Consider the following 141116-nt stretch of genomic DNA (forward strand, 5'->3'; position numbering starts at 1 on the left):
GTTTCCAAAAAAGCCTTTCTAGAATCTGGATGTCACAAAGCCTGCCCCCCAACCCTGAGCAGCTAACCACTGAGTGGCAGCAAACTCTTCTGGCAGCATCCCTGGAGCCCAGGAGCCCCTGCGGTGGTGGCGGGAGAGGGCTGGTGGTTGGCAGCAGGACTGCCCCCGCTTCATCCCTCTGCCTAGTCCGGATATCTTATTTTTATTTTTATTTTCACTCTTGTTCTTTTCTTTTCTGAGAGCCAACAGAAGACGCACACGCGTCCTATATAAAGCGGCACTCGCCAAAACCAATGCACATCAAATGCATTTGTTTGCACAGACACTCATAAAAACTTTACTAGACACCAAATAATTACAGGAAGGGGCAAACCTCCAACTCCACCTATCCCCAGTGTTTTGAAGTGGATTGAAGATAAGGATCTAGTAGCATGGGCGCTGGCCTCAGCATCGCATCCAGCCCCTTCCCCAGCCACGCACCCTCAGGGTGAAGACGCATGAACTTTCTTGCTTTTGCGAATTTGTGTCCAGTTCATATAAAATGTTTTCCTGCAAGTTATTCTTAGTGTCTTAATGGGGCTTTTATGGCTCCAAATACAGTCCCTGGCTTTTTCTTTGTTCTGGCTCAGGTCTTTGGTAGGGGAAGCCCCTGGTTCTAGATGGGTTGCTGAAACAACCCAGCCCATCCATTTGGCAAGAAATGCAAAGATTCTTGAAGAAAGTGCCTTTTAAAAAATAAATATAAATGGCACCTCGAGAGTCCCACACTGTCAGTTTTGATGCACTAGGCTGAGGCCCCTGATTCTGTTGTCTTCCAAAGCTACTTCCAGACCCAGGCTCCACAGCCAGGACAAGTGGAGACGTTCTCTGGGCAGGACATGTGGGCACTGTCCGGGAACTCTCCTGCACCCAGCCCACAGCTGCCTGGATCTGAGTTTTGCTTGCCCTAAAGGAAGATAAATGCCGGAGCTTAGCATGTCTCTGTTTCTCCGGTCAGGTCCTGGTTGGGAGGGGAGGAGGGAGCTATGTCCCAGGGATGGCTTGTATCCAATTATTCACTGAGTATTTACAGAGGCCTACTCTGCGCCAGACACGGTAGTAGGCACTTACATTTCATTCTCTCAGCCATCCTGTGGAATAGATGTTATTACTATACCCCCCTTCCAGGAGGAAGCTGAGGTGCAGAGGACAGCACTTTCCAGAGTCCCACAGCCACATCCTGAACCAGACCTGGCCAGGGCCCCGTCCCTCTCCTGTCTTGAGGACTGATAGAAGGCTTCAAATCTGAGCCTGAGCTCCTAACCCACCAGGGAGGAATTCCATGACGCTGGAGCCAAACTTTGCACGGAAAAGCCATGGGCCTGTGGCCAGAGTCCGCCCCCACCCCCCGCCCAGCTGGACGAAGTAGGGCTGGGCTGCATGAGGACAGAAGGACCTCGCTGGGACCACCCTCCGCATCGCAGACAGACATGCACCAGCACACTGCCTCAGAGCCACACACTGTCTCACCAACAAACTCTGCCGAAAACCCTGTCCTCTGCCACCTCCCTCCCACTAACCTAGAAAACCCCAGAAGGGAAAGAAAGTAAGAACCCACTCTCAGCCCAGAGACTGAGGCACCCCAGCTGGGGCCTTTCTCCCGTCCTTCCTCTTTTTGGACGTCCACCTGACTCTGGGGTTCTGCGAGCTCTCCGCGGGCACAGGAAGACCACAGAAACTTTTCTCTGGGCTGTGGGACGGCCGGTGACTGGGTTACTTATCACACGCATTCTTCTCCCTGCCAGCTGAGAAGGGGCCCAAGCCTTCTTGGCCCAGGACACTTGGGGGTCAAGCACGCTGGGGTTCTCAGAAGAGAGCGTGGTCACCACTGCCTCGGAAAGCCAGGACACTCCACCTCTGGCGTTGCTGTCCTACCCCAGTACCAGAGCTCCTGAATTTCTGGATCCCAGCTGCCACCAGGGAATGGTGGCCCCCAACCCAGGCCTTGTCTTGGGGTGGCTCTGGTCCAGTCTGCTTCCCGCAGATCTGAGCACCACGAGGGCCAATGGCGCGAGGGCAGCATGGGACGGGTCTGAGCACAGCCGGGACTCTCCCGGGCAGGGTGGAATCCGGCATCCACGCAGCCCCTCCTCCCCGCCTTCATGCTCCGCGGCACTCTGCTGCGCATTACCCAGTACTCCATCCCTGCCCGGGATCCTTGCTTCTCGCTGGGGTTGTAAACTGCGAGGGGACCTGGGTTCGGCTCCGCTCAGAAGCGCAGCCCCGGGGAGGATGGACAGGACTCCACTGTGGGGAGGGGTGGTCCCAGGGCTACGTTTGGGAAGAACAGTAGCACAGGCAGGCACAGGGAGTGCAGGGTCCCTAAAGAGTGGAGCAAGAGGGTTACAGGGAAGGGCTCCTCGGAGAGGAGGCATCCGCAGGATTGGGAGAGCCGGGACTGCCGCTGAGCTTCCCTCTCAGTTCTTGCTTCCTTCCAAGCGATTCCAAACAGCCGGCTGGGTCTTTCCTTAGGTGGAGAAAATCTGAAGCTGTTTCTGTGGCTGAAATCCAAGCCACAGAGAATCCCAGATAGGCGGGAGCGCCCGGGTTCGAGCCTCTGGGGGCGTCGTGGGTCCAGGACCACCGAGGGCCGCTGGGGGTGCCGGCGGGTGCCAGATCAGGCGGGCTCCATTGCGCACAGCCAATTGCCGCTAGGCGCCTACGGATGGTACCTGACTCCGGGGGGGCTAGGCCCCCCATTCTACTGTCCAGCTGGCTGTTTCTTCAGCAGGGGAAGTGGTGGGGAGGGCTGGAGCCACGACTGTGCTAGAGACCTGGGTGTTCTGTGCTTCTGTGTGCGAAGGACCCGGGACCGCGGACTCAGCCGCGGAAAGAAGGCCCGGGAGCCGGGACAAAGGGCAAGGAAAAGGACTTATATGGTGATCCGGAGTGTGGGGGTGTGGCGAGGGGGACGAACGGACATGGGGCGGAGAAGATGTGGGGGGGACCGCAGGTTTGTGGACTGAGCTGCCCCGCTCCCAGACCAGAAAGAGCAGCCGGTGCCTGGGTCGGGCGGGCATGTACCCGGCAGCCTCCGGTGACTCTGAGCGTCATCCGTGGCCCTCCGAATGTCGGCCCTGGTGGTGCGGGCTGTGACTTGGTCAGGGGTGGGGGGTGAGGGACCAAGATTCTGCGTGCCCCAGCACAGACCAAACCGGAATACCAGAGCCGGGTTGCGGGCATATCCTCTTGCCCTGGGACCTTACCTTTGGGTAGCCCCGGGAACACGACCCTGGGCGGTCTGCTGCCCCGACTCAGCTCTTAGACGCCAGCCTGAGGGTCACAGAAGGCCGAGAGGCCAGGCCACCAGGGCCCCCCCATTTTGGTTGAAGGGGAGAAATGCCAAGAGGAAGAAGCCGGTCACAGGGAAGGTGGGGAGACGGGAGGAGGAGGCTGGAAGGCTGCACCCGGAGTGTGGGGTCTGAGGTGAGTGTGCGGGGCCTGAGACGGGATAGGGTTCCCAAGCGCGCTCTGAAGAAGGCGAGGGTCTGGGCCTGGAATCAGGACCCTGGAGCCCACAGGCAACGTGCAGGGACGCAACGCTGCCAGCAGAGGGCAGAATACGCCCGGTCGGTTTGCCCGTACGGTGCCCGGCTGTGCGCGCCCGAATTTTGCCTGCCGGGCTTCTCCCGCAGCCGCGGCGCCCCCGCCCCAGATGCGGGGGGATGGAGGCCCAGGCCCAGGCCCAGGCGCAGCCTTAGGAGCTCAAGGCCTTCCAGGCTGTGCAAGGACAAGCGACCAAGGGCGTATGAGAGAAGCTACATATCCTCTCATCCACTGTCCTGGATACAGACACACAAAGACGTAGAGAAATACACGGAGTCACAAAACCACGCGCGCACTCGCGCACACACACAGAACCCCAAAAAACTCTGAGAGACAAGCAAGCACACAGAATCATTCAGAAACCCAAAGATACACTCAGACACAAAGATGACACAAAGACACATAAACAGAAAAGTATCCCAAACACAATAAAGAGGTTGAGAGACACACAAAGACGTTGGCACCCACATACAACGACAGGGACACAAGGACACACACAAAGACCTACAAATGCACAGAATATACAGAGGCATGTTAAGACCTGCACATGCACACGCACATGGGCACGGGAAACACACCCAGGTACACAGATTCACATACTCGGAGCCCAGAAAGTCTCAGGCACATAGAAATAATGTATGTGCACAGACACGGGTGCACAGGCATGCAACAGACTCCGAAGCGGGAGCATCGAGGCGCACACGCACACACAGATACCCACCGACACACAAGCAGGTACTGGGATGGGGCGGGAGCCTTCTAATCCTCCACAAAGCCAGGCCCCTCCGCAGGGCCCCGCGGCACAGGGGGCCACTTCTGACCAAGCCTCCGGCAGGCTCCAAATCCGATCCGCCCTCTCGCCTCCAGCGGGGTCAGGGGACCCGCCTCCCGTGCCCTCCGCCCCCGCCCCGCTCCGCGCCGCTGCTCAGGTCCGGGAGGGGCCGGGCCGCCCCGCAGCGGCTCGAGGGGTCAGCCAGCTCCTGCCCCGGGCCCGCACCACCACCACCACCACCACCCACCCCCTGCTCCTGGGCGATCCGCGCCTCTGTGGAGACCCGGGACCCGAAGACACAGGCGGCCTAGGCGCGGTGTACCGCAGCCGGACACAGCGGCCTGCGCACGGAGCACGAGTGCGGGTGCCAGGGCGGGTGGGTGCCTGGCCCAGCGGGCGCGAGAGTCTGGGACTCTGTCTTGCCGACCTTTCACTCCCCAGCGTCAAAGCCCACCTTGCCCAGTCTGACCAGGGCGCTGTCCCTGCCAGGTGCGGCCTACAGACCCCTAGCCGGGCCCCTCCGCTACCAAAAGGAGCCTATCCCAGCCACCAATCCCGCTTCCATCGAGCAACTGAACACACATCGTCCTGGGCCTTCAGTTACCGACCCCAGAGCCACCACCCTCAGAGCCACCACCCCCTTCCCGTGCATTTACAAATCCTGCGAGGCCAGGTTCTCATCCATTGCCCCCACCTCTGGCCGGGCCCCGTTCTCAGACTGAATCGCCCTCTAAACTCTCCGTGCCTATGCTGGGCCTGACCCTCCTCCTCTGCCCAATGTCCCCCATCCTTGATCCCAGGGCCCTTCCAGGATCTTCGTTCACCCCTCGACCCAATCTCTGCCACGCCTGCTTTTCCGGACCCCTCACCCCAAATCCGGAGCCCAATCCCCTCTCCCAGGGCCAGGACCCCGTTTGGCCAGTCCTGGGCCAACAGCCCTTCCCGCCTGACGGGCCCCGTCCCTCAATCCAGCAGCCAGCCTCTCCGCGGACCAGAAGGGCCCCGGGAAGGCGCCGCCGCCCAGGGGACCGTCAACTCAGCCCGGAGCGACCTACCTTGACCAACAGATGGGGTCCCCGGTCGGCCACTCTCGGCCGGCGCCTTCCCCTGGTGGATCCGCTGCGCTCCCCGCCATCCTCTCAGTCTGGCCTCGCATGGGGCCACTCCTCCTAGCGCCGAAGCTTTACAAAATATTAATAATAAAGAAAGCAAGCAAGAAAAAAGAAAGCCTTCAATCCCCAACTCCCAAATCAATTTTTCAAAGGGGTGGGGCAGAAGGATTTGTTTCGAAGGTGCCCCAAACTTCTACAAGGGGCCAGCCGGCGCTCTGTCTGGCCGGGACGCCGGGGCCTGAGCTCCGGGCCAGGCGCGGAGCGGGGCGCAAGCCGGGGGCTCGGGGAACCCTCCCGCGGGGGGTGGGGGGGAGGCGACGGCACTATTTGACGTGGAGCCGCCGGCTCATCCCGGCGCACGGATACGAGGCGCACCAATGAGTTCAAATGTCAGGAAGTTTGAGGAGGGGTGAGGCGGCTCCCGGCCGGAGTATCCCTCCGCCGCCAGCCCCAGCTCTAAACCCAGCGGCTCCTCGGGCGCACCATGGCACTGGAGTAGTGCGGGGAGCGCGCCTGGAGCCCTGCGGCCCGCTGCGCCCCGCCCGGGACCCCGCTGCGCCGCCCGCGCCCCCCCAGCCCGCGGGGCCGCCCCTGCACCCCCGCCCCCTCCCCCGCCCGCCACCGCCTCCGCCGCCGCTGCCGCCGCCGCCGCCTCCTCCCCGCGGCTCCGTCTGCTGCCGCCGCCGCAGCCCGGCTCCGGGGCTGACAAGCAGGTGACAGAGGAGCCGGCGCGCGTGGCTGCGAGTGCCCGGGAGAACGCGGCGCGGACTGCAGCGCCCCGGCCCGCCCGCACGACGCCGGGGCCCGGGGCCAGCGCGTCGGCGCTCCACGCTCGCCGGGGGCGGCCCGCGGCCCCTGCCGCAGCCCCAACCCCGCGGGGGCCGCGCCTCCCCGGCTCCGGGGCCGCGGCGGCGGCGAGCGGGCAGGCGGGCGGGCGGGCGAGCACCCTGGCCGGCGGGGCCCAAGGCGCGCCCCGCGTCCCATGGATATAGCAACAGGTCCCGAGTCGCTGGAGAGGTGCTTCCCCCGCGGGCAAACGGACTGCGCCAAGATGCTGGACGGCATCAAGATGGAGGAGCACGCCCTGCGCCCCGGGCCCGCCACTCTGGGGGTGCTGCTGGGTGAGTGCGGCGTCAGACGCCCAAGTGGTCATGGGCAGGGGACAGGGGCATCCTTCCGAGATGGACTCAGGCGGCCAGACCAACGGAATAGGACATGGTTTGCAGGACGTAGGGGTGCGGGAGGACACAGACTAGTCTCTTGCAGTGATCACTGGAGGGTCAACAGGCACCCCTAAACAGGCATCGTGAGGAGACAGAGCTTTGCAGGGACACCACCTAGGAGGAGGGAGGCCAGGACCGCTCCAGCTGCCACCCACCATCCTCACTGGGCCTTGGTGCTAGAGCTGCCACTCCCGAGGGGATAGGAGGTGGGAGGCCGGAGTGATGGAGACCCAAGTAGTCACCTTAGCAAGCTTGGGAGCAGTGCCAGGTCACTTGGTGGGGGGAGCTTTTAAGAGAAAAATGTCCCCTGGGCCACCCAAACTACAGGTTTTGGGGAGACTGGGGACAGAAGACCACGAACGCCGCCGTGGGGCGTGTCAGCCAGCGAGCGCCCAGCCTCACCTCGCCCGTCTTGGTTCCAGCCGGCTACCCCGCGCCGTGCCGGTTCTCATACGTAGTAACACCAAGCGCCGGATCTCCGGAGAAGGGGAGAGTGCAGCGCCGAGCCAGGGCTCTCGAGACCCGCGGCCTCTCCGCGCGGGAGTCCGTGGACTGGGACCAACCAGCTGAGGCTGCCCGGGCCCTGGTGCGGCGGCCAGGGGAGCGCAGGCGGCGGGCGGCGCTCCCGGCTTGCCCTCGCCCTTGGGGCCCGGGCTGCGGGCAGCGCGCGGCCGGGACGCTGGGGCCACGCTGGTCGGGGCTGACCGCCCGGCTCTCGCCCTGTGCGCTGCAGGCTCCGACTGCCCGCATCCCGCCGTCTGCGAGGGCTGCCAGCGGCCCATCTCCGACCGCTTCCTGATGCGAGTCAATGAGTCGTCCTGGCACGAGGAGTGTTTGCAGTGCGCGGCGTGTCAGCAAGCCCTCACCACCAGCTGCTACTTCCGGGATCGGAAACTGTACTGCAAACAAGACTACCAACAGTAAGCGCCTCTCTCGTTCTCCTCCTTCCCTGCCGCCGCCCGGGCACTCGAGCCCCGCCACCCCCCACTGCCAGGCCCGCGTCTGCCCAAGGGCTGGCTCCGCGCACCGCTGGGCCCATCAGTTCTGAGAGCTGTGTGGGCTGTGCGACTCATGACAGGGGCTAACCATCCCAGCCAGGCTGCCACTGGTGAGGTGGCCGGGAGCCTCTGGCGGTCCCTAGTTGCCATCTTTTGTCCGGAAACCTGCACTGGTTGGGGTACAGGACAAGGCCCTTGGCCAGTTAGGAGATACCATCCCTCTGTCCAGGGACAGGGCCTGACCTCACTGAGACCTCAACTGGGGACCAGTGATTGATTTCCAAATGAAAACAGTGCTTTAGGGAGCCAGGCCCTGGTGGTGTGCTTCCCCAAAAGTAGAGTTTTATGGAGGTCTGGGATTCCTGGAGCAAGGAAGTGGAGTTTGGGGGGCTGCTGAGTTGCCCGGGCAGCTCAGGATGCCTCCTTCCTGCCATGCTCTCTGTTGTCCTATCAGTCCCTGATAGAAAAGAGTGTCCGTTCTCTCCAGACCGTTCCATGCGGGAATTTTGCACTTAACAGTTTTTGCTGGCTGGAGGAACTGTCTAGGAAGAGGACCTCAAGAGGTGGCAAACCACAGTCTGGGGCTCCTGGGGGTGGGAATGAAGAGCTGCCCAAGTCAGCCTTCCCCAGCAGGCCCTCTTTCTTGCACAGTGTTTGTGTTGGAGTCGGGGTGGCTTGCTTTGCCCTGGTGTAGCCTAAATCTCAAGGTTGAGTCTGAAGACTATGGGTTGAGCCCTACCTGCAAACTTTTGTTTTTAAATGAGACTATAGATTTGTTTGGCAAGGTTCTGGGACAGTTAAGAGCAGATTCGGGCTTTTTCTTTTCATCCTCTGCATTTTGTGCCTGGCAGTGTGATTGGGGGGGGGGGGAGGCAGAGAGGAGCAATAGCCAAAAGAAAGGTGTCGGCACCCCCAGGGAGGACAGAACTTTCTAGTGAGGTCCAAAAGACCCTTTTAGATGGGGCTGCAGGATGAGGAGGCTCTCAGGTGTATGGGGGCTCAGGGGGAACTGTGTGTGCCCAAGCCTCCAGGAAAAGTGTGGGCCGCCAATGCCTGGTGATGACTGCAGCCTACCTGTCTGCCCAGGGACTGTTCCTAGATCCAGGCCCTGGTGGAAGTGGAGCATCTGGGGTACACCATCTCCATCTCTCTAGCTGCTTGACTGAGGCCTGGAAATGGTGGGACTGTAGGCTAAAGCCCTGGAGAGGGTGTTAGATTCTGCTCTGAAGGGTTCTGACTGAGCCCCACAACAGCACCTTATCTGACTGTGCTCCCCTGGTCTGGAAGGTCCGATAGGACCTGCTCTCTGCACCTGGCTCTTCCTGCCCACTGGGGGCTCTGCGGGCAGGAATTGGGGTCCATTTCAGAGAGTCAGCTCTTTTGCTGATCCCAGAGTCTTGCTGAGACCTCTCCCTCTGTCTGGAGCACCCCAAATTAGGCACTTTGCCGTTGATAGTATTGGGGCTATGCCCTGGACTGACAGGATTCTAGTTCCAGGAGAAAGTGTGGCCGCCAGTCAGTTCGGCCACAAGCAGGCATAGAGCAGGACAAATAAAATGGGGAAAGTAGTCGGGATAGATGTGGTTGGGGGCTTTGGTCTGGCCAAAGGGCAGGGTTCACCAACTTCCAGTCCACCAATGTCCTGCCGGCCTTGCACCTCTGCCTGCCTGACCCTTAGCTCAGCTCTGGCACTGCCACTTCCAACTTAGCTCAGCCACCGGCCTGGGTGACTCAACATGTGGGGGCGGGAGGCCCAGGAAACTGGAAATGGGCCTCCAAGTTACTGGAGCAGATTTTGGGGGGAAAAAATTTTTTTTACATGTTGGAAGGACCCTTTCCAACCTCTTGCGTGCATCTGCCAGGTCTCTCCCCTACCCTTCAGTCCTCTATGGAGCTTCTGTTTAAAACTAGGAGAGGATGCTCCCTGGTTCTTCGGAGCACAGAAGTATAAAGTCACAAAATTTGAGCAGATGTTACCACGCGGAGCGGCTAGCTCCCTAATTTTACAAAACAATTAAACATTAAATGTTTGTGTTGCCTTTGTTGAAAGCCTATTTGTTTTCTAAAAAGAGGAAAAAGGCGCCTCTCCGAGAGCTTGATGCTTCAGTGTAGTTGGGATGTGTCTGCGGGTGAATTCGGGCTCCAGAAGAATCTCGGGTCCCTAGTTCCGAGTCTGCGTCCCGCAAGGCGGCAGGCTTCAGGCGGGCATTATTCACGCCCCTCCCGGTGCCCTCCTCCTCCCTCGCCCCCTCTTTCTTCTAATAAGGCCAATTAGGTATCTGCACTAGGCCGGCCGGTTGGGGGCTGAGGAGAGGTTGTTCTTAAGACAGTCCTATGGACAAATACCCCGGCGGGTCTCGCCTCAGCGTTTCGCAGGGAGAGCAGGCGCAGCGAGGCGGGCAGGGGCTCACGGAAGAAGCGATGTTCTTTTTCACAATAAAAGTTTATTTCACGATTTATTTTTTTCTTTGAGGATCGCAGATGCATATTTATTGCATCTGCGCATAAATGCTGTTCAGACGAGAATCCAGGCTAGTGGGCGCAGAGACGTGCCTTCTCAATTTGGTCGAACCTTTGTGTCCGCGGTACAGGGAAATTAACAACCACCACCCCCCTCCCCGCAATAACTTGTGAAAAATGTGGCCTCGCCCCATCGAGGAGCTTGCGGGGCTCGGTCCTTAGAAAGAGGTTGCTATTTTTATTAAGCGTCTCTTCTTCCTTTCGATTTGTTTTAAAGATCTGGGACACCCAGAAGCGCAGCGTTATTTTACGCACCATGGGGGATATTAATTGACGATCGGGCACATTTAATAGCATTTGATAAAATCCATCCGCACGTCCTGGACGGACGAAGCGGAGCGCGGGGCCGCAGCATTTGGGTATTTTCACGCACAACTCGAGAAGTTTACTTTTTCTCCTTACATGCTTTTGGGGGGGTCCTTCCAAAAAAAAAAAAAAAAGCGGTCGGATTGTTCTGCGCCTAAGGCTCTGGCCCCTCCGCCGCCAGAGCTCCTCCTCGGACTCACAACCCGGTTAGAAACCGGGAGGAAACGGGGTTTCCTGCAAACGCAAAATCGCGAACACCTTTCTCTCCTTCCTCCACCGGAGAACACATAGAAAAAAGAAAATGACAACATAATTCCCCCCACCCCCGCCCCATTTTTTTTTTTTCTTGGTGGCTTGGCCAAATAGAATTATGTAAGTCTTTTTTCTTGCCGTCTGTCGCTCGTCTGGAAAGCGTTTCTATCCTGAGGAGGTGGCGAATTCCTGGAGGAGGCTCCGGAAGGGGGGAGGGTCGGTGGGAGAGTCCAAAAATCTGTCACAAAATGGAGTCTAATCGCTTGTAAGACAGCTCCCAGGCCTGGCGACCCGAGATCCGTTGGTGCACAAGCGGGAGCCTGCGTGCGCCGAAGGACCCGGCGCTCCAGCTCGGGCCGGGCTCCCACCTCGGCATCCCGGGCCGCCGGAGCCCTGCCGCCCGCAGGGCCTGCCCGGGCGGCCTCGCCCCTTCTCGAGCAGAGTTACAGGGCTCCGCTGAGCCTGCGAGGGTCCCCTTGGGCTCGCCTGCCCAGGTAGGATGCGCCCACCCGCGGAAGGTGGGGAGCAGGGAGACTTTGATTGAGTTTCAGGAAAAAAAAACACTGAGTCCTGGGGTGATTTTTTTTCTTTTCTTTTCTTTTTTCCTTTTTTCTTTTCTTTTCCTTCCTTTCTTTTTTTTTTTTTTTTTTTTTTGGTGGGGGGCGTAAATCTACCCCAGCTGGCTCCAGCTCCAGTGGCCCAACCTGGCTCTTCCCAGCACATTCCTTTCCTTCTTTCCTTGGAAGTGTTTACACCGGGAAAGGCCTACCAAGGAGGCTCACCTCTCTCCTCGGAGCACCAGCTCTGGCAGAGTAGGGGTGTGGTGCTCGGAGAGCAAAGCCGGGCTCCAGGCTCTTCTGCCTGCCGTTTCTCCCAGCTTGGAAGGCCTCATCCCATAAGGCCTCCCTGTGGGGTGCCAGTTACCAGCATGCCTCCCCTACCAGTAGGGTATCCCAGCTAGCACTGCCCGCATCTGTCTCATTCAGAACTGCAGACATTCCTGCCCACAGCCTGAGGTAGAGGGTCTGTTCTGGAACTGGATCCGCTTGGAAGGAAAAGCCCGAGCTTGGCTTTATAGAAAGGCCTCGGTAGTGCTCTCCCTGGGGGGTTGAGGGCTGAAGGGCTCTGCTTTGCCAGCCCAAGTCTGGGGACCCTCTGGCTCTTGCAACGGCACCCTCCTTTTAACCCCAGCACCTCGACTGCAGGTAGAAGGTAAGCAAAGGCCTTCCTAAAGCTGCAGTCATCAGCAGCTGAAGGGAGGCATTATTCACAGCTGACTCCTGGCTCACCCTGTATTCCCCAGGCTCTGGGCTAGTGCAGCCTAATTTGTTTGCCGGATTTTTCTAGAGTTGGAGAAGAAGGCTGTGAGGATTTCCTCTGGAGTAGGTGATTGTGCGCCCTCAGCAACCTCCTACCCTGCGCCCTGGAACCAGGCTTAGGCCCTGGCATCTACCTGAGCCTCCTCTGTAAAATAGGGACATAGCCCCCTGGGGGAAAGGATTCTAATAAGGATTCAAGATAACATGTCCCCAAGGACCTGGCATCTCACCTGGCATGTTGTTAATACTTTGGAAATTATTGTTGTTACCATTATCATCAGCAGTGTGGCAAGGAATGTCCTGTCCCCAAGGAGACACCAAACTTCCCATGGGTTCCTTGCCAGAGAAAGGGACAGCTGGCATGGTAGGCTTGCCATGAGCCTCTCTGTGCAGGGAAAATGAGGGGCACCCCTGGGAAAGTCATTCCCTGTGCCTGAGTGGGGCACTGTATGGGCCGTTCCTCCTTCAGTGAGGAGAAGAGCTGTGGACTCTGAGAGCTGGGTTTGCCTCCCAGCCCCATTCAGCAGCCGTCGGATCTTAGCCAACTGACGACCTGTTTCAGAGCCCCAGGTTCTCCAACAGCAAATTAGAGGTGATGATACAATTTACCAGGGTGGTTGTAAGGTTGACACAAGGTATCTGGTGGGGTTTCAGTCCATGTTCCATACTCCGTGGGATCCAGTATCCTCTTAACTACCTTCAGAGAAGCAGAAAAACTTCTGATTATATAGATAAGAACAGTTGCCAACTGTGCATTACCAGGAAGGGCCGGTAGCAGGATGGGCCTGGTGTGCTGGCCTTTTTCTCCTTGGGGGCCGTGAGAGGGAGTTGAATGGGTCCAGAGCAAAGATCTTAATACTGGGGAGCAATTAGACTCTTCAGGGTCTGAGAATAGCTTGGAAAATCCTACTCGATAATATAATTTCATATTTGGAAAAAACTTGGTGCTTGCTGTTTTTGTGATTCAGATGACAAGGGGGAAAAAATCTCAACCCAGCATCTCTAAGGTTCAAGGATAAGGGAGAGATTGGGATGGGGGGTGATAAGGTAGAGAGATCCAGGGATCTGTTTGTTTCTCCAAAAGCTGGGGTTTAAAAGGTGGAGAAACACAGGCTCAGGTGGTCAGATGAAAGCCCACAGAGGTTTGTCCTGTCCAGGATGGGCTGCCTGTGTGTCCCCCAGGGAATCTCCTCTGTCCTGTGGCTATGAGATTTTTAAAACAGAAAAAGAAAAAAAAAAAATTCCCAGCCCTACTGCCCTACTTTGGCATTAGTTAGCTGAGGAATGGAGGATACATTCAACGACATGAGTTATAACTTCCAATTTGTTGGACACCACCATCAGGCCTCAGCTTCAAGGGAGGGAGGAAGAAAGGGATGGTCCACTTATCCCAGGAGCCTGTATGAGCTGTCAGTCAACCCTGGGGTGCAGGAGGACCCAAAGCCCTTGGCTTTCTGGCTGACCCAGCCCTCTCCAACTCTCAGAGTCTGTGCTGATGGCAGCAGAGAGCAAAACCAAAATTATATATATTTATTGCTACTGCAGTCAGAAGTGGGGAGGCGGTGGTAGTGAAGGGAGGGTAAGGCTGAAAACCATATTTGAAAAAGTTGATTCACGAAAGCAGAGGAAGCAAAGTGGCAGACGGTTGCCATTTCATCGACCGGCTGGTGTTCTCCATTCATGTCATAAATGTCTCCTGTCATTTGAAGCCAAAAGCAACATGATTTGGTTCCCCGGTGGCCTATAGGGTTTTTCTCTTTTTTTTGCAGTAAATGTTTATTTGTTAATAATATACTTTAAACAGCCTAGCTTTGACCTCAAGTCTCCCGAAGCATCCATCTTCTCTCAGAAAAATCTTTCAAAGTTTGTGTAATTTTGGGGGGAAGGTGTAACTGACGGGGCAGTGAAGGGTCTGTGTTTGCTTTAACTACCGCTGTGTTGTGGAGTGGTGGGGTATAAGGGGCCACTGTGCTCCGAATGGCAACTTTCTTGGGTTTCAGGCCTGGCTGACAGCACTTCCTCGCTGTCCCTTACCTTTGCTTCGCCTGATCAGAACAAATAAATTTCTGCGTGGGCCCTTCCTTTGTTATTCCCAGGGCAATATTGTATCCATTTCTGTTCAGCTTCTTGACTGACGGCCCCTGGACCTGCCTTGTCGACCCTGGGGCCCCTGAAGGGGGGTTGGGGAGTGTAGGGGTCCCAGGGATATGTGAGTACGTTGAGGGGGGTGGTGCTTTGTCTCCGTCGGGAGCCTGGCTCAGACTGGCCCGGTCCGAGTGTGCTGGCTGATGGCAGAGCACCAGGCTTGCCCCGGCACTTGGGGAACTGGGGGAAGTATTGCTGAAGGAAAAACCTAGTTCCTGGAGTTTGGTTCCAGAAGAAACAAAGATGTTTGCTTCCTGGCAGGCCCCTGCTTAAGAGGTTTCCCTGGGAACTGGGAGGTGGTTGCCAGGTGGGGAGGGTTCTGAGGGCTGCCCTGAACAACAGAGGTGCCCACCAGGGCTGGCAGGAGTGAGGAGCCCACCGAGCTGCTGGCTGGACGCAGAAAGCTAAGTGAGCATGCTGGAACACAGGACAGCCAGCCGACCCCCAGGCGGCTCTGTTGGGTGCTGCAGCAGCAGTGACAGGAGAGGAGGAGGATAGCAGCCCTGGGTCAGGATGAGCTGGGTGTGACTGCTGTCCCCCCTTCTCCCACCTCCTGCTTTCCTCTGGGACTCAGGGACTGTTGTCATGTGATTCCTGAATTGCCATAGTTACAGGGCTGTCAGGGTATGGGCGCCTGCCCAGGCCTGGAGCTGCCCAGAGCCTGCGGAGATGGAGAGGACCAAGGTGCTCTGGAAACCACCTCCTGCAGAAGGATGGCCTCCTGGGCGGGGCACGTTCTCTCAAAGGACAAAGAACAAAACTCCACATACAGACCAGGGATCAAGAATGTCTCTGGCTCTTGTGGCACAAGCCACGGGCCTTTAGGGAAGGGCTCGTTGTTCTTCTTGGGTCTCGGTTTCCTCCTCTGTGAAACAGGGATGCTGGTTACAATCTCACAGGATAAAATGACTCGATCTCTAAGGATAAAGTGAAACAAACCCAGAGGTGCCAGCCTGCATTGGGCATTTCGTCAATGGATGTTTCCTTCCTGCCTGCCTGCCTGGGAAGTGAGCTGGAGACACGCTGCCTGGCAGGAATGCATTGTCGGCCTTTTACACAGGCACGGAACCTGGAACCTCCCAAACGGGCCTCCCCGAGTGCCCTAGCCCACCCCCCTGCTCTGTGCCCTGAGCTGGGGCCTGTGTTCTGAATTTTCCCCTTGGAAGGGGAATGGGGCAGGTCTGGCTGTCAGAAACCGGTCCTCGGAGGCAGGCAGGCAGCAGCCTATAGATGCCCGCCCCCCCCCCATGACTTCTGAGGGACATAGGTCCTGCTGTTATCCAGCCTACTCTTGAGCGTGGCCAGTGCAGACAGGAACTCATAGGAACAGAGTCTTACTGACCCAGAGGGGCGGGCGCAATAGTAGTCCGTCTAGAAAGCAAAGGAATTGACATTTCTGGAGTGTATTGGTCTTTATTGCTTTAGGTCCCTGTATAGGTGAGAAAACGGAGGTGGAGGGAGTTAAGTCACTCCTCTCAGACCCAGAATGACTCCCGCAGATTTCCCCGTAGGTGGGTCTAACTCCTAAAGCTGATGGGATCCCTCAGTCCTCAATTCCTGCTCTTCCCAAAGCCCCAGAGGCTGCTCCCGGGCAGCTGTGATTCACCTGAGTGCCCAGCCTGAAAGGGGTGTGTGTGGTGGGGGTTACTGCCCAGGGTTGGAAGGGGTGGGGGCGGGGGTCACTGCCCTCTTCGCATCAGAATGTTCCTGTAGGGCCAGCCTTTGCCAGAAAAGGAAAAAAAGGTTAGAATAACTGCCTTTCCCCCCAGCGGTGAGCTTCCTTCAGGGCTCGAGGCGCGCGGGCGGGGCGGCTCTCGGAGGTCTCCACCCGTGCCCCCTCCAGGCCCACCTCTCCCGTGGTTCCTGCTCCTCGTTCCTTTCCCCTCAGTGGGGCAGCGTGGTGCACAGGCTCCTCGGCTCTGGGGCTCCTCGGCCGCGCCACGGGCGCCGGCAGCGGTTGATGAATTTCGGTGTCACCAGGGGTTTAGCCCGGATTTGGGAACCGCGCGCTCTAATACGCACACACGGTCCTGCCCCTTCTAAAGCGCAGCCCTTTCACCCAGCCGCTGATTTATGAAGGAATCCGATCCCAGGACAGGCTGGGCTGGAGCCGGGAACCGGGGCCCCGCCGCAACCTTCGGACTCCTCTGCGTTGCGGGGGCCCTTGGCGGCTCCCGGTGCAATCCTGGGCCGGACTCGGGGCGCCCTGCTGGGTCGCATCTACTGCGACCCAGGAGGAGTGAGTCCTCTCGAAGCCACTTAAACCTACTGGAAAGGGAGCGAAGCGGAGAGAGGGAATTTTCTTTTGGAATTGAGCAAAGCCTTCGCCCCTCCCCAAGCCCTCCTGCCGACCCCCTCGGGCAGGCCCAAAAGAGGCGCGTTTGGGAGGTTTGTTTATCGAGAGCACAGAAAATTGAAAAAAGAGTCTAAGAGCTTTCTCCCGCCTGAGAAATGTGCACAGTCCCTCGGCTCCTGGAGGCAAAGAGGCGACCCCAATGCAGGGTTCCCGGTGCAGACGCTGGGGCTGACCCCAGCCCCCTCCCTCCTGCGCAGGGCCGAGCGCGGCGGGAGGGCAGATTTTTTTTCAGATTTGGTTTGTAGGGGGGAAATGTGGTTGTATCAATCCACAAATATTTACTCTTAACAGACTTGTATCTGTGGAGATTTCGAACAAAGACAGTTTAGGGGGATTACAAAAACCCTAAACCCCGTTTTTCTCTCGGACTTGGTGCTTTAAATGCCAATTACAGGCGAGCCATATCCAACAGCAACGGGAGGAGGCGGGCAGGGTCGGGAGGGGCTGGGGGGCGAGTCCAGCCATTAAATGTAACTTTTCATTATGGAAAGGATTTCGCTGGTTTTATCTTCTAATAAGATTATGTCACGAACACAAGTACCTAGGACGGTGCTGAGTGACAGGGCTCTGTCGTTTAATCAGAGACTGTGCCGCTCTGACCGCGGGGCCCTTTGTCCGTCCGAGTGAGCGACGGAAACTTGCCGTCCTAATCCCCTTATTCATGTCAAGCAGAGAAAAGAAGCCAAGCACCTTACAACCGTGTCCCCTCCACCCCTTCCGAGGGCGGCGGGAGGAGGGGAGCTCCGGCCCTGTCGCCCCCCGGGCGACTTTCGTTTCGGAGGGCACTTGGGTCTCCTGAGCCCGCCATGCGTTGCAGCAGGGGTGGGGGAAGGGGTTGCTTTTGGGGAGCCTCAATTGTCAGCTTCTGGAAAATGGGGGCAACGGCCCCACGCCCAGAGGATGCCGATTGGGAGGGGTGGGGGACTTTTCGCCTCCACTGACGGAAAGCACGGCCACTCTGTCCCCTCTTCCCAGGAAAGGTGGCGCTGGGGGGTGCACACCCACCATCCCCATGAAAGCGGGATTGACAAGAAGGGAGAGGCCGAACGGAGATGCCAGGCTGGGGTCCTGCGCGGGGCGGATTTCGTTGGATCCCTGGGACTGATGTCGCGACGCTCGTACTCCTGCGAGTCTCCGGGGTTGACCATTCCCGGCTGCTCGTTCGGCCCCTTTCTTCTGAGGCCGAATTCCTTTGTTCGACCCCCGCGGAAACCAGCTTCTCCGCCGGGCCCGTGGCGCCTTTATTCTCGCCACTGCTGCTGCCGCCACCCCTGTCCCACAGTGTGCAGATCTGTCGTGCGGCCGGCCCCCGCCCCCCCTGACTCCCCCCCACTCCCCGTCCCGGCCGCGCAGACCCAGCTGGGTCGGCCGACCCGCCCCTCGACGTCGCCGCCGTCGCCGCCTTGCCCCTGCCCCGGCCGCCGGCTCCGACCACTAGACCTCCAGCCCGCACAGCGGGCGCCGCGGGCGCGGACTTTAGCCGCCGGCGTTCACCTCCGGGCACAGTCGGAAGCCGCGGGCGTCGGAGAAACGGCCAGGCGCGGTTCCGGGTCGCTGCACCGGCTGAAAAAACCAAAAGCAAAACCAACACCTAGCAAATGAAACCTGCATGCCCCCAGGGCTCCACTCTGCACCGCTGCAGAGGACCAGGCCGGCTACCTCTCGGCCAGTTTCTAGGCTCTCAGGCCGGAGGCCCCAGAGTCAATAGAGCAGGAGAGGAGACTTTGGAGGAATCTGTCTCTAATGTACCTGGCTCCTTAGCCTCCTTTTAAAGCTCTTAGTCTGTGCTCTAGGGCAGTCTCCCAGGCACCCCAGTGCGTCCTGGGAACTCTCTGGAGACGCCTGACTGCTCAGTCTCCTCCCTCCAGAGTCCAGGCTCCGGTGCGGTGCGGGGAGGATCGGCCGAGAGCAGGGTGTCACCTCGTAAAAGCGACAGGCAGGGGCTGTTTTATGGGGAGGGAGAAGGGGCAGGAAGTGATGCTTCCATCTCTGGCCCCACAGGGATGGAGAGCCAGGATGGAAAGAGCACTGTCTGGGCAGGGGACCAGGGACAGGGGGACAGGGCTGGGTCTGCGACATTAACCACGGGACGCGGACCTACGGAGCTGGGAGCTGGGAGCTCACCTCCCACGGGTTCCCTCCCAGAGCCCCCTCTGCAGTCCCCCACTCAGCCAACAGCTCCGGCCCTTCCTCCCAAGTTGGGGCGGGGGAGAGACTTTCTCCCTCGAAACACTTGATACCAACTTCGGTTTTTTGGCAAGAAAAATAAGCCTTGTTTGGAAAGGGGGGGGTGGTCGAGTGAGCAAGGGAAGGAGTGAGCTGGCGGCAGAGCAAACTTTGCGGATTAGGTTTCAGCGCCTCCGCCCCACCCCCAGCCCCGCGGCGGTGATTTGTGTGCGGGGGTCTGTGACCCTACGAGGCATCAAACGGCCCGCGGGAACCGGCCGAGTTCAGAGGGACAGTGGGCAGAGGGGCGGCCTAAGACAACGCAGATGGTTCATATCAGCCCGGCCGGGCCAAGCCCTAGGCCCGCCGGCCTGGGCTGCTCAGCAGGGAAGAGGTCTGGGGGTATTCCGGGGAGACGGGGGCCTGAGCACTAAGAGGAGCCCAGAAATGCAGCTGTAGATGCCCAGTGGGTCCCAGGTGAAAGGGGGCGAGGGGGGCTATGACAGAGTTCCTCCTCCAGGTGGTCCTGACCCCATCCAGTTCAGGGGGGACCTGACCCTCCTCGTCTCCCCAGAGTAGCCTCTGGTCTAGAAGGCAGACCCTCCCGCCTCTGCCAAGTGGCCAGAGCTTACCCCACCCGTGCCCTGCAGGCAGCTGGGGCTCATCTAGGTTCTAGTACCCCTTCCCCAGGGACCCCTAGTGGACTTTTTCTTCTGGGAAGGTGCCCTGCCCTCAGCTTGCCTGCTGCAGTGGGCTTGGGAGGCCCTCACCTCCCTCGGACATACATTCATGCTTCCGTTCGTTTGTTCTGCAATCCTTCCTTCTGCCGCTGTGGTAGAATACCCTTCCCCTTTCTGCCGGCTTCAGCCCTTCTGCCTGGCCTCAGCTAACTCTGAGGGACTCCTCCTTTCTCCCTTCTAACCCCAGGGGAAAGCCGAGAGGTAGGCTCATTCATACCTTCACCCAGAGCTTTGCTTCTGCGGGGTGGGGGGAGGTGGGGAGAGTCCTGCTTGGTCAGGCTGGGAGGGGCTCTTGTCTCCCAGGGGCTGCCCCCTCTCCCTAGAGCTGGAGCTTGGCTGGTTGTCAACACCAACAGGCCCAGGCTTCCCTGCCCTATTTCCAGGGCCTGGTTTTCCCTGCGGCCTCCAAGAACCCTCTTCAGTGATCACAGAGAGGGTGCACTGGGAGGACACCCACCACCCAGACCTTGGGCTGCTTTAGCAGGGTCTCAGCTGAAGAGATCCTTGTAGAAACAGGAAAACCGAGGCTCAGGTGTGGCTAGTATTTGCCCTAAAGCTCACTCAGTTGTGGCAGAACGGAGACAGAACCCCCAGTTTACCCATGGCCAAGTTAGGGGCCTATGTGGCAACTCCACAATTGTTTCTAAAACCTGCTCCCAGACTCTGACTTTAGCCCTGGCCTACCCTTTTCTCCTGAGGCTCAGGTCACTGGAGGGGAAGGCCCTTCAGTCCTGGTTCCTGAGGGGTGTAACAGGCTTGTCTCCATGATGGAATGAGTTTGAGAACTTTGTGGATAGCACAGAGCCATGTACATTTGGCAATTTTGTCTTCTAAACTGGGACATTGAAAGACAAGAGCCAGGTGACCACATCCCTCTGTCCTTCTTGGGTCTGACTCCCAAACACCCTTGGCTTGGCCCTTCTTCTCTACAGTGGGTCACGGGGAGGCCAGTGGCCTGGCCAGGGCCACAGAGGGCCAGGGGACTGCCAGGACGTCTCGGGGTTTCGTCTCCCAGGATCCCTGCCTCAGGGGAGCAGCCGGCTGGGTCATCTGTACACAGAAGACACATCTGTACTCCACATGTTAGAGGCTGAGCAGAGGACATGTGGTTTGGGATGTGTTATCTTAATCATATTTATTAGTCAATCCTAAAATTTAAAAAAAAAAAAAGAGTTTGATATTGTTAGCATTGGGAAAAGATCCCCAAATCTACCCAGTGACAGATCAGCGGAGGCCACCGGCAGTAGCCAGCTTTCTTTCAGCTGGGATCAGGATGCAACTTTGGAAGTTCTTAGGGTTGTTCTAGTGTGATGGAGTCTCTATGCCATGAAACAACACTGACTGCTTTCATTTTCCCAAGCAGAGATCTGAAGCAAAATTAATTACCCCGCCTTGACTGATAGTTGTTCTGTTGGAGTATGGTTCTAATCCTTATTAACATTCTCTAAAGTCAGGCATGAAATATGACTTTTACACCACACTCTTTGGCATATGTTTTTCTTTTCCAGGATATTTTTCAGACTATCTCCAAGCCTCACTGCTGTTCATTATTTTTGCCGTAGGTCTAAAGTTGCCAGCCCCAAAACCAGCCCCGCGCAGAGCACAGCCAAGGGGGTGGGGAATGGGAGCGACATCCCCGCTCACGATGCAAATTGCTTCTGATTATTGAGCTTTGAATGTTTTCCTCCATCATGTTTTTATTAAAAACTCCGGCATATTTACGCTTGATGGTGTCTTCAATTAAGTTAAAAAAAAAAAAAAAAAAGCAAGGGGTTCCCCTTTCCATAGCAGTATGTAAAGAAAATAGTTGTTATGACCGCAGAATTATCGTCCAAAGCTGGTTCTAGTAAAGCTAGCCCAGCTTTGACAAGCCCAGCAGGCTGGGAGCTTTTTTCTAAGTGTTCCAGCTGCTGGGGAAACAGATCCGAGAGGAAGCCCACAGAAGCCTCCGTTCTGCAGGGTACTCAGGCCGCCTCGCAGGAGCTAACACATCCTGAGTTTCTAGGCTGCAGAAGGGGGGCAGGCTGGCTGCAGGGGGCTTGGTGATGGGCAGGTCTGGCCCCCAAGAGAGAATATCACCCCCAGCCCCACCAAGAATCACACAGCTGATGCTTGCTGAGTGAGTGCACATGGTTTGTGAAGCACTTCACAGTGTTTGAAGGTGCTGTGGCTGTGATGTGGGTGTTGTGATCATTTACGGAGCAGACGAGCGGGGCAGATAGGTTGAGTAACTTGCCCAAGGTCACACAGCTAGTTAAGTGGAACTGGGTTTGGACCCCAGGCGTTTGGTCAGGAGAAAACTTCCAGGGATCCTTTGCGAGGGCAGAATCTGACCCTCTGCTGGGTTCAGTGTCAGTGGCCAGGCACCAGAGCTCAGTGTTACTTGTTGAATGAATGCCTCATAATTAATGACCAGTGTTTATTGCACACTGCCTGTGGGTTTGATGGGAATTAGCTCATTGAATCTTCTCACTGCCTGGGGGCAGGCATTCTTATTACTGTTTCCCATTCTGCAACAGTGAAGCTTGACCTGAGAGGTGCCGTGATTTCCCTAAGGTCACACAGCATAAGGTAGCAATGATAAGCTACCATATACTGGGCACACATTACGTCTAAGCTCAGGGCTAAGCCCTCGGCACCCCAGACCTCAGTGAAAGTTCCTAAAAGGACCATTGTTTGTTTACCCAGGCTTCCAGGTGACAGAACTGGGGCTCAGAGAGGTAAAGCCACACACCCAGGATCACACAGCCCGTGGGGAGCTCCACCAGAATGCTTCCTTGCTCTGCAGGTGTGAAGACTTGTCCTCTTGACCACTTCTCAGCCTGGCTGTGCTGGGGGTTGGGAGAAGTCCCTGAATGGTACCTTCTCAGTGGGTCTCACTTGGCCTGAAGGACGATCATGGCAGTAGGTGGGCATAGTCTGGCATTGAGGAGATGGGTGTGTCTGTGGCTATGTGGCATGGATGTGGAAACTAAAGCACAGAGAGTTTAAGTGACTTGCCCGGGGTCACACAACTAGAAACAGCTGATGGGACTCACGCTCAGGTGTTCTGGCTTTGGGGCATTGTTTCTCTGAGAGACTGAATCATCATCTTTATTGTCAGCATCACGTATGACCGTGCCTGAGTGCCTTCTGAGTGCTCTGCAAATACACAGTGACGGCAGGGATGTTCAGGAGGGAAGGCAGTTTTCCCAGGATCGCATTGCAAGTTCTAGCCGCTGGTGTGGGGCCTGTTCACGACAGGGCCCTGGGAAGCAGGCCCAGCCCACGGCTGGGAGTTGACCGGCCCTGAGAGGGCCACCTTTACCCCTGCCCTGCGGGTACAGCAGCTCAGGGCAGGCGCTGTCCGCCCTTTGAAGGGGACAGCGCCTGAGTGTGTCACTTTGAACTGCAAAGGGGCCTGTGGTGAGGGCTTGGCCCCCTCCCACAGGCCCCCGCCTGCCCACCCCTCCAGGTCTGGTTCCAGTCGGCAGGCCTGGAGCCGGAGGGGCGGGCAGGGCGGCGGCCCCCCTGTGGGATGTCAGCCTGATAAGTGAGCAGCCGCGGAGCCCTGAAGGAGGACGGAGCTGGCCGCCCACTGGTCCGGCCATCCCACGTGGCAAGAGTTCAGTCCAGTCACCGAAGTGCCAACCTCCCCCAGACATGCCCTTGTGGCTGCAGAGAAACATCTCCCTGAATGTCAGAGGTTTAAATTAAAATAGCAGTTATGATCGTAATAACAAGAACTTGTAAAAGGAAATATCTCGCCCTGGGGCACAGGGAGTATCATGGCACCAAGCATGTGCTCTACTTGGTGCGTGCTCCTGGCACGAGGTCACAAGGGGGGTTCGGTAAGAGACGGGGGCGTCTGTGCAGCTAATTACCAGGAACCCAGCTGGGGGACTTTCAGTTGTTCAGCCAAGTCCTGGCTAAGCCTGCCTAGGACCGGTAGCCCGTGGGCAAAGTGAGTGGGGCGACGTGGCAGAGTTAAGCAGAAATCATGTCAGCTCTGTCCCCATACCTGGGCATGTTGACCTCTTCCCTGATTTTTTGACCCCAGAACTGGTTCCTTGGGAGGCCAAGAACTTAACCAGGTTCTTTACCAAGTGGGCAAAGAAAAGACACCAGTGCTTTGGAACCTGGGGGTTCAGAGTATGATCTAGCTCTGTCACTTCCTGGCTGTGTGACCTTGGGTTTGATGCTTTACCTCTCTGTGGCACAGCTCTCTTTCAGTCTGTTAAGCACCAGCACCTGCCTGAGAGCAGTGATGAGACTGGAAAAAGAAAGCAGATGCAACGTCTTCTGATGAGTTATGTGGCTCTTGCCAATACTGCTGCCGGTGCTCCCACCGTCCTTTGTGTTGGGCCTGAGCAGGTGTCTGGCTTTGGTTACACGCGTCAGGCAGTATTTTCGTTACGGTTCTCTGTGTGCGCCACGCCTTGGCGAGTAGGGCAGGATACATAGTAGTTGCTCAGTTAGTATTGAAAAGAAAAGTATAGAGGAGTAGCTCAGGAGCCTGACTGGCTGGGCTGGACACCAGGTTCAGCCTCTTTCTAGCTGGGCATCCCTTGGAAAGTTCCTTAGCCTCTCTGAGCCTCTGAGCCTCTGTTCCCTCATTGGTAAAATGGAGGTACTCGAAAAACCTGGCTTCTGGGGTTGTCCTGAGGACTAAATGAAATAGCACACTCCAGGAGCTGTACCAGTTTGTGGGAGCTTTTCTGTTCGTGGGAAGGGCAGCGGGCAGGGGTCTGGTTAATAACACTACAGCAGGAGTCTGTGCTGGGTTCCCAGGGCAGGTACCTGAGAGGTGGGAGGTGGGAGCTAAGAGGATCTGGGGAGGGCTTTCCAGGTAGGGGCACAGGAAGCAGGGATATTAGGGGTTAAATTGGTGGGCTGAGAAAGTGGGCTGGGACAGTGAGTCTGGCTGGAGAGGCTGCCTAGGGGCTGCTGGGATGCAGGGCTGTAGAGGGGGGGGGGGGCCGGTAGCTATGCAACGGGCTTTGGCTTTTATTCTGTGGGCAGAAGGGAGCTATCGAAGATTATTGTACAGGTGGGTGACAGGGCAGGAGAGGCACTTTATGGAGCTGACACTGGCAGCCAATGCGTGGGATTGGGGACTGGAGACCGGCAGGAGGAGGCAACTGCCTCCTCAGAGGTGGGGACAGTGGAGGGGCTAGAGAAGGGACAGGGTCAAGGCAAAGTTAGGAGGCAGTTCTGAGGGTTAAGGGGAGGGGATGGGACAGATGGAGAGTCTGAGAGACCTGGGCTTAGAGCTGGGAGGACTGGAAGCCCCAGGCCTGGGCTGCCTGGCTAAAGCCTTGGAGTCCTGAGCTCTCTGGGCTGGTCCCAGCAAGAGTGACCCGCTTGTCTGTGTCATTCACAGGCCTGGTTTCGTGGGCATGTGACCTGGGCAGTCCCACAGGATCTCACACTCAGAAAGGCCCTGTGCTTGGTTTGATGCTCAGCTCTCGCCCTCTTGAAATCCCTAAGATGGTCTGAACGAGCACCCTGCATTTTCATTTTGTCCTGGGCACTTCAAACCACGTAGCCAGCCCCAGTCCCTGAGTCTCTTCCTGGGGGCCTGGGCTTGGAATGGAGGCCTGGGCGGCTTGAGCTAGAACCAGGTCTGCTGGGATTAAGGAGATCTCCCTGCTCTACTGTTGACCTGAGGCTTGTCCTCAGAAGCTTCTTGCTCCTGGCTCCCAGATTCCTTGGTCAGGCCCTGCCCCCTCCTCCTGTGTGCTCAGCGCACCTGCTGTTCCCCCCACACTCAGACGTTTGTCCATGTCTGGCTCAGGCTGTGACAGTCGTGCAGGACCTGCTCACTGGCCTCCAGCATCCCTCCTTCATGTAAAGTCGTCTTCCTTTGAAGTTTGGCATAAAAATCATCAGCTTCATCAAATCTCTCTGGCTCCGTATTCCCTCCTGCCTGCCCTCTGAGCTTGGGTCTGTCTCACAATGCTTATCAAACACGCAGATTCCTAGCTTTGCAGAAGGTGTGAATCCTCATTCCTCCGCTCCTGGAAGAGCTGCGTACCCTGAGATCTGAGAATTTCTGCCCGGCGTACACCCTGGACTGGCACAGGGCCTTGTACTGGGCCGGTGCTCGGTTGGCTTGAACTGAGTGAAAGAGTGAACCGTGGTTGTCTGTCTGTCTGGGTGCACGCAGCCTCCCTACAGGGGGCCCAGAGCCTGGCATGGCGTGGCATCATTGGGTGGGTGCCGGATGGATGGCAGGTTCTCAGTGCATGAGGACTTGGGGGGGTGGTCAGCGTTCTTCTGTCCCTGAAACCCCAGGATGTAAGGGCCAGGCTGCCTACAATGGGGGCCGGAATGGGGGATAGGGGGCAAAATTAGTACCCTCTAGGAGGCAGGAAGTGGCCAAAGTGGCACACCCTCTCTCCTGCTTTCTCCCTCTCTTTGCTCGTGAGGGGCTGCCTGCTCCAAATGGGGATTTCCCTGAACACAGTTGTAACAGCACAGGGGAAGCAAAGGGTGTTGTGTTTTATTTCTTAGACTGTGTAGGCACTGAGTCAAGGAGTTATCTCATTAAGCCCATAGAAGTCTGCGAGGCAGGGTCTGTTATCATCCCCATTTCAGAGATGTGGAAACCGAGGTGCAGGAAGGGGAAGTCAGCTGTCCAAGGTCACATAGCTTAGCTCAGCCACTCCACCAGGTGGCCCCTGAGATGCTCATCCTCCCGTGGCCCCTGCTCATAAGGCCCCAGGTGAGTGTCAGTGTGCTCTGAAGGCAGGAGGGAGGGAATGAGGAAGCCCAGCCCAGCCCTGCGACCAGAAGGACCCCTGCTTCAGGCAGTGCTGGCCGGACACCGACAGGCCAAGATGAGCAGGATTGTTCCAGCCCTCTATGGCTGGGGACGAAGAGCAGGCCGAGGACCTCAGAGGAGAAGCTGCTGACCCTTGCAGAATAGGCTGGGGAGGGGCATCTGGAAAGCTCCATGGTGGAGACCAGGAACGCCTGCAGTGATGGAGCTGTCTGAGAATCCTGGAGGGGCCAGTCTCCAAAGGTGACATCCCAGAGTTACATGGGGAGCGCCCTCTGTCAGGCCCTGTGTGGGCAGTAGGCCTGGGGAACAAGACGGAATACAGGGAATACGGGCCTTGCCCTCGGGGAGCTCTTGAGAACAGCCGCCTGGAGGAAACCCAGCCAGGTGGGCCCTGGGGCGCTGAACCGAGCGGTGTCTAGTCAAGGGAAGCCAGATGCCAGGAGCAGGCCTGGCACATACTAGGGGCTCAGGGACTGTCCCCATCATGGGCTCTAGTTGCCCACCCACTGCAGCACCCCAGAGTGCCAGGCTCTGAGCACAGCCTAATGTTGTCTGTGAGCTGCTCTCTTAGAAGAAGAGTCCCTTGACCTCTCTGATTCTCAGTTTCCTCATCTGTAAAATGGGTACAGCTGTTCCTTCTCTTCAGGTCATTGGAAGGGTTAACAGTAGAAGGACATGAAGAATTTAGCACAAAGCTCATTATTCAAAAAACAACAGAAAGAAATGTGTCCCGTAACAGCTATCATTACTATAGTGTGGTCATTAGTATTTTTGTTATAAAAAGAATTCTTTTTTATTTTTTAAAGATTTTATTTATTATTTATTTGACAGATGGAGTTCACAAGTAGGCAGAGAGAGAGGAGGAAGCAGACTCCCCGCTGAGCAGAGAGCCCGATGTGGGGCTTGATCCCAGGACCCTGGGATCATGACCTGAGCCGAAAGCAGAGGCTTTACCCCACTGAGCCACCCAGGTGCCCTATAAAAAGAACTCTGACAGAATAAACCCTAGGAAGTCCCAGTGACAGCACCCCCAGGCCTCCAGAGCCCAACTTGCCCCTTTTTTTCCCCTCTCACCCACCTCCTTGGGGCCAGCCCCCACCTCGACCCTCCTGAACCCACTCCACAGGGAGCGAGGAGCAGAGGCGACTCAGCTGGTCCGATCTTGCTGGAGCTTCAGCCTCAGAGGACAGAAGCAGGGAAAGGCCAGGGCGGTGAGGATAATCCTGGGGGAGTAAAGGGTTGTGATGAAGGGAGGGGATGCCTGGGGAAAGGGGTATTGAAGGCGACCTGGGAAGGTTGAAAGGCTTGTATCAGGCAGGGGTTGTTTAGGCAGAGTCAGAGAAGGGAGGAGGGTGCGGCAAGCCCAAAGTCCTGGAAGACAGTGGCCTGCAAGGAGAAACCGCGTTCCCTCCGTCCCCTTCCCGCCCAGCTCCGTCCCTGCCCATGCTCTCCTCAGGCCACCGCAGCTCAGCAGATGTGCTCAATGTCCAAGCACCTGCTACGTGCCAAGCCCTGGCCAAGCTTGTCACGGGCACCGCACCCTGTGAAGCCCCCTGATAGGCCTAAGAATTAGAAGTGATCATCATTCCCATTTTACAGATAGGGAGACTGGGGCTCAGAATTGGGTGCTGCCCAAGGCCACACAGCCAACTGGCAGCCAGGTCTGACTCGAGCCTGTGTCCCCCGGCCCCCCTGCCCTGACTCCTCTTCCAGGCACTTGCTTGTAATCTTCCCACCGCTGGTCACTCCCGGCAGAGCATCCTAGGGCTCACACAAAAGGCAAGGGAGGGGGTGGATCGCTGAGTCCTGGGGAGGCTGGGCAAAGGTACAAGGAGGAGGTGCGCACGAGAAGATTTTGGAAACCCTGGGTAATGGGAGGAGGCGCCCTGGCTGGCACACTCCAGGCTTAGAGGCAGACTCGCCCAGAGGGTCCTAGACATTCTCTACACGTGACTTGTAACTCTGAACACAACACAGTCACACCCAGGACCTTGGAGGCTCAGAGGAATAAGTGTGTTTCAGAGACTGGTGATGCCAGTCTTGTTTCTATCACTTTCTGCCACTTAACCTCAATTTCTTCCCCTATAAATTGGGCCGTCGAGAAACCCCAACCAAGATCACTAGCAAATGAAGAAATGGAAGCTAGCATTTGTCCTGATTGCTCTTACTGGTATTAAAGCCTCATGAGAGTGCATCTGAGGAACCTGGAGCCCAGAGAGGCTGCTGGGAGGTCACCTAGCTGGGAAGTGGGTGGGTTAGACTCGGGCCTGCCTGCTGGAAGGTCGCAGTGCTGCACTGCTTGGTGCTGTGGGCTGCTGCTCCTGGGTGAAAGGAGGAGAGAGGCTGAGCCTGCCCTGTGGGCTGCCAGCCCTTCAGTGCCGGGTAGCGGGGAGACACCCCACTCCACAGCCCAGGGACAGATACTGGGGATGGTGAGTGATGGAGTGACAGCCACTGCCTGCAGAAGGGCAGCCTCGTGATGGCCCGAGGGTTCTCTGGGTGTCCTTGATCCCAGCCCTTCTCAGGCCTCAGTCACACACAGGATTTAGGACCACCCTCGGGGCTTCCTCCCTCCTTTCTGGTGTTTAGTGCAAGTGTCCTGAGGTACTGATGTACTGAGGACACAAGTCAGACACAGTCCTGTTCCCAGAGAGCTCACTGTCCAGTGTGAGACAGGCATGTCCCTGGTGGTACCCATGGAGAAAACCCGGCAGAGCATTGTAGATCACAGAACGGGGCTCCTCTCCCAGACCCAAGGGTGTGGAGGAGGGCTTTCTGGAGGAATAGCTATCCACGCTGAGGGCAGGGGCATTTTCCTGGTAAAGAGGGGGAGTGGAGCAGCTTTTAGGGCACACGGACCAGCATGTGCAAGGCCTGGAAGTGGGCCGTAGTGGGTGTGCAGAGAGAGATCAGATCACGCAAGGTCTTGAACATTCAGCTGGGGAGTCTGGCTTTTACTCCGGGGGGCCACTGGAAGCCAAGGAAGAATTCTAAGCAGGAGAGTGTCAAGGTCAGATTTGAGCCTGAAATTCACTCTGCTGTGTGAATTACAAGAGGAGCAGGGCAGCACCAAAGGGAAAGGGGCCCTGCGAGGCTGGGTTGAGGCGCATGTACCCGAGCGCAAATGGCTCTTAGTACAGGTGTGCGTGGGTGTGTGTGTGCGGGGCCCACAGTGGAGACTCAGTGAGTATGTATGGGACTTAGGTCAGTGCGCACTGGGCGTCTGTGTCTGTGTCTCTTGGGCGCACGTGGGCACGCATCTGCCTGGGTCCGTCAGCGATGGTGCTGTGTTTGCCCATGTGGCTCTCTATTTTCAGGGGTGCGTGTGTGTGCACGCGTCCATGGCACGTTGTGAGGCAGCCCCTCTCTGTCCAGCCGTGCTGCCCAGGAGAAGCCCAGAGAGCCCTGAGCCAGAGTGCAGGGACCTGCTGGCCTCAGTGGGACCAGCCCAATCAGGCCTAGTTACTGCCCAGTCTGGCCACCCCGTCTGCCTAGTCCCCACCTCTGCCTAGCATGGGCCATGCTGGCAGGGACTGGGGGGGGGGTTGTCCCTGCTGTAAATCGTCCCCAATAGTTCAATCACTGTGGTACCTGCCCTGCTCACTGCGTTGGAGCTGATGGCGGTTGGGAGGTGGGCGCCGCACTGGGAACAGGAGGCATCTGGAGAGGCAGGTTCTGCGCCTCCTGTGGGACTGTGGCTTCTCCTGTGGCATCTGAACAGCATCTGGATGCTGGTGCAGCCGCTGGAGGGCTGCTGGTGGGAGGGACGCCTGTGCTGGTCGGTGTGTGGGTCCTGGCGGACGTCACCATGTGCGTGCTGCACTGTGGGTGTGTCCGCATGTCTGCCTGTCACCCTTTACCTAAGACAGGGCGCCTGTCTGTCTGTCCCAGAGGTCACATCTTGGTGTACACGCATGTTTGTACCATCTGCCTGTGTCTGTGGGGGGAGTGCTGTGTGTGTGTGTGGACATGGGTAATTGTGTGGTATGTGGTGTGTGCTTGTGTCCCTGGTAGGGTCACCATGTGTGCTCGTGTCAGCCATTGTGCGCTGATATGGCTGGGTGGGGAGGGTGCACATGTGTGTGTGGGTGTGTGCGGGCAGGGACCCAGGGGTTGGGTATGACGAGCAGAGCTTCAGATGGCTCCTCCTGGACTGTGACGTGTGTGGCCACAGCTCCAAGAGCCCAGCCCAGGTTCCAGCAGGAATCGCCTCTCACCTTTACTGGAGAATGGGGGAGTGGAGGGCAGGCTGGGACCGTTAAAGACTGCTCTCGGGAGCCCCCTCCCCACTCCCTCTCAGAGGTGGGAGCAGGTGACAGTCCCTCCCCCATCTCTCTATCCCCTTCCCCCCCTCTGCCACCTCCTCTTCCGCCTCTGTCTTTTCAGGTGCTGGGCCCAGGTTTAGTTTTATGGTCAAGGGTGTGGACACTTGGGTACTTAGGACGCCCCCCAGAACCCAGACCCTGGGAAGAGACAGACACGCTCCTCTCATCTTCTGTGGCCCCAACTGGGGGTCTTTTTGGGCCTGCAGTCACGGAGCCTCATCAGTGTGCCCTAGCTGGGGTCTCAGGGGTCTCAGGGCCTGGAAGCTTATGGAGAGGGGCCAAGCTGGCTCAGTGCTGGGTCAGGGGGCAGGTTCCCGAAAGCCCGAGGAGCCCCCAGCTCAGGTGAGCCCCCGCTGGTATCCCTGGCAGGTGGGTCAGGACAGGTGCGTTCCAGTGGGTGTGCCCTGCCTGGGGTGTCCTCACAGGTGCGCCCCAACCCACAGCCCCCAACAGGTGTGCCAGTTTTCCTGGGAGGGATGAGCGGAGCTGGCTCACTGGGCCCAACAGGGGGCGAGTGCCGGGACTCCAGGGTCCCCGCGGGGCTCCCTGCCGGCTGCACGCACCCCTGACCCCCTGGAGGCCAGTGCCCAGTCGCCACCACCCCTGCGCTGCCCGGGGCCCTGCTACCCGAGGGAGCTGACCTCGACCCCACCCGGCCCCCCACATCCCCGCTTGGGGGCTCACAAAGGGAGAGGAGGGAAGAGAAAAATCGCAGAGATTTGTCTTGTCTCGGGCTGACAGCGGAGCGAGTGATTGCCAGGCCCGCTTGGCAGTTTTTAATCATTTTATCTCTGTTCTCGGCTCTCCGGGGAGACAGCCAGTGCTTAGCAGTCTGCTCAGAAAGACCTCGGGGCGCGTGGCGCAGCGGCGGCTCCGAGCTCCCATTATTAGCTGTGCTCTTCGGAGCGCGCTCCGATCTCTCCCGGGGGAGCCGGTGAAAAATTAACACGGGCCGGCGGCGCGGGCGCCCGATGTAACTGTAATTACTCCATTGATATTCCTCACACAATAGCGCTGTCATCAGTCATTTACATAAACTTTCTCTTGCGAAGACGGGTGGAGGTGCCTAATCCTATTGGGTGCTTCCACGGCATGCATTATACATGGCGCAGGGCTCCTAGGTGAGGAGGGAGGGGAGGGGGAAGAGGGAGGGGAGGAGGCAGGAGGGAGGAGAGGGGAAGAGGTGGGAAGGGGAATCGGAGAGGGAAGGAGTGAGGGGGAAAGGAGAGGAGCTAAGGGGCGAGCACGGGACCAGCTGGCTGGGGCAGGGGGCCAGAGCCAGCAGCCACCCTACAGAGAGAGGGTGGGCTACCCCTGGGCTGGGGTCCCACAGAATTGGGGCCAGCTTGCCCCTCCATCCTTGTCTGTCGTCCTGGGGCAGGTGAGCCTGATGCTTGATCCTTGGGATGGGGGTGGGGGTTCCAACAAAGCCTTGCCCCGCCCCCTCTGCCCCTTTACCCACGGTGGGCAGGGGGAGGGAGGGTGGGTGCCAGTCCCTAGCCCCACAGGGCATCTGGGCTGTGGCTTGAGGCTCTTCAGCTGCTAAGGAGTTAAAACCTCTCTGGAAATTACCCCCGTAATGACCTAATTAAAGACTTCAGGGCCACCTACTCCAGGGTGAATGCTAATAACAGCCGCCCAACAATAATAACCCGCTGGAGCCCCCCTGTTATTATAGCAGCCCCCCCTTCCCACCACCCTCCCCTGACCCCCTCCTCCGGCCCTGCCTGCTGCAAGCTGCTGGGGGCTGGGGCAGGCCAGGGTCTGAGCCCCCAGCTGGGCCAAGAAGGGCTCAGGATGGGACCAAGGGGAGAGGCCTGGGATAGTCAAATTTCCGTTGCTGAATATTTAATGAAGCCTGCGCGGTTTATTTGGTTGGCCTGTCGATTTTTATTCCTCTGTCAATAGCTTCTCATATGTGGGGCTGTGATGATCTTTAGCAGGGCCTCTCCAGGGACGGCTGCCACTAAATGCAATTATGGATTTTATACCTCAATGTGTTTGATATTTCCACTGATCTAATTTGCAGCCTGGTAGTTTATTGTTTGGCATTTTAATGGCGTTCAAATGCTATGGGAAATTTGATTTCTTTTTATAATTCCTCCTTAACGCAGTTAATGTGGGTGGCGGGATGGCCCAGATTTCAGAGCCCAATGTATAGAAAGAAGAGGGGGGAAAAGAGAACGCACCCTTGTATATATTTAAGGATGTGTCCATTGAAGGATGTGTCCATTGAAGCTCTCCCTCTGTGCCGTGGGGCCCAGGTGCCTATCTGCCTGCCTCCGGGTCAGGGATCTCGGAAGGCTGGTGTTGGAACTGTTGCCAAGGTGTGGGGAAGCTGACTGCGGCACCCAGGGCAAGGCAGAGGGGCCAGCAGACGGTCCGGTCTGTTGCTCCCACTATCTTGAGCTCCGTGGCCTGTAGTCCAAGTCACAGGACCTCTCCAAGTGGCATTTAGGTTCCTGCCATGTCCTGTTTGAGCAGCTGCAGAATCGGGGCGGCCAGCCCTCCCACCGCCCTCTCGTTTTTTGTGGCCTGCAGCTGAGGGCACGGGCAACATCAGATGTGGGCCTAGGGGTGACTCTGACATGTCTGTCATCGGAGTGACAAGTCTTTGCGGGGCCCTCGGCCACATTTACCAAATGTATCCATTTCCAAGTTCCAGGTCAGGGTTAGGGCCCTGCCTGTACGTCTCCTTCCCCTTCTGTCCTACTTGGAAAGGCTAAGCTTGGGGATATGGCCAGGGCAGGCCTTGGCTGTTCCATATCCCAGACCTGGGTTCCTGGAGGCTGTGCTGGTACTTTTCTAGGCCTGACTAGAGAACACAGAGTGACCCGAAGTCCACAGGGTCCCCCACCTGCTTGGGCAGCTGCCCTGAGCTGAGCCACCTCCTTCTCTGACAGCGAGCACATGGGCCAGGCAGCCAGCCAGGAGTGGCCCTCTGCCCTTGGTTAGCAGGGTGGGCCCACAGAGGACACTGGGAGAGCCTGTTCCCAGGACATCCCTGCCTATGGCAAGACAACCTAGGTCTGACTACCAGCACTTGTTCTGGATTTTCTAAAACATCTTCTGGGGAAAAGGGGTCCAGAAAAGCTCAGGAAAGGGGCACCTGGGTGGCTCAGCGGGTTAAAGCCTCTGCCTTCAGCTGAGGTCATGATCCCAGGGTTCTGGGATCGAGCCCCACATCAGGCTTTCTGCTCTGCAGGGAGCCTGCTTCCTTCTCTCTCTCTCTGCCTACTTGTGATCTCTGTCAAGTAAATAAATAAAATCTTAAAAAAAAAAAAAAAGAAAGAAAGAAAGAAAAAGGAAAGCTCAGGAAACTCTTCCAAGTGGCCTTCCTGGAAATGAGTAGGGAAAATGGTCCTAGGTCCCAGGGCTCCAACTGGGCAGGCAGCCTGGCATGAGGTACAAAAGGGAGGTCATCCTCAGGCCTTCCAGGGCGGGTCTATCCAGGCTCCCCACGGCCTGCAGACCCCGGGTTCTGGTTTGCAAGTTCACCTCTCCGGAACACGAGGGAGCCTGGAGTCCGGGACTCTGGGGATGCAGAAATAATTCTGACTGCTTTTTCCTGGACCCTCACTATGTGCTCAGCGGCATACCACATGCTTTGAACACACTATCTTGTATTCTCAGGAAGCACGGGTGCATTTTTGTTCCCATTGCACAGGTTGAGGCTCTGAGAGATTGACAGCACTTGCCTTGGGTCAAAGCTAATGGCAGGGCCAAGACATGAACCCAAGTGTGTGTTGTTTCCAAGTCCCTGCTCTTAACCTTGGTCCCTGATAGTATGGTCTTCCTGGAGCTGGGCTGGGCATGCCTGCTCAGGGAGAGATGGTCACCCCTTAACTGGGACACCCCCTCCTTCCCCTCCCCTACCCCTCCTCAGTATCACTGGCCCTAGTTTCTGTCCCTGGGCCCGTCCACTGCATAGCTCCCAGGCTGCCGGCTTAGTCGCAATGGGTGGCTTCAGTTTTGGAGGGAATTTCGCTGCTCTTGGGCAGGAATGGCCGTCCTTTCCATCTCCTGGGGGGATTTTCACCCTGCCGTGTTTCCCAGCGTGTCCAGTCCGTTTTCCACCGGGCTGCTGTTTTCAGTACAAGTGCCACCAGCTCCTTGCCCCCTGAAATGTCAGCAGTTGTGGTGGCCACTCACACTCCCAGGCCAGGCCCTAGGCGAGCACTGCACATGCTCTCCCCAATCTACGAGGTAGGGCGCACAGCCACTATCCCCATTTTACAGATTAGGAAGCTGAGGCTCAGAGAGCGCACATTCTTGCTCGGCTCACAGTGAGACTCTAGAGCTTCCCCTTGACATCCCCCGCTCGCCCTCCCACTCGAGCTGTTCTAGTATCCCTCGTGCCGCCTGACTCCATGGCAGTGTACGTTCCTGTGTGTCCCCGGCCAGCGCAGGGCGCCCAGCGGGGCAGGGGCTAGGACTGTCCTACTATAGCCCATCTCCTGCTGCAACAGGGCCTGGCACAGTCCGGATCCCAGAAAGACTGTTGAACAAATGACTGAGTGAATAAGTGAAGCCCCAAAGACCATGCTTGGGCTGCTCCTTACCGCCATTCTGAGATCTTCTGGCCCCTTCAGGAGAGATCCCGGGCTGGATGCCAGCTGCACAGGCTGTTCACGGCTTTCCTTCTTTTCCCCTCACGTCCCATCACCAGACGCCCAGTTCCCCTGATTCACTTTCCCTGGACACTTAACTGTCTTCCCTGCCTCCCTGTCCCTGTCCACACCGTCCCCTCCACCAAGAATAGCCTTCCCTTCCTTTCGCTAGGCAAACTCCGCTCACCCTTGTAGAACCCAGCCCTGGGGTCCATCCCCTGGCAGCCTCTGCCATCACTCTGCGGGACTGGTCCTGCCCCCCCCCCCGGGTGTCCCAGCCACCCCAGCCCTCCTCACACTGCCTCACCACCATCCCCCCGCCACTGAGCCCGGCAGTACCTGGAGATGAGCTATCCTGTTACAGACAGACACTGGGGAGGATCTGTTGGACGGGTGAAGGAGCCAGGGAGTGAAGGAAGGAAACAAGGAGAAGGAACAGCCCTCCTGGTCCTCTCAAGGAATTGCCCTGTCCATCCTGGGGGTTTGAGACAAACTGGCCTCTGGCTGATTCAGAAACTCCGACCCTGGGGTGGTAGGGACAACACAGTGAAATGTTCGGCCCAAGTGCGGACAGGACACTGTCAGCAGGTGATGGATAAGTGGCCCCCTTGGGTGGCCTCACCCTGTCCTGAGAGCTGTCAGAGTATGAAGTGCTCGCCTCACACCCCCCTTGCAATCAGCAGTGAAATCAGACCTGAGTAATCTGATGTTCCACTTAGGAAAGAAAACAGGATTCCCCAGGCTGGGAGGAGGCTGAGGATGTGGCGGGCAGGGGGACAGCCTGCTAGCATCAGTGTCAGCCACTGGGGGCCTGATAAGATCTTCACAGCTTGTTATCCTGGGGAAGGCTGGCTTGTGTGCCCGGCTGTGGGGGAGCTCTCCAGGTAGCGGGGTCTGCTCTCTGGAACCTGCCTGTGCAGAGGTGTGTGTGGAGACAGATGCAGGAGGGACTTTGGTCCCAAGGCTTCTGGCTGCCCCCAGGGGCACCAACTTTCCATCCTTGAGCCTTCCCCTGCATGTCCCAACAGAGCCGAGGAGAACAGATAAATATGGGCCGTAAAGCGGGGCCGCACAGACCTGGGATCAGCCTGAGCCTAGCTCAGACACTTCCTGGCTGTGTACCCTTGGGCAAATCACACACCCTCTCTGAACCTCAGCTGCCTACTTTGAAACTAGGGAGCACAACCCCTACTCCTGGACTGTTGACAAGATTTAGTGACATTCCATTCGTCCATAAGCAGCTCAACAAGTTAGGTGACCGTGTCATTCACTGTCCAAACCAGGGGTATTTTCAGAGTAAAAGGGGATGTTATTCTTAATTATGCTGGGGCTACAGGTATAAACCAGGATTGTCCCAGGCATCCTGGGATCTTTAGTCACCTGCCTGCAGATCAGGGACAATATGACAAAGTGTTTCATCGGTGCCCCCTTATCCTTCCCCAGTGCTTGTTGGTAGGCAAGGGCTCCTGGGGACTTAAAAAAGGGATTAGCTAGGGGTGCCTGGGTGGCTCCAATGGTTCAGTGGCTGCATTTGGCTCAGGTCATGATCTCTGGGGCCTGGGATCGAGCCCCGCATCAGGCTCCCCACCTCAGCGAGGAGTTTGCTTCTCCCTCTGCCTCTCTCCCCCTCTCCCTCATGCTCTCTGTCTCTCTCTTGGTCTCAAATGAATTAAAAAAAAAAAAATCTTTTAAAAAAGGGATTGGCTAGAAATAATACGGCATAACAATTATGGAGTATTTACTTCATACCAGTTACTGTGTTTCCTCTTGGAGTCGTCAACAATAGTTCTGTGACATAGACATCACTACACAGTTGAGGAAATACGCTCAGAGGGCACAAGTGACTCGCCAACGTCTCACAGCCAGGAAAGGGCAGAAGTGGGACTCGGAGGCAGGTCTGCTGGACTGCAAAGCAGTGACCGCTGACACACTCTGCCCACTTCCCTCCAGGGCAGGCCAGGCCTGCGGTCCCCACCGCACAGAGGGGACCCGCTCACCTTGCCAGGTCGCAGGGCTGCCGGCTCTTGGGGGGATCCCCCAGACCTGCCGTGTGTCCTGCGTCCCATGGGCAGGGCATCGCACTCCATCAGTCTCCCAGGCTGGAGAGTCTCCCCCATCCGCTCAGCAGCTGTCAGGGTTAAAGAATGAGATGGGGAGAGAAATCCATAAACTGCGGGTTTCAAAAAACCTGTTTGTTGGGTGAGCTATTGATTGAAGGCTCCTCCCAAGTTACCATTTAAGCTTCATGGCAGACAGAGGATGGTGAGGTCAGGCACGGAAAAGATGTGGAAGATGTGTGTCTCCCCCCACCACCCCACCCCCACCACCGCCTCCTGCCTCCTGCCCTCCCAGAATTCCCAGAATAACTTGGCTTGGGCCTCCCATGGCAGTCCCCTTCCCCTGTACTTTGCTAATCAGCTTTTCCCTAAACCTGGAACTACCTCCTCATGGGGAGATGGTGGTGTGAAATGCACAGAGTCGTGCCCTTGATGAAGCATGGTGGGGGCAGGGGGGGGAGTGGCTTTGCCCCCCAGTTGAACAGAGTGAGGCTCCTCCCCTGCCCCTTCCTAGCCATAGGAGCCTGGGCATGCAACTGCCCCTCCCTGAGCTTCCGCTTCCTCTGTAAAATGGGACTACTCACCCCCTTACAGGGTTGGAAGAGACTCAGATTTCCCTTTGGCTGGCCTTGACACTGAGGGAGGTTCTGGGTGCATCTGAGTCAGGTGCCCATGGGGACGGGCATGTTTCACTTGGGATTCTCTGGAGCAAGACAGGCCCCCTCAGTGATTATGCTGAGTTCCTCAGAATCCCTGCCAAGAGCTGTCAGGCACCCGTGGGGCCTGAGGGCTTCTCCTGCCCTCCCAGCCCACCTGCTGTCAGTCTTACCCCAGAGAGGCCCTCTGCTCCCTCTCCCACCTTGCCGCAGCAGCAGCAAGCATCCTACCTCACTGCGTTCTTCCAGCTCGCTCGCTCATCTGACCGGGTCCCCTGCACCCTGCCAGAGGTCCCCGGTGAGGAGCCTTCCTTAGAGCAAGGAGCCCACCTCTCAAATAGACACCCCCTCCACATCATGTGGGCATTTTTCCCCAGAACTCTGCCTTTGGCCCTTGGCAGACCCTTCACGGCACCTCCTCTGGGCCTGCCAGCCCTCTGGAAGGGCACGGGGAGGATTCATACATGGATCCTGTCTCTCAGAAGAGAGACAGGTAGGGATACCAGGGATACAAACCCAGGGAGATCCCTTCTGTGCTGGAGGGAAGTCCTAGGGCCAAGTGGGGAGTAGAACCACTTTACCTCAGCCCTCCCCGCAGGGTACATGGCTTGGCAAGCTGAGCGTGGACTGAATTTCAACCTATTTACAGCCTGGAAGGAAGCATGGTCCGTGATGAGGACAGTCCTGTGGATCGTTTGAGTCAGAGATGGTACTCACAAGGCTGGAGGCAGAAGATCTGCCCTGCAGGGCCCTTGAGCACACAAGGAGAGGGCGGGGGACAACGTCACTGGAGAGTGGCTCCAAGTACAGTTAGAAAGGAAGTGGGGCTTATCCTCAGAATTCTTAAATTCCGTGTTTAAGAGTTTCGAGTGACACTAGAGTCCAAAGGGAGCCACAGCAAGGTTTTAAGCAAGGGAGCGTGGCACCCCAACTGCTTCTTGGAGGGTGGGTTCGTGGGAAGAAGCTGATGAGGGAGGATGTTTGGGAAACAGTCCTGCTGTTCTCTGGGATGGAAGAGCAGGAGAGGTCGGGCCTGCCCTGGCTCCCTCAGCACGCTTAGGACAGTACCTGGTGCCCAGTCGTCACTCAGTTAAATACTTTGTGAGTGGATTATTGACCCAGGGCCCAGAGGGTTAGAATCTTGGCTCAGTTCTCCTTCTTGGAGACCTGAGACCCCTGGCTTCTTACCCAGGGGGCAAAACGTTGGGCTCACCTCGTTTCTTCCTTTTGAGAAGAGAAAGAGACCCTCAGTTTGCTTCCATGTGCCATGGGGTGATGCCCCGGAGTAGAATGTGAAAGACACAAGGAATGTCTGAGTGCCTAGAAAGGCAGAGAGGGTGCTGACCCTCTTCCCCATTTATCTACCCCCAGTGCCCTTTCCATCCCCCCATCCACCCGCCCAGTCATCTAGCCATCCGTCTGTCCATGCATCCACTTACCTACCCGTCCATCCGTCCGTCTCTCTGCCACCTGCGACTTACCTACCCTTCATTTGTCCATCCATCTATCCACCTATCCACCCGTCCATCTGTTCAGCTACCACCCGGCCTCCTATCTCCCTCTCCATCGACCCATCCACCTGTGTATCTGTCTGTCCATCCATCCGCCCACTCATCCAGCCAGCCAGCTGGTAGTCACTGAGGGTCTCCTCTTTACCAGACCCCATGTTGGACAAATGGAGACCTAATAGTGAAACGTATATAGCCCACCCTCGTGGGCTCACAGCCTGGCACAGGAGACGGACAAGTAGTCGGGTAACTAGGTCCAGTGCAGTCCACTCCAACGGCACCAGGGCCGGTTTGCACATTTGTAAGATAAGCCTCTTAGCTCCTGGGTTCCGTTTTTGAGGGATGAACAGAGTCTAGCTCTTAGAGACAGTGTTCCCAGGTCCTTGCCCTGGGAGGCAGGGTGCCCGCTCACACAGTGTGCTGGCTTTAGAGTTGCTGAGGCAAACTAAGCAAAGTCATGGCCGAAAGGGTAGGGTGGGGGGTGGGAGAGGGAGTAGGGGGATAGACACAGAGCATGGTAGATGCCCTAAAAGCTCTAGAGTCAAGGTTCAGGGGTATGCGGAAAGGAAGGACTAACATATTTTGCTTTGGTGGGTCAGGGAAGGTCTTACTTAGGTAAGAGGCAACAAATGAAGCCCTCTTTAAAAAAAAAAAAAAGATTTTATTTATTTATTTGACAGACGGAGATCACAAGTAGGCAGAGAAGCAGGCAGAGAGGAGGAAGCAGGCTCCCTGCTGAGCAGAGAGCCCCATGCAATGCGGGGCTTGATCCCAGAAACCTGGGATCATGACCTGAGCCAAAGGCAGAGGCTTTAACCCACTGAGCCACCCAGGCAACCCTGAAGCCCTCTTTTAAATAACTATCCTTTTTATTATTATTATTACCAAAGCAATGCATGCTAGGAAGATTTCAGATGATGGACAATATAAAATGTATAAACTAAAATGGGAAACATCCCTTCCCTCCCCATCCCCCAGCCAGGACCAGTCCCTGGAGCTAGGCTCCTGCAGGGGATGGGATAGATTCCTCCAGATATGGTCCTGCACATTCACTTTCATTTCTCCACGCACAACTTTTGGACAGAATGGGATTATCCCGCACGTGCTGTTTGGCAATTTGCAGTTCCCAGACAGTGCTCTTCATGTCAGGGTATCAGCGCCGCCTCACTGTCCACTGGCCCCGGCCCCCCTTGATGGACAGGGGGTTTTCATCAGATTTTCACTATGACACCCACTTGCACGGTGAACAGCCTTGCACAACAGCTTTGCACAGATGCACCAGATCTGAGTTAGGATGTGGATCGGAAGGAAGCCCACAGGATGGGGAGCAAGGCACTGGTGGTAGACAGCAGACACAAACACCCAGAAATGCAGAGCCCCTTCTGCCTGGTGTGGGGAGCAGTCAGTGGCCCCGGGGGGAGCTGAAGCATTGTGTGCCCGGAGGACCCTCTGGGAAGCTTTGCAGGGGGTAGCGGGGGAGGCAGTTCTCCAGCATGTGGCCCTGACTCTATGCAGTATGCATTTATATTTTTTCAGCACGTTGTGAAATTCATAACACTTGGTAATGACTTCCTCACTGTACTGGGTAAAGAGAAGGAAAGGCGAAAAAAAAAAAAAAAAGGCGAAAAAAAAAAAAGGCCCTTGAAGAAAAATGAACCGTGGCGGGCGTGGACTCCATTTGTAACAATATGGAAATTGATTGTTGAGTCCGAGGAATATTTTGTAGTTTGCTTAGCTGTGCTCGGCACTAATAGCAGGGAACATTAGTGAACCCAGGGAATGAGTTATGGGCACATTAAGGAGGCCTCCAGGCAGGCCCTAGCCCCTTGGGTCTGCCTGCCGCGGGCACCAGCCCCTTCCTGCCCGGGGAGAACCGGGTAGGGCTACAGCTCTGCAGCTGGAGAACACAGGTGCCATCCTAGCAGAGTGGTGGGGACAGGACTTGGGTTCAGATCTCAACCCTCTCACGTGCTTACTGAACATCCCCCGCCCAGGGGAGTTTGGGAATACTGGGGGAAACAAGGGGTATCAAGTATGAAGCGCAGGGGTGGGCACAGTGGTGCTCAGCGAGCCAGAGGGATCGGTGACCAAACGGACGCGTGGCTGGTTGTCTCTCCAGCCAAAGATAGTGGATGGAATCCAGGTGATTGATGCTGGGCTCCGGTGGGAAACATTAGGACGGAGTAACAGGCTGCCGGGTCACCAGGACCTAGGAGGCTGCAATAGTAGGGACCCTAGATTGGGACCAAGTAACTGGGTGGAGGGATTCCAGCGTGTCTACACTGGGGCACCTTCCAGACTCCGAGTTCCCCTGCGTGGGGCGTCAACTACTGTCTGCCCTGACTGGCTCCTGCAGGGGCTCAGCAGGCCCTTCGGGCTCTGCTGCCTGGAAGCCTTGGTCCGCACCCATCAGAACCGTACTTCTTCTTTGGGGAGAGGCACGCATCATCCTCCTGAGTGTTTAGGTCAGATTCCTCGATGCCTCTCTGTCCCTCACCTCCTACATCCTGCCTGTTTGACCCCTTGACGGTCACTCAGATCTGTCCCCTCCTCTCCGAACCCTCAGCCATCCCCCAGTCCAGATCTCTCCGTCCTTGCCCTGAACGACTGCATGGACCTGCTCGTACCCTGGGGGCCAGCCTGCCTGCCAGCAGCCTCTCCCCACGAAAGTCAGAGTGCACTTCGGAAAATGTCAATCTGACCATGTCACTTTCTTGCTTAAAAGCCTCCCAAGTTCTTCAGCACCCTTCAAGGGATTCAAGACCTTCTAGGAGATTCCCAGAGGCAGCTCCCGTGCCGACTGTCCTGCATCCTAGAGGCCTTCCCCCCCCCCCCCCCCCCGCCATGGATGCACTAGCCCCAGAGTCCTCAAAGCCAAGCAGCCATGGGAAACCCCAGAGGGCTTGTTAAACTATAGATTGCTACCTCCACTTCCCCAGAGTTCCTGTTTTTGTAAACCTGAGGAAGGGCCCGAGGACTTGCATTTCTAATAAGATTCTTGCTGATGCTGAGGTCACTATTCCAGGGAACCTCACTTTGAGAACCACTGTTCTAAGCGCACAGAATGGTTTTATTATTCTCAAACATCCGTTTTACCCCTGTTTCCAAAGCTTTGCACCCTGCCCTACCTGCGGATAAGAACTTTCTCCCTTCCTTTTCTCAACCTGGGGACCTCCTATTCAGCGTCTCCCCACGTCCCCAGGCAGAGGCCCACCAGGAGCCCTCTGTTACAAGGCACCTTTGTCCCTGTGGGTCCTGCACGGCCGGGAGCTGCTGTCTGACCGCCTCTGCCTCTCCTCGCCCAGACAGCAAACACAGGTGTCGGATAGAGGGCTTTGGGCAGTCAAGCACGAGCCTGGCTGCCCGGGGCATGGGCCCTTTGTAGGGATGCAGACCCGGGCAGTGCCGCTGGAGGCCGGAGGGAGCAGAGGCCTCTGGGAAGACACACCAGAGCAGCTCTGACGGGTCAGCTGAAAGACAGGCGGGGCTCTGAGGGGGCAGCCGGGTGTTTTGTTTTAATCACGAGTGAGATGCTGACGTGGGCCTCCCTGGGGATGACGAGGGGGAGACCAGCCCCATGGGACGGTGGAGGCATTTCTGCAAACAGTGAGGAAAGCCCCAGTCAGCAGCCGCGGGGGAGGGGGGCCGGCGGTCTGGGGAAGAGGACCTGCCTTGTGCCAGCAGAGAGCCCCGTGATAGCTCCTGCGGCCCCTCCCTGGCTGCCGGGCCCGCCCCGCACTGCCCTGCCCTGCCGGAGGACCGTGTGCCCGGGGCCTCGCAGGAGCCCCGTTAGGAGCCTCCCAGCAGCTGGAAGTTGTTGGCCGCAGCAAAACTTCGAGCGCATGCTTTCCGTGGGTGCCCTGGGCGGCCCTCGGTGGGCCGGGAAACTGCTCGCCATACCTATTTTAAACACCAGTGTAATGGTTTATGGCCCATAGAGGGATAATTACGGAGTGCAGAACCCGGCTTTTATGGCCCCTCCTCCCCGGGGCGCACTTAGAGAACAGTATGTGTCATGTAGCCAATTTAGGTAATGATTCTGATAAAGATAAACGGAATTGTTTATTATAAGTAATTGGGTCTGCTAAGGCCCAGATGAGGCAGTGATGGGGAAAGATGCCCTTGGATATGGGGACGTGGGGACAGGGGCCTGGATGGGGCTCCAGGGTGGAGTCAGGCTTGCGGCCTTCTCACTGTGTGTTTGTCTCTCTTCCCTCTCCCCCGGCTCCCTCTCTTCCCTGGGACTGAATGGATCCTCCTCCATCTGCATCCTGGGCAGAGGCTGCTCCTGGGCATAAATAAATCATGGGGTTTTCTGTTGAGTCAGCTGAGTGGCGGGGAGGCACCTGGAAGGAGGGCTGGGAGGAGCTGGAGGGGGTTCTGACTGGCACTGGGCTCCAGGGCAGCCTGGCCTCTGGGCTGCAGACCCCATGCAGGTCCCTAGACCCCTGAGGGCTGCTGTCCTGACAGGCTGCCGGCAGGTGCAAGGGGGTGGGGTGGGGTGCTGGGAACTGGGGCAGCCCAGAGCTCAGAGGCAGAGCAGTCTCAAGGGGCGGGGGCAGTGGCCCCCTGTTGGGGGTCTTTGTGAAGGATAAACAATACCTAGGCCCTCAGAACCCACCCCCTCTCCACAACACACACACCTGAGACCTCTAATTATGCCTCAGCCCCAGGCAAGGCCGTGGGAACCCTGCCCCTTTAACCTACCCGCCTGACCCCTCTCCCTCAGGTCCCAGGTCCCTCTTCTGAAGCCTCCTGGGTCTCAGCGCCTGGCTCTTTGGGGAGAAAATGGATCCTGAAGTCCTGGATTCTGAACTCCAGAGCCAGGATCTATAGGGTTCCCCAGAAGCCAGGCCCTCAGCTGGGGGTTCAACAAGCAGGGGTGTGCACCCACAGATCCATCCTCTAAACCAGTGCCTTTGAGGGGGGTGGGGACCTACAAGCCAGGATCTTAGATGGAAGCTGCCACATACTGGTTTGAAATGGAGCCCCACAACCAAGGTTTGGGCTCAGGTGATCCCACAAAAGGGGAAGCCTATAAACCAGGATTCTTGGGGGTAGAGGACCCCAAATGCCGGGGCTATTGAGACTCACTGCCTGAGGTAGGTTAGGTGGATAGGCTCGGGGGTCCACAAGCCAGGACCTTTAAGGCAGTGCCACCACAACAGAGGCCCCCCAGCTGGCCCATCAGACCCAGGTGTAAGGGCTCCAGCTTGGCTGCCTGCGGCTGCAGCTCCCCTGGGTTGAAACCCAAACCGGAGGAGCGACCTGTCACTGTGCCTGTGATCCCCGGTGTGATTGAGAGGGGGCGCGGCAGGGCGGGGCGGGGCGCAGGCCCCCAGGCAGCCCCTCTGCCTGGAGCGGCAACACAGCAGGAGTCTGAGGAGGAGAAAAAGCGGGGATTTTCTCTTTCTTCCTTGCCTGCTTATCTGATCACAGCAGAGGGACGGGCTCCGGTTCAAAGGCAGTGTCCTTATCAGCTGGGATTTGTTTGGGGCGTGATCGCTGCACCTGGCAGGGAAGCCTTCCCGCAGGTGGGGGGCGGGGCTCCAGATCTGTGCCTGCGCGCGCATCTCTGCGCACAGCCACGGTCTCCGCCTCGGTGCGCGCGGGTCTCTGCGCCTGTGTCTGTCCACGTGTGCAGGTCACTGTATCACCGTGCCAGTCCACGCACAGCGCCCACCCGTGCGTGACTTGGTCCCTTTGGGTGGGCTCAAAACAGAACTGCTCTGTGCGGCGGTGGAGTAGGGGGAGGGACAGGAGGAAAGGACTCAGGTTTGAAGACCTCACCGGCCTGTGGGAACAAGGGATGGGGATGGTTAAGTGAGGTCACAGGTCACTCGTGGGTACAGCAGGGACAGGGGGAGGAAGATGCGGCAGGACGTTGAGGTAGGACCCTGGTGATGTTTATAGAGAAGAAAGAACCTGTGGGAGAGGCCAAATTAAGTGAGCAAGGCTAGTCCAGTCCAGGGCTGGGCAGCACAGAAGAGGGACACCAGCTAGAGGGCTAGGGTGCCCAAAGGCAGGGACCAGGCAGTGGGCCCCGGCAGTGGGCCGCAGAGTGCCACGGGGCCTCTTTTTGTGCTGGGAGTGGACTTAGCTTAAGACCCTTCCCCTACCCCAAACCCATGTCCCCCCCCCCCCCCCCCCCCCGCCAGGGGCTTTTTTCCCCCAAGTAGCTGTTGTTGTTTTAAAGATTTTATTTATTTATTTATTTGAGAGCGAGAGAGAGTGAGAGAGAGCATGAGAGGGAGAAGTTCAGAGGGAGAAGTCGACTCCGCAGGAAGCAGGAAGCCAGATGCGGGATTCGATTCTGGGACTCAGGAATCATGACCTGAGCCGAAGGCAGTCGCTTAACCAACTGAGCCACCCAAGTGCCCCAAGTAGCTGTTTTTTTTTTCATTCAACTTTTTATTTTGAGAGAACTGTAGATTTTTGTGCAGTTGTAAGGCAGGATACAGAAAGATCCCTGTACCACTGACCCGGTTTCTCCCAATGGAAACGTGTCCTATAACTCAAGTACAACATCACAACCAGGACGTCGGCTTCCGTCCTGTGTCCCCGTCATATTCACGTTCTCCTGCATTACATGCGTGTGCACGTGTACCTGTAGGTCTCCCGCGCGGGCTCCTGTATCCACCACCGCAGACGGGGAACAGTACTCTCAGATATGCCTCCTGGGGCCCTTTTATAGCCATGCCCCTCTGCCCCCACCCCCTCCACGACCCACATCCCTAACTGCTTGGGGTTTTATTTTCTTTTGTTTAATGTTACTGAATGACACCTTTCTCTACCAGGATCCCAAGCTGAAAGTCAGGACATGGTCCTGGTACCTCTCCTCTCTATTCCTAACTCCCAAGCATTCAATCATCACTTAATTCATTTTTTTTTTTTCTTTTGAGAGACAGATTGAGAGAGAAAGAGGAAAGGGAGTGGGGAGGGGGAGAGGGAGGGAGAGAATCTCAAGCAGACTCCCTGCTGAGCCCGATGCCTGTACTGACCCCAGTACAGGCCCTGACATCATGACCTGAGCCAAAATCAAGAGTCAGACACCTAACGAACTGAGTCACCCAGGCACCCCTCCCCTAATCCTAATCATTTCTGGAACTCTCTCCTCTCCCTCCTCCCATCACTGCCCTGGCTCCTGTCTCCATTGTACCTGGGTTCTCCCCATCCAGGCTTGGCCGTGCCAACCCACCCACTGTGATGGAACCTTCTCAAATGCAGCCTTGGCCACATCACTGCAGACCCCAGCTCCACCGTTAGGACAAGAACACAAAACATACTGCTAGCTCTGCCTTGCCCACCTCCTTGGCCCCCACTTCCTTTCCCTCTGCACTCCAGCCATTCCGGGCTATATGCTGGCTCTGGGATGCATCTCCATCACTGGGGTCCAGCACCCACTCCTGCTTCTTCCTCTAGGGTAACTCCTGCCCCCCTCCTGCAGGTTTCAGCTGGACTACAGTATCTGGGGGGCCTTCCCCAACCCTCTGTCTGCGTTTGCTGCCCCTTGGCTAGGCTCCCGCAGCCTGCTGTGCTTCCCCCCTCCCAGCCCCTTCTCATGTACTGTCACAGTCTGTTTACTCACTAGTCTTCCCCAGAGACGGCAAATAACTGGAAGGCAGGGGCTGTGTCTGGTTCAGCACTGCGGGCCTTGTGTCTACATGGCAGGAAGCAGGCGCCCAAATCTAGTTTGCATGAATGACAACCACACGGGTGCGTGGGTGCTGGGTACGCAGGTTGGCCTGATGTACCCACTTGGGGTGCTTGACAGACGGCTGGGGACTGGGGCTGGTGGAGGAAGAGATGGCTTCGCTCTTGCCAAACCACAACCACGTGTCCCAGTTTTAGAGCCTTCCCCCTGTGACCTCTGCCTTCTCCCCCATGACCTGAGTGCCAAGGCCTGAGCCGGTGACTCTAGAGAGGGAAACAAAGGAACGACTGTTGGGTGGCTTCTGAAGGCCAGGCCCAGAGTGTGCCATAGGGAACAGGGTGAGCCAGTGGGAAGAGTAGGGACAGATGTGACGCAATCGTGGGTCTGTTTTTTGCCAGCTGTGTGACCTTGGGCAAGTCCCTTTACCCTGCGGAATGGGGATGTGAGGATGGCATTTTCCACATGTAGCTCCTGGGAGGAGACAGGGAAGCAGCGGGTGTGAAAGCGGAAGAGCCGTGGTTCTGTGGTGAGGGAACTACCTTTTGGGGAGGCCTTCCAAGGCGCCCTGGTCTGGAGCTGAAGCCAGAAGGGCCCTCTAGCTCTGTCTTTCGGCCCTCCTGTGGCAGTGCCCTTGGATGAGAATATCTAACTGTCTTCACTGTGCAGGATAGTGGGGACATGCTGGTTCTCCTGAGGGGACAAGCAAGATGGGCCGCTGGTGGATGAGGCCGAGGGAGCTCACCAGAGTGCTAGAAGCTGGGGGCCCTGCCCAATGCAGAGTTGTTCTGTCCTAAGAGGGAAGACAGGCAGGCAGCCAGGAGGAGGGGGCCTCAAGATGACTGGTGTCCTCCAGTGGAGTCCTGGCTCTGTCTCCTACCAACTGAGAAGCTCTCCATAAAAGAAGAAGCACAGAGCCAGAGGTCTTTGCTGTGTGTGTCCCCCAGCTCCTGGTTTCAAACAGACAAGGATGCAGGGCCCAGGAGCTGCTTGGGGAAGGCATATCTGGGGTAATATACCGAGGAAGGAAGGGATGTGATGCTCTGGGGACCTAAAGGGACATGGGGGCCGGTAGGACTTAGGAGCCCAGCAGGAGGGAGGTGGCAGGTTGCTCCTGTCCATGCTCCATGTGCCTTCTGCTGCTTAGAGCTGAGCTCTGGCCAGAGTCATCACGGGAGATGGCCGTGTTGCCCCGGCGCTATTGACCTGGCCTGAGTCATCCTGTTCTGTGGGGGGCATCTCAGCGTCTACCCACGAGATACCACTGGCACCCCACCCACACTCAGGACACCCAGAAATGCCTTCCTCTGCTACTGGCGTTCTCCAGGGCTGGGGTGTAGGAGTGTCCCTGGGTGAGAACCACTGAGTTGGCGGGGTGGGGGGGGGGGGACGCCAGGCCTCTTCTGACCTTACACTTGAGTGTGGCTGCGTTTGGAGATGTTATGACCCCATCCCCCCCAGACTGTCCTCCATCCTGGAGTCAGCATTTGCCCATCATCTGATGAAAGGAGGACTCACCCCCTTTCTGAAGAGACACTGGCACTTGCCAGCCCCTCAGCTGGCCCTGCTCTTACCTTTGAAGCGACATGAATGCATGTTTTTGAGTGTTTTGATTACATTTTCTTCTGAGCTTTTAAAAAAGTAAAATAGGGACACCTGGGTGGCTCAGTTGGTTAAGAGGCTGCCTTTGGCTCAGGTCATGATCCCAGCATCCTGGGATGGAGTCCCACATCGGGCTCCTTGCTTGGCAGGGAGCCTGCTTCTCCCTCTGCCTCTGCCTACCACTGTCTGCCTGTGCTTGCTCACTCTCTCTCTCTAACAAATAAATAATTTTCTTTAAATCTTAAAAAAAATAATAAAAAATAAAAAAGTAAAATAAGTGGGAAATCAGTAAGCAAAAGCACAGGAACAAAAGACTCTTCCCACTGAGGAAAGCATCACCAGCCTGACGAGGTGGAAATAAGACTGTCTCTGGAAAGGAAGATGAGGAAATGGGAAAGCATGAGCATGGTAGTGTGCAAAAAACACTTGGGGGGGGTCATTTTTAGAGACAGGATGGGTGTTTTCTATGACACACAAAATACACAGAACAGTCAAAGTGTTTTTGGGAATCTGATCATACTTTTAGTTCTCTGCAAACAGAACTCTGCTTATAATGTATAAGTTGCTACCCCAAAGTGACTTATTTCCAGGTTTGCCTTATGCATGGAAGCAAGGCTTAGCCCGCCTGCACTGGGGGCAGGGGGAGGGAAAGGCCAATGGGCTTTGGATCCCAGAAGCCCCCGGAGAAAGAATGGCAGGGCATCCTTACCACAGAGCCCTTGACACTGCTACAGTGACATGAATGCCCTAGTCCTGCCATTCCCAGGACAGAGTTTTTGAAGTGGAGCGATCTTGATGCTTTTGTCCATTCAATCAGGCAAGCATTCAGCAAGCAAATAGTGAGGATGTACTGTGGACCAGCCACCTTATCAGGCAGGGAACATAAGTAAGGGAACCCCAGGGAGCTCCCAGTTCTGTGAGGGCACCTATAACTGTTTGTGTACTGTTGTTCAGGTTGTTCACTGCACAAGGGCACCCAGCCAAGGAAGTGAGTAGGAAGCTGAAATCTAGCTTGTATTTTGTTCACCTGGTGCAGAGTTATGTCTGGGTCAGAAGGGATGCTGCCTTCATTTAGCATCAAGGTCCAGCATGGGCTAGCAATCCGGCGGCGAAGGGATGAACAAGGGGTCTTGGGGCCTCACTTGGGGGAAGTAGCAGTAAGATGGGAGACGTCTTCTCAAAAGAGGGCCTAAGTTGGAGATTCCTAGTTATGGAGGGCAGAGAGAATTCTCAGGGAGGCATGGAAAAGGATGCCGTTTTTTGGAAGGAGTAGTGCCTGAGATGTAGATTTGGGAGAGAGATAAGAGATAAGACCAGTGAGGCAGGAGGGATTGAGCCTGCAAAGGGTACCAACTGCCAGGTTTGGAGTTTGGGAGACGAGAGTGAGGAAGAACCTACAGCCAGGGAGGGACTTGTCAGCTCTAGATCTCCCTGGCTAGGGCACGGGAAGTGGGCCAGAAGCCATCCGGTCTCCCAGTTTGGGCTGCCTCCTCACCCAGGCAGCCCGGCCTCCAGGGGCCTGGGGGCACCCCGCCTGCTGACCCTCTGCCCTCCGTGCTGCCTGCCAGCCCCTCCCTCTGGTCCAAATTCCCACCTCCTGATTAGATTTGGGAAGGTCTAATTAGATATAATTCATTATCCTCAAAAATGAGATCAGAAATCAGGAGCTCTCCTCAGAAGAAGGTGGCCTCGCCCCTCATCCATCATGCCTCTAAGTAACCAATTTAAAGTCAGGCGGACGCGCACGGCAGCATTATTACCTTGTCATAAATAGTTAGGAGAAGGCCCCCGAACGAGGCAGCTTTATAAATGGTTTTTATCACATTAGTTTGCGGTTATTTGTCATCTACTTTGCTTAAGATAAATGCCGAACAAATAATCAAATTATCAAGCCAAAACCTTGGAAAATCATTTGCATTAATTGCAGCAGGAGAGGCCAGGCGTTCCCGTCCAAAGAGCCCTGTGCCCACCTCAGGCCTTGGTTTGGTGTGTGGGGAGAGAGGACTTCCTGGCAGAAGTGGGAGGTCTGTCCTGGGGGCCAGAGGCATTCAGAAGCCTCACCATGGGATGAGCCAGGCCAGACCTGGGGCTGGGGGGCAGGATGGGGAGGACCTTCCCAGAAGCTAAGAGGCTGTGCCTTCCTGGGGCTGGGACCGGCATGTTTGAGGGAGGGTCTGCTGGGGCCTCTTCTTCCTCCTATGCACACAGACAGACACACAGAGATGCACGCAAGATACACATACACACACACACTCACTCACTCACAGAGGCACACTCCTTACTCTCTGTTGCTGGGAGCTGGTGCCTTTTGTCTGCCCCAGAAGGGCCCTATCACAGGCCTGAATGGACCCCCTGCCCCACAGAGCATGACAGTTTTAGGCAACTCATGCCTCAGGCTGGTCTGGTTCCTGTGCTGGCCACCAGTGCTGGGCAGGTGGTGAGGAGGGTCCTGGGCCTGGGCGGAACATGTCCAGGGGCGCCCACTGAGCCCCCTCCCAGCTGGGCCCGGAAGCCTCCCTCCAGCAGCAGCCCCTCAGTAGAGAATGGCAATTTCACGCCTCCCCCAGGAGGCCCTCCTCTGCCCCAGCTGGGCCAGGGATGGGCCAGCCCTGCAGGCGCTTACCCCCCTTCTCACCAGCAGGACTGGCCCTGACCCATCCAACCCCCTCCACATCCAGGTCAGGATAGGGTCTCTGCTCCATCTTCTAGCTGTGGACACTGGCCTGCTTTCCGAGATTGTCCTGTATGTCTACACTGACCTTAGAGGTTGTCCTAGAAGGAAGGGGCTATTGATATTGGCTGCACCAGTTGTCCTATGGGGGGTGGTCTACACTAGCTTCAGAGGCTGTTCCATGTGTGTCTCCACTAACCTTAGAGGTTGTCCTGGTATGGCCAAGGCAATATAAGCTTTCTGGGGCCAGTGTAGACCCTCTTGGCACTGCCTAAGAAGTTAATTTCTGAGGCCAGTGTAATAGTGCAGCAATTAGTGTGGACATAGGAGACAGGTGGCCTGGGTCAAACCCAAGCTCTCCCACTGAGACTTTGGGCAACTAGTATAATTTCGAAACACAGTAGGTCAGCTCGATCGCAGGGCTGCTGTGAGACGGGGGACGCTCACTCCACCGTACCTGTCTGTTCCTTTCTTCTTCGGACGCTAGTGTCCCCGAAGCACCTGTACCGCAGTCAGCCCCAGTCCATGCCTGCTGTGGCTCTTTGGGAGGACTGAGGACTCGAACAACAAAACGGTCGCCGTTGGGGCCTTCGGTAGGCCCTTCATCACGATGAGGGACCCACGGGCAGCTGGTGGAGAGGCAGAGCCAGGGCGTTTAACCCGCAGAAGGTGTCCCCAGAAAACCAGGATCTAAGATCCAGGACAAGAAAGAGGTAGCCTGGGGGAGAAGCGTGGAAGAACTTGCCCACGCAGACCCTCCGAGGCCACGGGGTGGACAGCCCACACAGGGCAACCTGGGAGGGCAGTGTGGACACACCAGTGGAGGGCGACCTGAGGCCGGTGTAGACACCGATGCAGCCGTGCCTCCAGGCCCCTTTGGCCCCTCAGCGGGAGCTTGTGAGCAGCACAGGAGAGACAGCCCAGGCAGCTGCTCCTGGTGGTGGTGGGCGGAGGGCTGGTGTGTGGGGGGCACTGAAGCTGAGCCGAAGCACATGGTTGCTGTCTATTTATTGGGCAGTGGGGCAGGCTTAATGGGCCAGCCCCGAGGCCATGGAGAGGCAGCCCTCAGAGGAGCCCTAGACCAGGGAGGCCCCTCCCCCCCATCCCAACTGCGCCGCTCAGCTGGGCAGGCCAGAAGCCTGGGGCTCTGTGGGGCCGGGTGGGGTCCCGGCCTGCCCCTCCCCACCCACCAGCCCGCCGGGGAGCTGTGGCCCCAGCCTCGTCTGGCAGACACCTGGAAATGCCAGCCCCCCCACTCCCCGCCGCAGAGGGTCTGGGCCTGCCCCTCACTGTCCTTGGAGCCCCCGGGGGGTCCCTGCAAGGTGCAGCCATCATGGCAGGGAGGGAGGACACCTGGCCAGGCACGACCTTTGGCCCAGCCTGGGCAGGCTGCGGCGCCCCCCGCCCAGTGGCCCCCACAGCCCCCCTCGCCGCCTCAATCAGTCATCTCCCCACCCTCCGAACAGCTGGTGCTTCCAGGGAAATTACCTAATGAATCAACAATGCGGGGGTTGTGGAGGCGGAATGGCTGCGGAGCGGGCTTTTCTCCCAGCGCTAGGCCCACTGGGCACAGAGGGCACCTGTGGGGCAGCAGAGCCCCCTGCTCGCCTCCTCCTCCCACAGGCTCATACCCCCAGCACCCTGAGGGTTAAAGAAACCTGCAGTCCAACGACCTGGGTGACTGCCAGCCCCTGCTCTGGCACTTGCCAGCTGTGTGGCCTTACAAAAGTCACTTTTCCTCCCCTGGCTGGCGTTTTTCTCATCTGAATAAATGGGTGAATATGGCACCTGTCCTCAGAGATTGCGCTGCCTGAGTGATGGCCCGGATGCAGTGCTTCGCGTGGGCCTGGCACATGTGACCGCTCAGTACCTGGAAGCCAGGAGTTCCCTTCCAGCCTCAGTTGCCCTTGCTGTAAAATGGGGCCAGGAGCCTCTTTGCTTGAGGGCGATGGCAGAGACTGAAATGTCACAGCCTGTGCATGGCATCCGGCCTGGTTCCTGCCCCTGGAGACCTCCTGGCTCCCTGCCTGGGAGCACAGCCCAGGGAACTCTGCAGAACCAGTTCCCTGGTCTAGCTGCGTGTGACTCCCACGCCCTGCCCTCGGGGGGACGGGGAAGGATGCCTGCTCCCAGGGTGGGCACAGGAGCCTGGGGAGGTATGGCGGAAATGTGTGGGGCTGGCTGGGGCTGGGGCTGGCCTGGGAACCGGTGGGCGGCCTGTTGAAGCAGGCCCCGAGCTGGGCACAGAGGGCCCATTGTTGCCAGGCCCAGCCAAGCCGGGCCCTTGAGAGCGGCCGGGTTTCGAGAAGTGTCTAGACAGGGCAGCCCCAGGCCCTGGCCTGGCCTTCCTCTGGGTGGGGCTCTGCCACAGGGGACAGGCAGGGAGGCTGGTACCCTCAGTTCAGACAGACAGACAGAGGAGGCTGGAGTGGGGGCAGGGCTGCCAAGTGGAAAGAACAAAAGAGCACAGTCCAGACACTTTTGGCGAGGAGGATGGCATCTGCTGTGGTGACTCACTAGGGACCTGGAGAGGGGCCTGGGACCTGGAAGTCAGAAAACCCTGGGTTCCAGTCCTTGCTTCATTGCTGTGTGACCTGGGGCAGGTGAATATCCCTCTCTGAGCCTTGCCAGCCTCAGCTAAACAGCCTAAGGTTTAAAAATAACTCTGGAGTCAGAGAGACTTGACTTCAAATCCCAGCTCTGCCACTTCCCAGAGCTGTGTGACTTTGACAAGGGACCTCTGTGAGCCTCAGTTTCCTCATCTGGGAAGTGGGGGTGATTATCATTTCTTCCCCATTTCTGAAACGAGATGGAACGCGTGAGATGTTTAGAATGGTACCTGGCAGAGGACAAGTGTGCAGTAAGCCTTCACAACTGTAGCTATTGTTACTACCAGAGTCATCATCCCCATCTGTTTTGGAAGAAACTAAAGCTGCTTTTCATGCGCCAAGCGGTACCTGGCTTGGAGCCGGCCCGCGCGCTTGAGAGTGCCTTTCCTGACACAGCATGTGAGTGCCCTTGCCCTGTCCTTGGCCTCGGTTGCCCTGCCCATGAGATGGGCCCATCCCTGAGAGGGCCACCCATGGCGCAGGGGCAGCAGGGGCAGCAGGCCAGCTTTCGGTGGGGAATCCCTACCCCTCCCAGCACGGGGCTATTTTTAGCACGGTGGGTAGGAGCTGCCGCTCTTAGCTCTTATCTCTGCCTGGTATTTTTGGCGTGTCCTGACCGACAGGGTTCCCCTGCTCTCCTGTGCCAACAGTGTGCACGGAGCCTGGCCCAAGCTTTGTGCCAGGGTCTTGCCTCCCACCCCAACCCAGGGAGACACCAGGTGGAAGGGACGCCTGTCCAGCCACCCTTCATTTGCCTCCAGTGGCCTCCAGGCCACCCACAGCCGGCCCCAGGTCTGAGGCTCTGGGGGTCTTACATCTGTAAAGGGGAGCCTAGCACCAGGCTCCCCTCCCCCCCACGCTCTGTGTGGTTTCCATGGCAATGAGCACAAATCCCCCAGCCCTTCACAGAGGAGCCTTGTTTGTTTTGCCCGCATAACTCCGGAGACCAAGTCACAGGCCCTGGCCCCCCAAGTCCCCCTGAGCAGCCCAGCACACTGACCAACCTGATCAGATGGACAGGCTTGGGGCAGGGAATGGCACCCTCCCCCTTCTCTGGCCCCGGCCCAGGGGCCATCAACAGGGAGCTGGGATAGACCCCTGATCCAGCCTTGTACAAAGCGCTTAATAAATGCCCAAGTTGTGCAAAATCCCTCCTGTCCTTGACGAAAGCAGTGCCCCTCTCGGCTCCTTGGGTCCTCTGCCTGCAAAATGGGGATCAAGGTCTCTACCTGAGAGAGGAGGAAACGTTAAATAAGATGTCGGGGCGCAGTACTTAGCCCCGTGCTTGGCACCAAGCACGTGCCCATTCAGCGGGGACTGCTTTCTCCTTCCGGCTAGTGTCACTGTTGTTATAGCTGTTGTCCTTGTTGTTGTCCCCACGTGGGGGTGGGCTGTTCCCACCATGCCCGCCTGTCTCTCTGGCTTTCTCTGGCTCCAGGGAGCTGTGGGCTGAGTCCAGCCCCCCCCAACCCCCACCGGTAACCTGATTTGGGGGGAGGGGTGGTGCAGCCTGGCATGGCCCTTTGTTCAGCCTCCCCCTTTGAGCTGGGGCTGGGGCCACGGGGGCGGGGCTGCCAGCTGTGCGGTGACATTCCGCAGCCCTGCTAACCGCTGCTCCTGACTCTGGTGGCTAAATTGAGTCTCGGTTTCCTTAAAATGACTATTTATTGCTTTAATGCAGTATTGAGTATTTACTGAGTGTTGGCAAAGAGGCTCGTCCAGCGTGGGGCTTGCAGTGGCCGCCGGCCAGCAGGGCTGCTGCAGGGAAGGGAGGCAGCCCCTCTTTTCCAGAGAAACAAAGGCCCCTCCAGCACTTCCAGTGCTGGGCCACGGGGTGGGGGTGGGGGGGGTCACGGTGTCTCTGATCAGACCACCTCCCTCCCCTGGGTGGTGAGAGTTTGGGAGGAGGGAGCCTTTCTGACCCCCTACCCGCCCTTCGCCAGCCGTGGAGAATTGCTGGCCTTTGAACAGAGCAGGCACCAGCTGCCCCTCACCCGCCCCCGGGGATGCCAGCCTGGGGCATCTCAGCTGTGTCCCCCTGCACAGACACCCCCCTCCCTAAGGAGGGGAGCACAGGCCCTCCCTGAGGGCTGCACCATTGTCTCCAGGGTTAATGCAAAAGCTGACCAAAACCCAGAGAGAACTTGCCTTGAGAGGCTGCCTCGTGCCCCTGAAACAAAGATGGGAAGAGGAATTGTTTTCACGGGCACCTGTGCCCCTGTGCTGCGTGCCGTGCCCTGGAGCTCAGTAATCCTGGACCCACCTATGAGGCAGCCATTGTATTTGCCCTATTTTACAGATGGGGAAACTGAGGTTTGACAAACTTGATCTGAACCCCAGGTCTGGCTGCTCGGCTCCCTACCTTCCGGGGCCCAGGAATGGCAGCCCACAGGGAGATAGCGGGCATAGGCAGGCTCCGTAGAGGAAGCACATGGTTGAATCTAGCCCCTGAAGGACGGAAAGCGTTCACAGACAGCCCTTTGGGGTGGGAGGGAGGAGGCCTGGGTGGGAACAGAGGCGCAGAGTAGCTGAGCCCTTGCGTGAGGCCGATCAGCCGTGGGGCCAGATCAGGGGGAGCCTGCCTTTGTGTGGCTGGAGATTCAGATGCACCTCTGGAAAGATGGAGGGAGGCGCCAAGAGAGAAAGGGGGTATTGAGGGGAGAGCAAGAAGGCAGCTGGTAGGGGCTGTCAAGGTACCAGGCCTAATGACGTGTCTGGGTCCCTCCCCTGGCTGGCACCCTCTCGGGGCTTTCGGCAGACACAACTGTGAAAGGGAGGCTCTGGCTAGAGGACTGTGAGCCCGCATAGAAGACGGCCCAGAGGACACACTCCGTCATTCCCAGAGAGCCGGGAAGCAGGCGGAGGGGCCAGGAGGCCAGAGGAAGGGCCCCCAGGGAAGGGGGTGCCACGTGGGGAGAGCAGGAGAGGAAGCCAGTGGGGAGCAGGTCTGCATCTCAGCCTGGGGGCACAGCACAGGGGTTGTCACGTCCAGAAAAGCTGGTCACAAGGAGCTCAGCTGCAGAGAAGTGACAAACCGAGGTTGGGGCATTCTCTCTCTCTCTCTCTCTCTTTTTATTATAGAAGTCACTCTTGCTCGTGGTGAGATAAATTCAGACACAGCAGAAGTAAGACATGCAAAATGAGACAGTCCTCACCCCTTCCCGTAACTCCTTCCTAGAGGCAGTCCGTGGGCCGAGGGATAACCTTCCAGACCTTTCTTACATGTATGTGAATGTGTTCTGCGCACATGCAATTGATTTTCGTTTTTATGGGATCTGTGTTTGCTTGGCTCCGCCCTGCACATGCTTGCTCCTCTGAGCCACACACTGGGGACATCTGCCCATGGCCACGCCCGTGGATCTCGCTCTGTGTCTGCAGCCGCGGTGTAGCGGTCCAGGAAATGGGCGAGCTGTGTTTTATTAACCCCTCCACACCTACCCCCCACTGGCAGCCCTTTGAGTGGGAGCTAGGGCCTCACTGTCACATGCATACACCACCTCAGCAAATGTCCCATATGTACACATATATCTCTGTGTACATGTGCTGTGGGACCTGAACAGGGCCGTGAGCACGCTGGGCTGCGCTGCCCAGGCGGCGCCCACTCAGAACAGCCCAGGAAGCAGGTGGGTGAAGGGGTCTGGAGCCCAGGAGAGGAAGACGAGGGCAACAGAACAACAGAATGGGACGGAGGTGGCATGAGAGGACAGAGCCCTGGGGAGTCCTGGCGTTTAAGAGGTAGAGAACCTGGAACGTGTGAATATGCCAGGGCAGAGGCCAAGACCACGTCCCTTCACAGTTTCCAGAAGGGAGGGATGGCTGAATGTGGCGAATGGCCAAGGAGGGTCTAAGCTTAAACGTCCAGCCCCTTCCACAGTCCTGGCATGTAGTAGCTGCTCAGAAAAACTGGGATGGTTGAATGGATGGATGGGTGGGTGGGTGGGTGGTACCCTTGCGTCTGGAAGGTGCTGGATACTTTCAGCTGAATGGTGGTTTGGGGAAGTAAAGGAAACACAGATGAACATGTGGTAGCAGTGGGTAAGGACAGAGTCTCCTCAGAGCATGGCTGGCCAGAAGGCCAGGGGTGGGCAAGCTGAGGAGGTGAAGGGGAGCTCAATGTGCTAGCAGGTTAGGGGACGGAGGGGGGTGGGAGTTCCCCCAAGGAAGGGGTCCTGAGGGAATACTTTGGAGTCTGGGGTTCAGGGACAGAACTTCATGGGCCAAGAGCCTGCAGGGACCTCAGTATTGGGGGATGCTCAGGCTTTGGAGGGCGGATGAGAATCGCCTCCTGCATACCGTCCCAGGCCCTCCGCGGTCACCACATTCACCTCTCATCGGATCTTCACCAGAGCCCTGCAGACGCAGATAGTAACCTCCCATCTTTTTAAAAAAGATTTCATTTATTTCTTTGACACAGAGAGAGAGATCACAAGCAGGCGGAGAGGCAGGCAGAGAGAGAGAGAGAGAGAGGAGAAGAGGAAGCAGGCTCCCCACTGAGCAGAGAGCCCGACGCGGGGCTCGATCCGGGGACCCTGGGATCAAGACCTGAGCCAAAGGCAGAGGCCTTAACCCACTGAGCCACCCAGGCACCCACCTCTCATTTTACAGATGACAAAACTGAGGCTCAGGAAGTGAAGTCATGGGCCTGCCGTCACAACCCTGAGATGAATCCACATCTTCCAGACACCTAAGAAGCCCCACCTCTCTGGGTACTTAGCAAGGGGGGAGCCTCAAACAGGTGGCCAGAAGCCTGCAGGTGGCTGGATCCTTTTGCTCAGTGTGGGGAAAGCATTTCCTTACTTCCTTCTCTGTTTAAACCGCCACTGATGCTTCACTGGGTTAGGACACCGAGATGTGGTCAGACTTGTGCCGCCACTTAGAATGGGACATGGAGACTGTGAGGCCTGGGTCCAGCCCAGTCAAGGGCCTCTCTGAACACTGGAGCTCTGAGCAGCCCTGGTCCCAGCAACCAGAGGTGGAGAGGAAGGGCAGGCGGGCAGTGGGGGTGGGGGGGAGGTAGGGAGGAAGAATCTGGTTTGCACTGGCAGTGAAGATGGGAGGGTATTCCAGAGGGCAGACCTGCAGGAGTAAAGAGGGACAGTGTCCATGCCTTTGTTTTCCTGGGTGAGTAGATGGCATTGCCGTCACCTTATACATGTGTCACATGTGTGTCCACAGGTAGACACATGTTACAGGCACATCCCTGTGTCTGTGTGCTTGTGAGGCCATATGGCTCTGGGGCTAGAGGTCAGTTGTATTTCTGGCAGGGTGGAAAGGAATGTCATTGGAGCCCAAATTCCCTTCAAATCCAGGGATCCCACTCCCTGCCCCTGTCCCAGGATGACTCCCCACCCAGGCATCCTAGGCCATGAGGCCAGATGGGAACCACAGTGACCATGGAACAGGTTGGGGGAGGGGGCACATAGGAGAGTGAGAATTCCTTCAGAGGAAGCTAAAGGCCGGGCTCCTGGGCCAGGGATTGAGGAAACCTGGGGGCGGAGTGGCCAGGCCCCCAGCCATGCCCTGGACCTCAGCCTGGCAGCTTTTCTAGAAACTCGGCTCTGAGAGGTCTCCCAAATCTGAGTTCCCGAGAGTATCTCTGGCCGTGGGAGCCTTAGCCTCCCAAGATGTAGGCCACCAGGACTGGGTTCCCCAAACAGTCACCTGCCCCTGGATCTGGGTGACATCCCTCTAAGGGGCGGGCCCTGACCTCGCCCCAGCAGCCTCCCAAGCCCAGATATATGCCTATGTGAGTAGGGGCAGTGGGTGTCCTCCCCAGGTGGAAACGTTTGTGACTGTGTGTGTGCTCATGGGTAGGTCAGCTGTCGTATGTGGGTATAAATGTGGGAACTTGCTGCAAATGAGCCTGTAGATAAGGTTCTACCCATGTGCAGTCGGTGGCATGTGTTAGTGTGCACGTGAGAGTGTGGACAGCGTGTGCGTGCACGGATGCAGCCCTCACATTTGTATGTTTGTGTCAACAGTGGGTACAGCAGAAACAGGCGTTCAGGTAGGTGTGAGGGGCTACCCGTGTATGTGTGGGTGGTGTGTCCCCATACAGGGCCAACATGCTCGTAAGTATTGGCAGGCATGCGTGGGTGGCTGTGGGGGGGCCTGGAGACTGTTGGCATGTGCAGTCCAGGGGTACACGCAGGCATGTGTAGAGAGGTGTTGATGGGCGGTGTCTGTGTACCGTGGTGGAAGTCACGCTTGTGAGCACAGGTGAACTCACATGCGGGGTGAGTAGGCAAGACAATCAGGAGGCTGGTACACACAGACCTCTTCTCCCTAACCGCTGGCTGCTCCCATTCAGATTGCGCGAAAGGGTGTGTGCGGGACAGCCAGCCAGAAGCCATGGGAGGTGGCAGAGTTGGGGGCCAGGGAAGCATGAGGTGAGGGGACCTGCTCAGCTGTCCTAGCTCACCCATACCATCCGCAGGATCCAGTCCCACCCCCCGTGAACCCAGCCCTGCTCCGCCATGCCACGGCTGCCTGCCCTGAGCTGGGGGGAGGGGCCTTGCTCGGAAATCGGCCATAAATTTCTTGAGATGCTTTAATTTTTTAAAAGCCCCACGTAGATGCTTTGCATTGCAAAAACCCACAAATATTGGCTAAATGAGGTGCGCCAGCAGAAGGCCTGGCCAGGCCCGCAGCCCTCCCCTTCCAGCAGCTGGGCCCGGGCTCAGCTGGGGCCCCTGGCCTGGCCAGTGGGGCCGAGGGGCCCATCTTTGTTCCGAGCAGGCTCAGACTGCAGAGTGCTTGGGTAAATAGTCGTCGCGGTAATCGCAGGCTGATTCCAACTAATTAAATCCTGCGCCAAGAGCCCACTCCAGCCAGTATCCCGAGAGGCCAGGAAAACACAGACACCCCAGACGGGGCTTTGCTCCAGGTCGGGTCTGGCTCTCTAATCCCGTATCTTTTGAAAGATAGGCGCGTCCCGGGATGAGGGGTCAGCGGGCCTGCCCTGCACCGAGCGGTGGAATTTTTCAATAACCAGCAGCTGGGTCACCAGGCACACAAAGGCAGTGTAATATCCTGTGGGCTTACGTGGGGAGAGAGCGCAGGCCGTGCAGAGCCAGCTCCCTCCAGGCCTGGGGCGGTGGCCCCCCACAGCCCAGGCCCCCAGCAGCCAGCGGAGAGGCCACTGGGCCAGGCCTCTGCTCCACTCCCACCAGAGGGGCAGAGAGAGCCTGTCAGGCAGCCTCTGCAGCCCCCTCACATACACACCCCCTGCCGAACCAGGGGCTTCCAAGAAAATTCGTCTTCCTTATTAAAAACCAGACTTGGTACTCTCGGGGCCCAGCTGTGCTGGTGGGGGGACCTGCCCAAGGCGGGGCTGCTGGGGCCAGGCCCCTTGCAAGGAGCAGCGGATGGTCCTCTCATGGGGGAGGCCGCACTGCATAGGGCAAAGGCCTCCAGCTGTGGAGTCAGAAGGGCTGGGGTTCAAATCCCACAGGGCCTATCTGCCCCAGGAGATCCTGGCTGGTGACCCTGAGCAAGGCACTCACTTGTCCCCTCTGTGAAATGGAATCATCAGTGTGAGGTGATGGGGGAAGTAAATGAGACGCGGTGTCTGGCATGAAATGGGTGGGGGACCAGGGCATGTAGCTCTCCATTCTCTCCCCCCAGCCTCAGTATCTTTCTCTGTATAATGGGGATCTGGGGCCTCCTTCCCAGGCTCTGGGGAGAAGCAGGGCCTGTGCCCAGGAGGGGCTTCTACACTGTAGAGGGCTGTCCTCGGGGGAACCACACAGCACATGTGAGAGTGATTAGAAGTTGCAGAGACCCGGTTTATTTTATTTTATTTTATTTTTTTCCCAGAGAAACAATAGTTGCCCCCTCTCCCAAGTCTGGAATGCTTTACGCCCAGGGTCTGGGACCCCTCATTTAAATTGACTGCGAAGGGACAGGCGCTGTGAGCCCCGAGAGGAGGTTGTTAGGGATGGAAAGCCGGGGCCCAGGAATTTACAATCCGTTACTTGAGAGGTGTCCTGCCTCCCCCTCACCCCATCCAGGCCTTCACAGACCCAGCATGTGCCGTAAAGATGTCACATTGGGTGGGGGTTGCTGAGGAGAGGTCCAAGACCTGGCCTCCAGGGCTGGGGGTGGGAGTACACAGCCCAGGACAGAATCCTGGCTGCGCTGTGTCCCCCCGGGTGTGTGTGGACAGAGCTGCCCTCTCTGAGCCCCAGTACCCCTACGTAAAGCAGGACACAGAAAGCCCCAGGGAATGGGGAGCGGTTGTTTCTGTTGCCTCCTCCCCAGTAATGCCAGCCGCTCCCTGAGGCAGGTGATGGCCTGGTCTTGGTGAGGTCCACAGATCCGTGGGACACTTTGCAACAGGGACTCCATCAAACTTGTGCCCCTCCCACTGCCCACCTGTGTCAGGCACCACACTGGGAACTCCGCTCACGTACCAAGCAAGAGGCTCTGTTCCTTGACCAAATCACACAAGGCCCTTCTCTCTTATTTGGGGTTCTGACACTTTGTAGCTGTGAGGCATGACACAAGACATGGGGCCTCTCGGAGCCTCAGTTTTCTCATCTGTGAAATGGCTCATCATTTCCCCTGCTTTACAGGGCTGAGGGGAAAAGAGGTAGACAATGCGTGAGCTCTGCCCAGAGCCAGGCACACAGCCAGTGCTCACTGCACAGTACCAGAGCTGGTGGAGAGCCTGACTTGGGGCGGGGAGTTCTCCCAAGGGAAGGGGCATCTGAAGGCACCTGGGGAAGTGAGTAGGGACACTGATAAAGGGGAAGGGCGTCGCATGCTGGTGGCTGGGCACCATGGGCACCTCACACACCGCAGCCCCCAGGCATCTCCACCAGTGGGGACGGTCAGATCTGAGAGCTGCTTAGAAGCCTGATGATGGGTCAAATGTGAGGACAGGTGTCAAGGGAGAGGGGGACCGCGGCCTCACTCAGGCAGAGGGGAGGGTGGTTATTGGTGGCCTCAGGCAGATGGAGACAGAGGAGGAGACACCTGTCTGGAGGCCGGTCGAGGTCAGCTTCTCTTGAGGCAGGAGTATGGGCCGCGGATGTGGAGCTGTCCCGGCGGGTCTGGCACAGGGCCTTGAAGCCCTGAGAGTCCCCCACCGGGAGCCATGTCCTCCCTGAACAGACCTTCCTGGGATGTGATTTTGAGGTGGTGATGCTCCAGGTGCCCCAATTTCACCAGGTCCCCCAGCTTCAAGGTGCTCAGTTCTTGCTCTTCGCAGGGAGTGGCTTGGGGAAGCACTGCCCGCCGGCCTGCCACCATCTCAGCCCCCAACCCTTAGAGACCACCCAAGCCCAGAGCCCTGAGCAAGGACGTTTCCTAGTCTCCCAGAGGAGCATTTAGGAACCTTCTGACCCAGGACTGGAGGGTGCATCCCCAAGGCAAGATTGCAGGGAAGTGCCCTGCCCTGGGGGCGGGGGCGGGGGGGGGGGGCTTTGCGAGCCTACCAGCGTGTGACAGTGGGGGAGGGGAGCAGAGTAAACAGCCACTGCCCTGTCCTCTCTGCGCCTGTGGCCAGGTACACAGGCCTGTTTGGACAGCTGCCTTGTCTGTCCGTCTATTTGGGAGATGCCGGCTGATAGATGGGGGTGGGCAGGCTGTTAACCCCTCCCTGCCCGCGGCGCCCCGTGCACACTGCCTCCCGCAACAGAGTCAGGGTGCTCCTCTCTGGGAGGACGCCTCTAGCTCTGAGCCAGGGGAGGTGGCTAAGTGACAAGGTGAGGGGAGTTCAGGGCATGGACAGTCCGCTCCCCACCCCCACCAGGGAACTGGGGAGCCAAGAGCAGCGAAGGGCATCTGTTTCAGTGGTGACCAGGGGCAAAATCTGTCCCTCTATCCAGAGCCATCCTCCTCACCCCAACATCCATGCCCCAGGGAGCCTCCTCTATATTTATTAAAGAGCCAGCTGCCAGCGTTTCTCGGGGTTGCCCCTCTTCACAGAGAAGGAAGGGAGGTTCGGCGCCACTGGCCGTGGGCCCCTCTGAAGAGTGACCGGGCGGAGATGGGGCTTGGGGCCAGCTGGGGCAGAGCAAGGCTCAGATCCGGAGAGCCTGACTTGGGGGGAGATCCCAGACCCAGTGATGAGCTAGATGGCCGCGCAGGCTGAAGTGCAGTGGGATGGGGCTTCCGGGGACCTGGAGTCTCCACGTGGTCCCCAGCCCCCCAGCTGCTACCGAGTGTCCTCATCTCCGTCACTGCTCGCCCATCCGGCACCCACCCAGGGCTCCCCCCACCCACCCCAGTGCTCCGACCATCACTACTCCGCTCCCAGATAACCCACCCCTTCTCCCACTCCTGCAGCCCCTCCCAGCCCCTCTGCCCCCCTCCCCGCCGCTCCCCTGCAGGGCACCACCCGAGATCCGCTTAGCTGGTCCCACTTAGCTGGTCTTCCAGATTCGGCTCGGTGCTTCCCCCACCCCGGTCCCGGCTCTGCAGCCAAAGTGATCTTTTAAAAATGTAAATCGCTCAAGCTACTCCCCACTTAAAACGTTTCAATGGCTTCCCATGGCTCTTGAGATTAAGACAAAAATCCTTTAAACGGCCCACAAGGCTATCAACAGGGCACGGGTTAAATAAATTAGGGTTCACCTGTACAATAGAATGTCGGGCTGCTGGAAAAGGAGGTGGTCCAGGCCAAGATGTGGAACCCTCTCCCCCAGTTATGCGGTGGGAAGGGGGTGCATGCAGAACAGTTTTAGAGTAAATGTGTGTTTCTGCAAAAAAAAAAAAAAAAAAAAAGGATAAAACCCCAACTAATTCTTATTTAAAAGAAAAGTCGGGGGGAGGGCATTCCGATATACACGCGGGTCATGGGTTCCCATATGTGTTATGTAGGTATCGCGTGCCTATAGGGGGCTCCCATGGAAGACGCTGGTTGTCCTGGGTCGGGGGCCTGAACGGCTAGGGATGGGACTGGGGAGACCGAAGCCAACACCTTTGGGTACATTTGAATATTAAACCATGCAGTGCATTACCTATTCAAAAATAATTCAATTATTTTCTTTAAAATAACACACTTTTTAAGTAGGTGGTCTGGAAGGAGACCCTGTGCTGTCAAGCTGGTTCGTGCCCTTCTTCAGCCTCCTGTTCCACACACACACACACACCCTCTGCATCTTTTATTTCTGATTAATTCTGGTCCCGTCTCTGGGCCTTTGCGTTCACCGTGTCCCCCGCTGCCTGTGGTCTGTCCCCCACTTCGCAGCCCAGCCTGGCTGATTACCCCTCCTCTGTCTAGGCCCAAACCTGTCTTCAGGAAAGTCTTCCCAGATGCGCCCTGCAGCCTGACCTATCTTCACCTTCACATGTCTGCCTTCCCCGCACCTAAGTCCCTGTGCGCGGCGTCTGTTTTCTGGCTTGGGCGCTGCTTCCCCAGGGCCCAGCCCTGAGCCTGACATAGAGTATTTGGGGCATGGGTGCATCCACAGGGAGGAGAGGAAATGCCCTGAGAATGCCCAAGGGGTTGTTGCCTTGGGCAGGGAGGTACCCACCTGGGTCTTGAAGCGCAAGGAGGATTTTGCCCACCTCACAGGGTGGACAGTGCTCCAAGCAGAGCTCAAGCAGCTGGATTTCTCTAGCAATGTGTCTGCCAACCCCTGCTCCCCATGCTCAAGCCGTGCGTCTCGGGCAAGTTACCTCCCCTCTCTGTGCCTCAGTTTGCTCCTCGGCAAAGTGGAGGCATGAGCAGAGACCTCTCCAGGTTGCCAGAGGCGGGGTCTGCAAAGCCACAGGGCAGGCACGCACACAGTCGGCGCTGGATAAATGCTGGGGGAACTGCTGCGGGCGCCGGAAAGGGTTAAAGCCGGGCGCTTTTTAATTGTCAAATGACTGCGGGCGATTAGCGCTGGCAGCTTCCTCAATAATCGCTCTTCTCTGTACCTGCTGGGAGCTTAATTAAAAAACAAAGAGGCTCAATTTAAAGGCCATTACTATGCTAATGCGGCCGGGCGGGCGGTGATTAAGCGGCTCGGGCGGGCGGCGGGTGGCTGGGGCGGGGCGCGGGGCGATCAGTTACCCACTAAACGGCCGGGCGGGCGGGCGGCGGTGGCCCCGAGAGCGGCGGTGCGCGGCAGTGCCCAGCCTGGGCGCCGGGCCCCGATCTGCCCGGCTCGTCCCTTTCCCGCCCTCCGCTGGCGCAGCCCAGGGCAGAGACCCTGGGAGGCGGTCTCCCAGAGCCTCTTCTTCCCCCGAGCAAAGGGTCAGGCTGTGGGTAGGAAATCATGCCAGCCACACCTCAAGGGGCTTCCTCCAGAAATTCCCTCCTGCCTCCACCGGCACTGAGTCCTGTTGGCTCTGGTGCCCCCACTTGTCGGCTTACTGTCCCAGACCCCTCAGCTGGGAAACGTGTTCTGCCCAGGCAGTCTGAGTCCTGGCACCCACAGGTCTCAGGCTCCCACACCCCTGGAGCATTTGCTCCCCTGTCCCCAACCACCTTCACAACCTCCAGGAAGGCAGGAGACGTGGTGGTCGCCAGCCAAGCTCACCTGGGTTGAGGCCTGGCTCTGCCTGACCTGCTGCGGGACCTGTGTAAGGAAGGGACTCCTACCTGCTAGGTTGGTCATGAAATCCACCTACCTGTGAGGCCCCTACAGGTGGGGAGGGGGTACATGAGAAGCCCTGAGTAGAGGGCTAGTCTAAATTTGACATTTAGTATCAAAATCTGCCAGGGTGGAGCTCAAAAACTTGACAACAAGAGCACAGATTGGGGGTGGGTTGGGGAGGGGTACTTAGTCCAGATCTCACTAGAAGACTGGGCGGTGAGGTCCTCACTGTTGGGCTGACAAAGTTAATGTTATCTCTGGTTACATTAAGAGGAGTATAGGGTGGAGAATAAGGGAGGAGATGGCTCTTCTTGTCCCTGGAGGCCCAAGCTGCTGGATGCCAGGCTGTCAGGACTGTTTGGACAAACCCAGGCTTGTAACTGGAGTATGGAAAACCAGCACCAGAACCTGGGGGAGGGGCAGAGCTAACCATGAGAGGGAGATGTCAGTGGAGGGGTCACTGTCTTGCCTCTGAAGGGCAAGAAGAGTACACTTACCCTACAGCATCCCAGCAGAGGCTGGACATTTGCACCCAACCTAGGACACCCAAAGGCTGTCTTGACCCCATGGTTCTGACCCTGAGCATGTTTTCATCGACTGCCTGATAAAATGTGTGATCATGAACCTTGGTGACTTCGTTGGTAACACGGGAAATCCACCCACCCTACCTGGGGAATAGTTTAACTTGGTAAACTAACCAGTACTAAATACAGTTGACAACTGGGAAACTACCCTTGGTAAAGCCTGTGCAAATTAACTCTAGAGTCAGATCTCTGTAATTGGTAAGATGCAATTCAAACACAGACGTGATGGTAGAGCAAAACTTTATTGAAAATTTTTCATAGAAAATAATTTATCTCAATGAAAATAATTTCAGTAAAATAAAAATGGAAATGGAAAAAAGTTGTAAATTATTTAACTGCACTAGAAAGAAAATTGATCAAAAAATTAAATTGCCTTAATGGAGGTTGTTCCAGAAAACACTTACTCAAAGGAAGTGTATCACTGTCGCTATAACCCTAATTAAAATGCTGTGGTCTGTCTAGGGAGTTTAGATCCTTGGGGTCAGAATGATGAGGCCAAAATGTCAGCTGGTCAGCGTTAGGCTCTCTAGTGCTGCCTTGGGGTTCTCCTTCTGAGACCTCCTTTCTCCTGGAAAACCTTCTTCCCAGTCATACCAGGAGCTCATGAAGGAGAAGTGACCCAGTGTCTTGTCCCCCACGGGGACTAGGTGATTCCTCATCACCTAGCACAGTGCATGGTCATGGCGGGTGTCTGGTCAATGCTTACAGAATCAACAAGCCAAAGCCTTAAAAGGCAGTTTCTGCCTTTTTTTAAAGATTTTATTTATTGGACAGAGAGAGAGATCACAAGTAGGCAGAGAAGCAGGCAGAGAGAGGGGGAAGCAGACTCCCCACTGAACAGAGAGCCCAATGTGGGGCTCAATCCCAGGTCCCTGGGATGATGACCTGAGCCTAAGGCAGAGGCTTAATCCACTGAGCCACCCAGGTGCCCCAGGCAGTTTCTGCTTTTAAGAGGAGTCCTGGCACAGGGTTTGGCACTGAGCGAGTGCCTGAGTGCCTGAGTGTGAGTGCAGCGGATGGACGGTGCGTGGCTGAGAAGGTGGCTGTGTGGACGGTGGGTGGATAGTGGGGCAGGGGCTGGCTGGCTGGATAGGCGGACAGACAGAGGGCAGCAGGCCGAGTGGGTGCGTGGGTGGATGGACAAGTAGGTGGAAACAAAAGAAACTGGATTTGTCTTCTTTAGCCCAACATTCAAGGCTTTCAGCCTGACCCTTCCCCTTTCTCACTTCCAACATGACTGACCCACTGTCTCCCTATGCCTGAAAATGGCCTCTCTGCTTCTCTGGCCCTCCACAGAGCCCAGACTCCGGAATCAGACCCCCTCACCACCACCACTCAGTTCCTATCCCAGCCCTACCACTACCCCCTTTCAATCCTTTGCCCTCTTTACGACCCCTTCCTCCAGGAAGTCTTCCAAGACTCCTCCCCACCCCTCCCTACCCCAGTGCACTTTGTACCTCAGCAGGCCCTGCCCTAGATCTGGCAGCCCTTCTTGGACACACAGGTGTGGGTCTGGCCCATTCTGACCAGTCAGGACCCTGGAGAGAAAACCAGAGGCCTCTGCTTCCTGTGGCATAAGAGTTTCTCCTCCAGCACCTGCAGGTCAGCCCCTCACCACTTTGTAACCTCCCAGCCAGGTCATGGGCCCAACAGCTCTGAGCTGACAGCAAATGCATTCCAAGTGGTGGGCAGGGGAGGAGGAGGCTGAGGCAGGAAAGGGCTTCAAGCACAGGGAGGTCCAGGAAACGGTGTGGCAAGGCAGCGAGAACATGCAGGAGCTCTGGAGCCCAACATGCCAGCTGTGACACCAGCTCTGACGCTGAGTGGTTGTGTCACCCTCTCTGAGCACCACTTTCCTCCTGTCTGAGAAGAGAGGGGCAGTGCCTACCTGGGAGGGGTCTTATGGTAGAAGGGTCTGTGTGCAAATAAGGCACAGGGCCTGCTATGTAAGAGACAGTACATTTTAGTAAGTAATAATAACAGGAACAGTGGCTGCTGGACTTGGCCACCAGGAGCTGGTGACTCAGTGAGAATGGGGGACAGGAACCTGGGATCAGCTCAGAGCAGTCCGATGAGCCGGTGGGAGGAGAAGGCTCCTACTGTGAGCTCAGCATAGGGCCTGGCGCATAGTAGGTACCCAATGAATGCTAGGTGGATGAACGATTAAAAGCATCCTCAAATGAATTCATCAATGAAGGGCAGAAAAAAGAGGGAAGAACTTCACCCCAAGGGTTAATAAAGTAATACAGGTAGAGCCCTTAGCTTGGGGCCTGGCCTGGAACCCACAGTCACTCTGATTGCTGCCCAGGCTAGAGGGCAGGAAGGAGCCTGTGGGAGCATGCTTGGAGGTGACGCCCCGCCCTCCACCTGCCCCGTTGTCTCTCCCTGATGTCACTGGGCAAGGTCTGATCCCCAGAGAAACCCCAGTATCCTCCCCACTAAAAGAGCCTCCTGAGGCAGAGGCTGGGCCTTGCCTACACCCACTGCAGGGGTCATAGCCCCAAAGAGGAGAGGCTAGTTATCAGGTGCCAAGCTGTGTGCACACAGCAGCTTGCTCTTAGGAGTATGTTTGTGTATGTGTGTGTATGTCCTGGCAGCTCTTAGTGTCTCCAGCCTGGGTCTCTCTCTCACTGCAGACTCCCATATGCAGCTGCCCCTGCACGCATCCCCATGGCTAGCGAAGGCAGCTCACACATCATGTGCACAACCGCACCCCATTCTCTCCCCTCCTCCACCTGGCCTTGCTCTCTGTTTCATTGAATGGCAGCTCTATCCTGCCCCCTGTCCAGGCCCCCAAATCACGTGTCTAGCCTCTGTCTGGCATCCCCTGGTTTCCCTGTCCGCCTGCAAAATGCGTCCCTGCTCGGACCTCTTCTCAGCACCTCCCTGGGTCTGAGCAGACAGTATCTTTTGCCTGGATTATTGAGATAATCTCCCAACCCGACTCCCTGCTCCCACCCTCACTGCTACCCAGCTGCCTGAGGAGCCCCGTTAAGATGTCAGATCAGGGGCACCCAGGTGGCTCAGTGGGTTAAAGCCTCTGCCTTCGGCTCAGGTCATGATCTCAGGGTCCTGGGATTGAGCCCCCTATTGGGCCCTCTGCTCAGTGGGGAGCCTGCTTCCCCCTCTCTATCTGCCTGCCTCTCTGCCTACTTGTGATCTCTGTCTGTCAAATAAATAAAATCTTTAAAAAAAAAAAAAAAGATGTCAGATCAGATACCCCCTCTGCTCAGAACCCTTCCACAAAGCTGAAGCCCCACAAGACCTGCCCCCTGCTTCTATTTGCACACCCTACACCCCTCTACCTGGTCCGTGCTGCTCACCTGCTTTAGCAACAAGGGGCTGCAACACCCCAGATCCACTTGGCCTCAGGCCCTTTGCACTTGCTGTTCCCTCAGTGGAGAACCTCCTCCCCATCAGAGATCTCAGTAAGGCCTCTGACTGATCTTTATAAAACCCTTGGCCACCCACATCGTGCTTCCCCTCCATTTTTCTTTATCACATGTCATCAGTTTTTACCCTCTGTGTGCTAGGGATTTAATTTGCCTGTCCTCTCACCCATTAGAATGGAAGGTGGGGGGTGGGGGTGGGCGGGACTGTCCATTTGCCTCACTGCTCTATCCCCAGCCTCCAGACAGGGCCTGGCACATAGTAGGCACTTGCTAAATGTGTAGAGTCACCGAAAGTGCGCCTGCCAAGCCAGGCTGGCCCCTGGATGGTACTCGGGGCTCCCGGCTGTGCCCGTCCCTCCCTGCCCCTGGCGCGTGACCTCCAGCCCCGGCCACGGGCTCCCGACAGCGCCCCCGGGCCGGGATCAAAGGGCCTCGGAGCCGGCGGCCCCGCACAGCTGGGTCTGTGCGCCCGCAGGAAGCTCCGGGGCAGCCCTCGCTGCAGGCCCGGCCCCGGCACGGCGAGGCGGCCGAGAGGCCCTGCGAGGCCCGCGGCAGCGCGCTCTGGCTGCCGCGGTTCGAGCGCCCGGCCACGCCGCGCATTCCAGCCGCGTGATTGACGCGCGCACCGGGGCCCCCGCCTGCGGCTCCCGCCGCCCGCCTGGCCCGCCGCCGCCGCCGCATCAAAGCAGATGTTTGCAGCTGGTTTGAGTTGGATCCCCATCAACAGGCCCCTTTTTGTCTCAAAATAAAAAACAGCTACGCCCGGAATGATAAGGACGCGGCAGGCACGTGGGGGAGATGTCAGCGAGTCTCGGGGAGGGAGGAGGCCGGGCAGCTCCCTCTGCCTGCCCTCACCCCATCGGCTCCTCCAAGTGACAGGCAAACTCTCACAGCAGCAGCTGGACCCCCAGGGGTGTCCAGGGTCCTGTCCCCTGGGCCCCTGTGAACTCCAGCTCATCTCTCACCGGCATCGTCACAGACAGCTGGGCCGCCTAGACAGTAATAGTGTCGGCTGCCGGGGAGCCCGCCTCAAGTGCTCTGCGGCCAAGCCCTCCTGGGCTCCTGGACTCCTGGCCACCAGCCTGGGAAAGCTGGGGCCGGAGAGGCTCAGCACATCACAGTGAATACCTGTACCGGGGGGACCGTGGTCCTAGCCCCGAGGCCGGTTAGTGAGCCGCGGAGCCAGGATGGCACTCTTAACACTGTTCTTTCAGGCTCCAGAACCAGCTTCGGAATTGCGTGTCCTGTCAGCTTCCGCAGCAAGTCCCCAGCTCTCTGCCAGACTGGCTGTCGTGGCTGTCGTGGCTGTCCCCCAGGTGTAGCCTCTCAAAGCACAAGTCATGCATTTTCAGCCCTCGTGGGGCCAGATGATGTGACCTCACTCTCGGGCACCTTGCGCGAGCCTGTTCCAGTCCGCCTCTCTGGGTGTTGGCTGTGTGAACGGGGGAAGGTATAGCCAGTGGGACGGAGGGCTTCGGTTCCCTCCCCATGGAGGGAGTGTTTCTAAGAACTGAGAGACTTGGGCCTAGAGAGACCCAAATCTGCCTCGTCCCCAGTGTGGCCCGGAAACTTGTGCCTCCGAGGCACAACCAAACCCCGTGATGTTGACTGGAGGCTTCATACTGAAACTGGAGGTGAGGAGAGAAGGTTCCAGAGCCTGTGTCCCAGCACCATGGTGAGACTCAGACTGCAGAGAGACTGGGATGCACACCTGCCAAGGTGCCCTCTGCGCCAGGCAGTGGGCTAGACCCTCTCACACAGGTTAAAACTCCCCGGCGGATTCTCAATCACCAGGTGAGGGAGGGTCAACACCCCCTTTTTACGGAAGAGGAAACCGAGGCTCAAAAAAAGGATGTGAGGGGTGCCTGGGTGGCTCAGTTGCTTGAGCAGCCAACTCTTGATTTCAGCTCAGGTCATGATCTCAGGGTCCTGGGATCGAGCCCCACGTCAGGCTCTGGGCTCATCGGGGAATCTGCTTGAGATTCTCTCTCTTCTTCTCCCTCCGCCCGCTCACTCACAAATAAATAAATCTTTAAAAGGGGGGGATGTGAATGACCCAGGGCTACATAGCTGGTGTTGGAGATGTGGACAGTGCCTCTCTAAGCACAGGGGGCTGACAAAAAGCTCTCGATGAGCGGGAGAAAGGACAGAGGATGGACTGGTCCACCTTGAGGCAGGTGTCCAGGCCTGACCCAACCACATGTGCCCAGGGAGTCACTGAATACCAGCGAGGCTCTCCTACCCCAGGGCCTTTCCTCGGGTACTAGAGATGAGGGTACAATTGGAACCCAGCCCGACAGGAGGGGTGTAAAGACTGTAGGTGATGTAAGAAATTAGGAATCGGCCTCCAGGTTGTATCGCCGTGAAGGCCGAGAGCAGTGAGTTCACTTACCTTGCTACCTGGTGGCATTCGCAAACTCCCAGAAGCAGAGTGGCCAATGTTCTTTTGTCCAACCCGGCCGCCTATTTCATTTAGCACAAGGTTATTCACTCATGCATCGGACACTCACTGGCCACCTCCTCAATGCCAGAACCCCGCCTGGGAGGGGTGTGTGTGAATCAGACCCAGTTTCTGATTTCTAGGTCAGTGAGGGCTCCAGACACACAAACATCTGGGTCTCACGGAAGGCTTCGCGGAGGAGGTTCCGCTTGAATTGGGCCTGGAAGGATGAAGAGTAGTCCAACAAGAAGCAAAAGGAAGGGGACGAGAGGACAGGCTTTCAGGGCAGGTGAAATTTTTTTTAAAAGAGGATTTTATTTATTTATTTGACAGACAGAGATCACAAGCAGGCAGAGCAGCAGGCAGAGAGAGAGGAGGAAGCAGGCTCCTTGCTGAGCAGAGAGCCCGATGCGGCACTTGATCCCAGGACCCTGGGATCGTGACCTGAGCCCAAGGCAGAAGCTTTAACCTGCCACCCAGGTGCCCCGGCAGGTGGAATTTTAAGGAAGAAGGCAGGAAGGGCTGGTGGTTTTCCGGGAGCAGTGAGGAGCCTGGCGGCTGGTGTTGGGGGATCTGAGGCTGGGTGTGTCGGCGCTGGTGTAAGTGACATGATGAGGTCTTTGGGCTTATCCTGAAATTGGTGGGCACCCTTGGGCTGAGGCCCCAGTGAGTGGCTACATGAACTGTAAGATGCTGCCTTGGGGTATGGGAATCGCAGTACAGTGAGGAGGAGATACCGGAGCTTCCACTCAACGAGGATAGGGAACAGGTGCCAGAAATCTTAAAGAGATGGTGACAGCAATCACGGTGCCTCCTTACTGAGCCTGCCTCCTGGTGCCCAGCCATTATCCCCACTGAACAGATGGGGCCACTGAGGCCCAGAAAGAAGGGACCTGTGTATGGTTCCTGTGCCAGGAAGGGACAGAGCAAAGATTCCAAGCCTAGTGCATGCTTATGGTCTCGAAGACCTGGGGTGAAACCCCACAGGGAGAGGCTGGAGGGTCCCCAGGATGTTACGAAGCTAATTTTATTGGAGGTAAAAGAATCAGACCTACAGCATTGCCTCTCCGCAGTTGTCAGTGGCTTAAGAGAAAGTAATTAATCAGATTTGTAATCCATGTTCAAATGCTCCAGAAAAAAATTGGTTTTCAGAGTTTTGTTTATTAGCTTTATGAGTTTAATAAATTGAGCGTTTAACAAATAAACCAGTAAAAACTCAGAGGAGACAGAGATGTGTTCTCATAGACAGGAACTCTTCACGGGAGGGACGTCCCTAAAAAAAGGGAATTTCTTACTCTGAAATCACAGATGATCCTGGGGGAGGATGGATATGTTTGTGACAGGGACATATTCAGTTTTGTTTAAGAAAAATAGCTCAGCTACACCTGCTGGGTGCTGGGCTTATGCTGAGTGATCAGAACTTGGGTGTTCAGAGCCTGGACGGCAAACAGACCTGGGCATGGTACCCCCAGCAAAGGGGGGGCAGAGAAGTATTTGGAGGCACAGAGCAGGGAGGGAGTATAGAGTAGTGCTGCCAGATGACCTTGACCTTGCCTTCTGAGCCTTGGTGTCCTCATCTGTAAAAAGGGGATGGAAACAGTGTCTTTTCTTAAGGGTTCTTAGAGGACTTAATGAGGTGACGCAAGCGATGATAATTGAGCTCAGTAACAGACAGTTACAGACAAATACACACAGAGCTGAGCCAGGAGTGCTTTGTCTAGCTCAAGCCAGATCGAAGCTAGAAGGACCCAGAACCCAGGGTGGTCATGAGGGGGAAGTTTGGTTGGGACTTGTAAACCTGAAGTCAGGAAGGCCACTCCCCGGAGTGATGGAGACCCCATTGAGGGTGACCAAGAAGGACAACAAGAGAACAAAAGAAAGGCAGCTCTTTGGGGTGCCTTCTTCATGCCTGGCACTGTGCCAAGGGCTTTGCATGCAGTAGCCCCTTCCAACAGCCCTGTAGGAAGGTACCACCAGTCCCATTTCATAGATGAAGAAACTGAGCTTCGGAGAGGTTAAATGTCTTGAGCAAAGTCACCCAGGGACAAAGTTAGAGTCAGGCTGGAACCCTGGGCTGCCGGCTCCATCGCCCCCCCACCCCCCCACTGCTCTCCTGCAGGCAGCTCATCTTCTCAGGGCAGGTGGTGGGCACTCGCACCAGACCAGGCTCGGGGGCGGACCCACCCGCCCTACCTCACAGGCAGAATGGGACTGTATTGGTTCATTCAGCATTCATTGCATAAATATTTTCCCCTCACCTTCGTGTGTCTGGGACCTTGTATTAGCTCCAAAGAGAGGGGTGACCCCGGGAAAAGTGGACCCGGAAGTAGGGAAAGTGGATTCCTTCTAGTAAATACCATAGTGGGGAGGAGATGTGAGGATGGGAAACTCAGCAAGGAAGACATCTACGACTGGAGAGGAGAAGGGGGGCTTCTTGGAGGAAGGGATATCCAAGCTGAATCCTTCAGAATAAGCAGGTGTTTGGCTGTCAAAGGGTGGGAGAAGTGGTGTTCTGGACGTTAGAGATAGCAGGGGGAAAGGCTTGGCGGTTTACATGGAGAATGGGGGTGGGTTGTGTGGGTTGCTGCAAGTCTGGGTGCCTGTGCTGTGGTCATGAAGCTGCCCTCTGGCTTGGAGCTCCTGGGGAGGAGCCTGGGCCAGGGGATTGGCACCGAGAGGCAGGTGCCACAGGTGGCCTCCCCGCCCACCATCCCTCCACCCCAAGTATGGGAAGCAGAAACACACACATCTGGAACCCCCAGCACAATTCTGGAGAGTCGGGACTCTTGTCCCCATCTCACAGATGAGGACCCAGACTCAGACTTGCCTAAGGTTACATAGCCGGTGAGTGGCTAAGTCAAGATTGAGATCATGACCTGGGCGTCAAATCCAGTGCCTTGGATGCTGGCAGGGCTTTTTGCCCTCAGGTTCCAGGGCCCCCACTGGGCGGGAAGGCTCAGAGTTCCTCAGCCTGAGCAACTTTGTCTCTGGTTAGTATGTGCGGCTTCTGCGCACCGTTCCTGGAGAGGCTCATTCCAGGCCTCAAAAGGCCTGCCCAGCCCTCTGACCTCTCCCTCTGTGCTCACTGCTTGACACTGACAACTCACTGCACCTTCACATGAAGAAGCTGGCAGTGTTGTTGAGCCCATTATACAGATCAGTAAGCTGAGGCTCAGAAAGACGAAATCACTTGTCCAGTCACTGGCCAGGAAGTGGTGGAACCAGGCATTGAATGCACGTCCATCCAGTCCCAGTGCCACTCGCCTGCCTGCTTGCTTCTCAGCAGCCGGTTCCACCACCCCTTCACGATGGGAGGGGTTGAGGGAGGGAGGGGGTCCAGGGAAAGGAGGGGACCCCGCTGGCACCCCAGCCCCTCCCGCACGTGCGTTAGTCGTGCTCACCCTGGCTCCGTAGACAAAGGCAGCCCCATAATTGGGAGTGAGTATTTCATGCATTCCCCCCCGATGTTTTATTGGGTGGAGAGATGCTTGGAGACCAAGCGGATGGCACATTCCGTTTATAAAGTGTGCGCAGTTTGTTTTATATCCCGAGTTTTTGCAATCTAGATAACAGATGACGCCCCGAGTGGCTGGCGCTGCCTCGGTAATGGCGGCACGGAGCCTTTGGAGAAGTATTAATAATAGATTGTGTTGATGAGTTTGGAGAAAGTAGCAATCGACCCCCTGCTGCCAAGGCATTAGCACGGCTGTTCTGAATGCAGCCTGCATGGTGGTGGTGCCTGCAAATGCGGGTCACCCCTCCTGCTGCCACCCTCCCCTACCTAAGAGGGCCTCCTCTCCAGGAGCCGCAGCCCCTAGGCTGACCCCAGCCTGGGCCCCTGGCCCCACCAGGCCAGCCCAGAGATGCAGCCAGTGCCTGTCTGCTCATGGGCAGCCAGTGCCTGTTTGTTCCTGTCTAGCGTGGTGCCTAGATCAGGAGGTATAAGTGTGGGAAGGAGACAGAGGGGTGATGGGGGTGGGGAGGGGTTGGGGGACAGGGCAGAATCAGCCCCCACGTCAGAGCATCAAGTTCTGGCAGCCTGGTTCCTCTCCCTTGGAAGAGCCGGACAGCCAGCAAGATTCCTTGGGGCCTCTGCCGAAGATGACCATGGACAGTTGGGTAGGTTGTGCCTTGAACAAAACTATCCAGCCCAAGGGCCAAATCGGAGCTGAAATCTATCCCATGTTCCCCTCCCAAAGCCACGCTCTCTGTGGGTTAGCAGGGTCCTATATGCCTGAACCTCAGCCCACCCCAAGCCTTCACTCACCCGCTTTGCAAACACTCATCGAGGCCTTTTTGAGGATGGGGTAGAGCCAGGCCCACCTTGTGGAACCCCTGCTGACAGAGCGAAGCTGACAGAGGCATGTGCTGTCCCTGATGTGATTCTTACATACCAAGTTACAAGCTCAGTATCATCGAATCCCCACAACAGCCCTTCGAGGAAGGTCCTGTTGACATCCCCATTTCACAGCAGAAGGAGGGCCGAGGGAAGCTCAGGTGAGCATACGGGAGGCCACTCCCCGACAGGGGCATCAAAGAAGGCTCCCCAGAGGAGGTGGCATTGGAGTGGGGCACTGCAGGATGAGTAGGAGCCTGTTCAGTCGAATAGCGGCGGATGGCAGGGGTTGCTGGGGATGCCCCCACCCGTTTGAGTGCCCCGGCCCATGCCAGGGCAGCAGGCAGAGCACAGATCGGCCCCATCCACCACACCCCGCTAGCTCGTCGTGGGCGGCGCTGACGGCAGCCCCGGGAAGGGAGGCAGGCCGAGTGCCTCGCATTTATGGCCATTTCTGTTCCGGAACCGATTAGTAGAGAATTGCTGCTGTAATCTGCGCCTGTGATGGCGGGCCATAAAGAGAGATGGGATGCGCACAGCGCTCCCAAGGTGGCGCCCGCAGACGTGGCCCAGGGACGTGGGGAATGAAAAATGGTTTTAATTCCCTCCCAGCAGCAATAATTTGATTCTTCATAAATTTTTCCATCAAAGTGTTGTTGAGGCTGAGTTCCCACAGAGCAGGCCACGTGACTGGGAGGGGGGAGCCGGGAGGAGCGGTCAGTGGGTGAGGGCAGAGGAGCAGCCACGCAGCGCGGACCCTCCTGCAAACGCACGCAGGAGGCGGGGGACACCCCCGCCCGGCTTTGTCTCCAGAGATGGGAGATGGATCCGGTTTGTCGTGGAGGGGCTGGGGCAGGCCCAGGCTCCCGGTGGGCCTCGTCCCTTATGACCATGTGACCCCCAAGCCAGCGACTCCCCCTCTGGGCACCCCGGTTTCCTGATCTCTGAGATGGGGCTAATGTGTATTCTTGCCTCATCGGGTTGCAGATTGCATGCATTTCTGTGTGCAGAGCGCTTAGAGCAGCAGCCGCCACACTGGGCTCAGTAGACATCTGCACGTGGTAAAGATGCTCAAGCCAAAATGAGGGATAGGCAGGGGTTAGCCCAGCCGAGAACCAAGAAAGAACATGCTGACAGGCCAGTGGGAAGGTGCCCTGGAGAAGCCGCAGATTGTTCCATCAGGGCCGCAGAAAGAGGCAGGGTGTGAAGGGCCTCGAGGCCCCAGGGAGTCCCGGAAGAGTCTGGAGCAGGGAAGCAGCAGGAGCAGATGTGGGTTTTAGACAGCTTTCTCTGGCTGTCATCCTGGAGGGTGTATCGAAGGGTTGGAGGAGCCTGGAGCCCAGGAAGGGGACTGAGGCAGGCACTCGGGCAGGAGAGGAGCAGCCCAGTCTGGGTGGTGGGCCGGACAGGGCTCAGGATCTCGTGGATGTGGGAGAGAGAGGGGAGAGCAGAGAGGAGGCAGAGCAGGTCCCGGAGTGAGGGGACAGGGGACCAGGAGGCCGCCCGCCCTTCTCAGGCGCCTGGCTCTTGAGGAAGGTTGAGGCTGACCATGTGCTCTGCCCTCTAGTGGCCATGGTGTCTCGGAGCAAGCAGGGCCCTGAGCTGATATGCCCAGGAGAGGGCACCTCAGGGCAGGATGCCCAGAGCCCACCCTTAGGCCACCCAGGGCCCTGGGGAGCCAGAAGAGTGGGGCCACGGGGCCCTCCCACTGTCTGGCTCTGTGCCCGGATGGGGCCTCTCCTATCTGGGGTGGGGGGAGTCAGGGTGGCAGGAGGGAGAGGCCCTGGTGGACAGCAGCCTCGGGGAGGGCCCCCAACCCCAAGCCAAATCAGTGAGCCCACCCTGTGCACCTGCAGGCTCTTCGCAGCCAAGTGCAGCGGCTGCATGGAGAAGATCGCCCCCACGGAGTTTGTGATGCGGGCGCTGGAATGCGTGTACCACCTGGGCTGCTTCTGCTGCTGCGTGTGTGAGCGGCAGCTGCGCAAGGGCGACGAGTTTGTGCTCAAGGAGGGCCAGCTGCTGTGCAAGGGGGACTACGAGAAGGAGAAGGACCTGCTCAGCTCCGTGAGTCCCGACGAGTCCGACTCTGGTGAGCCGTGGCTGGAGCTGGTGGGGGGGGCAGCTGGGGGGCCGGAGGCGGGGCGCTGCCGGAGAAGCCCAATCCTGACCCCAGGACCCGAGCTACGTACAGACAGTGCGCCCCCATCAGACGCCCGTGGACACCGGTGTGCATGCCCCCAGGCCCACAAACGCATGTGCGGACACTACCACTGGGGCACACGTGCTCATGCACTGGCATACCTGCATGGGACCACACGTGTCCACACACACGTGCATTCGATGCCGAGGGGCACATAAGCACGGACACAGGAACATCTGTAGATGTGCGCTGAGATGCCCAAGCACGTGCAAACCTGCACCCAGGAACACGCACTGTGCGTCCACTTAAACACACCCACGTGCACACATGACCCAGCTCACATGTCACCCGTGCACAGAGCAGTGACGCATACGGCTGCACACACATTTGTCCACCCGCTTACACGGACTGCGGTTTAGACACAAGCACACACACATATACTCTGCTCTCTGAACCCCCTTCCTGTTCCTCCCTTTCCCTTGCTGTGGCCCCCACCGTGGCACGGCACCACAGGTGTCCCTGCCTGCCCAGGTCTGCAGGCTGCTGGTGGCCACGAAGCAGGGCTCTGACACAGCCTTCAGCAGCGGGGGGGCAGCAGCCTGAGCTCTTCAGTTTCCTGGCTGGGTGGGGGGACGGGGGCATTCTATGGTGGAAGCAAAGACCCCCTTTCTCAGGATGAAGGCACCTCTTTATTCTGTTCCAGCCTTCAGAAGGGCTGTGCCAGCTTAGAGCCCTCCTGCCAGAAGGGCGGGTACAACCAGGAGTGAGTCTTGGAAGGGAAGAGCCAGGGAGAAGGCTGGGGCCCTGTCACTCCCAGGGAGTGGGAAGGACAGCAGCCGAGGGCTTGGCGAGGAGATGGCCTGGTCTTCGGAGCCCTTGGGGGTAACTTAGAGCCCTCAGTCACAGGGCCTTCCGGAAGAGCTTTGTCCTGTCGGTGTCCTTGGAGGAAGTAGTGAGCTCCCCATCCATCTGTCCCTCTGTCCACCCATGGGCAGGGCACCGTGGTGGCTTCCTGGGCTCTTAGAGCAGAGCAGACACTAGCCAGGCGCCGTTGGCCCATTCCTATCAGGCCTGGGCTGGGGGTCTTGGAGGGAGACGACCCAGCCCCGGGGCTCATGGTCTGAGGAAGGTGGGCCTGGAAATAAGAGACCAGCTTAGACTTGGGGACAGTGGGAGGCGCATGGTGTCCGCCTGGGGCTGGCATCTCTGAGACCCACAATTCTGGGACATGGAAGTGGCCGTGTGTGCATGGTGGGTATGGGTGTGTCTCTGGGTGAACACACAGGCTTCTGTGTGCGTGCATGCGTGTGTGTGTGTGTGTGTTCAGGTGTGTGCTTAACCTGTATGTCTCCACCTGTGAGCACAGGCCTGTGTGTGTGTGTGTGTGGGTCCGTGAGCTGTGTATGCCCCGTGCTCTGTGGACCCACGTGCCAGTGTGCGTGCGCACACGTCAGTGGTTGAATGTGTAACTGTGTGTGTGGCGTGCGTGCTGTCGTCATGAATACTCGGATGTGACCATGTCTGGGGTATGGCTTTGCCTGACAGTTCTTAGTCTCTGGAAGCTTCCAAGAAAGAAGGCTCCCCGGAGTCTCCTCGCTGGGTTGTGGGACCCACTGGCCCTGGGCTGGGACAGTGGGAACCAGTTTTTCAGAGGTTGGCCAGCTGCCGTGGGGTCTCCGGAGTGCAGGGGGCTGGTGTTGGCGGTCCCGCCAGGCGACAGATGGCCTCCGGGTACCAATCTGAGACCCTCGTACAAGACTGATGGTCTGGGTGTGTCCCCCACAGTGAAGAGTGAGGACGAGGACGGGGACATGAAGCCAGCCAAGGGGCAGGGCAGCCAGAGTAAAGGCAGTGGGGACGACGGGAAAGACCCCCGGAGGCCCAAGCGACCCCGGACCATCCTCACCACGCAGCAGCGAAGAGCCTTCAAGGCCTCCTTCGAGGTGTCCTCCAAGCCCTGCCGAAAGGTGAGGGGCCGCTGGGGTGGGGCGGGGCCGACACCCCACACCCGCCGCCTTCCCAGACAGTGGCCTACCACTCTTGCCGGGGATGGGGACGTCCCTCCACCTCCCCCGCCCGTCCCTCAGGTCCCCCAAACCACCGCCTCCCTGGCCTGCTGCCCCGGCCCCCCCCGCCCCCAGGCCTGACCCTTGTCCCTCCCCCCGGGCAGGTCCGAGAGACACTGGCGGCAGAGACAGGCCTCAGCGTGCGTGTGGTCCAGGTGTGGTTTCAGAACCAAAGAGCCAAGGTGAGAGGCCACCTGTTGCCCCCGCTGGGCAGGGCTGGAGTGGGGGTGCAGGCAGAAGACACGGTCCTGCTGGGAGGGGCCGGGACTGAACGGGGACGGGGAGGTGGGGACTGGCACGACCTGTGTCCCCTGCAGATGAAGAAGTTGGCGCGGCGGCACCAGCAGCAGCAGGAGCAGCAGAACTCGCAGCGGCTGGGCCAAGGTGAGCCGGGACCAGGGCGACAGGGCCCAGGCTCAGCCTCTGGTAACAGCACTCTTCCCTCACCCCCTGGATCCTGGACCCCGGACCCCTTCCACCAGGGCCGTGAGGGCTGTGGGAGCTGGCGCCCCGGAACCTGCTGGGATCGAGAGAGCCGGTGGGGACCACGGGGGCCCCCAGGAGAGATGGCAGCATGGGCTGCGCCGAGGGGTGGCAGAATTTTCGCCCCTGGGACACCGGGCTGGCTCAGTCCGTGGAAGGTGTGACTCTCGATCTCAGAGTCATGAGTTCAAGCCTGTGTCTGGCCTAGAGCTTACTTAAAAACGAACAAAAACCCCAGAATACCTGCAACCATCTCCCACCCTCAGGGTGTGCTAGGCACAGCTGTCACCACTGGCCATGCTCAGCCTCTCGGAATGCCCCCCGATCCCGGAGGGGAAGGGCACTGTCACAGCCCATGTCACAGCCGAGGAGGCGGAGACGCAGACCAGAGGACTTACTGGGATCGCTCAGTGAGTGAGGGGCAAAGCTGGCCTTGGCCCCACATATGGCATCCCAAAGCTGTGGTGTTCACGTGACCATACACCCCACGACCCACGACAGAATTCAGCAGAAATCTCAAGAGAGACTCTGCGGGGTGTTGAGTTCAGTGTGGGTTCCTGCTGGGTGGTAAGGAGCCAGCTGGAGGGGCAGCGGCCAGACCCCCGAACACTGGGCTTTGCCAAAATGTTACCACTTCTTGGGCGGGGGGGGGGGGGGCGGTGGCCTCCCCAGCCATGGGGACATTGAACCTTGTAGGGACTGCCCAAGAGGAGTGGGGGCCCCAGGGCTGCCTGCTCCCAGGTGAGACGGGGGCTTTGGGGCAGATGCCAGGGCACTGATGGACGGGGACGGTCCCTGCTATCAGGGCTCAGGGCCAGGCCCTGGTCCCCAGCTGCACTGGAGCCTTGGAACCCAGTTCTTGCTCTCTGCCCCTGCCTCCCCCCTCCCCCAAGACAGCCTGGCCTGGCCTCCTTGGGGCTGTGGCCACTGGCTCCGGTCTCCCGGCCACCACCTCCTGTGTTCCCAGCTGCCTCTCAGAGGCAGATTGTTCCCCCAGATTGTTCCATGGTCCCGCTTGAGCTCCTCAGGGCCCCTCCTGCACTGCACACAGCAGCCCCTGCCGCCACATTCGCACGGACCCTCTGCCCCTCCTCACCCCACCTCAGCAGACAGCACCACCCTCCACCCAGTGCCCACACCAGGAACCTGGGAGTCACCCCTGACTGTCCTGTCCACGCCCCACATCCGCTGGGTTGCCAGGCAGGGCCATGGAGGCTGCTCCTGTGGCCCTCCCGCCCCCTCCTGGGAGGTGTCATTTCCACACCCACCTTGACAGGAGCCCAGCCCCTCCCTCAATTGCCTCAGTGGTCCCGGCCTCCAGCCTCCACCCTGCCAGGCTTTCTCCACAGCCCCTCCCACAGCAGACTTCCTACAGCCTCAGGGGGCACACTGAGCTCTGGGGCTGATGGGGGCGCGCCCCTAAGACCATCTTCCTCCCCACTCCTGGCCTCTCTCATCCTGGCACTATAGCCCCATGCACAGGGCCCTCTGCTCCCACTGGCTAGTTTCTCCCCTCCCTGCCTTTGCTGCCTGCCCCTGGCATGGTTGAACCCCTGCTGATTCTTTAAGTGAGGTGGAGTTAGGGGGTCCCTTCCTCCAGGAAGCCTTCCCTGAGCTCCTTTGGCCTGGGCCCCACCTTGATGCTCCCAGATGCAGGGAGCTCACGCACCCACATGTTGAATCGTGACTGCCTGCGTAGTGTCTGTGTCCCCCAAGCGGTGAGCTGCTTCTGGAGGGCAGGGCCACTGGAGGAAGGGAGGAGGGGGGGAGGGGAGATCCCTGGCCTGTGATAAACCGATTCCTGTGTTTATGTGTTTATTCCTATGTGTCTGGGGAGAAGGGGTCAGGGGTCAGATACCTGGGTTCACTGGCCCTGGGTCACCAGGGCAACCTGGCAAAGTGCAGAAGAGGTCAGAGTCAGGGGGACTGCAGTGGGCCCCGTGGCCTTGGGGAGTCATATGGGAGGTCAGTGGGAAGGCCTGAGGTATATCTGGGAGGGCTCCCCCGGGGCGGCGTGGGCTCTGGGATGAGGTGGACAGGGCGGGTGGGTGAAAGTGTGCTCTCTCCCCAGAGGTCCTGTCCAGTCGCATGGAGGGCATGATGGCCTCCTACACGCCATTGGCCCCACCCCAGCAGCAGATTGTGGCCATGGAGCAGAGTCCCTACGGCAGCAGCGACCCCTTCCAGCAGGGTCTCACGCCGCCCCAAATGCCAGGTGACCACATGAACCCCTATGGTAAGCCGCCCCGCCCCCTGCCCACCCCAGCACCGCCCCCGCCCACCACCCCCGGGCCGGCAGGCCCCGCCGACACAGCCTGCCTGCCTGCGGCCTCCCATCGGAAGGGGGTGCCCGCGAGGCCCCACCTGCGGCCCTCGGCGCCTCAGGCCCCCCGCCGCCGCCACAGGTCACCCCGTCCCTCCTCACCTCTGGCCACACAGGCTGCAGGGCCGAAAGTGCCCCCGGGAGCTCACGCCTGCCCGGCTCCTGACGCCCCCTCTGCCCCCAGGGAACGACTCCATCTTCCATGACATCGACAGCGATACCTCCTTAACCAGCCTCAGCGACTGCTTTCTCGGCTCCTCGGACGTGGGCTCCCTGCAGGCCCGCGTGGGGAACCCCATCGACCGGCTCTACTCCATGCAGAGTTCCTACTTCGCCTCCTGAGAGCCAGCCGGCCGCTTGGACGCTTGGGCCAGGGTCCTGGGAGGGGGCGGCCTGCGGCCGCCAGGGCCAGCCCCACCGCCCGCACAGACTCTACACACAGCCATACGGTGCCCTTCCCCGGGCCGGCCGGGCAGGCAGACGGGCGCAGCCTGGGCAGGGCCGCGTCCTGCCGGCAGAGACTGTGTCACCCCAGGGACCCAGAGTCTCGGAAAGTCGCTCGCCTCCCAGCCCCACCTCGGCCTCCATCGCCTCCTTCCCCATACCCATCTCTTTTTTGGGAAGCTTAAATTCTCTCTATTTTTTTAAACGTCCTCTCTGTGTCCAGCCAACTTCCAGGGACCGGGCCTAGGTCCAGGCAAGCCCCCCCTACCCCCCTGCCACCGCCCCAGCATGCCCCAAGGCGACCATGTTGTGTGCGGCGCGTGTCACCTGCGAGGGCGTGTCCCTGTGCGCGGGGGTCATGCCCAGCTCCCCCACCTCCGAGAGCCAGCCCGCCAGCCTGGGTTCACCCGTCCCAGTCCGAATCTGGAACAGGAGTGGGGAAGAGCCTGGCAGGTGTGCGCAGCCCACCTCGGCTCCGCCCTGAGGGGGAGTCCCCGGGGAGGGTAGATGAGCCTCACTTGCAGCCGCACACAGCCCCGGCAGCCATGCGGATCCGTGCGCGCAGGTACACAGACAAGCTGAAGAGACACAGAGGCGCTCTGGGGGCCAGCCCTGCCACGTCAGGAAGGGGACAGAGGCCAGACCGGGGCAGGGACCCCATCTTCTTACAGCAATAGGGGGGAAGGAAGGAGGGTGTGGGAGGGAGGGGGGAGTTTGGGGCTTGAAACAGGGGGACGCAGGTGTATCCTAGCCTCAGCCTACACGGGGGGCTGCCTGGGCAGGCAGGGCAGAGACGGGGCCCCCAGAAGCAGGTGGGACAAATGGCAGAACCTCCAGGCGGAAAGGGACCTCCCGAGTCACCCACTTGGCCCATCATCTACCCGAAGCTTGGCTCCCTCTGCCTCTCACATACCTCCAGAGGCAGAGAGCCCGCTGCTTCATCCCGCCCCGGGCCAGCTGCCCTTCTCTGAGGCTTTGGCCTCTGCCTCTTTGAGCCCCAAGTCTTCACTTCTCAAAGCCAGGCTCTCCCAGTCTCTCCGGCTCTCTCTCCTAAAACTGTACCCTCAACTGGGCTCCAGCTTTCAATCTAAAGGTGGAACAGATGTAACCCAATCTCCCCACAGTATCAGCCAGCTACCTCCCCCACTTTAGGTGCCCTGCCTCCGTTAATGTGGCCCAAAATGAGACCACATTACCTGGAATCTCACTGTAATTGGATCCCTGACCCTCACACACACGACTGAAGGGCCACAGGGCCCTCCGGTGTGTATGTGGAGGAGCAGCACTTCTTGTTTAGATCCCGCAAAGGACCTGGGCTTTTTCACTTGCCGCATTTCTTCTTCCTTAATTCAGTCTGGCCTGTGGAGTTTCTCTGCACCCCCAGCTCTGTGACCCTGGCTTTCTGTCCCTGTCATGTCAGGAGTTAGCCCTGCGCTTCGCACCCAAGGCACATGACAGCCTGCACCTCTCCTGTCCGGTGTGGGCCCGTGAACCAGTCCTCCTTGGAGGCCACGTCCTAGGGCACATCCAGCCCCATTTTGTCAGATGCCCCGCGGGAAGCCAGACGGGCTGCCTCAGCCCCCAGCCCGGATCCACTCAGCTCCGACCCTGCCAAAAGAGGAGTGAGGTCGGGCTGATGGGTCCTGTTCTCGATGACCCCTCTCTGGCCTCTGGTGGCCGCTGTGTCCTCCACCAGGTGTTCAGAGCCCTGCCTGTAATTCTGACACCAAGCCTTAGGCCGCCACCCTGAGATCTGCCTGGCCCAGTTTCTGAGCGAATAGGACAGTGGGCGTCTCTCTCCGCCTTTGGTCCCCTCCGCCCGGCCCCCTCTAGGTTTCTCCACGCTCGCCAGCCTGCTCCGTGCGTTGGCTCCTCTGTCTAGTGGAGAGCCCGAGGCTGCTCCAAAGTGTCCTGTGCTCTTCCCCAGGGCTGTCAGCGGGGAGAGGCGGCTCAGCCTGGCCCTGCCTCCGTGTACCACACGAAGTCCCACAGGGATCTCAGCCGCTGTTCTCGGTTTTCTGCAACCTTAGCCCACCTGGGCGCTGTACCATCTCTTGTCCTGGGCCACCAGGGGTCCCTTAAACAGCCACGCTGGTGTCTTGAGAGATGCTCCCCTTCCTCCTCTTGTGCTCACATGGTCCAAATCATTCTGGGGGTGCTTGGGGCGGGCCTGGGGCAGCACCCCCCCCCCCCCAGCCACCAGGGGCCCTGGTCCTTCTCTACCAGACTCTTTCAGTCAGAAGGAAGCTCAGAAATGGGCATCTGGTCCACTCCCTTTATCCCAGCCTGGAAAGCCCGGCCTAGGGAGGAGAGGGAGAAGGGACACCATGCCACCCCCTCATCTTCTTGGTCTGGTGAATGGCCTCGAGGTCGGGGGGCATCATCTGTCTTGCCAGCCCACCTGGGGCCTCACAACCTCCCAAGTCCAGCCCAGGCTCTGCCCTCACTGTGCACTGCTCCTTGCGGGGCGCCGGTTCATAGACGCCCACACTCACGTCCCACGGATGGTCAAAGCCGGAGAGACTTCGGAGTGTCCGGTAGGCCAGAGACGCCCCATCAGTCGTGGTCAGGTGACGGCCGTGTGCTGCGGCTCACTGTCCTCTGTTCCCTCAGGCTCCCCCAAACATCCGCTGTCCACCCTGCCCAGCCCCGGATGGGCCGTGGAGACACAGATGAACAAGATGTAGGGCTCACCCTGGAGGGGCTTTCTTCTAGAAGGAGAGACATTCACACTCTGACCCAGCTCTGTACAAATGTTAGTGGGGACCCATTTCTCAGATGAGGAACCCGAGGCTCAGAGAGAGGTGGCCAGCGGTCAGGGTCGCCCCGCAGAAGCGTGCGGAGGCAAGCGGGCTCGCTGGAGTCTGGGGTGAGGTGGGGTAAGCAGGCTCTTCCGGTGTGGGGGGGGGGTGCAGCCTTGACCGGGGCAGGGAGCACAGTGAGCAGCCAGGAGCACTCCCCACCCTGACCGTCATCACCCGTGGTGGCAGGGATGGGAAGCCCAAGGGAGGAGGGAGGTCAAGTTCTGGTCCAGAGGAAGAGGCAGACCGTGTGAGGTGGGCAGGGGGAGGGTTAGAGAAAACCGAGTTCCGTTTCCCTGCTGCGGAGGGCGAGGCTCAGAGGGAGGAAGGATTCTGCCCCAAGTGACACGGCAAAGAGGGCAGAGGAGGGACAAGAAGGTGGGGTCCTGCCCCCAGCCAGAGCCTCATCTGCCTGCTCCATGGAGCCTCCTGGGGGGCCGCACAGACAAAGGGACCCTATGGTCCCAAAGATCCCACTGTAGGGCAGGCAGAGCCTGTCGGGAAAGAGGTCAAGGCAAGCGGGCTGGGCATGTGGGGAGGATTCCCAGGACGGGCAGGCGAGGAGCCCACTGTCTCCGGGCGAGCAGGGCGCAAGCGAGGTCAGGCCCCTGTCGCAGGGCTGGGGGGAGGCCTCTTCTCCTTTAGGGGGCTCAGCTGCCCCCCAGCAGTGAGGCTGCCTCACCCACCCCTGTGGCGCCTGCATCCCTCTCTCCACTCCCGGGGAGGGCAAACCGGCTGACCCCTGCTTGGCCTGAGCTCTGGGCACCACCTGAGGTCTGGGAGAACCTGCAGCTCTGGGGCTCACTCTGTCCTGCGGGGAAGAGGGTCCACACGCACACGCACAGACACAGACACACACTCACCCCGGACGCACACGGAGGCTCACGTACCTACTCACACTCCCGGGCACACGAGGCCTGAGGGCTTGGGGAGCAGGAAGGACCCTCCACCATTTGGCCCTTGGAAGGTGCGGTTTGCCACGAGCCTGTCTGCCGGTGCCCAACCCCCACCCCGACCCAGGGCCCCAACGGGAGCCCAGCCCAGCTGGGCGTGGGCACCGGCCATCGGCCATTCCTCTGTTTTCCTTGTACAGACTCTCACTGCCCACCCGCCATCCCCAGACACATTTTATTTAATAACTTGTCATTGTTAAATTATTTATTAGCGTCTACCACATCACTCCCCCCACCCTGCCCTCCACGCTCACCTTCTGCCTCTTCCCACAAAAGCAGAAAATGGAAACACCAACAAAAGATGAGACATCAGTATATTTGTAAATAAATCAACCTGTACACGCCTGTGCTGCCTCTCCTTGGGCGGGGCGGGGGGGGGGCCGGCCGGAGCCAGTCCTGCGCGAGGCGTGGGTGGGGGGGTGCTTCTCCATGGGCGCCAGGGACAGCAGGTCAAGGAGGAAAGAGAGCTCGGGGTCCCCGTTCTCATCCCAGCCCATTCCTTGTTGCATCCCATAATCCTCACCGCCGTATCCTTGGTCCACCCCAACCCCGAACCACCTCCATGCTTAAGACAGATGCATCCATCCCATCTGACTCTCTCCTGTTTCCCAACACATTCTTTCATTCAACCAACCAGCATGAGGGGACCTTTAAGTGGCAGCTACCAGGCTGAGAACCAGGCCTCAGTGGTCTGTGCCTCAAGGACGTAGACTGTGGTATAAGCTCAGCTGAGGTTCAGAGAGGCCTTGTGGTGGGCGTACCCAACCTCACCTGGAGGGGTGAAGCATCATGGAAGGCTTCCTAGAAGAGGCTACATATTAAGCCAAGATCAGAAGTCCGCTAGCATGGAGAAGACTAGGTGGGGAGGAGTGTCTGCCAGTGCTTCAGTCTTGTGCAAAATCTCAGGGGCAGGCAAAATCCTGCTACACTCCTAAACTTGAAGCGCTCGGTCTGGGGGTGGGGGAAAAGCAGTGAGACTGGGGGCAGGGCCTCACATCCATAGATCGGATGTTCTAATGCCCCCCCCCTTTCCCCAGCCTCTCTGGTTTGCTCCTTCTCAGCCTCCTGTCCCCACTCCTTTGGCAGGGGTTACCTGGAAGCCACCTCCAGCCGCTCTCCCAGGCACCAGCGCCCCCTAGGGGGCATGCGCCACCCCGCACCCTCTTCTGCAGCCTCTGGGTGATTCTCACCCTGGAGGTTTCCTGAAGTCTAGACAAGTTGAGGCACTCCTGCTCATTTCTTCCTCTGCACCCCACAACACCCCGAGCAGCAAGTACTAAGGTCTCATTTTTCAGAAGAGAACCTAAGGCTCAGAAGGAGGTAGTGACCGGCTTGATATGATAAAGGTAACAAGGGGCGGCAGAACCAAGGTTCAAAATCAGCTTTGGCCGCAAATCCATGGTCTCGCCAGCACCCCAGCTGTCCCCTCTAGCTCACCCTCTCTGGCCCTATGGTCTGGTCCTCCAAGGTGAAGCTCAGGGACCCAGGGATCAAGGAGACTCTCCTACCTTCAGAGTGGCCTCATGGAGGCCCAGAGAAATTAAGTCACTCACCCCAGCTGCACAGCACGGAGACAGGACTCAACTGAGTCTTCACGTCCAAGCCCCAGGCCCAGGATCCTGAAAGAGGGGCCTCCAAGCTCCACCCCCCACCTCCAGCAGTGGGCTGCCAACTCTCTTGCCTACAGCAACCATTTAAAATCCTGTCACTAAAAAATGTGTGGGAGGTGGAGAGGAGAGGCTGTGCTCATCCAGGGCTCCCCTGTCTCCTGTCTTCTCCCCCCAGCCCAGAAGGTGAAGGCACTGGAGGCGAGGGAAACACAGGCTGGGTTCCTGGGGAGAAAGACGGCATGGGAGGAGGGATCCCTCTAGGCTCCCCTTTCTGGGGACAGATTCAAACAGCATAAACACCAGCCATTGCCACCACTGCCGGTCACAGACTTCAGCCCACTGATCTTCACAACCCAGAACCGCTCTCATCCCACTGCACAGATGAGAAAACCAAGGCTTAGAGAGAAGCAACGAGCTCCGGGGTGATTTCTCCCAGGAACCTGGGGTGGGAGGGGTCCTTGAGAAGGGGGTGGTCTCAGGAGAAGAACGTGATCGTGAACCCATCCTAAAAACCTTGTCCTCAAGGTGTCTGAGCCCCTGTGCCGTCCTGCCTCCGGAATTCCCCACGGCTCCCCGGCCCCATTTCCTCAAAAATCCTGCCGGGCTATGAGCCCTGGACTGGAGAAGGCGAGGGATGAGCGCTGCTACACGGAACGAGCAACCTCCAGGACAGACGGGCAGTTGGGTGGGTGGTCCAGCAGGCATTAAGAGGGAGCCTCAGATGCCCTCTTTGCCTCTAGTGTCCTGGGACCCCCATACCAGGCAGATCTTGATCCCGGGCACTGTCAGACAGACACGGGGATTCTATTTATGGCTTTGACTTCAGAGCAAGCCCTGGGGCTGGACAGGAGAAGGGGGCTAGCCCCCTGATTGCTCCTTCCTTTTGATCTTCATCTCTCACCTGGCAGGTCTCTCGGGATGCATGTCCGTCTGTCTGGGCAGAGCGAAAGCAGGAGCTACGTGGAGAGGCATCAAGCGGGCATGGGCGGGCGCAGGAAGGGTGGTGGTGGGGTGCTTGTCAGCTGTAGCTGAAAATTTAGGGAAAACCTCTCAGGGGAGGGAACAGCCAGAGCAAGCGCTCAGAGGCGGGAGTGGCAGGGCACCAGGGAGGTGGGGCACACTCGGGTTGAATTCAGGATCCAGAAGCCTGAGATGGTAGGAGCCAAGATCCCTGGTGCTGGACATGCTGACGGCTGTCACTTGGGCCCTTGGCGTTGGAAGAACACCCAACACAAACCGTTCTCTGCCTTAGCTGAGAAGTCAACACAATGAGATTTTGAATAACACAGAAGAGTATATGCAACGTATCAATTTGTGGCCTAAAGAGAAGTAATAAACAAAAACCCCTGTACCCACCCTACAGATAAAGCCACGTTGATGTCGAAGCACATGTCGATGCCTTGGAACCCTTGATGTGACCACGGTGACTCCAGGAACCTTTATTTGTTCCTTTGGAAAACTCTGATCCAAACCAGAGCCCGATCAGTAACAACGTGATGCACAGAAAGTTCTTAGCACAGACTCTAGTTGGAATGGGCCCAGTGGTAGGCAGCCCCTCGTGCATCTTTCCTCTGGGACAGAACACCTAGGACCTTTCTGCAAGAGAAGAAAGCTGGGGCTCTTTTGCTTTTAAATCTGGGAAACCAGAAGCTAGTTTGAATTTCACTTCTGAACGTGCAGTCACCTGTCAGGCCACAAGGTGGCGGTCGGGAGTCAGGCAGGTGCGAGCCGATGCAGCGGCTTGGCTGGGTGGTGATGTGGGGATGGCTTCAGATTAAGGCCAGAAAATAAAGAAGGAAGGAAGAAATCCTCCACCTCGGAGGCTCCTATGTGCCAGCCTTGTGTGGGAGCTTGACAGGGATGACGCCCTGGATTCCTCATCACAACCCTGAGAAGCAGGTGGGAGCGTTCCCATCTTACAGAACAGCAACATGAGCTCAGAGATGTCAAGTAACCTGCCTGAGGCCACACAGCTAGGAAATAGCAGATCTGGGATTTGAACTAGAGCTGGGGCAGTGGCAAAGACACAGGAGGAGGAAAACAAGGAAAGGTGGAAAGGCGTAAAAATATCAACGTCTTCCTGGGTGCTTTAGCCACTCCCAGCCGTGCTGTGCCCATCTCACCGACTCCTCACACTGACTCATGAGGCAGGTACTGTCACTACCCCCATTTTATGGATAAGGAAACAAAAGCTCAGGGAGGCTAAAAGTCAGAGAAAGACTACTCACTGTCAGTGCCCTAGGTCCCAGGGAATCAGCCCTCCCTGAACCCTGCAGGAGAATCACAGGGGTGAGTGCAGAGATTCGGAGCTCCCCTGCCCGCCCCCCCCATATGCACAGCCCGTCCCTTCTCTTCCTCTCCTCCTCACAGAAGCAGAGGGGGCTCAGGCCCTGCCCAGGACCCAGGGCAGCCTCAGCTTCTTCAGGGACAAGAGGGGTGCTCCCTCACTGGGCAGGATCTAGGTCTACCCCCATAGAGCTCTGGTCCCTATGGGTGTTTCCAGAACAGGGGATTCGAATCCTAGTTGGAAGGCCCTGATTAGGAGCTAGTGGTTCATTTTGATCATTTCAGTCACTAGGGCTCTGGGGTGTGGGGGTGCTCTGTCCTCTCCCAGCTTCGAGGGTAAACAGCACAGTGGTATCAAACTCCAATCCCAACTCTGCTCTTCACGGGCCATGTGACCTTGGGCAAGTCACTTAACCATCCCAAGCCTTGGTTTCTTTATAAACTGAGGGGTGAGCCCAGGGCCATCATGAGGGCCACACGAGCAAGTGAGCCAGTCACAGGGTTCAGCCAAACCCAGGCATTCAAATAATGGGGCTAAGATTATTTGTGGGTACCCCTCATTTCTGCTTACCCAGGAAGCTGACTCTCAGCCCAGAACATTGAGCCAGGAGGAGCCCAAGAGCCCTGGAGGGAGTGTTCGGGGCTGTCCTTGGCACTGGCAATGACAACTCTTTCAGGCCAGGGAAGCTTCTGGGAGCTGTGTTCCCTGAGACACCAGCTTGCTTTCCCCGTGCTCTGAGGCTGACAGGCTCCTGGCCTTCCCAGGACCTCAGGGGCCGTGTCAGAGGAGGCATCGTAGCATGGGCAGTGAGAGCTTGTCTCTGCCAGTCAGCCTGAGTCTTGTGGCCTAGGCATCCAGGCCAGGGTACTCCATTACCTGTGACTGGACCAGCCATGATCTTGGGGCACCTTCTTGGATCCCAAGTTACAGGGACCCTGGCAGCTCTGCTTCGTACCACTTGGGGGAGCCCTAGAGACTGTGGCCAGTTCACAGACAAGGTAAAAGGGAAACTGGACAGAGCAAGACCCACCAAGGCTTCAGTTACAGAGGCATTAAGGGGTTAACAAATAAATGGTTAATAGAGCCCTTTACTGCTCGAACTAGTTAGAGTGACATCTCTGTTACCTGCCACCAAAGAGTTTCAACTAAAACCCATACCATCTCACAGGGTCCTTGGGCAAATCAAGGAGGTCACATTTCCAAGTTTTCCAAGTTTCTGGCATGAAAGTCAGTGCTCAAAAAAAAAAAAAAAAAGAGCTAAGATGATGCGCAACAGGACACAAGAAGGACCCCTGGACCTCCTCCATGCCCAGTTTTGCACGTCGTCCCACTTGGTTTATACAAATATAGTTCGTGAGAACTCCCTACATGTGCACTGATTGTGACATTTAGGAGGAGACATTGTTTGGGGGGCATTTTTTTCCTGCAGATTCTGTCCAACTGGACATTGTCCGAGGTTCCTGAGAACAAATGAAACCGATCGTCGTTGGCATAAAATACACAGACGGTCGCAGTGACAGCCGTTCCTGCCATCAGGGTTCTTGTGGTCGTGAGCTCCTGCCGGGTGTGGGTCCCCTTGGGCTCCTCCACACATGGAACTCGGGCAGGGTGGTGGGGCACACTGGAAGCCACAGAGCTCGCCTGGAAAACCGAATGACTGGTGCTGAGCTGCTAATGAGGTTAGACTCATCAGGGTAGATCCACCCCCAAAAGGTCCAGCAACAGAGCGCTAGTGACAACAGCAGAAAACTGCAGTCATGCTCTGTGAAACAAAGGGAAGCAGCAGCTCCAGAAGGGGTCAGCTCCCTGCAAAGGATCTTTTGGTTTGTAAAATGCCTGGCCAACACCTAGACCAGGACAGTTATAAAAAATAGCTGCTCTTCATGGGGCCTTATGCCGGGCCAGCGCCTGTAGGCATGACCTCATTTCCTTATCATTCAAAGTGTTGTTATTATCATCCCCATTCTACAGGTGAGAACACTGAGGCTCTGAGGGGTAAAGGAGCTTGTTCAGTGAGTGGCAGATCCCGAGGGAGCCGGTTACCAGTATAAACAAGCGGCTCTGCCCAGAAGGAAGGTTGGGACAGACAGGAAAATCTCCCAATTTTTTGCAACTCTGCCCTTCTGAGGGGTGGAGCCGGCTTCACCAGACTAGGCTCCAGGCCAAGGAGGGAGTTGGAATGGCCCAAGGGACCGAGGCTGGCCTCTTCCCCTGGGGAGGAGCCAGGCTTCAAAGGCAAGGCGGAGGGGTGCGGTCTATCCTAAGCTGCCTTCCAGGCGTGGACCAGCAGGTCGGCTTCTCAGAACAAGAGGAGCAGAGAAAGGGAGACTGAGGGCCAGAAAGCCACCCTCCCTCTCCCGAGCCAGCCCAGCCCTCTGGCAGGCACCACCTGCGCCCCTCCCATCATTGCCTGGCGCTGTCTGGAGGGGAAGGCAGAGTTCAGAGTGGTTAGCGGCTTGCCAAGTTCACACAGCCAGTCGGTCCCGATGAAAACATGGGAAACAGGGCGGAGGAGAATGGGTTCATTTTCCCACATTAGAGCCCCCCCTCACCTCCACCACATCCCCCCCTCCCCCACCTAGAAGAAATCAGTAGATTAGAAACCCAGAACGTTGAGAAAGCGCGCCCAGGAAAGGATGAGCTCAGGGAGGCTGATCTAGGAGCAGGTGCGGAAGCTGCGGCTCGGAGACTGGACAAGGCCAGACTGGGACGCCTGGGAGCCCAGCCACACCCTCTGAGCCCTTTCCAAGTCACCGGAGAAGGTGGGTGCCAGTGGTGACCCCCTAAAGCCAGGGCAGTGCTCAGGAGGCGGCCCGGCCAGCAGCACCCTCGTGGGGGAGGACTGTCAGAGCACCGCTGGGGAGGAGTTGGGCAAGTGATTGTGTTTCTCCTGGAGTTTTTGCTTTATTACAGGTGGCTGCTGTGCTGTTGGGTACGGACGGTTTATGATTGTTCTAGCCTCCTCGGGGAACGTACCTTCCTTCATTAAATAAGGTTCCTCTTTGTCCCGTGTCATGCTTTTAGACTTGAATTCTACTTGGATGGCAAGGTTGCTACTCCCATATCCTGTTTCGTTTTGCCTTTGCCCTATTATCTTTATCTTTGTCCGGCCCTTTATTTCCCTGTCTTTCCTTTTTGGTTATTTCTTGTTTTTTGTTTTTTGTTTTTTTAATTTTTATTTTTATTTATTTATTTTAAAGATTTTATTTATTTATTTGACAGAGATAGCAAGAGAGCACAAGCAGGGAGAGCAGCAGAGGGAGAGGGAGAAGCAGGCTCCCCGCTGAGGAGGGAGCCCCATGTGGGGCTCAATCCCAGGACCCCGGGATCATGACTTGAGCCGAAGACATACGCTTAACCGACCGAGCTACCCAGGTGCCCCATTTCTTGTTTTTTAAAAAAGCATGTAAGTGGGACTCGTTTTAATGTTCATTATGTTTCATTTGCTACATACACCCGGCGAACGTATGACTGATCAAACTTACGCAGCACAAGATGAACACCGATGAACGTGACCCAAGATAAGAACTAGAACATTACCAAAACCCCTGAATCTTCCTCTGTATTCTACCCCATGCCCCTCCCCTACCTCACTCCTGAAGATAACCACTATCTTGTATTTTGTGTTTATTACTGCTTTACTTAAAAAAAAAAAATCTTAGGCGTTCCCAGGCGGCTCAGTTGGTTGAACTTCGGACTTTTGATTTCAGCTCAGATCACGATCTTGGGGTCCTGGGATCCAGCCCCCAGGGGGGTGGCGTCCCCCGACCCTGCACTCAGCAGGGGGTCAGCTTGAGGAATCTCTCAGCCTCTCCCCTCGCTGCCCCACCCCATTCACGCTCAATCCCTCTCTCAAATAAATAAATAAATAAATATTTTTTAAAAAATCCTAATTCCCCAAATTATGTATCCTTCCATTTTGCTTGTTTTTGAGCTTTTTACAAGAGCTATCATACCATGCGTAGCCTTCTACTAGTTTCTTTATAAAAATCGTTATCATTGTCAGCCTTCATCCGTGGTGTTGCACAGAAACACTGCTGGTTGCAATATAACAGTCCATTTATGTATTAATTGCGGATATTTGGGTTTTGTCAGCTTTTCACCAAAATGAACGACGCTGCAGTGAATGTCCAGCCACAGGGCTGCTAATACTCACATGCCAGGCAGAGTCTTTCCAGAACATAAGCTGCTAGGGGTGCGGCTGGGTTGGTGGGATATGCGCAGAGTCAGCTTTACAAGACGAAGCCGGTGTTTTCCAAAGAGAATTTACTATTCACATTCCTACCAGCCGTGAACTAGAGTTCCTGTTACTCTCTACCCTTGACAGCACTTGCCAATTTTGACCTGCCCCAAAGGACTTGAATTTGCTACTTACTCCCTTACTGCTAATGAGATGGACCATCTTTCCATATGTATATTCTCCAATGGTGAATCCTCTTTTGGGAAATGCTTATTTATTATGTCTTTTGCTCATGTTTCTTTCGGGGTTTTTTTGTCTTTTTCTCATTTACTTTTAGGATTGTTACTTATTTATTTTTTTTTGTATGTTCTGGATACAAATCCTTTGTTAATTATATGTGTTATAGTCATTTCTTCCAGTATATGAAATACAAGTTCTTCATTTTAATGTAGACTAATTTAATATATATTTTATGGTTTGACTTTTTTTGTTTTTTGTCTTATTTACAAAATCCTTCCCTACCCAAGTCATTAAAAATATTCCCTTATGTATTTCATCTTAAATTTTTAACTTCTCGGGGCACCTGGGTGGCTCAGTGAGTTAAAGCCTCTGCCTTTGGCTTGGGTCATGATCTTGTGGTCCTGGGATCGAGCCCCGCATCAGGCTCTCTGCTCAGCGGGGAGCCTGCTTCCTCCTCTCTCTCTCTGCCTGCTGCTCTGCCTACTTGTGATCTCTTGTCTGTCAAATAAATAAATAAAATCTAAAAAAAAAATTTTTTTTTTGAACTTCTCACTTTTACATTTAGAATTTTTAATCCATTAAGAATTTATTTTGGAGAGGGTTCCTGGGTGGCTCAGCCATTAAGCAGCTGCCTTTGGCTCAGGTCATGCCCAGAGTGGTGGATCTGCTTCTCCCTGTCCCTGCTCCTTCTTTCTCTCTCTCGCTCACTCTCAATCTCTCTCTCGATCATTCTCAATCTCTCTCAAATACATAAATAAAAGCTTTAAGAAAAAATTTTTAGAAATGAAAAATCTTTAAAAAATTTATTTTGGGTACAGGTGGGATAAAGGTCCAATTTCATACTTTCTCATATGGGTAACCAATTATTCAGGCACTTGCCTTGAATAGTTAGTTAATCCTTTCCCAGTGGTCTGAAGAGCTGGGTCTATTGTATGTCAGGTTTTCGTGTGTGTGAGCGTTTATTAATGTCACATTGTTCTGTTGGGCTAATCTTACCAGGACTGCGCTATCTTAAGGACGAATACTTTGTGTTAGTCTGTATTGCATTTAGGACATGTTTTACCACCACTTCCTCTTCAAGATTGTATGAGTTTTTCTTGGCCTTTTGTTATTGCACATAGATTTTAGAATCAGCTTGCAAAGTACTTTTCAAAGTCTCGTTGGGATTTTTACTAGAATTATAATCATATAGATTAATATAGGGAGAATTGATAAAATACAGATAATGTGTCTTTCCCTCCTTGAACAGGACCAACCTCCCTGTTTATTTAGGTCTTCTTTAATATCTTTAAACACAGCTGTAGGACTTTCTGAGTATCAGGTCGTAGACACCTTTTATTAGCTTTAGTTTTAGAGTCCTTACTTTCTGTCAATTACCTAATGTTGTCTTTTTCTGAATCATTTTATAAGCAAGCATAGAGAAGGCAATTTAGTTTTAAATATTATCCTATATCTTGCCATCTTGATAAGCTCTTACTAATTCTAATAATCTCTCAGTATATTATTTTGGTTTTTGTTCTGTTTTGTGTTTTCAGAGATTTTATTTATTTGACAGAGAGAAAAAGGGAGAGAGCGCACAAGCAGGGGGAACAGCGATCAGAAGGAGGGGGAGGGGGCGCCTGGGTGGCTCAGTGGGTTGAAGCCTCTGCATTTGGCTCAGGTCGTGATCTCAGGGTCCTGGGATGGAGCCCTGCATCGGGGAGCCTGCTTCCTCCAATCTCTCTCTCTGCCTACTTGTGATTTCTGTCTGTCAAATAAATAAATAAAAATCTTTAAACAACAAAAAAAAAGGGGGGGAGGGAGAAGCAGACTCCCCTCAGAGCAGGGAACCGCAATGAGTGTCCAGCTAGCAGCGGGGCTCGATCCCAGGACCCTGAGGTCATGACCTGACCTGAAGGCAGATGCCTAACTGACTGAGCCACCCAGGAGCCCCTTATTTTGGTTTTTGAATGTAAATAAATGTATCTGGAAATGATGTTTCATCTCTCCCTAATAACAATATATGATATTCTGATAGGTAATATAAGATATAGATATATAATTATTATATATGGTATTATAAAATTTATTAATGATACCGGTATTATATTCATATATATATTCATGTTAAACCACCCTTGCATTCATGGTATAAAGCCAGTTTGGTCATGATTTTAAATATTTTGTTGGATTCAGTTTTCTCCTATTCTTTTTTGTTGTTGTTAAGATTTTACTTATTATTTGACACACAGAGAGAGAGCACAAGCAGGAGGAGCTGACAGGCAGAAGCAGACGCCCCACTGGGGAGGGAGCCTGATGTGGGGCTTGATCCCAGGACCCTGAGATAATGACCTGAGCTGAAGGCAGCTGTTTAACCAACTGAGCCACCCAGGTGCGCCCAGTCTTCTATTCTTTCTTGATTTTTGAATGTAGGCACATCAAATTGTCCTGATTTGGGTATTAAAGTTAGACGGGATTCTCAAAGTGAGATGAGTAGGGCTTCCTCTTTTCTGTCCTCTGGGTGAGTTTGTATAAAATTATAATATCTGTTCTTTGGATGTTTGGAATCATTTGGGCTTGATATTTTCTATGTGGAACTATTTCAGCTGTATATTCAATTATGTATGGTAGTTATGGGATTATTCAAGGTTTTTATTTCTTCTTGAGTCATTTCTTATTAGTTCTGTGTTTCAAGGAATTTGTGTACTTTGCCTGTTTTAAAATTTATTACTAAAGGACAAATTAGTAATTTATTATTAATAGAACATTCTCTTTTTTATCTTTTTTTTTTAACTTTCATTTATGCAATCTCCATACCCCACCTGGGACTCAAACTCACGACCCTGAGATCAAGAATCACATGCTCTTCTGACTGAGCCAACCAGGTGCCCCTCGTTTTTATCTTTTTAATTTCTGCTTATTGCTAAATTCTGTAGCAATATTTCCTTTCTCAGTCTTAATATGATTGATTTATGCCCGTGTCTTTTTACTTCTTACATTTTGCCAATATTTATCTGTGTTATTAGTCTTTCAAAGAACCAATTTGGTCCTTGTTGCTTCTATGTATCTTTATTTTTCCAATTTGTTAATTTATGGTATTCTTCACTTTCACCAAATTCTGTTCTTGTTTTCCTAACTTTGTGAGATGGATGCTTAACTCAATGTCAGCCTTTTTTTTATTCTAACATAAGTATTTTGGACTCTACATTTCCATCAAACTAGCACTTTTGCTGCATTCCACATGTATGGATATGTAATTTTTTCATTCAGTTCTAAGTACTTTAAAAAGTACCTTAGGTGGGGGCACCTGGGTGACTCAGTCATTAAGCATCTGCCTTCAGTTCAGGTCATGATCCCAGGGTCCTAGGATCAAGCCCCACATCCAAGTAGGCTCCCTGCTCAATGGGAAGCCTGCTTCTCCCTCTCCCACTCCCCCTGCTTGTGTTCCCTCTCTCCCTGCATCTCTCCCTGTCAAATCAATAAATAAAATAGTTAAAAAAAAAGATATTTGGGGCACCTAGGTGGCTCAGTGGGTTAAGCTTCTGCCTTCAGCTCAGGTCCTGGTCTCAAGGTCCTGGGAGCAAGTCCCACATCGGGCTCTCTGCTCAGCAGGAAGCCTGCTTCCCCTCTCTCTCTGTGCCTGCCTCTCTGCATACTTGTGATCTCTGACCATCAAATTAATAAATAAAATATAAAAAATACATATATCCAGTGTGGATTTTTTTTTCTAATTTACCAACATATGAAAATTTTTTTCATTCATCATTTTATCATTGACTTTTAACCTACTTGCATTGTAGGTTATGGAAACATGATTTATAGGATACCAGTTATTATAATTTGTTGAGAATTACATTATATTCTAATATGATCACTTTTTATAAATTTTTTATGTGTGCATGAAAACATATGTATTCTCTAATTGTTGGATTTAGGACTTTATCTACAGACACTTGAATTATTTGGGGGGTGATGGAATAAGATAATTATTAACTTTCGTACTTTAAGTTTGAAACATATAATTTTAAGGGCAATTACTAGAAGAATAGAAAAGGAGTATACATTTACCAGTTGTAGAGGAAAGCAAATGAAAGAAAGGGAGAAAAACCTTAATTTTTTAAAAAAGTAAGAAAGGAAATGGGTGCCTGGGTGGCTCAGTGGGTTAAGCCGCTGCCTTCGGCTTAGGTCATGATCTCGGGGTCCTGGGATCGAGTCCCGCATCGGGCTCTCTGCTCAGCAGGGAGCCTGCCTCCTCCTCTCTCTCTGCCTGCCTCTCTGCCTACTTGTGATCTCTCTCTGTCAAATAAATAAATAAAATCTTAAAAAAAAAAAAAAGTAAGAAAGGAGAAATGAGAACCATGGAAAAGATGGTGAGTCAAACTTGCTCAGGTTTGTTAATTGTTTAAATCCTCTATATTGGGGTGCCTGGGTGGCTCAGTGGGTTAAAGCCTCTGCCTTTGGCTCAGGTCATATCTCTGAGTCCTGAGATCAAGCTCCTTATTGGGCTCTCTGCTCAGCAGGGAGCCTGCTTCCTCCTCTCTCTGCCTGCCTCTCTGCCTACTTGTGGTCTCTGTCTGTCAAATAAATAAATAAAGTCTTTTTAAAAATACTAATTAATAATTATTTAAAAATCCTGTATATCTTACTGTTTTTCATTACTTGACATACCAATAATTGCAAGAGATTTGTTGAAATCTTTCATAAAAATCACAGTTATCAATTTTTCTCTGTAGTTCTTCCATTCTGGCTTTGTATATTTTGAGGCCGTTTTATTCATTCAATTGTTTTATCATCCAGATGCATTAAAACCTTTATTATCTTTATCTCTTACAATAATATTTAATTTAATCTCTATTTTTTTATACTAATAAAGCCACTCCAACTTTCCTTTGGTTGGTATTTTTCTGCTGTATCATTATGAATACTTTTACTTTCAGCCTTTCAGTGTCCTCATGTTTTAGGAGTGGGTCTTGTAGACCACACATGGCTGGTTTAAATATTCAATGTGGGGGGCGCCTGGGTGGCTCTGTGAGAAGAGCATGTTGTTGATCTGTGGGTCATGAGTCTGAGCTCCATGTTGAGTGTAGAGATTACTTTAAAATAAATACATACATAAACTTTAAAAAATAAAAAATATTTCTGATAATTTCTAGTCTTTTAACTAGAGAATGTAGCACATTTGCATTTTTTAAAGATCAGTGATAAATTTGAACTTGTATCTGCCATCTAATTTTGTGCTTTTTTTGACTCACCATCTTTTCCATGGTTCTCATTTCTCCTTTCTTACTTTTTTAAAAATTGAGGATTTTCCCCCTTTCTTTCATTTCCTTTCCTCTACAGTTGGTAAATGCATTCTCCTTTTCTATTCTTTCAATAATTGCCCTTAAAATTATATCTTTCAAACTTTAAAAAGTCTAAAGTTAATAATTATCTTATTCCACCACCCCCCAAATAATTCAAGGACCTTCAACCACATTAATTCCAATTACTTCTCCGAACTGTATACAACTGATGTTCAGTATTTGAGATTTGCCCTTTTTCTGTCCACAAAGGAGACACATGGGGCTCCTTGATCAGCGGGGAGCCTGCTTCTCCCTCTCTCTCTGCCACTCCCCCTGCTTGTGCTCTCTCTCTCTCTCTCTCTCTCTGCCAAATAAATAAGTAATAGAAATAAAAATTTAAAAACATTGCTTAAAATTCTGCCCTGTTTATATTCAGGAAGTTGTAAGCTTTAAAAACAAATAAATAATAGCCAAAGTATTTAGGAAAGGTATCTAAGTATAGGGTTTATAATATTGCTGACTCTCACTCATAGTGGCTTGTTTCCTTGTAGTTTGATAATCGCTGATTGGGAGCTCATGCTTGTTAATTAATTTATTTGAGAGAGAGAGAGAGAGCACGCCTGCAAGCAGGGAGGGATATGGCAACAGTGGGGAGTGGAGGGAGGCAAAGAGAGAATCTTAAGCAGGCTCTGTGGTCAGCACAGAGCCAGAGGTGGGGCTTGATTTCAATCAAGACCCTGAGATCATAACCCAAGCAGAAACCACGAGTCAGATGCTTAACTGACTGAGCCTCCCAGGTGCCCCATGTTTTGTTGATCTGAATCTGAGAGAATCCTGGGGGCCTAAGTTGAAGGTGCCTTCCTCCTGAGACACACTTATTTCTGCTGGGAGCCTGGGGCTGATATTAACCTGGAGCTACTTCAACCACCTGTAAGGGACCCTGACTCAGTGTACGAGTCTCGTGCTGAGTTTTCTCACCTTGCCTCTGGCTGTGACTTAATTTGCCTATCATGGCACTTATTTCAACATTCAGCATAATTTCCCCATTAACCTGTTATTCACCACTCTAATGCTTTAGTTTCAGTTCCACCTTGTGTTTTTCCTGGCAGAAGATGTTGAGTGGAGATTTTCCTTACTTCCTAACAAACCCAGCAATGCATTAAAAAGGCTAGTTTATTCATTTTGTTTTAATAATTCATGCAGAATCTTGTTGAATTTTAATGGGAGGGCCTTTCAGAGCACTAGTTCACCATCTCGCCAAAAGTGGAAATCCCAGGATGCTACTATTATCCCCATTTTATAAATGAGGAAACTGAGGCTCAGAACATGGAATGTCTTGCTCAAGACTACACAGCCATCCAGTGGCAGAGTCCAGACTAGAAGCCATCCTCTCTGACTCCAGACCCCAAGCGTGAGTATTTGACCAGAGGGTTGCTGGTTCCCCAAAGGAAAAGAAATGTATTTACAGGGTTGTCACCTTGGAGCAGGAGGTGCAGGCCAGGCCAACACTCTGGGATGAGCTCCCAAGCTTCTGCTGGGGAAAGAATGAAGAGACCCAGTCTCGCTCAGAGTGGGTGGGCCCCAGCCATCCAGCACCATCCAGCACCAGGTGAGCCTGGCTCACCCAGGGCCTTTGTAATGGGGCACTCAGCCTGCTGCTCCCATCCTGGGAAGGGAGCCAGCAGGCACTTCCTGCACTTCGGTTGCCATGACAACCGGTCATCCTAGGAGATGCGAAAGCCACAGGCAGCAAGTGAACGGGTTTCTGAATCTTGAGACCTCATTACAGGTAGATCCTCTGCAGCCTTGAGAGCCAGTGTGAGGGGGGCTCGGAGGAAAGATCATTTGTGTGGAACAGTAATGTTCAAACAAGCCATTCACCAGCCCACACCCCCGTTATGGGGGCCGCAGAGCCCCAAGCCCAAGCAAGTCTAGAAACAGGCTGGGGTCCCAAACAATATCAGGTTCCCCTTTCTCACTCAACAGCAGTCATCTCATACACTCCTCAGCCAGACACTCAGGCCCCTGCGATAAACGAGGACTCCTGCCCTCAGTGAGCCATCTGTCTAGTGGCCTAGTGCAAGGGCCAGACAAGCCTTAACAGCGCATCATAACCAGGGGACAAGGGAGCACCGCGGTCACAAGAGTACAGGAAAGGGCTTCATTCTAGGAACGCGTCCCTGAGCAGAAGGATGCACTTGAGCGAGGCCTCAAACGGTGATGAGAAGCCAGCCCTGGAGAGAGAGGAGGGAACGACCCATGGCGGGCAGAGGAAATCACGTGCAATGGTTTCAGAAGCACGCAAGAGCAAAGTGACTTTGGGGAAGCCAGGCGAGGAAAGCCGGGAAGGCGGCCGGAGAGGGGGAACAGGCCAGAGCCTGAAGACCTTGAGCGAGATGCTGTGGACTCTGGCTTTATCCTGGGAGCAGCCGGCGGCCCTTAAAGAGTTTTATGAGGCTATGACGGGGCCCAACTGTCATCACAGTATGGAGGATGGATAGGAGCTGCGGACCAGACTGCAGGGATGAGGGGGAAGGGGACAGATCTGAGAGATGTTTAGAAGGGTAAATCAACAGGATACAGTGAGAGATTGTACGTGAGGAGCGTGAAAAGATGGGAGCATTAACCAGGAGACGGAGGGAACGCAGGAGCAGGGGTGGGAACAGGGGAGGGGCGGCCATAGCGGGCCTTGGCTGGGTCATGTGGAGGTGACCAATTTTCCTCATAAAGATGCCGGTGGTTGAGCTCCCTAGAGTGTGATATCCAGGACATTTCCTCTCCAGGTCAATGGAGAAAAAAAAAAAAATGTTTCGGGGCCGGCCTTCTTCAGGCTGGAGGCTTCCAGCAGACTTTAGCCACAAGGTGGGGAGCTCCAGCTGCTGTTCTGCCCCCACTGTCTTCCCCACACACCCTTGCTCTGAACTACAGCAGTCCTGGTGTCCCCCAGTCCTGGCAAGGGGCTTTCTGGGGAGCTGGTGTCTCCCACTGCTGCGCCAAAGCGCGCATCTCCCAGGCCGGTGGGGCCAAATTTCTGTTTTGTGCCTTGTTTCCTTCTGGTTATGTACTTGTCACAGTTGTGTGGGTGGCGGCTTGGTGGTGCAGACTGGGGATCTGTTAATAAGGAGTGAGTTGTCAAGAAGTCAAGGTGATGACTGCAGGTCTGAGAAAGGCGGCTCTGGAGTCAGACAGAACTATGGGCAAATCCTGGCTCTACCCGAATTGACTGTTTCTGTGGGCAGTGTCTCCCCCACTTAATGGGATCCACAGATACTCCACGTCCTCACACATCCTGCTCACACTTCTCTCTCCCTCACACCCCCTCACAGGTTCACAGTCATCTGCTGTTCATGCTCCCCTCTCAGGGCAAGGCCACACTCCCTCCCCCTCCCTCCGAATGACCTCGGTAGGGAGTCCTCTCAGGCTCCTGAGGGAATCCTTTGGGGGCCAGTGGCCTCTTCCCTCTTCTCCCTTCATCTCCAGCCCCCAGTTTGATCTCCAAGCAGGTGCCAGGCCTGGCCATCAGCGACCAGAGGTTTCTGTACTTGACCCTGCCTCTGGACTTGAGGGCACCACCCCGCCTCCAGGGGAAGCTGACCGAGGCGAGGGGGGTGGGTTTGGCAACGCGACTGGGTCCCCAAGACTGGTATCTGTCTCTGCTGCTCTTATTCCCTCTTCCAGCAGTGCCCCCCACCACACCGCCCCGCAACACTCCCGGAGCAGGAGGAGGGAGGCGCGGCGCGCCCTGGAGTCTGGGAAAGGGGCGGGGCCTGGCGCGCCGAAGCAAACCCCGCCCTTTGGGCCGGGACAGCCCAGAACCCCTTCCCGCAAGGTCCGGCGGAACCACGGGTCGGGGGGGGCTCGCAGGCCGGGCGCCCTTGCAGAGTCTGGGCGCCCCGGGCCTGACCCGCGCCCTGCCTGCTGGGGCCACCCCTCGGCCGGGGCAGGCTCCCAGACCCCAGCACCCGCTTCCTCCCCGGGGCGGAGCCCGGCGGCCGCAAGCCAAGCGCCGTAAAATTTAAAGAGGTGAGAGAGACACTGCGCAGAAACCTCAGCGGCGCGGGGAAATGAAATAAGGCCTCCCTTCGGGGAGCCCGCCCCCGCCCGCGCGGCCCGGGCCGCGGGTCGCCCCGCGGGGTCCAGGTGCGGGCCCCGCGCCCAGCAGACCCTCCTCGGGCCTGGGGTACAGACAAGCTCCCCACGTTGCCCACCCCCACCCAGCGTGGGAGAGAGAGGCCAGGCACCCAGGGATCCGGACCCCAACAACCTGCCGAGGATCCCAGGTTAGGGCCCCGGCTGGCTCCTGCCCTTCGTCCGCCCCGGGGCAGAGAGCGTCCCCTCCCCCTCGTGAAAGAGCGAACTCCGAAGTACCCCCCCCCCCAGTCCCCACTTGTCCTTCCTCAGGTGTCGGGCGGTGCTTCTGGTTCCCGCTGCCCCTCCCTCACCGCGCCGTCTGAGTCCCCCCCCCCCCAAGCGCGTGCAACCCCCCGCGTTCCTCCATGATGGATGGAGCCTTCGGGGAGCCGGCGCGGGCGGGCTGGGCTCAGGCGGAAATGAAGAGGATAAGATCTGCGAGCCGAGTCGCCCGTGACACCGTGATATCCGCCTTGCTCGCTGCTCTCGGGGTGATGGATGGGGCGGAGCACCCCCACCCCCAGCCGCGCGGGCTGTGCGGCCAAGGGTCCCCGCCCCGCAGCCCCGGAACCCCGCCCCCCACGACCGAGCTCCGGCGCGCGCGGAGAGATACACACACAGACAGACAGACAGACACACACACACACACACACACACACCCCACCCCACCCCCCGCGTCGCCCCTCCCCAAAACACCGCACTGCGGCCACACTCAAGACGGACCGATCCCTTCCCTCCCTACACACCACGCCCACGTCTCTGGCGCTGCCCCACACTCATACAGGGGCTGTCCCTCTTCCCCTAATACACTTGGAGCGACCCTTCCCCTGCACTCGCAAGAACAAGACTAGCTTGAGCGCGAACTACACCTTACACATTTGCCCATCCAGCTGCCTCTTGCCTGCGCTCATATACACACATGCAGGCAGACTGTACCCACTGGTCCCCAACACGGTTTTCCAGGAGTCTCCTGGACCACTCAGAAAAAAGATAGGACCACTTTGAGACTCAGCCCTTTGGTGGTGGGGGGAGTCTCGAGGTCAGGACAGCAGTTGCTGCTTGCGTCCATCATCTTGTTTGGCCACTGATCAGGTCAGGCTCGGCATGGACAGGCAGTGGGCAGCGCTAGTACGGCCCAAACAGGCCTCACTGTCTGTGTTGCCATGGTTACCAACCTCTAGCACTATCACACAGCAACATCATTACCTTGGTTACAGGCACGCATCCCCCTCCACCAAGTGCCATTTGCTTGTTGTCCCCATTACCTTTTATTCGTTCAGTCATTCGTGTATTCACCCATCCCCTGGCTTTGCTCATCAGCTGGGGGTTCAGAGATGAGCGAGTCGAAGCCTGCTTTGGGGAGTGCACAGCGAGTGGGGGACAGAGGTAAGCAACCATTGGCGTTGTACATTCCGCAGAGCCCTGAAGAACAATTACGACTTGCCTCATAGATGTTTTGGTGGAAGGGATACTCGGGGGACACCAGGCAGGAAGGCAACAATAAGAACATGAGGGCAGATGTTGGCGAGGATGTGGAGAAAGGGGAACCCTCCTATACTGGTGGGAATGCAAGCTGGTGCAGCCACTCTGGAAAACAGCATGGAGGTTCCTCAAAAAGTTGAAAATAGAGCTACCCTACAACCCAGCAATCGCACTACTGGGTATTTACTCTAAAGATCCGAATGTAGTGATCTGAAGGGGTACGTGCACCCCAATGTTTATAGCAGCAATGTCCACAATAGCCAAACTATGGAAAGAGCCCAGATGTCCATCAAAAGATGAATGGATAAAGAAGATGTGGTGTATACACACAATGGAATACTATGCAGCCATCAAAATAAATGAAATCTTGCCATTTGCAGCGACGTGGATGGAACTAGAGGGTATTATGTGGAATGAAATAAGTCAATCAGAGAAAGACAATTACCACATGATCTCTCTGATATGAGGAATTTGAGAGGCAGGGCACGGGGTTGTGGAGAGTAAGGAAGGAAAAAAACAAGATGCGATCAGGAGGGAGACAAACCATAAGAGACTCTTAATCTCTCGAAACAAATTGAGGGTTGCTGGGGGATGAGGGATAGGGATGGGGTGGCTGGGTGATGGACATTGGGGAGGGTATGTGCTATGGTGAGTGCTGTGAAGTGTGTAAGCCTGACAATTCACAGACCTGTACCCCTGGGACAAATAATACATTATATGTTAAAAACAAACAAACAAACAAACAAACAAAAAAACCACCAAACCATGAGGGCACCAACAGCATCACCGCCCCCACGTGGTGCTCCGTGTGCTTGGATAAGAGTAGAGGCTAGGGTGTCACTAAGGCAGGTGTAAGGGCTGGTTGCTGCCACACTACTGAGGATCTTTAATGACCCAAGATTTCCCATGCTACAGCTCTGGGAGTCTGACAGACCTGGGTTCGAATCCTGAATTTGCCACCCCCTAGCTTAGGTACTTTAAGCACACCACTTCTCCACAGTGTCTGGCATTTATTCAGTAAGTGCCAGGGAAGCAGTTTTTGTTTTTGTTTTTGTTTTTTTGTTTTTTTAAATTGTTATTTTTAACACCGCAAGAGCTTTGGAGAGTCATCAACATTAACACTTTTGGCCTCTAGGGGGAGCTCAAGCTCCTCTCTCCCTGATGTGCCTCCTAATGCTAAATTCCAGAAGAACCAGGGTGGCTGGTTAAGGCCAAGGGTATCATTGGAGGATGAAGTCTGGAAATGGGGCGCTCCTAGAAACTAGTCCCCCTATGTGTGTCCTTTCCTTTGTCCACAGGCTGTCCCTCAAAGGGAAGGAGTCCCTACCCAGGCACATGGCAGGTGGGTATAAGCTTGGGTCTTGCTCACCTGAGCTAGGGATTCAACACAGTGGTTTGAACCCAAGGCCTTAGATGATTATGCTTTAACTAGGGTTTCCCATCAGAACCAACCAGCAGGCTTTTTTGAAATGTGAATGGCTGGAAAATTCTGACTCAGCAGGTTTGGGTTTGATTCCTGAAGGAAGCTCCTTGGGGATTCTAATGGGCTCCCTGGTTAATTTCCCAGATATCCTGGCTGCGTATGCCCTGGGGACCAGCTCAGAGTACACACCTTTGGTACTGTCTGTGCTACTTCTCTTCCTTCTCAAGGACACTGCATCCCCAGAATTCTGCATATGTATAGCTATGGCCAGAGCTGCCATTTTCTTCCAACTGACAGCTTCGTAAATGAGCAACTGACCCAGGATATGCCAACTGGAATTCTTCCCTAAGATGTTTAGAAATTAGTTTATTAAAATTTTAAACATAAAATATTTCACACGTATGGAAGAATAGGGGATAATATAATAAAATCCTTCTGCTCATCACCCTTATTTAAGCAACTGTGAACATTTTGCCATATTACTTCTGTCTGATTTTGCTCTCATCCTGATTCCTTTTCATTACTCTCTTCACTGGCACTAACTCACAGGTAACTCTAAGCTGGTGTGTGTCCTGCCCGTCCACATTTTGATATGTTCACTATGTAGCTATCCATAAAAATTTAGTATTATTTTGTACATGTTTAATTTTTAAATGTTCATGTTGCTACATGTAGCCCAGGTTCATTCCTTTTACCTGAGGAGGAGTAGCCCATTGCACAAAAACACCACACTGTCTTAATTTCCTCTGCTATTGGTAGACAAACAGATTGTTGCTGAATTTTGTTGCAACTGTAGATAAGCCTCCAGTGAGCTGCTTGCAGCCTGTCTCCTTATGTCTAGAAGCAAAATGTTTCTGGGGCATAATACCAAGGGGAGGAATTGCTGGGTCCCGGGATGTGTATATTGTCAAGCTGTATTTCCAAATTGGTCTCCAAAGTATTTGCACTAATTTGCCCTCCCACCAGCAATGTGCAAGAGTCTTCATTTCTCCACATTCTTGCTAATAATACTTGGTACTGCCAGACTTTTAAATTTTTGCCCATTTGGTTGGTGTGATCTGGTATCTTATTGTTGACCTGTGTGTGTGTGTGTGTGTGTGTGTTTCCACAATTATGAGTGAAGCTGGGCATCTTTTTAATTTTGCATAGGAAATTCCATTTCCTCTCTTGTGTATTTGTTGTTCAGATCCTTTGTTCACTCTTCTGCTGGTGGTTTGCCTTTAACTTATTGAAGTTCATTACGTAATCTGAATATTAATCCTTTACAGCTTTTTACTTTGAGAGTGTTTTCTCTTATTTGTGGTTTTAGAATTTTTACATTGAGGACGTCTTTCTTTACTGTGCTTTGGGCACAGTAATAGACAAAATAATGAAGCAGAAAGGAGAGTCAAATGTATCAGTCTTTTCCTTCATGGTTGGTGTTTCCTCTCTTCTTTCTCTCTGTTTTTCCCATGTTCAAGAAATCTTTCCCTAAACAAAAAACATAAGATATTCTCTATAATAATTCTTCTAATTATTTTAAAGTGTTTGCTCTTTTACATTTAGGACCTCAAGTCACCTAGGTTTTTATATATGGGCTTCCATATATGTTATTTTTTAAAGATTATTTATTTATTTGACAGACAAAGATCACAGGTAGGCAGAGAGGCAGACAGAGAGAGAGGGCAAAGCAGGCTCCCCAGGGAGCAGAGAGCTCCCCCGACGTGGGGCTCAACCCCGGGACCCTAGGATCATGACCTGAGCTGAAGGCACAGGCTTTAACCCACTGAGCCACCTAGGTGCCCCATATATATTATTTTATATTGGCTCCCACAGAGATGGCCAGTTGTCCCAGCGCCATATGCTACATAGTTCCCCACTGCCCTCACTGACTTGTGAAGCTATCCTTGTCTTATAGGGACTTACAATATTTGTATAATTCTGTGTCTGGTCTATGTTTCTTGTTCTGGTGATCTATTCGTTTATCCCTGTGCCACTCCACACAGTTTAGGTGATCATGTCTATATAAGAAATCTTGCCATATGGCAGATATGACTGAGACTGGCTAGCTTTTCACAATACCTGCTTCCTCTTGTTCTTGGGACCACAGCTGGGCTCTGTCTCCCAGCCTTCCTGGCAGTAGGCGTGGCCCCATGAGTGAGTTCTGGCCAGTGATGTGAATGGCAACAATGTATACCATGTCTAAGCATTGCCTACAAAAACTTCCATGCATGATTCTTCACTCTCTTTCCTTTCCCATCAGCTTGATGCAAACATGCATGGTGCCTTGAAAGGTGGGAACCAAAAATGGAAGAAGACGGGGTCTACACCTTGCCGCTTGAAGGAGAGATGCCCACTGGTCAGGAACACCCATTTGGGATTTATAGAAGCCAGAAATAAACTTTTATCGTGTTTGAGTCATAAAGATGTTGAGGTTTCTTTGTTTCAGCTACTACTGATCACCCTTATACAGTAGGGCTAAGTATCTCCATATCCTCTTGTTCCTCTCCAAAATAGTCTCAGATATTCCTGACCCTTATCATCATAGGAATTTTAAGATTAGTTTACCAAGTTTCTTCAGAAAACTTCACTGTGCCTTTGGTTGGAATTCCATTTAATTTCTTCTCTTTCTTCTTCTTCTTCTTCTTCGTCTTCGTCTTCTTTTTAAGATTTTTTATTTATTTGACAGAGCAAGAAAGGACAAGCAGGGGGAGCAGCCGGTAGAGAAAGAGAGAGAGAAGCAGGCTTCCTGCTGAATAAGAAGCCCAACGTGGAACTCAATCCCAGGACCCTGGGATCACGACCTGAGCCAAAGGCAGACACTTAACCGATGGAGCCACCCAGGTGCCCTCCATTTAATTTCTATATTAATATGTGGAGGCTCACTCTCTCTTTTTTTTTTAAACAGCTGTAACTTATTTATTTATTTATTTATTTATTTGACAGATAGATCACAAGTAGGCAGAGAGGCAGGCGGGGTGGGGGGAGCAGGCTCCCCGCTGAGCAGAGAGCCCAATGCGGGGCTCGATCCCAGGACCCTGAGATCATGACCTGAGCCAAAGGCAGAAGCTTTAACCCACTGAGCCACCCAGGTGCCCTGGAGGCTCACTCTCTCTACAACACTGAGCCTTTCAATTGATAAACATAACTGATTTATTTCCATATTATTTTAGATGGTATTAGATCTTATTTGATTCAATTTTATTAGATCAATAAAGATACAGAATTCATTTTTACATAGGTCCTGTGAATCATCTGTTACATTTAATCACAGTTATGTTGATTTTGTTGCCGTCGTAAATGAAATCTTTTTCTTTTTCATACTCTGTGTCCTAATTTGTTGCTGCCGTTACATAGAAGCCGCAGTGGTTTTTGAATATTTATCTTGTATCTGGCAATCTTGATAAATTCTCTTTTAGTTCTAATGTTGTCTATTTTTTGGATTTTCTGCATAAACTTTGCGCAGTGGCAGTATCGAAGCCAATGAGGTTTATCTGAGGCACAATTATTGCTAAATGGATTTTCTACATAAAAGATCATATAAAAGATGTTTTTACTTGCTATTCCCACTGCCTAGAACTACTTTATCCCCACTGGTTCACTCCTTCATGACCTTCAGGCCCTTTTCAAATATCATTGAATCAGTGAGACCTTCCCTAACCTGTATAAAATCACACGCGTACACATACACACAGCTTTCTTTACCCGACATTCCCTACATTATTTATTTATTTTTAGGACAGACATATGATAAATTATTGGTTCGTTTGTGTCTGCCTCTTCGACTATAATATAAGCCCCATAAGAGCAGGAACTTTGTTTTGCTTGCTTCTGTATCATCCAGTGCTTAGCTAAATAGATACATTTTTATTTTTATTATTCAAAAAAATTAGAGAAAGGTTTTAAGATTGTATTTATTTTTAGGGGTGCCTGGGTGGCTCAGTGGGTTAAAGCATCTGCCTTCGGCTCAGGTCATGATCTCAGGGTCCTGGGATCGAGCCCCGCATTGGGCTCTCTGCTCAGCGGGGAGCCTGCTCCCCCCACCCCGCCTGCCTCTCTGCCTACTTGTGATCTCTGTCAAATAAATAAATAAAATCTTTTTTTTAAATTGTATTTATTTTTAGAAGATTTTATTTATTTATTTAATTTTTAAAAATTTACTTGAGAGAGAGCACGAGTGAGCAGGAGAAGAGGGAGAGGTGGTTTTTTTAGATGTTTTATTTATTTATTTGAGAGAGAGAGAGCAAGCGAGTAGAGGGAGGAGCAGAGGGAGAAGGACAAGTAGAGCCTGACATGGGGCTCGACCTTACTACGTTGCGTTGATGACCTGAGCTGAACCCAAAAGTTGGACCCTTAACTTACTGAGTCATCCAGGTGCCCCTAGATTTTATTTTATTTTTTTAAGATTTTATTTATTTATTTGACAGAGAGAAAGAAATCACAAGTAAGCAGAGAGGCAGACAGAGAGATAGAGGGAAGCAGGCTCCCTGCAGAGCAGAGAGCCTGATGCGGAGCTCGATCCCAGGACGCTGAGACACCCGGAGCATTGGTGGTGTAGTGGTTAGCACAGCTGCCTTCCAGGACCTTGAGACCATGACCTGAGATGAAGGCAGAGGCTTAACCCACTGAGCCACCAAGGAGCCCCTAGATTTTATTATTTTTTTTAAGTAAGATCTACACACAATGTGGGGCTCGAACCTACAACCCTGAGACTGAGAGTCACATGTTCTACTGACTGAGCCAGCCAGATCCTCCTTAATAGATATATTTTGTAAAAAATAAATAGTGTCAAATCTATTCTTACCTTTGTTATCATTCTTCCATGTGTTTTTTTTTCTTTTTTTTTTATTTTTTAAAGATTTCATTTATTTATTTTTTTATAAAGAGAGAGAGAGGCAGAGTGGGCACAAGCCAGGGGAGAGGCGGAAGGAGAGAGAGAAGCAAGCTCCCCACTGAGCAGGGAGCCCAATGTGGGGCTCAATTCCAAGACCCTGAGTTCATGACCTGAGCCAAAGGCAGAGGCTTAACCAACTGAGCCACCTAGCCACCCCTTCTTTTTTTTTTAAGCCAATATTTTTTAAAAGGCAAATTCTTTTTTTAATTGCAATTTTGTCTAGTTTACTTTATTTTTTTTAAGATTTTATTTATTTATTTGATAGAGACACAGTGAGAGAGGGAACACAAGCAGGGGGATTGGGAGAGGGAGAAGCAGGCTTCCCGAGGAGCAGGAGGCCCAATGCAGGGCTCCATCCCAGGACCCTGACCTGAGATCATGACCTGAGCTGAAGGGAGAGGCTTAACCCACTGAGCCACCAGGCACCCCAAAAGGCAAATTCTTTAGAGTGGTTTTGTGTTCACAACAAAATTAGGAGTAAGGTACAGAGATTTTCCTTATGCTCCTTCCCCCCACACATAGAAAGCCTCCCCTTATTAATATTTATTCACGAGGATGGTACCTTTTTTTTAACCAAAGGTGAAACTACTTTGACACATTATAGTCATCCAAAGTCTGTAGATTACCTTAGGGCTCACTGTTGGCATTGGACATTCTGTGGGTTTGGACCAATATAGAATGACCTATGGCCATTATTATAATAGTGTACAGAGTATTTTCACTGCCCTAAAAATCTCTCCACCCCACCCCTGGAATCCACTCTTTTTTTTTTTTTTTTTTAATTGTCTACCTAGTTTTCTCTTTCCAGAATTTCACATAATTGGAATCAAAGAGTATGTAACCTTCTCAGATTGGCTTCTTTTACTTAACAATATGCATTTACACTTTCTCCATGATGTTTCATGGTTTGATAATTCATTTCCTTTTAGCGCTGGATATTGTTCCATTGTCTGGATGTATCTTTGTTTTTTGGGGTTTTTTTTTTAATAAAGATTTTATTTATTTACAGGTTTTTGGTTTGGTTTTTTTTTAATTTATTTGTCAGGGAGAGAGTGCACATGCGCACAATCAGGGCAGCGGCAGACAGAGGGAGAAGCAGGCTCCCCACTGAGCAAAGAGCCTGATTCAGGACTCCAACGCAGGACCACTGAGATCATGAGCCACCAAAGGCAGGTGCTCAACCAACTGAGCCACCTAGGTGCCCCTTGCTACATTTTATAAAGGATTTTTGCATTTATGTTCTTAAGTGAAGCTGGCTTATCACTTTTCCTTCTTATATTCTTTTTTCTAATTCCAGTATCAAAATCATCTTGGCCACAGAAAAGGAGAGAGAGGTGAAGCTTTATTCTCTTTCTATGCATGAAACAGTTCAAGACAGGCATTACCTGTTTCTTGAAATTTTGGTAAAACTCATCTGGAAAATATCCCAGTTCTGATGTTTTATTTTAGGTCAAATTCTTAAGTGGTTATAGGTCTATTTGTGTTTTCTGTTTTTTTCTGAAGCTAATATTGATCAGTTTTAGGTTTATAAAGCAGTTGTCTATTCCATACAAGTTTAAAATGTATTAGCACAGACTCATTCAAAGCATTCCTTTATGATCCTTTTCCTCTCCATTGTGTCTGTACTTATGTCTCTCTTTAAAATTTTCTTTTTTCCCTTCATAAACCTTAACATTATCTATTAGTCTTTTCAAAGAGTTAACTTTTGATTTTGTTGTGAACTTCTGTTTTTTTTTTCTAGTTAATTTTTTTAAGTCTACTTGAGTTGAAAATTTGGTTCAAGTTATTTTGAGGCTGTAATTTTCTCTCCAATATCCACTTTGACACTATCTACAAGTTTTGGCATGTAGAGTTTTCTTTGTTCCTTTATAAATATTTGGGTTTTTTTTTCAGTTATAAATATGTAAAGTTGATGTTATAAACTCTTCTTTAATCCATTAATTATTTAGAGATGTTTTCCCACTCCAGCTCTCCTTTATTATTAAATTCTAATTTCACGAGGTCTGTGGAATAGTATTTCTTCATTATTTTTTGAGTCTTCTTTTATATGATAGAATAGGTTGAGGGCACCTGGGTGGCTCAGTGGGTTAAAGCCTCTGCCTTCAGCTCAGGTCATGATCCCCGGGTCCTGGAATCAAGTCCCAAATTGGGCTCTCTGCTCAGCAAGGAGCCTGCTTCTTTCTCTCTCTCTCTCTCTGCCTACTGTGATCTCCACCTGTCAAATAAATAAATAAAATCTTAAAAAAAGAATAGGTTGATATTTATAAGCATTCCATATATACATGAGGAGAATATATATTCTCCATTTGCTACATACAGAATTCTACAGGGGTTCTTTATATAACTAATAGTTAATACTGTAGTCTCTGATGTCTTCTTTATCCTTACTAGGTTTTTTTTTTTCTTATTCCATCTCAAACATGTTAAAATCTAGTATAACTGGGGGGTTGTCAATTTCTGCTTAATGCATTCTAGGCTATATCAAGTTCAGTGTTATCTTCTCCTGGGAAGTTCACCCACTTTTCTTAATCCTCTTTTCTTTAAAGCTTACTTCATCTACTATGAACATTGTTATACCAGCTGCTTTTTGGTTGGTATCTACTTATTACTGTATATTTCTGTCTATGCATTTACTATTACCTATTTCATTTTTTAAGGTATAAATAGGATATGTAGCTGAATTTGTTTAAAGATTTTTTTTTCATTTTAGAGAAAACACATGTGAGTGGGGAGAGGGGCAGAAGGAGAGAGAATCCCAAGCAGACTCTGAGCTTGGTGCTGAGCTTGCCAGGGGGCTTGATCTCACTCCCCTGAGATCATGACCTGAGCAGAAATCAAAAGTCAGACACTTAACCAACTGAGCCACCCAGGTGTTCTAGATATGTAGCTGAATTTTCAAACAAATCTGAAAAACTGTATCTTTTAATGGATGAATTTAATGTATTTACATTTATTGTGATTATCATTTTATTTATAATTATTTCTAACATCTATTTTGTATGCTCTCTTCAGCAGCACATACACTAAAACATCTATTTTGTGTCTGTATGTTTCTCTTCACTGAGTTTTTTTCTTTGTTCTTTCCTTTCTTCCTGCCTTCCATTGAATTAATCATTTTCTGTTTTCCTTTTAACTAGCTCATAAGTTATTATATTCTCTTTCTCTTACCTGAGTAGTTATCCTTATATCTTTTTTTTAAAGATTTTATTTATTTATTTGACAGAGAGAGATCACAAGTAGACGGAGAGAGAGGCAGGCAGAGAGAGAGAGAGGGAAGCAGGCTCCCTGCTGAGCAGAGAGCCCGATGCGGGACTCGATCCCAGGACCCTGAGATCATGACCTGAGCCGAAGGCAGTGGCTTAACCCACTGAGCCACCCATGCGCCCTCCTTATATCTTTTTTTAAAAGATTTTTATTTATTTATTTGACAGACAGAGAGAGATCACAAGTAGGCAGAGCAGCAGGCAGAGGTGGGGTGGGAAGCAGGCTCCCTGCTGAGCAGAGAGCCCAATGCAGGGCTCGATCCAGGACCCTGAGATCATGACCTGAGCTGAGGGCAGAGACTCAACCCACTGAATCACCCAGGCGCCCCTATCCCTACATCTTAACATAAGTAATTGATATAACAAAGTCAGGAGCTAATAATCAATATTTCTACCATTGTTCATAACAATGTAAGGACTAAGATATTTAATTTATATATCAACCCCATTGTCTATTTTTTTATTGTCTAGCATTTAATGTCACCTTATTCTTAACTCTCCCATTAGTTAGTTAGCTGTGTTTTACAGCTAAGGCTTACTATATTTTATCAAATCTAAGATGTCATCAATTTTAAGAAACACTATTATTTTATGTACCTCTAAGAAAAAGGAGGAATGACATCAGCAAAAATGGCAATTTTAAGGACCTCTGAAAATTCCCTCCTCCATAAAAGTAATGAAAACACTGGCAAAAATTGTCAGAAACAACTTTTTTCAGAACTTTGGAAATTAACCAAAGACTTGCAGCAATCTGGGAAACATTTATTATTATTTTCTTAAGCCAATGGCTACATCTCAGTAAGAACAGCAAGCTTTATGGCATTTTAACTTTTGCTACTCTCATCTCCCTGGCTCTGCTCTAGCTAGCCCTTTCCCTCTGACTATGGTAAATGCCCCTTCAAAGTCCCATTCCCAGAGAAGACTCAAATTACTACACTCAGAAATTAGAGCGAGCTCTACTGACCTTGCCGAAATAAAAAAGATTATAAAGGAATGCTACCAATTAAATAATCTAGAAGAAATGGGCACATTTCTAGAAACATATAAATTATTGAAACTGGCTTTTTGTTTTTGTTTCTTTAGTGAGAGAGAGAGGGAATCTTAAGCACGCTCCAAGCCCAGCACAGAACCCAACGCAAACCTCCATTTCACAACCCTGAGATCATGACCAGAGCCAAAATCCAGAGTCAGACATTTAACCGGCTGAACCACCCCTGTGCCACAGGCTTTTTCGTTTGTTTGTTTTTTAAGTTGAATAACTGAATAGACCTGTAACAAGTAAACAGGCTGAATTAGTAATCAGAAACTTTCCACAAAGAAAAGCCTAGGAGCAGATGGTATCACCAGTGAATTCCAACCGAAAATTTTTAAAATATTTATTTACTTATTTGACAGAGATCGCAGGTAGGCAGAGAAGCAGGCGGAGAGAGGAGGAAGCAGGCTCCCTTCTGAGCAGAGAGCTCGATGCAGGGCTTGATCCCAGGGTCCTAGGATCATGATCTGAGCTGAAGGCAGAGGCTTAACCCACTGAGCCACCCAGGCACCCTTCAACCAAATTTTTATTTATTTTTATTTTTATTTTTTAAAAGATTTTATTTATTTGACAGAGAGAGACACAGCGAGAGAGGGAACACAAGCAGGGGACCAGCAGAGGGAGAGGGAGAAGCAGGCTTTCTGCCAAGCAAGGAACCCAATGCGGGGCTCAATCTCAGGACTCTGGGACCATGACCTGAGCTGAAGGCAGACGCTTAACAACTGAGCCACCCAGGCACCCCTCAACCAAATTTTTAAAGAAAAGTTATCATAAATCCTTCATAAACTTTTCAAAAAAAAAAAAAAAGAGAGAAAGAGAGAGAAAATGTTTCTTGCTCATTCTGTGAAGCTAGTGTTATCATGGTATCAAAACCAAATAAAAACACCACATGAAAAGAAAAGCTATAGACAAATATCCCTTATGCATATACATATAAAAATCCTTAATAAAATGCTAGGAGACCAAATTCATCAACTTGAAAATTATGTATGCCATGACCAAATAGGATTTGTTGTAGGAATACAGTCAGGTTCAACATATGAAAACCAGTGTTACAGTCCATGTTAATGGAGTTAAGGACAAAAGCCACAAGATCCCCTGGCCATCTTGGCCTCTGTCATCACCATATTTGACCACAAAGACCATCACAGAATAAGTGCAGCTAACACATCCCCACCTCCACATTCCTCTTTTAGACAACTCTACTCAGGGAAGAGATTCTGTGATAGGTAGTTCTTAACTTAACCAGGTTAACAACAGAACGTTCCAGCACAGGGAATGCACCGGCTCTGCAGCTTGTAAGTTTACAAGTTATGATTTCTTTTACTTTTTAATTTAAATTCAATTAGCCAAGACATAGTACACCCTTAGTTTCAGATGTGGCGTTCAGTAATCTATCAGTTGCATAGAACACCCAGTGCTCATCGCATCACGTGCCCTCCTTCATGCCCGTCACCCAGGGACCCCATGGCGCTACCCACCTCCCCTCCAGCAACCCTCAGTTTGTTGCCTAGAGTTAAGAGTCTTTGTGGCTTTTCTCCATCTCTAAGGACTTCCCTTTCTGTTTTCCCTTTCTTCCCCTGTGGTCCTCTGCCCTGTTTCTTTTTTTTTTTTTTTTAAGGATTTTGTTTGTTTGTTTGTTTGACACACACACACAGAGAGAGAGATCACAAGTAGGCAGAGGGAGGAAGGAGAGGGGAAGCAGGCTCCCCGCTGAGCAGAGAGCCCGATGCGGGGCTTGATCCCAAGACCCCGAGACCATGATCCAAGCCAAGGGCAGAGGCTTAACCCACTGAGCCACCCAGGTGCCCCCTCTGCCCTGTTTCTTATATTCCACATACAAGTGAAACCATATACTGTCTTTCTCTGATTGACTTTACAAGTTATCATTTCAGCCATTGATTAAGACTCCTTTGCTCTGTGAAAAATCCCAGCTTGGGTCAAGGGGCACAAGACCTCCTGGTAAAACAGCTGGTGCCCTCCCCTGGAAATCCAGAGGCATTCGTCGGAGAAGAGAGTTCATGCAAAGAATCAGGCACAAAACTCCCTCAGCTGGTTTTGTGCCAGTCGGGGACCTTGGAGAGTTGTTCTCTGCCGGTTAGAAGCACCTTGTTCACAGAGAGAGTTAAGTCCCTTCCACGGAAGGAGCGTGGCTGCTCCACTTTTGGGTGCCAGGATGGCAGGAACTAAAGTGGGAAATGGAAATCCTTGTCACCCGCTCTGTAGATTTTCACCATGTGCCACTCACTGCTTTCGGCTTCAGCACTAGCTTGAAGTCCGCTTTCCGGGAGCTTGCACATTAGAAGCTTTCAATGGTCCCCAAAGGAAGAAAGGATCAGAAAAGAAATGCAGGCTCCTGGTACCCACAAGACAAGTAGCTTTTCAGCTCACCAGACCTAACAGTCACCAGCGGGGTGCTCGTCGCTGAGCCAGCCTCCTGGGCACCCTACACCGTTACCCCACAGACTCCCTCGGTTCACTCAGAAAAGATTTCCTGTCTGTTGCCGCATGAAGAGATTGCTCTGTATTCTTCTAGGTGATGGTCAGTCAGGGACAGCTGCAAGAGTGTGCCGAGGAGAGGCTTAGGAAAACGAATCGTAAGATACGCATGGGTCCTAGAGAGATAAAGCCCAGGGGACCAGGCTCAGCCGAGCACGTGGGGAGTCAAGACAGCAAGGACCAGCAGTGCCTTTGTTTAGGGTGGGTCCAAAGGAAAAGGGACAAGGGGACGTCGCTGGTACGGTCCAAACATGCATTTTCATTGTCGAGGGCATTTCTTTGGTGCATTTGAAGCTCAGGGTTTGGGGGAGGGCAAAGGGGAACTTGTGATCCAGACAACCTTATTACACTTGGTCCCCTGGGACCACACCTGTGGTCACCTGGGCCAAGTGCTTCCTTACAACCTGTAGGGGATGTAGAAGCGGCACTGGGGCGTGGGGAACGGGGTGGAGGGGTGGTGGAATATGAGGTTTCAAGTTGAGGATGCGGAGTCAGAGAGAGGGCTGGGGAGGCTGCGGGAGGACAGGAGGTAGAGCTGAATCTCTACAGTGGTTGGAACTCAGGCAAGCGCAGCCAACCCAAACCTTCCGACTCCTTTCCCGCTTTCCTTCCTCCCTGTGTCCGTCTCCAGGAGAGATGAGGAAGCTGGGCGGGCTGTGGCTCCGTGGTTAGCCGTTATCGATTACTGGTCACATATTTTACACTCGGCAGCATGAAAAAAGGGCATAAAACTGCAATTAAATGTCTGAACTGTTGCTATTTTGGAAATTAAAACAGCCTACATTATCCTCGGTGCAACTCCGATTACAGACTCGGGGCTGAGGAGCCGTTATTCCCACCACTTTAGCCGACTTCTTTCCCATAAAAACCTGTTGTTAATGGGTCCCCAGGGACCTCTGAAAATAACAAGATCTGTAATAAAGAAATTAATAACATGCAGAGCAGGCCACAGCTAAAAAGCTTTTTAGAATACATTAATGGTTCTGTTCAGAATGAGGAATGCTTGCACCCGAAACCCTCCTGTCTTTGGTTTCTTGGTACCACGGGGTGGGGGTAGTGGGGCTTCCCAGATGCAGGGGGCGGACCTCCAGGGTCTCTGAGGACCACAGAGGCAGAGCTAGGCACTCCCCAAAGTAGGTGTCCTCCGCTGGCTGCCTCTCACTCCCCTCTGGCCTCTGCCTTGGTCCCCTCCTGTCATTCTTCCCTCCAGCCTCCTCTCTCTCTCTCTCTCTCTCCCTCTCTCTCCCCCCGTCCTCCTACCCCCCTCCCTCTGTCTCCCTCCTTCTCCTTCTCCCTCTGCCTCTCTCTCTCCCTCTTCCTCTGTCTACATCACTTTTGGTCTCCATCTCTTCTTTCTCATTATGACTTCTTCTTTCTTTCCCTCCCCATCTCTCTTCCTTTCTTGCTGTCTCTCTCTCCGTTATTCAGCTCTGTGCCTTTATGTGAAATGCCTTCTCTCCATCCATTAATGGCTGCTTCTGTATTTCTGTATCTCTGCTTCTTACTGTGTTTCTCTTCTCACTTTTTTTCCCCATTTTCTCTCTCAGTTCACACTCTATCCCTTCCTCAACTTCTATCTTCAGTTAAATGCTTCTGTGACTCGACATCCCTATCTGCCTCCCTATCTGTCATCTACCTATCACCTAGCTAGCTTGCTTTGTCTCATCACCCTTCTTCCTTGGTCTCCCCCCACTCCCCCCACCACTTCCCTTTGCTCATTCCTTTTGGCCCTGACTGTCCTGTGCCCTCTTTCCTTTGCCTGGCCTGCACCACTCAAAGCGCCACACGTGCTCTGTATTAATTTAGGATTTTCCTAAAGAGATTTTATGTGGGAATTAAGTGGCCACAAAGAAAACACAGCTGCCTGGGAAGGGTCAGGTTCCCCTGGAATTCTGTGTCACCACTCCATGTGGGGGCCAGGGGGGTCTTTGGCAAGGGCACAAGATCAGCCTCAAGATGGGTGAGGTGATTGTCCACATCTTGCCGTCCACTAGTGTTGAGGACAAGAGCTTTGGAATTAGACAGGCTACGTTCCAGCCCCATGTCCTTACCCATTTCCTCACTGGCTGTGGGACCCAGAGGAAATCAGTGAAACTCTCTGAATCTCAGTTTCCTCATCCATGTAATGGGGATAAGAATAAGGAGGCGGGCGCCTGGCTGGCTCAGTGGGTTAAGCCGCTGCCTTCGGCTCAGGTCATGATCTCAGGGTCCTGGGATCGAGCCCCGCATCAGGCTCTCTGCTCAGCAGGGAGTCTGCTTCCTCCTCTCTCTCTCCCTGCCTGCCTCTCTGCCTACTTGTGATCTCTCTCTGTCAAATAAATAAATAAAATCTTTAAAAAAAAAAAAAAAGAATAGGGAGGCAACTAATTTGAGCAATCTACCGGTTTTGCAATCTACCATGGTGTGGCCAGTGGAAAACAAACAAAAAAAACAGGACGGCAGCAATCTTTGGCAAGCGACTTGGCAGTTCGTCCCATCCTTGTGACGGCCTGTCTAGGGCTGTCCTTGCAACTTGCTATGAACGAAGGAATCCGGTGGAGTGAATCCAGGTTCTATGGCTTAGAACATTCTCTTCCTTGCTTTTAAGTACACTTCTTTTTCAATGAACTTATTTTATAGACCTTTTTCTGCCATCTCCAGGGTCCGATGAAAGGTGCTCAGTTAAGTCTCTGCCAGAGGAGTGGGTTTCCTGGCCCACTGGTAACTGAGCGCGCAGCGACGGGTGGCCCTGAAGGCTCAAGTGGGGAGAGCCCTTGAAAGTCTCTGGTACAGTCCCATCTGCACCTTCACCTGTCAGCACCCGGAATCCAGGAAGGATCATCCACAGGCTGGGCAAGGTCACGATGAATCCCAAGAGATGCCCGTAGTGGAGAAGGGCTGCCTTCAGCCACAGCTCGTCCCACATTCTCCTCCTTCTGACCCTCTTGTCTCTCCTGCGCTGCTTCTTCCTCTTCCTCCAGCCCTTGCAAATCCTCCCCATGTTGGTTGAAAGTCCAAGTTACAGTGATTTTTGTAAACGACTAGTTTAAACCAAAGGGGGGATTTATTGGCAGAATCTTGGAGAAGAAGCTGGTGAACCGCCAGGCTGGGAAGGGCAGGGGGCAGCTAACCCTTAACAACCGGCACCAGGAACGGAGCCATGGTGGGCTTCTCTCCATCTCCCCGCTGCTTGTCTCTGTACCCCTGCTTCACCCTCCTCTCCCGCCACACACCTGCCGCCCCTGTCCCTCAGCCCATAGGTCCATGCGACAGAACACGACCACCAAAGGCTCCAGAGTGGGCCACGTCACAGCTCTCGTTGTCCAGAGACTGACTCGGGTCTAGATCCGAGATCCTCCGTGTGGCTGGGAGTCACCCGCTGAGCGTGAGCGGACAGCTGCGGATACTGGGTCACGTCCCCATCAGAGCCCCCTCCAAGGAAGAACTTGTTGCCCCCCTGCAGAGAGGTAACTTAGCTGCCGGCCTCTAGCTGTTAATTCTTTCGGGTCTGCCTCAGTTTTTGAGCCAAGGTCATGTTCTTGAGGTGGCGCCAGCCAATGATGGTGGCCCTGCAAGGTTGTGGTAGAAGGATCCGGCATGGGACTCCTCCCATTGAGCCTTGGTCCTGGAGCTTTGGGCGGGGTCAGCACAGCCTTTATCAGGCCACCGTCACACTCTGTGGGCCCCTCACCCACACCTTCTTCCTCCTCCTATCTCCCTTCCTGGAGCTTACCCCTCAAAGGACCATCTGCATTCCTAACCTCCTCAGTCCCTGCCTCCCTGAAGACCCAAGTGACACAGCACCCACCACTGGCATTCCCCGAGCACCCCGCAGAGCTGCCCTCACAGAGACCACCCGCAGGGAGGCCAGATTGCCCAGAAGAGCACATGCCCAGGACCCTCCTTGTCCCCTGATCTCTAGTTCTCGATTTTTAAAAATTAATTAATTAATGTTAAATTCTGATAAAATGCACCTCGCATAAAAGGTACCATCTTACTTATTTCTAAGTGTGCCGTTCAGTGGTACTAACCACAGTCCCGCTGTGCAACCCTCACCACCATCCCCCTGCAGAGCGCTTTCATCTTGCAAAAACGAAACTCTGTCCCTCTTAAACACTAAAGTTCCATCCCACGTACCACCCCTGACACCCCTGCCAGCCTCTGAACGCCACCATCCTACTTTCTGACTCCGAACTTGATGCCTCTAGGGTCCTCCTATAAGCAGAATCATGCAGTGCCTGTCCTTTTGCGAGGGGCTTATTTCACTTCATGCAATGGCCTCCGGGTACCTCTGCGTTGTCACTTCTTTTCCTTTTTAAGATTGAATAATGTCCTGTGACCCACCTGCTGTCCACTCATCCGTCAGCGGACACGAGCATTGCTTCTGCGTCCTGGCTGCTGTGACTAATGCCGCTACGAGCATGGGTGTGTGGGTATCTTTAGAGTCCCTGCTTCCAGTCCGTTTGAGTAAACACTTAGAAGTCGAATTGCTAGATGGGTAGATCGTATGGTGATTCTATCGTAATTCTTGGAGGAACCGCCAGACTGGTTCCCTTAACAGCTGCACCATTTCACGTTTCCACCAACTACCACCTTTTCACGCAGCAAATATAATGACACTGCTGTGCTTTACAAATTATTAAGACGATAAAGCTTATGTTATGTGTATTTTTGCCATGATTCCTCCACATTTCCAGCAACACATGCTAGTTTTCTGGTTCTGTGTGTGGCAGAAACCCTAATGTATACAAAGTGGCAGGTCTGTATTTCCGTCAGAAGGGGCCCCCAGTCATTCCCACCGTCCCCCCACCACAGGCTGAGAGCCGGGGGTCCTCGAGGCTGTGCTAAGCTGCCAAGATCCCCGCCAGGACCAGGAGTGTTGCCTGCTGACGGCTCACAATCAGCCTCACGCCCAGCAATCACCCTTAGCCGCTGGGACCTCCTTCGGGATGGCCGACGTCCAGTGACTTCTCAGTGCAGAAGATCAAGGCCTGGCCTCCTTGCCTCGACCCAGTGGGACTCTGGAAGGGCCATCCCAGCTCCAGAGCTCCTGCTAAATTCAGCTGAAGTCTCGCTTGTACCCAGATGGCCGTTCAGCACCACCTCTGCCCGATCTTGTCTCCCTTACTCCACCTCCTGGGGCCCGAGAAGACCAGGGAAAGGTCTGTATCAACTCGCTAGGAAGCCAAGTTTGAGAGCCGCGGCACTAGACGCCGAGGTGGTGCCAGTCAGATGGTCGAGGCTCGAGCCAAGGGTGAGATCAGCCCGCAGCGGTGTCCAAGCTGCCCAGCCTCACACCTCTGCGCTGTGGGCTCTGTGTTCAAAGTGGCCCCACCTCAGTGGACACCTGTCCCATCATGTCGCCAGGCTCTGCGCGGCCCTGACCGACTCCTGGCTACCCTTCAGTTTCCTGAGGACCCGCACCTCTACCTCGACCACCCAAAGCTTCACGGAACAGGCTTCCTCACCCGGACGCTGACCTCCAGTCTTGGTGCCTGGGAATCATGCATGTCACACCGTGATTGGCTCATGCTGCCTCTCTGGGAGGAATGCCCTTCCCACTGAGGCAAACTCCTCCTCCTAGTATCCTTCTTGATCCTACTCAGAAGACCCCCTTCCAGAAGCCTCTGCTGACTCATCTCACATCCTCACCAGGAGAAGTCCCTCCTCTTTTGTGTGCCCGCCACAGCCCCTGATTCCCACCCACACCTGCCTGTGTCCGGAGTCCCGGGGCATGCCGGGAGGGTCGAGCTCTGGTCTGACTTGCCCAGCAAGTACCTGGCACGGAGCAGGCATCGGTGAGAAACAGCTGAAAGCCCCCTCCACGCTTGACCCTGGGAACACCAAAATTCGTTGAACTCCCTCCCAGCAATGGCTAGACCTCTAGGAGGCATTGCTTCCTCCGACAGTGAACACTGCTCCCACTGCCCGCATCCTGGGCTCCCTTTTGTTCAGCCGTCTGCACACCTGCCGACAGAAAAAAAGAGAGTCTGGCAGCAGGGCCAGGGCTAGGGGAGGCAAGGGAGGCGCACAGGGCACAAGATGCAAGGAGGCCTCGCTTATAGGTGCCAAGCCCACACCTGTAGCCCTCTGAGAGCAAGGCCTCCTTGCATTTTGCTCCTTGGGCACCTGCCGCCTTGCCCCCGTCACTGCCTTGCCTGTAACCATGACAACAAGAGCCACACTTGACCCTTGTGAAGTTAGGATGTGCGGGGTACAGAACTCGTCATTTTGCAGGCATGAAGTCATTAATCTGCACAACTCAGCTCTGAGACACGAACCTCAGTGTCTCCATGGCATAAATCAGGACACCATGGCATAGAAAGGTGACTGAATGCAGAGCCGGCTCAGGCATTTTCTCCCAGCTTGGCCTGGCACCTCGCCGTCCTGCCCTGGAGAAGGAGCCCTTTTCCTCTGCTGTTCCTACCACTGGGCCTTGGCACATGCTGTGGCCAGCCCCCAGCTAGTCCTCCTGGTGCCCCCTGCCCCTGGATCATCACAACAGCCCTATCCTGTGGGTGCTATAGTTCTCCCAACTGTACAGGTGAAGAAGCTGAGTCTCAGAGAAGAATGGTGCCCCCCCCCCAATCCCTCACCTCCATCTTAGGCCACCCACGGTGTCTGGGGCAGACCGGGAGACAGTTCTCTTCTCCAGTCTCCCCCTAGACCTTCTGTGAGACCTTCTACCAACCCTCACCTCATCAGGTATTTATGGTTTTGCCCGTAAAAGGACAAGCCATCCCGATAAGATAGAAACGTTTTATGGGGCAACAAAAATATAGATAAAATTTTATAGTGCAAATCAGGAGGAGGAAAGTATTAAGTTCCACAAACACCTTTAAATTTTAAACAGCCCCCATTGCAGGGTCCCTGGAGCCAAACTTAAATAATGGATCAGAAAGGGGATAAATCTCCCTAGTCCCCTGTGTGGCAGTGGGAGAGACCTGATCGACAAACAGACAGGAAGGGGGGTGCGGGTGGCCGCCCGGTGCAGCGCTGGGGCCTGGCGGGCCGCAGTGCGGGCAGAGAGCCTTGTCTTTATTGTACTTATAAAATATACATGGCCCTTTATTGAATTGCCTGCTGTCGAAATCTGCAAGAATGTTATTGCCTTTTACTGTCCTGGAGAGAAGCAGAGCAGCAACATCTGTGTAATTTCATAAGATGCAGGAGCCATAAATCTGATTGTGCCGGATATAAGATCGATCGTAAAAAATCACGCATTGAACAGAGATCGGGGATGCCGGGAAGCAGCAGAGGCTGGTGCAGCTTCGTGGGGGGGTGGGGGGCAGGGCGCGCTGCTCCACACCCGCCACGTGCGGTCACAAGCGGGGCCTGACCAGCAGGTGCTTTGGAGGAACCAGACCCTCCCTGTGGGGTCAGGGTCTCATCGGGTCCTTGCCCTCTGCAGGGAAAGGAGGTGGGGTCCAAAGCCGCCCAGGCCCACAGGAGACCGTCCCAAAGAAGGGAAGCAAGAGCCGGAAGAGGGAACCCAGGATTCACTGTCCTTGATACATAAGAAAGACAGATGGATGTAGACACACTTAACTCAGTCACCCCCATATCAGGGACACAGGTACAAGCAAGACACGCTCCAACCTCTGTCCCAACCTGCCTCACGCACCACTACCCACAGTGACCCAGCTATCGGATCCATCCCTTGTATAAACCTTGTTTTTTTTTTTTAATCTTCATAAAAAGTGCAAGTTCTTTTGGATATATGTATGCATATAGTGTCAAGTCGATGGAGGCCGTGGCGGAGATGAGCCGCTATGCTCGCTCTGATCCGAACTGCCCTTTCCATCTGCGGGCTGTCCCTACAGGGCAGAGCCTTCTGGGAAGTGACACCACCCCCTGCCCTCTCCCTGCAGGCAGGCCTACGGAGCCAAGAAAGCCCAGAAGAAGCTGGGTGAGGCGTGCTCGGTTCCTGTCCCCCAAGGCACCGATCAAGTGTCACCTCCCTTGGAGCAGAATCAGGGAGGGGTGCAGAGAAGCCGGGAGTGTTCCTCACGGAAACCTGCATCCACAAAGCAATGACAGTGTCTCCATCCCTGGCTTCTCTTCTGAGATGAAGTCCCAAGAGACTCTCAGAAAGTGTGAAAACATGGGAAAGGTTTGCCCAGGGCTTCTCTGGTGTCTGAATGCTTGTAAACTACCTTTTCCCAACCACAGTTGCCTTCGCCCTACACATGAGTGAGAAGGGGTGAGTTTTTGAAGGGCAAGAAAATGATACAGAGGTGGGAGTTGGTTGCTACCAAAGAGATGGACTTCCAGCAGCACTCCATCAGTTATCGGTTGCTGCATAACAAAACACCCCAAAACTTAGGGGTTTGAAACAAGAACGTTTGTTATCTCATAACTTCTTGAAGGTCTGGAATCCTACAAATTGTGGGTGGGTGAGGAGTAGCTAGTGTCACCTACCACTACCTCCTTCCTTCCTGGGACACAGACATTCTGTCTGGAGTGGTGGCAGCCACTTTGTGACCATAAGATGACAACCATAAGGAAAGAAAAGCCCACCGGCTGAGAATATTAAATTAGAAAGACAGAAAGAATTTTGAAGGTTTCATTGATCATGGGGTCAACCACCACAAGCAGCCAGCTTGTTCCAGACTTCTTTTTACGAGAAAAAAAAAGTGATTTACTTGAGCCAATGTTCACTGGGTTCTCTCTTTATTTATTTATTTATTTATTTATTTATTTATTTATTTATTTGACAGACGGAGATCACAAGTAAGCAGAGAGGCAGGCAGAGAGAGGGGGGGAAGCAGGCTCCCCGCTGAGCTGAGAGCCTGATGCGGGGTTCAATCCCAGGACCCCAAAACCATGACCTGAGCCAAAGGAAGAAGCTTAACCTACTGAGTCACCCAGGTGCCCTAAAACTATCAGGTTCTCTTTTACCTACGTAGCCGAATGCATCCTTTGTGCGGCTGATAGTGGCAGCCAATAGAAAAAAAATCCAGCTTTGAAACGGGTCTTCCCTGCAGGATGTGATGCAGTTGTTGACGTACAGATGCAAAAGGGCAGAGAGAAATGAAAATTCTTTTAAAAAGGAATGCTATCCAATTTGGCAGGAGTGTGGGGAAATGATCATTCTTATGTACTGTTGGTGGAAGTATAAACTGGTTTAGCCTTATTAGAGAGTAATTTAGCTATATCTATTATACCATAAAATGCATAAACTCTCTGACCTAGAAGCCTCACTTCTATAAATCTATCCTACAGAAATAATCACATGCGTGTGTAACGTGATAAGCATAAGAATGCTCAGTGTAACATTGCTTCTAAAATAGCGAACATTGGAAGCACTCTCTATCTCCATCAGCAGGCACACAGTTAAATAAATTATGGTTTAAGTCTGTGCCATCCCGTATGATAGTCACAGGTCACATGTGTTTCCCTGGCACTTGAAATGCGACTAGTTCACAGGTCCATTAGTGTAAAATACAGGCTGGATTTCAGAGAATATTTTTTCCTTTAAAGAGAGTATCATTATTCTTTTTTTTAAAGATTGTTTTTATTTATTTATTTATTTATTTGATAGACAGAGATCACAAGAGACAGGCAGAGAGAGAGGAGGAAGCAGGCTCCCCACTGAGCAGAGAGCCTGATATGGGGGGCTTGATCCCAGGACCCTGGGATCATGACCTGAGCCGAAGGCAGAGGCTTTAACCCACTGAGCTACTCAGGCACCCCTCAGAGAATATTTTAAAGAGATTTTATTTATTTATTTGACAGAGAGAGAGAGAACACAAGTAGGAGGAGCAGCAGGCAGAGGGAGAGGGAGAGGGAGAAGCAGGCTCCCCAGTGAGCAGGGAGCCTGATGCAGGACTTGATCCCTCGATCCTGGGAACATGACCTGAGCCGAAGGCAGACGCTTAACTGATTGAGCCACCCAGATGCCACCATGAATATTTTTAAATAGGGTAAAAAATTCGCAATAGTAATATATCGTTTACATGTTGAAACTATAATATTTTGGACCCACTGGATTAAGTAAAATATATTATCAAAATGAATTCCACTTGTTCAACTTCCTTTATTTCAATGTGGCTCATAGAAAATTGAGGGGGATCCCTGGTGACTCAGTCGGTTAAGCATCCAACTCTTGGTTTTGGCTCAGGTCATGATCTCAGGGTGGTGAGATCGAGCCTCAGGCTGGGCTTCACACCCTGAGTGAGGCTCCGTGCTCAGGACGGAGTCTGCTCAAGATTCTTTCTCTCTGCCTCTTCCCCTCTCCATCACTCATGCACGTGTGTGCTTTCTCTCTCTCTCAAATAAATAAAATCTTTAAAATCACATATATGGCTTGCGTTATATTTCTACTGGACTGTGCTGTTTTAAATAGAGATGGAAAAACTATGCAGCCCTTAAAAGAGTGAGGAAGAAGTGAATACACATTTGGGAAAATGCCCACAATATATTACAAGTTAATAAAGAATGTGTACTCTTTAAAAAGAGAGAGAGAGAGAAAGAAAGAAAAAAGAAAGAAAGGGGGCGCGTGGGTGGCTCAGTGGGTTAAAGCCTCTGCCTTGGGCACAGGTCATGATCCGAGGGTCCTGGGATCGAGCCCCGCATTGGGCTCTCTGCTCAGCGGGAAGCCTGCTTCCTCCTCTCCCTTTGCCTGCCTCTCTGCCTCCTTGTGATCTCTGTCTGTCAAATAAATAAATAAATATCTTTAAAAAATAAAAAGAATGCGTACAACTAGAAAATTAGTGTGACCCCAATTTTGGAAGACAAGTGAGTATTGTATGTGTAGATAAGATTCTTGAAGGATGTACTAAGTCACTGGCAGTGGTTACCTTGGAAAAATGTGGTAGAGGGCCTTCCTTTTTTTTTTTTTTTTTAAGATTTTATTTATTTATTTAACAGAGAGAGAGAAATCACAAGTAGGCAGAGAGGGAGAGTTGAGAGAGAGGGGGAAGCAGGCTTCTTGCTGAGCAGAGAGCCTGACGTGGGGCTCCATCCCAGGACCCTGAGATCATGACCTGAGCTGAAGGCACAGGCTTAACCCACTGAGCCACCCAGGTGCCCCAGGGTCTTCCTTTTTATTTTTCGCCCTTCTGTTGGTAGATTCTGTGGCACCACGCATGTATGTCCTCTGTAGTTGAAATGAATTTTAATGAGAAAGGAGAGAGAAGTAACAGCTGCCAAGAAGCAGGTGCCACATTTTGGTTGTGGGAACTTGCACTTCTGCATTTCTGAAAAATGCAGAGGGTGCCAGTCAAGGCAGAGAATGAGAATGGCAGAAAAGCCAAAGGGGATGAAGGGGGAGGCTCCAGGGCACAGGAGCTCCAAGGACACAGCCAGCCAGGATTGAGACAGCACTGCAGCTTCCTGGCCTCTCGGGTTCCCCTGCTCCACACTCCAGCCCTTCTGCTTGGGGAACTTGACACATCCTCCCTGACCTCTTGGTACCCGGGATGGAAGCCCGCACCCGCCCCTCTTGATGGGGCACAAGATGGGAATGTTCTGAGGGTTGCTGTTTGGTAAAGCTGCATACAACTTCAGTGTTCTCCTTTAAGACTCATTCATAAATAAGAGACGCCGCCAGGTCATGATCTCAGGTCCTGGGATCGAGTTCTGCATCGCATCGGGCTCTCTGCTGAGCAGGGAGCCTGCTTCCCTCCCTCTCTCTGCCTGCCTCTCTGCCTACCTGTGATCTCTATCTGTCAAATAAATAAATAAAATCTTAAAAAAAAAATAAGAGAAGCCACTTCCAACCAAGTTTAGGGGAAGAGGGAGTTGACGGTATTGTGGGGTCTTTACTACCTGGCAGTTTCCAGAGCTTCATGGTGAAGTGTGAGACTGAACCAGAACCTGACTGTCTGGTTTGTATCTGCTACAGCCGCTTGCATAGCCACAGGTCCTTGGCTGAACGTCTCAACCTCTGTGTGCCTCAGTTTTATCATCCATAATATGGGGATAATAATAGCTCCTACCTCATACATTTTTGGTGAGGCATAAATGAATTCATATGTTTAAGATGCCTGGCATAGAGTAAGCAGCCCACAAACGCCCTTTGGCTCTTTATACATTTAATGATCGACACATTAAACTTGTAAATTTCATAACCAAAAGTTCCACAAACATCTTTATGAACTATTCAATCAAAACTTGGAAATGTAATCAAATTCTCTTAAGTACTGATTACATTCATTATATGTTCATTAATTACATGCATTTTTATTAAAGACTATCCTTTTTTGCAGTATTGGTTTATGGTAATTGCATGGAAATATTGAGTTTCCAGTTTAAAGAACTCAGAGCCTCACCCCACAGAACAAATTTATACAGTATTTAAAAGTATAGGAACTCCTGGGTGGCTCAGTCAGTTGAGCATCCGACTCCTGGCTTCGACTCAGGTTGTGATCTCAGGGTCCTGAGATCCAGCCCCACATCGGGCTCCAAGCTTGTCTCTCTCCCTCTGCTCCTCCCCATGCCCTCTTTCTGTAAAATAAAATCTTAAGAAAAAAAAAGTATAGAAGCTCCCTTTGGGCAAGCGATAATACTAGAAAACTCATGAATTAATGACATCAGTAGTGCCTATCCTAGAAAAAGGTTGCCAGACACATTGGTTGGCTCTATTGCAGGTAAGAACAGGCCTTTCTGGATGGTCGGCACAAGGTCAGCCTTCTTTTTACAGCAACTGGTGAAGCCTAGGTTTTGGGTCCAAAATGATGGTGGCCACTGGTCTTTGGAACTTCAAATTCTACCCCTGCTGCAGCCTGGCTGACCACTGGGAAACCAGCCTCATGCGGGCTGAGCTGCTGCCGCCACCAGCTTTAAAACCCCACACTGCTCATCGTCATCCTTCAGCCCCTCGGTGCCCTTGACATCCAGGCAGGCCAGGGCTCATTTTAAAATTATTTTTTTAAAAAATAGCCACGGAGTTGTACCGCCATTAATGATATCTAATCTTAGGACTTTTTTTTTTTTTTTAAAGATTCCATTTATTTGACAGATGGAGATCACAAGTAGGCTCCCTGCTAAGCAGAGAGCCTGATGCGGGGCTCGATCCCAGGACTCTGAGATCGTGACCTGAACCAAAGGCAGAGGCTTTAACCCACTGAGCCACCCAGACGCCCCTAATCTTAGGACATTTTCATCATTCCTGAAGAAATAGTATACACATTAGCTGTCACTCCCCATTTGCCCCCAACCCCCAGCCACTGGTCCTCTGCCTCTACGGATCTGCCCTGTGGCAGACATTTCATATAAATGGAATCATAACACGCAGTCTTTGTTTTCAGGGTTCATCCATGTTGTGGACGTGTATCAAGCCTCACTGTTTTTATTGCTGAGTAATATGTCCTGTATGCACATATCATTTTGGATTTTTTTAATAGATTTTATTTATTTGAGAGACAGTGAAAGTGAGAGAGACCGCAGAAGGAGAGGGAGAAGCAGACTCCCCACGGAGCAGAGAGCCCGAAGCGGGGCTTGATTCCAGGACTCTGAGATCATGACCGGAGCCGAAGGCAGATGCTTAAACGCCGGAGCCCCCCGGGCGCCCCTATCATCTTGTTTATGTGCTCTCGATTCACAGACATGTTGGCTGTATCCACTTTCTGGATATTATGAATCATACGGCTATGAAAACTCCTACCAGTTTTTGTGTGGACACATTCTTCGTTTGTCTTTGATACATGCCTAGTAGTGGAATCCTGCCTTCTCACTTTCATGTAAAATCACTTTCCCCCAAACTCCCTAGCTTCCAGAGCCATCCTTCCCTGTAACATCCAAAAACCAGCAGCGTGAGCCCTCATCCCGCTCCCTCCCTGATTTCTCTGGCTCTAGCAGAGCAAGGATTTGGAGGGAGGCTTATGGACTCTGCAGATCCAGATCCTTGTGAATGGGCTGTGGCTTTGGGGATCTCTGCTCGTCATCGCTGACCCCCGTCCCCTCTTCTCTAGAATACTGTGGCTCTCTCCCCATGTTACTTTGTCCCAAATTGCGACACCCCCAACATTCTTCCAAAGCACAGCTAACACCAGACAGTATCTCTTAGAATTTTACTAAACCTACATAGGTTTTAGTGGCAGTGGAGATACGAAGGGGGTCGGGAGATTATGGGCAACATTAAGACTAGATGCACCCAAAGAAGTGAAGGGAAGCTTCCCTGCTGGAGGCAGACAAACCCAGATTCTCTCTTCAGACACTGAGCAGGTGTATAAGTCACGTCTTCCCTCGGTGCAGGGGAATGGCACAGTGATGCCACAGATGAGTGCCTGACCCATGTGTTCTCCATTTCCGCCTCTCGCCGGTCCTCATTAGTCTGACTTTGGCTCCTCCGGGCCCAGGGCTGGAGGGAGGGAGAAAGCGGCAAGGGGAGCACGAAAGCTGGAACCTGACTGGACTGTGGGGAGCTGCCACCACGCTCTCTAGGCCTGGCAGGAGTTCAAGCTGACTTTCTTGGCTCTTTCCATGGGTTCTTCAAAGACCTTTAGTCACAGGATTGCTCCCCTGAGTTCTCTTGGCCCAGGCAGATGCACTTCTACTCTGGTTGCTAGCTTACGCCTTCCTCAGCTCTGAGGTACCGGCAACGCCTTCCTCAGCTCTGAGGTACCGGCAACACCTTCCCCTGTGCTCGACGGTGGAATGTCCAGCCCGCCCCGCAGCCCTGTTGTGAGGGGGAAGACATCTCAGCCTTCGGTTCACGAGAAGCATCTAGACACTTCTCCTTTGGTTCCAGCAGCCAATCAGCCCACCTTTGCCCTTCACTCTTCTCAGCTGGGCCTCGGACACAAGTCTGCTGTGGCGCTCTCTTCAAGGACTACATATCAAGCTCTCCAGATGGTTCTCATGAACCATCTCTTACTAGGCTGACCAGTTCCTTGCCATGGACTCTCTGCGGCTTCCGCAAGGGAACTGGTCTCCTAATTCCCATCAGAACCTGACGTCTACTGCTTAGGGCGCGTCCCAAACCTCCATTTTGACGTCCTGGACCGCAGCTGTTGGCCTAGCCGTATGAGACCCAGAACTACAGCGAAAATAGTTTAAAATTTTCCAGAAAGAGAAAAAAAAAATACCAACAGAGGAAAGAATAACAGCTTGTCAGTGGACATCTCATTTACAACACTGAGTGTGAGGGAGAAAACATTGAGGAGTCTGAGGAGAGAGAACAGTGATGCCGTAACGCCATCCCCCGCAGAATATTGAGAAGGAAAAAGAACATTCCAGGCCTGTATTACCAATATATCAATATGTCCTTTCTGAAAAAGTTGTTCACGGAAGGAGCTCATAAAGACAAAGACTTTCTTTAAAAGTGGTCCGTAAGAAATCATGCCCGGTAAGATTTTTTTTTTTAATGGTTTAGTTGCATTTTATTGGTTTTCTTTCGGAGCTGTTTGTCTTGCGGTTAATTCTAACTAGAGGCTGACAAAGTTGTTGTGAAATTGTGCAATCTTTTAAAACGGATTCTTGAAATATAGGATACAGACAGTAAAAAATTAATAATAATGCAAAATATTCCTTAATGACTTAATGCTTTTTTAGTGTGGATGGTAAGGGACATAAAACATTCCAAAGGACAAATCTTATTTGGAGATTATAGATAGTTAAAATTTTGGGATGTTGTTCTCAGAAATATAATTCCAGGGGTGCCTGGGTGGCTCAGTGGGTTAAGCCTCTGCCTTTGGCCCACGTCATGATCTCAGGGTCCTGGGATCGAGCCCCACATCAGGTTCTCTGCTCAGCAGGGAGCCTGCTTCCCTCTCTCTCTCTGCCTGCCTTTCTGCCTACTTGTGATCTCTGTCAAATAAATAAATAAAATCTTTAAAAAGTAAATATAATTTCAGATATGTTTATTAAATTTTTTTTTAAGATTTATTTATTTGACAGAGAGAAATCACACTTAGAGAGCCATTGAAAGTTAAATAATTATTAAAGATTTAAAATGGAAAAATATAGGGCCAGCTGGCTGGCTCAGTCAGGAGAGCATGTGACTCTTGACCAGGGTCATGAGTTCAAGCCCCATGTTGGGTGTAGAGTTTACTTAATAAAAAACAAATTAGGGACACCTGGGTGGCTCAGTGGGTGAAGTCCCTGCCTTCAGCTCAGGTCATGATCTCCGGTACGTGGGATCGAGCCCCACATTGGGCTCTCTGCTCAGCAGGGAGCCCGCTTCTCCCACTCTCTCTGCCTGCCTCTCTGCCTACTTGTGATCTCTGTCTGTCAAATAAATAAATAAAATCTTAAAAAAAAACACTTCCTTTAAAAAATATATTTAAAAAATAAAAAACAAATTAATTAATTAGATAAATATATTTTGAGAAAATTCAAGTAGAATAAAGAGAGAGTAGTAATGTTCATATTTTTAAAGGCATAATTTAAGGGGAAAAGCATTAAATGAAACTGAGGGGTATATATATATATATATATATATATAAAATATAATGTATTACTGGTTTCAGAAGTACAGGTCTATGTTTCATCAGTCTTATATCATACCCAGGGCTCATTAGCTCACATGCCCTCCTTAATTTCCATCACCCAGTTACCCTACCCTTTTCCCCCCTCTCCCCTCCAGCAACCTTCAGTTTGTTTCCTAAGATTAAGTGTTTCCTACGTTTTGTCTCCCTCTCTGGTTTAATTTTGTTATTTTTTTTCCCTCTCTTCCTCTATGATCCTGTTTTGTTTATTAAATTCCACCTATGAGTGAGATCATTTGATAATCTCTTTCTCTGATTGACTTATTTCGCTTAGCATTATACCCTCTGGTTCCATCCACATAGTTGCAAATAGCAAGATTTTAAATTTTTGAGGGCTGAGTAATATTTCCTTGTATATATATATACACCACATCTTCTTTATCCATTCATCTGTTGATGGGCATCTGGGCTCTTTCCATAGTTTGGCTACTGTGGACATTGCTGCTATAAACACTGGGGTGCAGGTGCCCCTTCGGATCACTACATTTGTATCTTTGGGATAAATACCCAGTAGTGCAATTGCTGGGTCAGAGGGTAGCTCTATTTTCAGCTTTTTGAGGAACCTCCGTGCTGTTTTCCAGAGTGGCTGTTTTCCAGAGCTTGCATTCCCACCAACAGTGGAGGAAGATTCCCCTTTCTCCATGTCCTCGCCAGCATCTGTCATTTCCTGACTTGTTAATTTTAGCCATTCTGACTGGTGTGAGGTGGTGTCTCACTGTGGTTTTGATTTGTATTTCCCTGATGCCAAGTCATGTTGAACATTTTCCTATGTATCTGTTGGCCATTTGTTTGTCTTCTTTGGAGAAATGTCTGTTCAAGACTTTTGCCCATTTCTTTATTGGATTATTTGTTCTTTGGGTGTTGAGATTGATAAGTTCTTTATAGATTTGGGGTACTAGCCAAATATCTGATATGTAATTTGCAAATATCTTCGCAAACTGGGGATATTTTTTAACTGACAAAACATACAATCATCAAGAAAATGTAATGATGGCCACTTATTGAACACTCACATGGATAATTCTATTTAATCTCACAGCTCTGGGAGGTCAATGCTATTCTTTGCCCCCATTTCACCTGGGGATAAGGAAAGTAAGGCTAGAAATTTTTTTTAAGATAGATAGATATATTTGTTTATTTATTTATTTGACAGAGATTACAAGTAGGCAGAGAGGCAGGCAGAGAGAGAGGAAGGGAAACAGGCTCCCTGCTAAGCAGAGAGCCCGATGTGGTGCTTGATCCCAGGACCCTGGGACCATGATCTGAGCTGAAGGCAGAAGCTTTAACCCACTGAGCCACCCAGGCGCCCCTAAGGCTATAAATATTAAGTAAGCCATCTATACATGCATGTTTCATAAGAAGAAGAAGTGAGATTCAAATGCAGACAACTTAACACCATAGTTCCTGCCCTAATCACTGAGTAATTAGTTAATTATAAATATGAATCAGACATATGGACAAAGATGCTGAAAATAATATATAAAACAAAAACTAAAGTATGAAGAGGGTTTTACAAAACCACAACAAGATTAGGAGATTTTAAAACATCTGTCTCTGAACTTAACAGATCAAATATTTTAAAAATCATATTGACAACCTAAATAACAAAATTAACAAGATTGTTTTAATATATCTAGATGGAACTTGAACAGGGAATACCTTTTTCCCCAAATGCTCACAGAACATAAAAACAAATTGATTAAGTAATGAGTCTCAAAGTAAACCTCAATAAATTCCAAACAGTAGAAACTACAATTTCTACAAATCAATAATAAAAAGACAAATGACCAAACAGAAAACTGGGCAAAGGATAAGAAGGAGCAACTTACAAATGAGGATTTATAAATGACCAAGAATATATAAAAAGATGCTCAAAACTTGCTAGCCAATACAGAACTTGAAATCAATTCAACAAGACACAATTTTTTTTCACCCAACAGATTGGGAAAAACTTTTAAAAACTGAATATCAGTTCTTGGTAAGAGGGAAGGCTTTTGTATAGTGCTCGTCAATGTAAACTAATAAGGCTATTTTAAAGAGCAATTGAGGGGGCGCCTGGGTGGCTCAGTGAGTTAATGCCTCTGCCTTCGGCTCAGGTCATGATCTCAGAGTCCTGGGATTGAGCCCCACATCGGGTTCTCTGCTCAGTGGGGAGCCTGCTTCCTCCTCTCTCTCTGCCTGCCTCTCTGCCTACTTGGATCTCTGTCAAAAAAAAAAAAATCTTTAAAAAAAAACTTCAAAAAAATAAAGAGCAATTGGGAAGCATCAATTAAACATAGGCGACTACGTTACACACCAACTCAATTTGCAAAATCTACACTGGGCTTCTTGTGGTATTGGCCAAGGTAAAGTGAGCCACTTTGGCTCATCTCTCTGTCTCATTACAAAGGAAAGATCTGGACAAAAGACAAGAGGCAATTGTCTGAGGACACTGAAGTTGGCAAGGGGCCCAAAGCTTGCAAGACGACTCTTATGGGGTAAGTTTTCAGGGTTTTGTTCCTCTTTTCTCGTTCTCCTTTCACCCTGGGGTGTCCCCAGTGCAAAACAGCTCAGCAGAAGGAGGCAGCAAAAAGTCCCAGAGAAACCCACTCACCTGGACGGAGAATTGTAAAAAGAGGCTTCTGCGAGTCAGAGAGTAGGGAGTATCTTTTCCTCTTTTCTCTCTCTTGACCTATCCCAAGGGTGAACAAGTCGCAAAATTCCACTGTGCTGGCAGAGGTGGTGGAAATAGATATCAAAAACCCCAAGAGAAAACCCACTGATCCAGGGAAAGGGGCCCTTATGAGTTCAAGAGTCGAGGGAGTGATTGCCTTATGCTTCTCTCTCGATCTGCCTCTGCATTGCTCGGAGAGTAGTCCAGGTCCTATAGACCTGTGCAACAGCACAGCTGGCTGAAACTCTATGAAAAACTCCAGCTAAGTAACCAGAAGACTGATCTAAACATATCAGTTAAAAGACAAAGTTGTCAGATTGGATTGAATACACACATGCAAGGTACAGCTACATGTTGTCTACAAGACACCCACTTTAATTACATACATACAGGTTATACATAGGAGGATAGAAAAAATTATACCACATAAACACTGATAAAAAGACAGCTGGAGTGGGGCACCTGGGTAGCTCATTGGTTAAGTGCCCGACCTGATTTCAGCTCAGATCATGATCTTGGGTCGTGAGATCAAGCCCCAGGGTCTGGCTCTATGGAACCCACTTAAGATTCTCTTTCCCTCTCTCTCTGTCTCTCCACCATCCCCACTCCACTCGTGCTCTCTCTACGTGGAAAAAAAAAAAAGACAGTGGGAGTAAGTTTATTAATAGCAGACCAAGTAGACTTCAGAACAAGGAATATTACTAGGATTAAGAGGGCTATTGCATAATAATAAAAGACTAATTCACCAGAAGGATATAAAAATCCTAAATGTGTATGCACATAGTAACAAAGTTTCAAGATATATAATGCAAAAGCTGAAAGAACTAAAAGGAGAAATACAGAAATCCACTATAATTGGGGAGTTAAACACTCCTCTATCAGCAAACAGAAAAGTCAAACAAAAATTAGCAAGGATATAGAAAATTTTATTACTATTAATCGATGTAGCCTAACTGACATTGATAGAATGCTCCATGCAAAAAGAGCAGGATATACATTGCTCCAAGTGCACATGGAACATCCACCAAGATAAACCTATCTTGGGTTGGGATGCCTGGGTGGCTCAGTTGGTTAAGCATCTGCCTTCGGCTCAGGTCATGATCCCAGCGTCCTGGGATTGAGTCCCACATCAAGATCCTTGCTCCACAGGGAGCCTGCTTCTCCCTCTGCCTCTGCCTGCCTGTACTCTATCTTTCTGATAAATAAATAAATAAAGTCTTTAAAAAAAAAAACTAAAAATGTTCTTTAACCATAACATAAACTAAAAATAACAAATATCCTTTAAAATCCCCCAATATTTTGAAATTAAATAACACACTCCTAAA

At 53.7% G+C, this 141116-nt stretch overlaps 1 protein-coding gene and 2 long non-coding RNA genes across 5 annotated transcripts; all 3 read left to right on the plus strand.

The window, feature by feature from the left end:
• The first annotated feature begins 6387 nt into the window (after positions 1-6387).
• Positions 6388-84899, plus strand: LMX1B (LIM homeobox transcription factor 1 beta). Of its 3 annotated transcripts, none has more exons than XM_082695690.1 (8): positions 6388-6590; positions 7426-7612; positions 79091-79323; positions 81160-81341; positions 81545-81622; positions 81758-81866; positions 83995-84138; positions 84431-84899. In XM_082695690.1, exons 1-8 carry the CDS (start codon positions 6452-6454, stop codon positions 84586-84588), a joined length of 1230 nt encoding a protein of 409 aa, XP_082551816.1. In that variant the 5' UTR covers positions 6388-6451; the 3' UTR covers positions 84589-84899. The 3 variants fall into 3 exon arrangements, with proteins under 3 accessions (XP_082551816.1, XP_082551817.1, XP_082551818.1); XM_082695691.1 differs by having other exon boundaries at positions 81758-81824; positions 83995-84159; XM_082695692.1 differs by having other exon boundaries at positions 81758-81824.
• On the plus strand, positions 19605-21215 carry LOC309846575. The gene is made up of 2 exons (XR_014301999.1): positions 19605-19695; positions 21057-21215. It is a non-coding gene; the product is annotated as an uncharacterized lncRNA (long non-coding RNA).
• Positions 84900-105834: 20935 nt separating the features above from the next.
• Positions 105835-111462, plus strand: LOC309846174. Its single transcript, XR_014301762.1, has 3 exons — positions 105835-106045; positions 108934-108977; positions 111301-111462. It is a non-coding gene; the product is annotated as an uncharacterized lncRNA (long non-coding RNA).
• Positions 111463-141116: the final 29654 nt, after the last annotated feature.

Source organism: Mustela nivalis, assembly GCF_964662115.1.
Source record: "Mustela nivalis genome assembly, chromosome: 13".
NCBI classification, from domain to species: Eukaryota; Metazoa; Chordata; class Mammalia; order Carnivora; family Mustelidae; genus Mustela; species Mustela nivalis.

Coding starts and splice junctions, on each gene's coding strand:
- LMX1B (XM_082695690.1), top strand. CDS start 6,452: ATGGATATAGCAACAGGTCCCGAGTCGCTGGAGAGGTGCTTCCCCCGC. Junction 7,613..79,090: donor TGCAAACAAGACTACCAACA/GTAAGCGCCTCT, acceptor GTGCACCTGCAG/GCTCTTCGCAGCCAAGTGCA. Junction 79,324..81,159: donor TCCCGACGAGTCCGACTCTG/GTGAGCCGTGGC, acceptor TGTCCCCCACAG/TGAAGAGTGAGGACGAGGAC.